This window comes from Anastrepha obliqua, chromosome 4 (assembly GCF_027943255.1).
Source record: "Anastrepha obliqua isolate idAnaObli1 chromosome 4, idAnaObli1_1.0, whole genome shotgun sequence".
Classification (NCBI taxonomy): Eukaryota; Metazoa; Arthropoda; class Insecta; order Diptera; family Tephritidae; genus Anastrepha; species Anastrepha obliqua.
In genome coordinates this window covers 35,312,489-35,444,589 of record NC_072895.1, presented here as the reverse complement: position 1 = coordinate 35,444,589, position 132,101 = coordinate 35,312,489, and the positions used below count along the sequence as shown (strand labels likewise).

The following is a 132,101-nucleotide window of genomic DNA, read 5'->3' as shown; positions in this document are numbered from 1 at the left end:
ATTTTATTTACATTTTGCTTATTTGTGCATATCCATTTTATGCTTAGTGTGTTTTCAGCGAGAATTACATTGACGAGTTACTGTTGGTAGTTATAATTTCGAGTTTTTGCAAAACTTCATTTATTCAGGAATCGGACTTACATATATAATGGGTGCTTACATTTTTATTGTTTAGCTCCTCCTACGTTATGTTGTGTATGTATTGATGTTGTTCCGGAAATGGCGGCCGCCGTAACCGAATAGTTGGTGCGTGACTACCATTCGGAAGTGCACAGGTTCGAATCTACGGGCATGAAACATCAAAATGAAAAAAATGTTTTTCAACAGCGGTCGCCCCACGACAGGCAATGGAAAACCTCCGACTGTATTTCTGCCATGAAAAAGGGAACCAGACTTAACAGCGATAATAATACTGGTTTGCAAATAATCATTTTCTCACATATTTCTTACAACATAAATACAAAATTTTCATATTTTTGCAAAAAAAAGTTTTTGTTTTTACCTTCGTAAATATCTATACAAGCGCTCCATCTTGGAAGCATTCAATGCAGTACCTGCTGGTGGTGGCAGAGGAAGTGGAAGGCCTTATTTGAGTGGAGAAGATTTGGCTGCCTTTGGTATGGATTATGATTGGCATTAGAAAAGAACGGCAAGCGCGTTTTGTTGTTGTTATTATTATTATTAATTACTTAAGCGCCGATTATGAGGCGCATAGTGCCAAGGTAATCTTTTGTATTTGTATATCCACCGAGCTGAAAATGCTTCTTTTCGAAACTTCATTCCAATAGACCAAAACTGTTCGTGGAACACAGTGGACGTGGTTTTTAACCGATCTCAATAATATTTATGTCGTTTTTAAAGAGAAATATGTGTGCCCAGTTTGGGTGAGACTTATTAAGTCCATATCGAGATATACGTATTTACACAAAAGGTCGTTTCCCACTTCCGATTTTTCAAAATATTTCTTTCAACTTTCCTTCAGTTTATGGTTATCACGGTTTATGTTGCTTCATTTATAATAGGGATATCATGTTTTCGAAACTTATCATTTATGGGAGGTGGGCCTGATTATTGATCGATATCACCTACTTCCAATACCAAACTAGCTTTGGAAAGGTGTTCCGAGTTTCATGGAAATGCATTAATTTTTGCTCGTATTTTGCTGCACGCGGACGTTTGGATATGTGATAAAATAAAGTTTATAGTTTTCGTATTCCAAGTCCTTAGCATAATCTTGGCAGTTTTGTACGAAGTTGAGTGTTCCCATGTCGCCTGCATTTTCTGAGTTCCTCATTCAGTTACGTTTTTAGAAGGGAGAGTGATGGGTATGTGTCTGAAGTGCTCAATCTCGGCAAGAGAATATCTGTCTTAGCAAGCTCATTGGCTCTCTCATTACTTTATTCTCCTTTGTTTCCTGGTATCAAGTCAATAGTGACCTGCCCATTTCCGTAGAGTTCATCCACTTTGGATCTGCATTGTTGAATACATTCCGAATTAGTCCAAGGAGCCATAATTGCTTTAATAGATGCTTGGCTAGCAATGAACGTTATACGAAAATAATTGCCTTGCCAGGAACTGCTAACTGAATTGGTGTCAAAGGCTGTTAAAGAGGAAGTGCACAACTTATTTGTCAGTAAAGTGCAGAAGATATGCAGCTCCATTTTTTCATGTGCTATTTCGAAAACTCTTTGGCTTGAGTACTAAAGAGGCAGGACTCAGAAAGTCCTCGGGACTCCACGCCATTCCATGCCCAAACTCGGAGCACCGGTTATTGGACGATCGGCAAATCGGCATATAGAAAAGCTAGATTTACCAGTTAATCCCCATTACAGAAGCTTTGGGGACGTTTGAGAGAAGTAGACGATTGAGACTTTCTCCGTAAATGAACGCGCTGTCTCGTCAGAGCTCTTGAAATAAAAAATAGTTTAAAAAAACTAAAAAACACGCTTTTATTGCCAATCGAACTAAAAAATATAAAATAAATTTTAATGACAAAGAGACCTATAATGAAGTAATAGCAAATCGAATGATCAGTCATAGTCAACTACCTCAGAACAGAACTATAACAAAAATTAAGATACAAATAGAGTAATTCGAATTAGAGTTAAAAGCGTGGGATGCATTTTGCTTCACTTTCATAACCCTCTGTACATAGGTAGTTGCCAATAGAATGATTGTAATATTTACTATATCAAGCATCCCATGCTTTTAACTCTAATTTGAATTACTCTATTTGTATCTTAATTTTTGTTATAGTTCTGTTCTGAGGTAGTTGACTATGACTGATCGTTCGATTTGCTATTACTTCATTAGAGGTCCCTTTGTCATTAAAATTTATTTTCTACTTTTTAGTTCGATTAGCAATAAAAGCGTGTTTTTTAGTTTTTTAAACTATTTTTTATTATGAATGAAAATTATTGTTATCATTGCAGTCAGTGAATTAATGATTCGATATATTCGTGTTATATTTAATTCCTTTCTTATCGACTGTGAGTCTAAAGCTATGCAGCTATCGGCCGTGATAAAGAAGTAATCGGGATGAAGAACTTATTTCGTGGAGGGAGCCTGAGAAACGGCTACCCCACTCCATTGGCCAGTTTTTTTTCGATTTTCATGGTGTGGTGCACTATGAATTCCTTCCTAAGGAATATTTTTTGAGCGTTATGCGTCGTTTACGTGAAGGAATTCATCTAAAAAGACCAGAATTATGGGCCAACAACTCTTGGTTTTTGCATCACGATAATGCACCGTCTCACACTGCACTCGTTCTTCGTGACCATTTCGCCAAAAATTCCACGCATATCGTTCCGCAACCGCCGTATTCGCCTGATTTGGCTCCGTGTGACTTCTGGCTATTCCCAAAACTCAAGAGACCACTCCGGGGAACGCGTTTCGAGTCGATTGAGGAGATAAAAGCTGAATCGAAGAAGATACTGATGGCTATACCAGAAATGGACTATTTAGCATGTTTCGGGGATTGGAAAAATCGTTGGCATAAGTGTATTTCATCGAGAGGGGATTATTTTGAAGGGGATGAAATTGATTTACAAGAATAAATGACGATTTTTCATTTTGCAACCAAATTCACCTTACTTTTTGCCCACAGGTAAAAAAAAGAAAATATTAATCCTGGCAATCCTAATAAGGATAATGGAAAACTTTTATCAAATTATTGCATTGTCATCGGTCCTTGATAGGTGTGCAAAATTCCAAGTCGATCAGATTTTTAGAAGCCAGTGAAAATTAAGCTCAAAGATTCCGTTACATACATACATACATACATACAACCCGACCTAATAAAAGTGTGTTAAAAACGAATAAAAGGAGAGGGGAGTTAATTCTTTGTTAAGAGGAAGAGTAGGCGAAGGCAATAGAAACTACCAAATACAAATAGTTATACGCCCACATACACACACACAAAAAACTGCACCAGGAGGCATTATATTAATTTCTGCTCCCACAATTTAACACGCGGCACTTCGTAGTAGTAGTAGTAGTAGTAGCGAATTCTTTATTTAATTTATACAAAATTATGGTTAACAATTGATTTGATTCATACATTAATTCATTTAATATATTAAAGTAAATAAAGAAATAAATAAAAATGTTTGTGACAACTGTTGTCTGTCACAGTTCTTAAATTAATTAATAATTGAACTCTGCTCAGGCTGAGTATATGAAACCAGTTAGTGTTCTCCAATTTTGGACATTTAGTATATAAGGGTGGTAAATTTTCAAGGGTCGGTGTTGATTTGGAATAAAATACAATTTTTTTAGGAAATTATTGTCATTTCTCTTTATTATGATAATATTGGTATAGTTCAATTACGTATGGAACAAAATATCGGCCAAATTCGATGGCGCTGAAGCATAATTCAGGTTCCATGCCAGAAATGTGCCAAATTATCTCATCCTTTAGCTCTTGAATTGTTGCTGGCTTATCGACGTACACCTTTTCTTTCAAATAACCCCAAAGAAAGAAGTCCAAGGGGTGTCGTTGACGTTTAGGTGTGGTTCACATTCAACATCGGCCCTTGAAATTTAACCACCCTTTATATTACTTCAACATCGTTTAGCTTCTCTGCATTTAGTATCTTTGTCTGATTTCCTTCAGTACAGGGCACCTTCCTAAGAAGTGATACATGTCTTCTTCTTCGTTTGAGTTGCATAGTGTGGAAATTTTTCCGATTTTCCATAAGTTATTGCATTCAGTTTTAACAAATCTTGCTTTAAATATTGTTGTTATGTCAGCTAACCGCATATCTTCTCTAAAGTATGATTCTCCTTTTGAGTGATCTAAGTGTTTATATATTTGTGTGGTGCTTGGTAGTGCTTTTTGTTTTGCCATGTTTAAATTTTGTAGTTTAATGATTGATAAAAAAAAGCTGGATACAACGATCTTGCCAGTCCGTAGCAGTTATGTTTTCTTCAAGCCTTAGGCCAAACTCCATACCTAAGTCATTGAGTTGTTTGAGCCAAAACACGTTTTTTCGTAATATGCACGTAAAGTTTGTGCGGGAGTCTACTGATGTTGCATTTATAGATAGTTTTCCAAATGTATTTCATATGTAGTTCTAACGAATATAAGTAGCTATCTTCTACATTAGTTTCTAGCGTTATTCCATAATTCGGGGTGAAGTCAGGTAATTTGAAATTTTTTTAAATAAAATAACGCTGAAGTTTATTCACTTCTTTGAACAATGTATAACCCCAGTTCTGAGCGGCGCACACTGGGGATTTTGCGGAAAAAAGTCAAATTTGCAACATACCGCCTACGCAATGTTTAATGGTATTTCTAAATTCCAGAATAGAACCAACAATAAAATCAAAAAGAATTACTAAACTCCGACTTACAGTTTTTTTTTTATAGATATGTCAAAAGTATAATTTTTTTATAGTATTGAACTGACTAAGAAAAAACTTCAAAGCCCAAGGTGGTTTTTTTTCTTTTTGCTTGAGCCGACTTCCAATTTTTTATTTTTCATTTAGAGTCGATATTTTTATATATTTTAGCCGGAAGAACAAAGGCTGTAAAGCATTTGATTATCTATTTATAATTAATTTTACGAAAAAAAAAAAAATCATATTCCTTCATATTCTTGGATCTGCAAGTTGAGCTACATTTACCTACGGTCAGAAACTAGTATCAATGTGTTGCTTAATAACGTCTCTTTCAGTTTTAATCAATTGCAGGTGCCACCAGGCGCCACTGATTATTTTTTGGCAATGATAATAACTAAACGCTTTCTAGTGTGTGCATAATGATAACCAAACACTTTTAATTTTGTTTTGACATTTTGAGGGTAATTCAGAATTATGAACTTACATGTATCCTGTGCGTAAATATTTGCTGGCTTATATTAATAAAAAAAAAAAAATTAAAATTTATGAATTAAAAAAAAAATTTTTTTTTTTAATTTTTTTAAAAAATAGTTTTTAGACATGTTCTTTTCATACACAAATATATACAACTTCGTTAGTAATAAAAATGTAAATATTTTTTGGGATGTATACTTTTTTCCGCATCTCTGTACAAAAATCCCCAGTGTGCGACGTATGTTTATATGGCTCTGCACTAGGGTGGCAGTTATTTTGCAAGATTATTTTTTTATTGGTGCTACCCCCGAGATTGGTTCCTTTATATATAAAAATGGTGGAAAAAAAGTTTGAAGTAAATCTGGTAAGTGGAAAGTGTGCCCCCGGGCCTTCAAAGTTTCAAAAAACCCGAAAATTCGTAGTATAAGTACTAGTAGTAAGTAAAGTAGCCGAGCATTTAGTTTATCACATTACAATGATAATTCAAACTATTACGCTTAAAAAAATATATATTCAATGCAGAATCTACCAAGTCGTTCGACCCTTGCTTTTTGACAACTCTGTGAAAAATTTTCCATTTTTCTTCAATTTCTGAATTACAAAAAAACAAAACGGAAGTTAAAATATGTGAGATAACTTATCAACTGATCACATTTTGAAATTCGAAATGAAAATAGATTTCTTCAAACAGATTTCCGCGCATAAAAAATTAGGTTCGCATTTTGACTAACGTACAAATGGTGTCTTGGATAATATCAATATCAAAAACTAGTACTAGTATCAAATAAAGTAGGCGAGCATTTCGTTTCTGAAATAACAACGGCAATTCAAATTTTTATGGCTAAAAAAGTTTTGTATTAAAGTTTTTTAAAAAAATCATTAGTTGCGTACAATATTTGAAATGAAGACATTCGGTAGTACAATGTCGCGACCTCTATTACGAGAAAAAGTTTATCTGCTCGGGTATTATTAAAATGAAATTTTTGGAAACAAACTTCCATCTGTAAAACAAACGTTACACGTTTTTTTTTCAATTTACGGGTGTATAAGTTAACAATACGAGGCAGTGCTTCACTAGCTGTGCGGGAAGTGATGATATATTGGGAGAAAGCCCGAATTCCGTCGCAAGAACTAAAGTACTGTATACCAAAGTTAGATGGTCTCTATCAGCAGTGGCGGCAACTTCAAAAGCATGCTGCAAGAACGTCGATGGATCATAAGAAAAAAGAAAAAGATTTCGTTGAAAAACTCTTCATCTTCTCTAGCTACCTATTTAACATGAATATTTATGTATATCGAACTAAATCGTACTTATATTGTTGTCGAGTTCAAGCACCGGGGAAGATTTAGAAGCGCGTGCTTCAGAGGAAATTCCGCAATGCTCAAAACATTTGTCTGTACCAGCAAAACAAAAAAGAGGACGACAAATAATAATAACTCCTAAGCTTGTTGCTGCTTTGGATAAGTGCAAGATCAGTGACAGGAATACAGTTCATATTCTTATAGCTACACTTGAAGCCTTTGGTCAAGATGTGGAGAGTTTTGCGATCAACAGGTGGTCTATTAACACTTCAATTGGCTGCTATTTTTCTTGGCGAAATACCATCTCGTGGAGTATCCTTCCGTGCTCCAGGAGCTATCCATCATGCAAGGTGGGTGGCTAAGGCTATTTATTGCTTTAAGATATTCATGTTTCGCGATGAATTTAAATTATCACCGCGTGAGGTAAATGCAATTTGTGATATTTGCATTTTCCTTATCAGTATATATATCGAAGCGTGGTTTTATGCACCTTCTGCAGCAAAAGCACCATTTTTGGATTTCAGTGTTCTTTCCAAAATTTATTAATACCGGACAGTTGACGAAGACATCTCTCGTGTGGCTTTACAAAAAATTAAAAATCATTTGTGGTATTTATCACCTGAATCCATCGCCTTGGCCTTATTTGACCCAAATGTGACGGCAGAATCAAAAATTAAAATGGTAAAGGCGTTGAATCGTGAAACTGATGCTGAATGTGAAAAAAGTATTGAAAGGATAACCGTAGAAACAAGCCAAGTTCCTGAGTTATTAAACCAAGGACTTGAACAATTTGTCTCCAACAAAACAAAACGATTCGTTATAAGATTTAACATAACACATAACACATAACATTTAACATGGCACAAACATGAAGATTTCTTTAATTTTAATTCATTTTTATTTTATTTTCTTCAATGAGTTATTTCTTTTTTTCGTTTTTTTTTATATGTTGTTATTAAACTAAATTGCAATGAAGTAAGCGTCATATGGAACTACATATATATGCTAAATACTGTATGGATAATAATTTCCTTCTTCAATTTATATGTATATGTATAATTTAATATACTTTACCAATTAAATTCTTTTACTACTTATTTACGCTGTATATATACTCATGTAAAATAAAAAACAAACTTTTAATGAAATTAAAATTTTTTGTCATTTTGGGGTAAATTTTCCATATTGAAAGGCTCGGGGGCACACCTTTCCCCTATCCGATTGGTACCAAATTTCACAGAGGTAATTTTTATATAGAATGGAACCAAACTGGAGGGTAGCCCGCGAAAAAATATTGTATATAAAGAAACAGGTCAAATAACTGCCACGCTACTCTGCACACAGCCTGAAACAGCTTACATTTAGCTTTGTATGAGGTGCATTAATGCTAGCTTTTGCTGAATTATTTCTGGCTTTCACATGTTTAGCAAACGCCATTTTGGATGTGAGAATGACACCAAGATATTTATATTCTGCTACCACTTTTATTTCCTCACCTTTGTACCGCCATTTTTCTGCCTTGGCTAGTTGACCACATAATCCCATCTGTCGAAGTTTGTAAATTAATGGCCTCCTGGGTACCCCGTCGAAAGCCGCTTTGAAATCCGCACTTCCTTTTCATTAAATTAATTAGTTTATATCTCACAAATCACAATATTGTCAAGTCATTCACTGAATTTTCACAAACATGTAATTTCTCCTCTTTTTGATTTGACTGATTCGTATTAGCAAGAAATCGCGAAAAATAGTGTAACTGTTTTGGGAAGGCGCCAGCATCAGTAGTCAATTCGTCTTGGATTAAGGCCCCCCACTTCCTTCGAGAACCTGTGGCAGTGCTCCAATCTTAATTCCATCAACCTTCTGCATTACATCAACAGCTCTGTTTGGATGTACTATAGACATCTGCCCGTTGGAGGTGTCAAAATGGTATCAAAATGGCGCTTCAGTATTACTTGGGGAGTGCCACACTGATACTTCAACCATTTTACCTACCTTCGTAAATAATTAAAACCTCCGAATAATCTGGTAAGAAGGCTTGAAAGCTCTTTTGAATTCTGTGACAGTTATTAAAATAAAGTACCCCATCTGTATAAAAGTATTTGTTTTTTGTTTTTTAATTCGAGTTTATTCAACTAATGAATGACTTAAACGTAGATATACGATTAGTTGTAAACTGAATAGATATAAATAAATATATTTACTTTAACGTTTTAGATACCAACTTTTAGAGTACATTTGATTCCATTAATAGTAAACATAAACGTAAACATAAACAGAAGCGATGAACACAAACCATAACTGTATATAACAGCTTTATATAATAATGAAATTGAAATCTTTGTTACGATTTATTGTACATCAAAATTTATAAGTGAGTATCCATATGTATGTATATTCTAGTAAATATTTGTTCATAAGTATTAATATAATCAAACTTGTTAAATGTTCAATATTTATATGTTTTTCAATTCTAATTTTAAGGCGTAATTCATAATATTTTTCAGAAATTTGTTTGGCACAAATGAGTTCACTAATTACATAGTTTCATATATACTGATTTTGATTTTATAATATATATTTTTTCATTAAACCTACATGTAACATTAAGCAGTTTTCTTCGAAATTTTTCGACTTCCCAAGACAGCAGAAGTGATTGTATTTGAGACTGGCAAACTAATAAGAGTCAGGGGACAAAACACAGTTATCTTTCCCCGTTCATAAATTTTTGATTCTGTTTAACTGGACCGCTTAAAAATAAATGCAATCGTATGTCCGATTTGAAAACCGGCACGGATCTTAGCGGTACAATTCCGACAAGCTTCCACATCGCTATGAAATAATGGCTCAAGCAATACTTTCTCCTAGAAACTCGAAAAAGTGGTGCTGGAAGGCGATCTAAAGTGTCAAAGGAGACAATTGGAGTATTGATATATTTGTCAGATTTGGAGAAAATATGTTTGGTAGTTAAGAAAGTTGGTGCCATTGATAGCTTTATAGCTTATCAATAGAATTTCGTTGTGTATATAAAGGGTTTTCAATAACCGGTGTTATTTAAATATATAAAAGGCTATCGAGAGATGATTAATGATTTTTTATGGCCGGAATTGGATGGTATTGATCTGGACAACGTTTATTTTCAACAAGATGGTGCTACGAGCCACACAAGCAACGAAACCATTGATCTTTTACGGGAAAAGTTTCTGGACCGTGCTATCTCTCGAAGAGGTGATTACAATTGGCCACCGAGATCTTGTGATTTAACACCTTGTGACTTTTTTCTTTGGGGCCACGTGAAAGAGAAGGTCTACGCCAACAGCGCCCAGCGTCAATTCAAGACCTCAAAGATGAAATTCGTGAGGCTATCATGGACATAGGGCAGACACTTTGCAATTCGGTTATAGAACATTTCCTGAAAAGGATATTGTCCTGTTAGCGTGGTCGTGGTGGCCATTTGCTTGATGTTATTTTCCACTATTTACGATATACCTTCCTCTTTATAATGAAATAAACATCTGATCATTTATATTAAAAAATAGCATTTTTGTTTGAATATCAAAATAACACCTCTTATTGAAAAACCCTTTAGTAGTACGTATATAATCAAATCGCTCGCGCTATTTGCTTAGGTCCAAAATTCTATACTCAACCTCACCTCAACCAGAGGATCTAATATCGATTTCTATTCTATTGTAACAGTATTTCATTGCAGACGCCTTTATGCAGAAAGGAGTGCCTGCCTAGTAACAAAGTGAAGGAAACTTGGATGTCAAAAAGCTGCACTCGCATCAAATATTGGGGAAAAATAAATCCATTATTTTCTCGGTAGATGGCTGTAGTGATCGATATCTCGCAAAGTATCGATCAAACAATTTAAAGTGTTTGCTTGTTGTTAAGGTGAAGTTTCACACTAAAAAAATTCGTTTGATGTTTTTTGTTTCTTCCATTCAGTTGTGAGTTACAGGGAGTTACCAATGGAAGTCAACAAAGAGAAAAATCGGTGCATTTTACAGTTTTGAGTTTTTTTTGATGAAAGCGAAACTGTAAAAACGCAAGTCAGGCCGCTGAAATTGTAAATGCTGTTCATGGTGCCCATACTGTAACAGTTTATTACGTGAAATTGTGGTTTCGCATTTCGTTCAGGAATTTTTGATATTTGAGAAAATGTCAATAATGTAGATAAAATTACAGGAAAAATCGAAGTTGACCGGCATGTTAGTAGTCGGAGCGTCGCCAAGGAGCTAGATTTTATAAGAGGTTTGCACTTCGACCTCATGGTCTTTGTGCCTAGAAGCTAAAGATCGACCATAAAACGCAAAAATAATGGATTTCTTTTTCCCCAATATGTTATCTTCTGGAAGTTTCATAGATGATAGGAAATTTACCTCAATTAGCCAAATTTACAGGGGTGACAGTAAGAATGATGTCTATGCCTAAGCTATCTACTGTGTGGAAACTCTTTGAGTATATCATTAAAGATAAGATAAGAAAAAAATTCTTTCCTTCTAATCGATCTACAGTTTCGAATCTTGCTGCTTTTAGTGAATACTGCATTTCATCTTATTCCGATGGGTGTGAGGTTGTTTACGTCTAAATGATTTCTCTAAAGCTTTTGATAAAGTTTCCCATTCTTTACTCATTTTTAAGTTATCTTATCTTCATTCTGAGTTTCTAAATTGGATTAAGTCATTCTTATACAAAACATTGCATTGCTACAATTGAAGGCAAATGCACAATTTCTCTGAACCTTTCTTCGCCTCTACTGGAGTTCCCCAAGAGAGTATAGGTACTAGAGCCGCAAGAATACTCAATTCGCCTTGCCAGGACCGCTAATATTTGTTTTGTTTACGATTGACATAAGTAGCTTCTTTCGTTTCGCGAAATTTTAGGTCTATGCTGATGACTTAAAAATGATTTGCTAAAATTTCGAAGCCAAAAGATGCACTTGAGCTTCAAAATATCATTGACGCCCTGGAGTGTGTTAGTTCTCGGTTTCTTTAAACCTCAGAGAGTGCTTTAAAGTCACATATTCGAGAACTGAAAATACCTTGCCGACATCTTACAACATTTCTCATTCTTTGTTGTAAATTTCGAAAGAAATTAAAGAGCGTTATTTTTTCGAGTAAATTTGGATTTAGTAGATATATGTATAAGTAATATTTTTGTATTTCGAAAGTTTACTCGTTATTAAAATTTGTGAGGCGAAGTAGTTGCATCCTTACACTCTAAGATTATAATAGACTTCTTTCGTTCGATCCAATTTGATTTGATAGCGTTTAGCGTTAAGTGAATGATAGAAGGGTAAGTAATTTAGGGAATTAAGCCGGAACTATGCATACATGTCATCCAATGTTTCATCAAAAGCGCCGAGGAAGTCATTTATTGATAGTGAGTTCTATTTGGAATTTCCCTGCCTATCGCTATTTTCTTATGTCAAAACAAGTGGCCTCATATGACACCCTATTCATATAATTATTTTCCTCTAGAAAAAAAAATTGCTGGCGATTATAATTGCTGTTGGAATTAATTAAAGCTTATTTTAAGATAATCCATTGAAGGTATAAATAAGTAATACATTCTGGTAATTTTCAGCCATTATATTTATACATTTCTTGTGTATATATTTTATTTGTGTTTCGTTACTCTGCTAACTTAATAAAAGGCGAAAATCTATGTTCATGCCACTTATAACGGCCACAAATGAGTAGATGTAGAAGGTTTAGTGGCACAGGCGGAATTTAGTAATACAGCTTGATTGGAGTGGTATGGGTAGATGCACGCAATATCCATTTTACGGCCGGTTTTACCTGGAATGAAAAACAAGGGTATTTTAAATATGTAGTGCAGTTCACCGTTCAGAAGCACATTTCATGTCAAACCAAGCTAAACACATAAAGTAATAGTCAATTTTAACGAAACATAAAATGATTTATACCACAAAACAAATAAAATTATTTTTAATGTAGCATTAATCTATGCATACATATTATATAATAAATAAAGGAACACTGATTTTATTTAGCTAAGTTAAAGATAAATTTAACTCGTCAAAAAGGTTATTGAATATAAAAAACCAACAGTTTTATGATTTAACGACCTGACAAAAACATTTGATAAGGTTTTGCTTAAAGAAATGCTTAAAATGTTCTGGCATTAATTGGAATTCTTAACACCGAAAACCCCACTTCGATCACTATTAATAATGAAATATCAGCGCCAATACCGATGGCAACAGGTATTGGTAGGTAGGTTAGATGGCAAGAGTACCCCAGGTACACTTTAAGTAGCACTTACGTGCCGTTTTGATACCATAATGTGGATCACTACCTGCGAAAAATTTTAGGGAAGAGAAAACCATGTACAGCCATTCAGTGCTGTTGGAGGGAAAAGGCATCTAGGCTGGAGAATTTCCTCAAGCCACCCTCAAAGGGCACGTTGATTCATCTCAAGCGCCTAGCCGCCAAAGCCGAGCATTTGCTGAGAAAGTGCTCAACAGTCTCTTTCTCTGCAGAGTCCCCACGGTTTCTGCAATAGGGGTTTTTCGGAATTCCAAGCTTCTACGCCTGAGTACCGATCGCCCAGTGACCAGTGAACACCGCAATGAGTTTGGAAATTGAATGGCAGTTCTGTCGACCCCTTCTTGACAAGCTCATCGGAGATTAGAGAAAACTCTCGCTCTCACTCCAGTTTCCATCTTGGATCCGTCAATGAAAACAGAGGTACCTATATCCGTGCCGACTCTCCCCTCTTTCCAATCTTGCCTGCTCGGAAAGATAACCCTATCACAACCCTCAAAACATAGTTTGCGGATGGAGAGATCAGTACGAAGTACAGAGAAGGAAGGGAGATCTGCTTCAAGATGCTACTATGTCCTACAGGAAGTTGCCTCCAGAGGCCACTCTCCATCAACTTAATAGCGCTCTGAGCAGCAATGGATTTAACTTGAAGATCCACGGGAAGTAAGTGCAGAATGACGTTGAGGGCAGCAGTGGGACAAGTTCTACATGCACCAGTGATTCCCACACATGCAGTTCTCTGCACTCTCTCTAGTTTAGTGGTGTTGTAGCCCTTCTGAAGAACTACCCACCAAACTAGGCAACTGTATGTCAAAATTAGCAGAACCACTACGTTAATTGTACATCCAAAGTACGACACGTGGCTTGAGGCCTCATTTTTTGCCGAACATAGATTTACAGGCGTAAAAGGCTATACTGGCCTTCTTAACTCGATTTTCTATATGCAGCTTCTAGTGGAGCTTGGGGTCAACTATTACACCAAGATACTTGACTTCCGATGAGAGTGTAAGATACTGGTTGCTTAGTCTTGGAAGCTTAAAAGGTGGAGGCTTGTAATTCCTGGTGAATAGCATCAACTCCGCTTTGTCAGAGTTGACTCTGAGACCTCAACTGACAACCCATCTACTGAGTATAGCCAATGCACCTTCCAAAAGTTCAGCCATCACTGATGGGAAGGGTCCTGAGACCATTAGGACCAAGTCATCGGCATATGCTACCACCTTTACCCCACCCCTGTTTAAGCGAGTTAAAGCTTCGTCAACAGCTACTAGCCAAAGGAAAGGCGAACCTAGTGATTTATTTCCTTACCACCAAGTAAGGGCAACAAGTATAAGTCGAGGCAAAAGATTAAGTCCTTCCTATTAAATCTGATTATGGGCGAGATATTATTATATAATATATGCTGTAAAATCTACACGGGCAAGAGGATATTTGCTGGGATATAAAGTCAAGATTATGACGTACTTATACTTATATTGCGGGAGAGCGGAGATGTCCTTCAGAGGATGCGTTCGAGAACACTGCTGCTGCATTTAATATTCAGATATCGGTAGCCGAGACGAAGAGCATGACAATATCTAAACAGCCACTCAGGTAAAAGCTCGCAGTATATGGAACGAGTATCGAACAGGTTATGGAATTCTGCTACTTTTGCACCATAAACAACCTCATGAATAAAGCAGCCCGAGTCCCTGGATGCTTACGTGATGTAATGTGGCAAAATGAGCATCTAAGCTTAAAAAGTCAGTACTCCAGTACTCACCTATGCCGTTGACACCTGAGCGGATCAACTGCAAGACAACAAGCAATGGAAAAGGTTGAGATGGCAACATTGCGATTAATCACAGGACATACTTGCAGAGATATTATGCGAAACGAAGAGATTCGAGGGATATGTGACACGCAAGACATGGTTAGGTGGAGCCGAAGGCGAAGAAGGGAATGGAAAAATCACCTGCTACGCATGCTCGACAATAGGATGGCTAAATCAGGAATTACGGGAAAGCCGATGACTACGAGGCCATCCGGATGCCTTCCCAAATGCTGGAAAGAGTGTTGGACATTCAGCTCTATCGATAACTAATATTTTTTTACATAATATATAATCCAAGTAAATTGTATCTATTGTACAAAAATTGTTGAAGAACAGAAATTAAGGGGGGGCAGCTCCTATAGCACTTTTAAATTTTCCATTTTTTTTTGTTTACTTTAAATATTCTTTTACAATCTAAAGAATATCTTTTCAATGTTTTAAGCTTAATAAAAAGTCTAAAAAATCCCTATAAAGTCAGTGAAGCGATGAGCGTCGAACGAAAGATGAGTAAGAGCGAAAACTTTAATTGCGTTTTTCTCGAAATATATTACGTTTTTTTCCGCGCTGTCCAGTATAACTCAAAAATCATCAGGATATCAAATTATTAAAATTTGACAGAGATATTCTTTATCTATTGGCCTTTGCATATACCTCAAATTTTATATTAATTATCAAAAAAAACTATTGTTTTGATTAATTTGTTTATTAAACAAAGTGTAATTTTTTCTTTTTCACTTCAAATTTTAATTTTTTTTCATTAAAAATAGTGCAAAGCAGAAAAACTTATTTTAATGAACAATTTTTGTCTGGTTGATTTCAGTTGTCTGGAGGCGCTTCCGCCCTTAATCCTATAACAAAGAAGAAGAAGAAGAAACATAACGAGTAGAAATAACACTCGTTTTTCACAAAAGTTTACTTCAATTGCGCACGTCGCTCATCTCAAGAATTCAATAATTTGAGCTTCGGTGAATTGGCTTCCTGTTCTGAACATTTTCACTTTCCTATGCAGTACAGAAAGCCTCAAAATTGCGTTCCACGTAGGTATGTAGGTGTGCCAAATGTGTAAACACTAGCTTGAATTAACTTTTTTTACGTACTTATCTTAACCCGTACGAGTTTTTCAGCTTCGGCGATCCCTCCCTAAAATTGTCTGCTTAAAACTTTCGCGGAACATTTTAACCCTATAATTTCCGTTTCTAGTTACTTTTCAGCTGTCTTAAGAATGGATCAAAAATGCCCATTTAAATAGGAGTTGGAAGGTTAAACGATATCACGAAGATTTTGCCAGTGAAATTCTATCGTACAAGTCTGAGGGGAGAAATTTTATTTGAAGCCGTTTTATTTATGATATTTTCAATAAATTAATTGCACTTTCGCTCAAAATGTAGATATACATAATCCAAATTCTTGCGCCCGCGTTCTTCCATACTCAGTCTAACCATGTTAGAGAGGCGGTAACCAATTCACGTGAGACTGTCGGTCACATCAGAAAGAGAGCGAGTTTTAGTTGGGCATTCAGTTTGAGGGTCTGAAGTATGCAGCGTCTGCCTTCAGGAGATGAGACTCCTGCAGTTTCGCACATTGCCAAAAAAATAATTCATACGTGTTGCTGACTGCTACGCATGAGTCAATTATGCGAGAGTAGGACAGTCGTTGGGTCTATTATTAAAAAAATCCTCTTCACAGAAAATGGTATGTGTATGTGGGCTGGCCATTGCATTGCTCTCTATTTCCGCTGCTTGCACCATTTTGGACAAGTGCAAAAGTGTTATTTCTCTTTTGTTAGCACCGGTCGTGAAATCTTCAAAAATCCACCTACTTATTTGGTAAAATTTTCGGTTGTTTGTTGGCTCAACCAGCAATCAAGCCATTTGAGTTTGACATTTCGAGCATTCTTCTTTTTTCTAATGGTCTTTTTTTACTCCAGCTATCGACCTCACACGATTCGCGTTGCGCTGCTTTACATGTCAAGTGAAGTAGACGGTAAAAGGACCGACAGTCTCCTAATCTTCCCTTGTGTTGCGATGATGTCAGCGTTTGCTCGTACAAGTACAAGCAACAGCAGCGTAGAGACACCTTCTTCATTACGTGCCTGGATGTTCCAAGTACATAACCTCAAATCATGTTTGCAGTCATCGCCATCAAGAGGAGGATATCTCATCTCCATTGATAATTGCTTTAATGAGTCGGGTTAGAAGACCCACGTACAAACAATTCGTACGCTGCTTTACTGAACAACTCTTTTATACAGTCAGGTGGCTCTAATACTGACATCCATCTGTAGCTGCAGCTACTGGTAAACATACGACGCAGACGTTGGCTACCCTTTAGGGGGTTAGTACCCTGAGCATACATGCCAGAATTCGCAGGTCGTGAGCTGCAGGAGCCACATGCAAAAAATCCAAATAATCATTTCTGGTGGTTCCCATGTGAGTGGCAATGAAAAAATGTTCATACTTGCATGGGCTTCTGGGCCGCAAAGCATCTCGCTTAAGGTGAATTGCCAATTGAAACAAATGTCAGTGTAAATAAGTTTTAAAACTTTAGCCATATTTTACTGTAGGATTAAGCAGCAACAAAATTTTTGGATTACGGCCAATTCACTAGAATAATTTTTGAAGGTAGCAAGGTAGGAATGTTTGGGCTTGATGTATTTGTGTGTGTAAATAGGCGCAGACGGAAGCAGGTGCACAAATCAGGAGAGCAGCAGAGCACAAAGTTTACGTGACTAGGAAAGGTGCACATTAGGAGGTGAAATGTTCAAGGTCTGCAAAATTGCAATAATAAAGTCAGGCTTTTGCTGTTGTTGCAGCTTAGTGACATACATACATATCTATGTATATACCGCGCTGGCAAACACCTGCTAAATAAATAAAAATTTTCCAAATAGGTTGGGATTTAATATTGAGTGCTTTAAAAATTCCCTAACAAATAAACACAAATTTTGTCAATTTCGCATGAAAATACGATTGGTTTTACTTAAATAAAGCAACAACAATTGGTTGTATTATGACCCTCTAAAACTTATTTCAAATATTGTAAATCACTCGTTCATTTGTTTGTGCAGATTTGGTACCCGTTTGATTGTATCTGCTGATTTTGCGGATTAGATACAGGGGAACTCTAGCTTGCCACCGTGTTAAATGGGGCTTGATTTAATTAATGTCGCGTATCCATTTGTTCACCGCTACTCTGCGCCTACATTCGCAAAGTCGCACGGTGCTGGCAGATGTGGCCCACATACCGGCCCAAGGAGCACGCAGTGACGCAATGCCAACTGTAATGTAACTTATCTCCGCACCCTGGGAATAAATTCTTGAGCTTATAAATATTTATTTTTGTACTTCATACAGTTGCTGCTGCTGCGAGTCGAAGGCTACTGGCTGTGTAAATGTGCATACCAGGGTTGCCTTTTATATTTTGCGGCTAGTAACGAAAATACAGTAAAATAATAATGAAAGGGGCTTTATTGTTTTTCAAAATATTCTCCATGGAAGTCAATACACTTCTGCATTCGCTTGAATCAAATTTCAAAGTACTTTTGCCACTCAGAAGTGGACACCTCCAAAATGAGTTACTTAACGGCTTCAACAGCTTCATTAAGCGTTGAAAAATGTTTAATTTCTGATGTTCGGGAACAAAAAGAAATCTATACTTGCCAAATTAGGGCTGTAAGATACATGACCTACTTATTCGGCCTTCTGTGCGCTCAAAAAATCTCTTGTGTGAGTCAATACGTGAGAGTTCGCATTTTTTTTTTTGGTGAAAGATGATTCGCCTTCGGTGGTTGGTTTCCTCAATTGTACGAAAACAAATGATTGTGCACCACTCAGAATTGACTGTTTTAAGTTTCTCTAGTGGAAAAAGTCCGACAGCATCGGATTTTCCGAAAAAACAGGCAATCATTTGCTTAAGCTGCTTCTCCGCGAATAGCTTTTGTTGGATTAAACTCGTCTTGGAGAGATAGCTGTCGCCCCGGCAGACAATAGCAAACCTCCAAGGGTATTTCTGTCATGAAAAGGCTCCTCATAAAAATAGCTGTCGTTTGGAGTCGACTTAAAAATGTAAGTCCCTCCATTTATGGCACAACATCAAGACGCACGTCTCAAATAGGAGGAGGAGCTCGGCCAAACACCCTAAAAGGGTGTCATACTGTTCTATTTTGTTTCCTGTTCATATGAATGAATTCACCTGTTACAACGACGCACTTTGAAACACCGCCGCTGAATTTCGTCAACATTTCTTTACACCAATCGACACGAGTCTTTTTTTGGGCAATCGTCAAATTCTGTGGAATCCAACCGGCACAAACCTGAATTTTTGCTGGCCCGACTAATGCAAGCCTCCTTAGGCATGGCGATATGTCACATGACGGTCTTGCGCTATCAATTGATGCAAAGCATCGATTATTTCTGGCACAACAACTATTTTTTGAGAGCTTTAACGGAATTCAACCTTCCAGGATCGACGGCCAAGTTGGAACTCGTCATACCAGTGCTTCACAGTGGCTAGATGTGGTGCTTTATCACCAAAAGCCAAAGCAAGTAGATCAATGCACTCCTTTCGGAAATCGTAATAAATCAACGACAACAACAATAATCAATAAATTTTCACGAGTTAATTCCATCTTTTGCGCGCGATGAATTTTCCAACACCCTAAAAACAGAACAATTAAGGTTCGTTTAATTTTAATTTATCCTAAAAAATATCAAACCTTTCGATAAAAATATCGAATTACACGTGGCGCAAAATATAAGAGGCAACCCTCGTGTATGTACGTGTGTGTATGTGTGTGTTTGCTTGCCCGAAAAACCCAAATTCCACTTTGCTTTTGTTGTTAATTGAAAACGTATATGTATATGTATTTGGTTATCCTTCTTCGGGTTACTCAAATATTTGGCTGCACACACAAGCACACGCAAGCCATTCATTGAAAACGTCTATTGTTGAATTTTCATAATTTTACAATTACGAATTGGGAACATTTTACGTTTCTGCTCATTAGGGAATTTGTGTCCTTGTGCTTCCGCTTCTTTCATTTCATTCATTGTTAGCTTTCTTGTTTCCATTTCCATTTCCAATGCGAGTTTGCTTCTTCGACTTTTTTTTCGATTTAGTGGTGAGCAGCATACATTGGAATGAAAAGGCCAAAGGATAAATGGTCTGCTTTTTTATCAGGCACAAGCACTTCGCATTGTTATTCGCTGCTTTCCTCGTTTCTCTTTTTCTACTACCCCAACCACTTAAATGGCGCTCACCATATCCTCTGCTCGTATTTTTTTGTTGTGTCACCAAAAATTAACCCCGAATGAAATAAGTACTCAGAAACTCATTTAAGGCCATAAACGTTGAGACTGCGTTGACTGAATGCCAGCTATTTCGACGTGTTGGTTTGCGGTGAGGAAAATGGTTCTGTGCACTCACTCACCTAATGAAATGACGTTAATGGCTCTGGGAAATTGTTCAAATTGTCAAATGTACTGATGATGTTTTCAATGAATGCGAGAATGCACATAAGTTTGCTAAATTTGGATAACTTTTTTGTGAGTTATCTGTTGTATTCATCAACTATACATTATTGTCATGTCCAGATTGCGTGAAAAATATAAAAAGAGTTCCATTGGATCTGCGTGGTTCTAATTCGTTTAACTTAAAAACCTTCTTACCCGTAAATGAAATGAAAATACGCTCTTCGATTTTTTCAACTTTTTGCAAATATAATACATTAGGCCAATGATTTCTTTTAGAAAAAGCAGAAAAATGTTGAGGGAAAGTCGTACTTTGGAAGTGAAGGCTCATTACAAAGGGGGATCAGATTGGAGGTACTTTCTTCAATAGGGGTTTTTTGACAGATTACGCGTGACTACTGTCTAACTAAGTACAAAATTTTTGTTAGTATTCATTGACATTTCAACATGAAAAGAGTTACGCCTCAACAACGATTACAATTCGTACAATTAATTGTATTACGAAACTCGGCGCTCTGTGAAAAGTGTTCATCGCGCGCTCAGGCCAACTTATGGTGTACATTTTGTGCAGCGAAGAGGCCCATTTTTTGCTTAATGGCTACGTCGATAAGCAAACTTGCCGTATTTGGACTGAAGAGGAACCCGTAGCCTTTCAAGAATAGCCTTTACATCCATTGAAAATAACCGTTTGGTGCGTTTTATGGGTGTTGCTTCAAAGACGAGGCTGGCGCCAATGAAAAAGTGAATTGCACCCATTACACCACCATATAACCCACTATTAAAACATCAACAGCCACTTCATACTTCCAAAGAGACGGTTTGGTGTGCATTGTCAAGCGGTGGAATAATTGCATCATCGTTTTTTTTTTTTTGATAATCATCAATCTTCAAATCGTTTGAAAATCATTGAAGGCAACCAATTTCTGTGCCTCAGTGTGAAGTAAAAAAGTAAATTCTATGAAACAAATCCAGTGCCCAACTCAGCACTTACAGAAAATATCGTTGGCAAGGTTAACTCTAGAAGGGTACTGTGAGTAAAATTTACTCACATAAGGTATAGATTTGTTCGTAAATCTGCAGGTTGGCCACACTGAAAGTCAAACCACTAGCAGTGCTTGGCCCACTCTGTGATTAGTCGGCTGCCGCAAGCATTGAATGGTGTTGTTTGATTTATCGCGCTTGTGGACAATTTAAAAAAAGGTAGTGAGTAAAATTTACTCATCGGTACCCTTTACGTACTAAATTGTGTGAGTCAAATTTATTTATCAGTAACTTACTACGTGTTTAAAAAATATATTTTGTGCTGAATTATGACAATTATGTTTATGTTTTGTATTATGTTACCGTAAAGAAAACTACAGAGCATACAAATGGCAGGTCGCGGGCTATCAGAACAAAATATTTTGGATGCTTTAAGTTTAAGTATTAACTAGAATCTGAGGAAGAAGACAATTTGGAGTTGGAGCTTTGTAACTTTGATGAGGATTCTTGGGACAGTGTTGCAGATCCGGAATATCAACCAGAACCGGAAGAATTAAATGATGTCGAAGAAAATTTGATACACGGAATCATAAATGCAGAAGAAGCTGAAAAGGAAGAAAGGGAGGAAACACCTGGAAGCAGCAAACGTAAAAAACAGAAACTTATTGAGGGGAGAAGAAATGAAAGATCAGCTGCCCAAGAAATTCGTGAAACAGTGAACAATTATTACACCAACAATCTGATCGGAAAAGATGGAAATTTTATTTGGAGTAAGGAACCTGTTGCTGCGCTAGGCCAAAAAACTCCCTCAAAAAATATTGTTCACATTCGCCCTGGCCCAACAGCAAATGCAAAAATTCGTTGTGTCCTGCCAACTGCTTCAAACTGTTTTTTACCGCAGACATATTGGAAGAGATTTTGATTTATACAAATAAAGAAATAAACATTCAAAGGGAGAACTATAACAATAAATCTCTCGCGGTTTTGTCAAATTTGGAAATGGACGAACTTGAAGCATTTCTTGGTTTGTTAGTCTTGTCCGCTGCTCTCAAAGATAATCACTTGGCAACATATATGATGTTTGACACTACCTACCGTGGGGAAAGGTACCGGCAACCATGCCTGAGAGAAGCTTCAAATTTATCCTAAATTGTCTAAGGTTCGATGACAAAGAAACAAGAACTGCTAGAAGAGAAATGACCAAACTAGCTCCAGTTTCTTCTATCTGGGACAAACTTCTAAACAATTGCAGAGTGAACTATAAGGCTGGAAGCTATATAACCATTGATGAGCAACTAGTTGGATTTAGAGGCAAATGTCCATTCAGGATGTATATTCCCTCTAAAGCCAACAAGTATGGCATCAAAATTGTCATGTCTTGTGATAGCGGAACTAGGGCCATTTTTCACCTTAGAAAAGGAAGTGTTCCTCCTGCAATGGCTGCTGGTGAATATTATGTTCTTGAACTGCTGAAAAATGTAAAGGGCACCAATCGAAATGTCACGATAGACAATTGGTTTACGAGTGTACCACTCATTCAACGTCTCCGTCATGAATACAAAATAACAACTGTTGGCGCAATAAAAAAAAAAATAAACCACAAATGCCTATTGAAGCTACAGATATAAAGTTTCAAAAACGAGCCGCATCCACTTCATTGTTTATATTTCATGAGGACTTGACAGTTGTATCATACAAGCCCAATAATAATAAACTAGTATGCACAGTACGGGTAGTATTCATGAGACCACTGGAAAACCAGAAATAGTGCATGTGTGCAACTCAACAAAAGGAGTTGACAGTTTTGACCAGATGTGCCAAAACATTAACCATGGCAGGAAACCAGAAGGTGGCCTCTATCATTTTTCCAAAATCTGATGAACATAGCGGCAATAAACGCATACATCATTTACGCGCACAACATGTGTAGCCGTGGGCAAAAGCCAGAATCCCGACTTAATTTTATGTTATCTCTACACAAGGAGTTAACGGAAGGATTTCACAGTAAAAGATTAGCAACTAATACAAACATGAGCCTGGCGTTGAAAAAATCCATTCAGAATATTGTAGGCGCAAGCCAAGAGGCCCATAGCGCCGGAGAAGACTAAAAGGGGCCAAGAAAGTCCTGTAATTCATGTAGTTATACCAAACGTAGATACACCACCCCTTATTGCAATTGCGGATTAGCTATTTGCGGTGAACATGCACAAAAAAGGTGCCCTGAATGTGCTTGAAAAACAATTTTTATGTATTCATAAAAATACTTATTTTACATATTATAATAAAAAATTACACTTATATTATATGCTGGCTTTAAATTTTTTTCATTTAAAACTACTATTTTACAAAATAAATCAGATAATAACGTAAAAATTCTGAAGTGAGTAAAATTTACTCATCGGTACCTATAAGCGCCTACAATTTAACGGTACCCTTCTAGGGTTAATGCGACATCACTTCTCCAAAATTGATAGAAAATAATTTAAAAAAATGAAATCAGCACTTCTCTTCGTTGAAATAGTTATTGAAATAAATTTTTATGATTAGTAATTATTTTTTAATTTAGCTTTTAGTTCTGCCACAGGACACCCTGTATCTATCTTTGCCTGATACAAGTTTTTCTTAATATTAACGGTTTAAGTAGTCAGCTGATTTTCAGAGCAGCCTACTTGCCTGATAAGGAAGAAAATTTGCCTACTTTACCTTCGTTTAGTATGGCCACAATCGACCACAGATTGCAATTATTTTTGAATAGAACATGAAAAAAGTAGAGGACAATAAAAAGACCAAATTGTTTGGGAGAAACGAGATCGCGATTAGATCGGCATAAATATTATAAGTAGTACAATTTTTGCGCAAATGGTTTAAACTAATATACTATTTTTAATGGTCGATTTTTAGGTTCTGCGTGATGTTACGCCTGCTAACATGCCGGCCAGCTTCGATTTTTTCTGTGATTTTATCGACATTTTTTAGTGTGAAATATTGTCTTGACAACGTGCATAAACTTCAAAATTGATCTATACTTTACGCGATATCGATCACTACAGCCATCTACGGAGAAAATAATGGATTTATTATAACCCAAACTAATATTATTGAGATCGGACAAGTACCAAGCCCACATTTTATATATTGAGGCTAAATTTCCTCTTCATTTCATAGCCTATGAGTTTGTTTAATTCCAAAAATTAACAGCCAGCCAAAATTAGATTTTACAAAAACATGTCCATGCATTAAAGAAATGTCATGCATTCGTTATATGGAGAAAACGCGCAAAACGGTGAGGGAAAACATTGTTAAAAATTAGTTACTAGCCCTTTTGTATGAAAATGAGCTATAAAACTTCATATATTTACATTGAAAAACGTTTTCAACGATGCGCAAATTTGGCATGCCAGATTATTTTTTATTAAATAAGAAGTTCCTATTTATGAAATTCCACCGGCATAACTGGCGTATTTTCGTGATAACCGCGTGCGAAAATGTGCACGTCTGTCTGTATATATATATAATATATAATTGACGCGTACACCCTTTTTGAATGTTGGGCCGAGCTCCTCCTCCTATTTGTGGTGTGCGTCTTGATGTTGTTTCACAAATGGAGGGACCTACAGTTTCAAGCCCACTCCGAACGGCAGATATTTTTATGAGGAGCTTTTTCATAGCAGAAATACATTCGGAGGTTTGCCATTACCTGCCGAGGGGCGACTGCTATTAGAAAAATGTTTTTCTTAATTTTGGTGTTTCACCGAGATTCGAACCAACGTTCTCTCTGTGAATTCCGAATGGTAGTCACGCACCAAACCATTCGGCTACGGCCGCCGTCTGTTTGTATACTTCACTTTTATTTTTCTATTAGCGTTTATTTTACCAACCGATTTCTATTAAATTACAAAGTGAATACCTTCTTACCTATCCATCGCGTGTGTCCGCACTTGTTTCTATCCTTTTTTATAGTTTTCAGTGTCGCTGGCATCCGTCAACCGAAGCTCATTGAAACTTGTAAAATTTTCCAACTCATTGCTTCGCTGACTTTGCTCCGAATGCAGTTCATGTTTGGTGGCATCCGTCTGACTAATGCCAGTTACAACTTCATAGCTGTTACCGCCAATCGGTTTACTATCACCTCGACGATCACCCAACAATTCAGTTGCATTGCAATTTGCTTCAGCGCACATTGAATTGGCCTGTTGTTGGTATTGTGAATGGTCGGCAGGTTGATGCGGTTGTTTTTGTCGGTGCTGCGTTGTCATCGAGCCATAGGTGGCATCATCTCTGTAGTAGTTGGCATACATCACCAGCTCAACAGAATTGTTTAATGCGTTCATTGTCTCCTCATCGTACTCATCGGAGTTTGAGAATTCTGAGTAGCTGTCCGAGTCATCGCAATCGAAGTATCTGCTCTGTAAGTAAAACCAAGTAAGTATTAATTTTTTCGGATAAATGTTCATCACTAAAATTTCTGAAAATGAAAATTAGATCCTAGGATAAAAAATTTCTAATGAGAAATGTCGGTTAAATTTGGGATTAGTACGTAGGTCCGTACTCTGGAAGTGCACAGGTGCGAGTTTGTAGGTGTGCTGAACTTCTTGACTTTTTGTGTTCTATATTAGTTTAACACAAAATTGCACGCTTTGCGCTCGAATTTTTGCAAATTTCTTTTCAAAGTGGATGCAGTGTTGCTCAACTGTTCGTTTATTTAAAGAAGAAAATTAACGTATTGTGAGTCCCAAAACTCAGATGTAATTATCGCAAAGCCCATACGTTCATAGAAAGCAACAATTTCGTCTAAATTTGAAGTGGTGGCTTCACTGGCTAACGTTTTCGAAATACCACCATGAATATAAATTGACAGGATGCGCTGTTGCAAAGCCAGACAAAGCAGTCGCATGAATTAAATCGTCTTCTGTCAGTAATAAACTCATAAAATACCAAAATAAATTAAGTTTTCTTCATTGCATTAAATTTTTAAATATATGCATACCTCTATTTGGACCACCCTGTACACACAACTAAATATTGTAGTACGAGAATACCAACTAACTACAAACTTTTAGTTTTCTCTTTATGAGCTCTTCCTTTCACTTACCTGGCATTCGAGGCATCGGCAGTTATCACAAAGTGTGCAAGACAATCCGAGCAGTTCGGCGGCTTCTTTGTAAAGCTCGTAATTGCTTTTTTGTTGTTGAGACGACTTCAGCACTTCCAACTGTTGTCGCTTTTGATTGTTACTATCGCCACTTCCGCTCCAATTGTTCGACTGGTTCTGTTGCTGGTGTCGCTTGCTGTCGCCCACTGCATTCGCATCCATTTTGCCATTCCAATAATGTTTAACGATGTTGTTCAAGGGCCCACAAGTTGCTATTGCGGCCATTGAAGCGGTTAGCGTTGTTGATTCAGCAGTGTTTGATTCCTTCACATATGAGCTAGTATTAAATTCAGTGGGTGTCACAGAGCCGGTGCACCCGACACGGTCATTGTTGCTGATACTAAATGGATACAATATTTGCACAAACATTATTTGATAGTTTATTGGAGCATTTAAAATTTATTTGTGAAGTCAGAAGTTTTTGGAGCAGCATTCAAAGCTTTAAGTGCTTTTATGTCAATGAAAAAGAGTTAGCACAAAAACCATGTCTTAGTTAATCTGAAAATTACTTTCTGTGGTATAGGTATATAAATCCAGTCGTTTTTTATAGTCGTGTTTTCAATTGTGTCTAATGAGCTGACTATTGTATATGTTTCAAAAATGTGTGCCACTTTTAAAAGTCATATATTTTTTCATTATTAAATACGTAGATTATTTATTTTTCATGTTAGTTACGCCCCGTGAAAAATTACTTATTCAAATAAAAAAGTATTTAATGTTACCAAAATAATTCTCTAAAAAATTTTTCTCAGCATTCGTCACTTTTATCACCCTTTTAGTATTAGGTTAGATTAGGTTAAAATGGTTGCCCATAGAGAGGGACTTGGACGAAAAAGAAAAAAGATTCGTCCTTTGTGATACCATTGTAAATGAGATAAGAAGGCTGGGAAGAAAGAAAAGAGGAGCGGAGGGATGTGTATTTGGTGAAGACATATTAGATGACTGATTACGGTGGTGTTAGTCGCTTCGTACTACTAATGAAATTCAGCAGGTTTTTAATATCAATGCCTGCTATATCAGCAGGCGTAGCAAAGAGATCAGAGCAAAGATATTTAGATCTTGGAAAACAAAGAAGTTAAGGGAAAGAGCATAGCTGATTCCTTCTCATTCATGTTCACCTCGCGGGTAAGTGTACCCACGAAATTTGTAAGAGCACGCACGAAATTTGCGAGCTGAGATTTTGTTAGCCTCAGGAGATTCCTCGAGCGCTACCGATCCACTCGTGGCCAGGAGATTTCGTGACCTTACCAGTTTGTGTACTTGCCCCGCGTTCGCTGAATTAACGCGAAGCTCAACTCTCCAGGAGCAGACCGCAGGTAGTGAACTAGACCCTAATCTTGTCGTTTCGCATCGTAGTTTTCGCAGTTTCCTGCAATGTCGCTACGAGGTACCCAGGTAACCAGCCTTATATCGAAGAATTCGGATGCAAAGATAAGTCAGGCTTCCCTAACCAGTTTCGAGTGCACCATCAGCGAGCCCAGGGCCCTGATTGGCGTTTGGTTGTCGAAATAGATACTAACCTCCGTGTCAGTTAATACACAAGTGAGCAGCCTTTTTGTATCAGTTCTGAAGCAATTGCCTCAAACCGAAGTCGTCGCTGGGAATAGATCTATTCTAACAAATAATAGAAATTTTATTTTTCGTAGGCAGGAAGCTAGTAAATGCGGTTTCGTATTTTAAATTTGTTTAGAGTATAAGGACCTAGAAGCAAACAGATAGAGCTGCAAATATATAAATGTATATTTGGGGCTACTTTTTTACTAGCCGATTTGTAAGTTTGAAATAAATAAAAAGCTTCATAATCAGTTTCCTTTCATTTAAGCAAAAATTTCAAAAAAAAGTTAAATGAATCACTATAAACCGCGGCGGACTCGTATGTACCATATTCATCAACGAGAATTAAATTTTTCTCGGCCAAAATCTCGTAAGCGGTTATCGCGCCAATTAAAAAGAAGTTTTCAATTTTTAAGAAATATTCGATGTGCCCATTTTATGAGATGGGAATGAATTATTTTGCTCGCCCGACCTCAAAATAGGTGAAATTATAAGGCATCTTGCATTTTTTTCCTTGGAACGAACGTACTAAGAAAATTAAGTTGATAGAATATTGGGAGGGTCTTATTAAAAATCATATCCTTGGAGTAGGGAACAAGCCTTTTGAGGACAGAGGGCTTGTTGAAATTTAGATGGCAAGGTAGCCTTAGATGGCAGGTATTTGAACCAACCTAAAATCACCAGTAAATCGAACAAATTAAAGTTATCCCTTTTTGTTATAAAATAAAAAAAATTGCAAAAACAATTAATCTTTTTTTCATTTAATATACTAAAGCAATTATTAGTTTTGTTTCATTGCAATACAGATTTTGACCTCGTAAAACAAACGAAAGCATACAATAATTACACAGACTGACAAGCAATTTTACCAGCAGCCAGAGTATACTTTTCCAAAGGTTTTCGACATTCCAAATTCAAATCTGGAATCATAATGTTTTAACCTAAAATTTCAAAAAATGTGAATTGGGGCTGCATTTGAGGTTATGAAGCTTTGCGACTTCTGAAAAATCAATCACAGCAAATTAAAGTAAGAGTCCTCTTCTTTGGAATGCCGTGGAAGATGCTCCAATAACTTTTTTTTCACATAATGAGTTTTGAAAATTTCTAACTACGAGGGTTACCAGAGATGGGCATTTACAAAAAAGTGCTCAACAGTCTCCTTCTCTGAAAGGTTCCCACAGCTTCTGCAATGGAGGTTAAATGGTAAACCTAGCTTTTCCGCGTATGTGCCGCTCATCTAATGATCGGTTAACACAGCTACGAGCTTGGAAATTGAATGGCGTGGAGTCTACAGAACGTTCTGGGGCCTCCGTCTATTGCACTCGGGCCACAGGGTTTTCGAAATAGCACATGAAGAAATGGAGATCCATCTTTTCTGCCCTTTGCTGAGTATTCAGATATGCAATTAATAATAGCCAGGGGGATGCCGATGACCGGGTAGGAGGTCTCTGATACCAATTCAGTCCCCTTCCTGGCAAGCTCATCAGCAAACTCATTACCCTCTATGTTCCTTTGTCCTGGAATCCAGATCAGGGAAATGTTACTTGTACACCCTTCTTACAGGAGTTTATTAGCTTGGATTTGCACCATGGCGTCGTCAAAGCCTTGAACGCGGTTTGACTATCGGAAAAAATATTAATATCTCCCTCGTTCCCACATTCCCTAAGTATTTTGCATGCCTGCAGAATCGCACAGACTTTTGCCTGAAAAACACTAGCAGCATTCGGCAAGTTTAAGGAAATAGATAAATTGTCTGATTTACAGAAAACCCCTGCTCCGACTCCCAGTTCCATCTTGGAGCCGTTTGGTGCAAAGAAATACCGAAAAAAACGGCCGAGGTGGTTCAAAGAACGTCTATGACATCATAACACATTCCGGTATTTGAGGCGGAAACAAAGTTTTTCAAATCCAAATTATCGTCTGTGTTTCAGAAAATCTAATCATATCAACTATTTGTGAGGCAGAAGTTTTTGGGAATTTAAGGAAAATCTACGACGATGAATTGTCCTTCACCAAGGCAATGCGAGCGCCTACGTATCGGCGCACACAAGAGAGTTTTTGAGCACTCGAATTATCGAATCAATGGCTCAATCACCTTACAGCTCTGATTTGGTAACTGATGATTTATTTTTGTTCTCGAAATTAAAAGCGAGGTCAACGTTTATCAACGCCTGAAAAAGCTGTTGTATTGACTTCCATGGGAATATTTTGAAAAACAATAAATCAATTTTCATTATTATTATACTGTGTTTTCTGAATTGGGCGCAAAATATAAAAGGCAACCCTCGTATATGAATGATTTTTGAATATTGAGGAATTTATATATTTATTTTGACTGCTCGTTATATTTAGAAGCCAAAAATCAACTTGAACTAATAAATTTGTATGTTTTTTACAAATTTGTTGAAGGTATTAAACGCAAGCATCGAAAATGCTTAAAAAATGTAAAAGGTAATAAAAGCTCGGTTGAATGTACCCACACCAAGCGATAATGCCAAATTATATTAATTTCACAAGTTTGTTATTTATATAATATGCTGAAGTAGGCCCGATTTAACTAGACACCTCTAAATAGCAAAGTATTGTTAGAGTATGAGTCTTAATATATGACGCCGAAACTCACCTGTACTGATACACGTTTTCCCCAGCACCCTCATCTCCTGCCCTCCATTTATCCTCTTCGATGAATTTTCGAAATTTCGTTTTTTTCGCCATAAGCGATGGCTTCACGTTGGCGCATTTTTTCTTATTGCTGTTGTTAGATTTTATTTTATTGACACCCTGCCCAACACTCGCATCCACACCTCCTCCACAGCGACCTTCGCCATGCATTGAATTGGTGCAGTTGCCACTACTGGCATTTGCCACATAGCTGCAGTTAAAGAAATTCTGAAATGCAGCTGTCGCTGGCAAACATTTCGCTGCGGGTGTTGTTGTTGTTGACAAGGCTGCTACCGACAGCGCAGGCGGTGATGTGACAATATTTCCGATGGTTTCCGTGACGCCGTTCCCCGAATTGCGTAATTTATTTTGCATTGCTCGCGAACTGGCGCAGCAACTGTGATTACCGGATCTCGAAGCCAATGAATTTTGGCAATTTGACACATTTTTATTGTTCATGTCATTAGGATCGATGCAATCGAGGCGAGCAAAGTCCTTAGAAGATATAAATATTAAATGAATTGAAGAATAAAAATGACATTGGATGAAATTTGAAGTAATGGGTCCTGCTCCATTAAAAGAATGAATAAAATCGCTTCACTACCCTGGGAATGTTGACGTAAAACTTAAAAGAAAAGAAAAACTTAAAGAGATAAAATTTCACGTAGAACTGCTATCGGGAGAGGAGCGCCAATAAATATGCATGCAATAAAAACTGGTACAAAAAGCGAATTCTGATAGAAGACAGTAGCGATAGGGTAATTAATTTTGTATGCCCTATGATCAGAAAGTACCGGGAATGTTTAAATAAAACAAAACAGAATTAAATTTCAGGCAAATTTACTTTATCTCCTTCAAAATATGACCCGTCTGAAGTAACACACATGTGTCAACGTTTAACCCAGTTCTCCATGCACCCCTGGTAGACCGACGAAGGGATGGCCTTCAGCTCCTCCGTCGCATTCTCTTTGATCTCCTCTATCGACTGAAATCTCTTTCTACGAAGTGGTAACTTCAACTTGGGAAACAAAACGAAGTCGCACAAGGTCATATTAGGTGAATACGGTGTTTGAACGATGGTATTTACTTGGTGTTTGGTCAAATAATACAGCACAACTGGGGCTCGGTGCGATGGCGCGTTATCATCATGCAAAATCCAAGAATTGTTTGCCCATATTTCCGGCCGTTTGCGACGTACAGCATCTCTCAAACTCTTCAAAACGCAAAAATAATATTCTTTATTGACTGTCTGGCCTGATGGAGGGTACTCATGGTGCACTACGCCTTGACAATCGATAGAAACAGTTAACATCACCTTCCCGGTACTTTTTGATCATAGGGTAGGTGAGTGAATACGCTCTGACTTTATACAAATTAACTCTCACCAGTGTTTTTGTACTTTTTTGAATAAAATTCAATAAATCCTTTTACAAAAAATTTAGCATAATCTTACTTCACGAAACTAACGCTAGTCCTCCTCACATATGATCTACTGAACAGCCCTGAAGTGGCTTAAGGAATATAATTATACTACTTAGTCAATGGTTTGTTAACGCTAAAGCATTCCAAACCTATAAGATTGAGGTACCCCAAGCGGAGTGGAAAATGTGTGAGAAAGCAACTTATATTCATATTTATGAACTTAGGTATATTGAATATCTTACCCCATAAGATCTATAATTAGAATTCAGCACATATACAGAATTTTGAGTACTGCTTTGGAAAATCATATCGTCCATTTTGTTGCCTGTAAATATAAAATGAAAGATAATTTTCAATGGCTTTACTGTTGAAAATCAATAAAAGGCATATGAAATCCCACAACTAAAAATAATTAAATTTGCGCACCATAATTTTAATTGAAAGGTATACCCTTAAAGTATTAGGTTGGAGAATGAGTTCGTAGCGCTCTTGCCGAAGATTTTTATTTAAACAAAAAACAATAATTACATCAATAAGTAAATCATTTATATATTCGCTGTTGCTGTTTACAACCTCTTCCCACTTGTCGACCATTTTGTTGATGCTGTTCCGCCAAAAATCGCCTGGTCTAGTGTCAAAGAAGTTGTTGAGCCAGTTCATGTGGTTTGACATGGAGTGGAAAAGATGGTAATCGATCGGTGCAAGGTGAGGAGAACACGGCGGATGCTGAAAGACCTCTCATTCGAGCTCTTGAAGTGCGGACGACGATGTTCAACTTGGGGCCTTGCGTTGTCGTGAAGGAGTATGATTTGACTATGTCGATCAGGTCTTTTCAGTCGTATTCACGCGAGCTCCTGGTTAACCGTGGCATTCTTTTCGACCATTTCTCATTGTACCATGCCCTCCGAGTTGCACCAAATACATATGATGAACAGTTTTGGATGTGAAACCTGCTTGACTTTGGCTTTGGCGTATCTCCTGGAGCCAACCATCCATTTCCTTGCTTCATATTGATGTATAGTCACCATTTCTCATCTCACGAGACGATTCGATACAAAAAGCGCTATTTATGACCGCGTGTTGTTCGATGGTGGGCGAGATGCTGAGAAGCAATTTGAAGGCCACTTTCTTCTGTTTCCAGCTTTTGATGTTTCATATCTAAAGTGTGACGAGTTATGCAGTGCGTATCGATCGGTAGTCAGTACCACAAAACTCCGTAGTCAGCACCACAAAACTCATGCGACTGCAGAGATCGCCATTTATAAGATATTAAGAATTAAATAACGGCACTGACGCCGCTAAAGAAAATTAAATCGAGCTCAACTTTCTTAAAATCTCCTTTAAGAGCCAATTTACACGATGACTTTTCGCCCTGGGTGGAAGTCATGCGTGTCGAGCTTGGTGACAAAAAGTGTAGAGAAGTCAATCGGGTAGTCATGCACGCACGATCAGCGAAATCGAGCGGTTTTTGACATTTTCACTTTTATCGTATTGACATTTTCGTATTTCTATTCAAGAGCACTTTGGGCATACGCTCAACAAACGAATGACCAAAGAAAATTGTCCGCTTAAACGTCAAAAACATACAAGAAAAGCCACAAATAAAAACTGATCGTGTAAATGCACGAAGATTTTCGAAGACTTCTTTCAAAGAGAATGTGCCAAAATCCAAAGTGGCTCTAAGTCATCACTATAAAAAAAAAAAAGAAAGTGTGTGGTAGTTCACGGAACCCGCACGATTGAAGTGAAACTTCTTTTATCAACAAATCTATAATTTAACTATTATTTCAATATAATGCATGCAGAAGTCATGGAAAGCATGGAATGGAATTTTATTAAACAGAATTATTTATTTATTTTAATATAAAAAGAAATGAATTTATTGTACTCAATTACATTTGGTTCTCGGCATTGTCATTATCATTATTGGATTCGTTTTCCAAAAATGAAACAAGGGCTTTATGGTAACTGAAATACGTAAAAAATGATCTACATTCTAATCTATCAAGGTATCGATGAAATACTGCATCAATGGTAGTTCCGCATCTTGTTGTTGGTACTACAAATTATCACTTATCGTACAACCGGAGGATTCCCTGTCACGGTGTTCAACAGTAGCTCTTAATTTTTTACGCTCCAAATACTCACGTTGCCGTTCAGCACCTGTTTTCGGTTTCCGTTTTTGTTGATTTGATGCCATATTTAACAGAAATCAATCAACAAAACAAAATATGTTTGTAAGATTTGCTCAAAACTACACACACACTCTATGACGCGTCTCGCGTTACTAATAATATTGTGTTTGGGATAACTGTCAACTGTTTCCACCGAAATGCGTTCGCAAAGTGTATGGTCTTTGGTATGGTAAACAGATTTATGATACATTATTTTGCGGCGACAGCACAGCGCGATAGCCCAGCGGCTAGCAATGTGGGCTTCCGATCCGAAATCCTTGGTTCGAATCACAAGAAATTTTTTTTTTTTTTTTTTTATACATTTATTTCATTTTGTTTTATGATATGTTTATGAGCAGATTTTTTTCATGGCAGAAATACACTCGGAGGTTTGCCATTGCCTGCCGAGGGGCGACCGCTATTAGAAAAATGTTTTCATTAATTTTGCTTTCACCGAGATTCGAACCAACGACCTCTCTGTGAATTCCGAATGGTGATCACGCACCAACCCACTCGGCTACGGCGGCCGTCAATCAAATGTCATATTTACAAATTACATTCGATAAGAATGCAATAATAAACGACCGCATTACATTCACGACGACACGCCACGCCAGTCTTTTAACAGATGGCGCTGGCATAGCGTGAGTTTTACGTAGTTTAGCGTAGTTTTACTCCTCACAGCGTTTCATCCACGCCACGCTTTTAACAGATGGCGCTGGCGTAGCGTCACATATCGATGAAACGCTATGGTTTTACTCCTCACAGCGTTTCATCCTTCGAGACAAAAGAAGTTTCACTTCAAAAAAAAAATGGAACCCCAAAGCCCCCTTCACCTCTCTGGGTTGCGCGCATATGGTCATATGGCACATGGTTCTAAGCATTTTAAATACAGATTTAAAATACATCATTTCGGAATAAATATATAGTTTTATCAAGAATTTTACAATACGGAATTTTGCTTTACAGGTCAAATTTTGAATACCATGCAAATTTCATACCCAACCCGTTACAACAAACTACTGTAAGACCTCGTTTTATGCGGTAGATACGTTCTACAGAAAAGCGCATGCAAAAAAATAGCATTAAAAAAGCCTTTACTTGCCATAAAAAAGTAGGGATACGGTCGGTAATTTCCTAAAATCACACAATACCAAAGCAACGAGTTAAAATTAACCTAAAATGGCATAACAATTTTGCAGAAATTAAAAGAAATAGGCTGCTTCATAAATGACTTCGAATGTCTGAAAGAAATTCATATTTTAAGCTTTTATAAACTTGTATTCAAACTTAATACATTTTATTTTATTGAAAAGTAATATAGTTTTACATTTTTTAATCATTATCGCTATCTGACAATCTGGTTTGCACCGTTTGCGAAGTGGTTCTAAATCACCTTCATCATCACAGGAGGCTGTCTCTCCAATAGGTATTTGCGGTAAAGGCCATAGATTTTTATAAACTTTATTTTCGTTCTGTGTAACTCTTTCTGTTCTGAAAATGTAATCAGTAATGAAACTTTGCGATGATGATTCTACTTATTTTTTATGTAGCTCACGATATCCAGACATGCAGCTAACGGACGAGTTTAAAGACTCCTTCAGAATTGTCGCGTCCGGCGCTTGTTTCTACTATAATTCTACATATAACGTCAAAAGAAAATTAGAAAAAATGCATAAGGTATCTTCTTGGCGGCCGCCGTAGCCGAATGAGTTGGTGCGTGACTACCATTTGGAATTCAGAGGGAACGTAGGTTCGAATCTCGGTGAAACACCGAATGTATTTCTGCCAATGCCAAACCCTCGAGTGTATTTCTGCCTTGAAAAAGCTCCTCATAAAATATTATATATCTGCCGTTCGGAGTCGGCTTGAAACTTTAGGTCCCTCCATTTGTGGAATAACATTAAGACAGACACCACAAATAGGAGGAGGAGCTCGGCCAAACACCCAAAAAGGGTGTACGCGCCAATCATATGTAAAGGGTGGTTAAATTTTAAGGGCCGATGTTGAATGTGAACCACACCAAAACGATAAGTTTTTTTCTGCATTTCATTTGACATTTTTCAATTTCAAACTAACTCAATTTGAATGATGGAAAAATACATAATCGAGAAACGCGTTAAAGTAATTCAGGCTTATTATGAAAACGGGCGTTCAAATCAAAATGCATATCGCGCACTTCGTGATTTTTTCGGACAATTTAATCGTCCAAATGTGCGTACAATCGGAAAAATTGTGCAAAAGTTTGAGCAAATCGGGTCTGTAGGAGATGTGAAAACACCAGTGCATGCTCGTACAGCTCGTACTGCAGAAAATATTGCTGCTGTTCGCGATAGTGTGGTTGAAGAGCCGTCCACCTCAACTTGTCGTCGTGCCCAACAATTGTGCCTCTCACACTCGTCGTTGACGAACACTATGCATAAAGACTTGCATTTACACGCTTACAAGGTACAATTGACTCAAGAACTAAAGCCTCTTGACCATTTGAAGCGTCGTCAATGGTCAGAACGGTGGCAGGCAATCGCAACAGTGAATGACCAATTTTCGAAGCAAATCATCTTCAGTGATGAGGCACATTTTCACCTCAGTGGATTCGTCAATAAGCTGAATTGCCGCATTTGGGCGAATGATAATGCAAGAGTGATTGCCGAAAAATCAATGCACCCACAAAGAGTGACTGTTTGGTGCGGTTTATGGGCCGGCGGCATCATTGGGCCGTATTTTTTTCAAAATGAGGCCGGTCAAGCAGTTACTGTGAATAGTGTTCGCTATCGTGAGATGATAACGAAATTTTTATGGCACGAATTGGAAGATATGGATGTGGACGATATGTGGTTTCCACAGGATGGTGGTGCCACTTGTCACACAGCTAACGAAACAATGGCTCTTTTGCGCGAAAAATTTGAAGGCCGAATAATCTCACGTCGCGGCGATGTCAATTGGCCGCCAAGATTATGTGATTTGACACCGTTGGACTTCTTTCTTTGAGGTTATTTGAAAGAAAAGGTGTACGTCGATAAGCCAGCAACCATTCCAGAGCTAAAAAATGAGATAATTCGGCACATTAACGGCATAGAACCTCAATTATGCCTCAGCATCATCGAAAATTCGGACCATTGGAGGGAGGTGTGCCTGCCGAGGCCGCGGCAGCCATTTGTCCGATATTTTGTTCTATACGTAATTGAACCATACCAATATTATCATAATAGAGAGAAATGACAATAATTACCTAAAAAAATTTTATTTTATTCAAAATCAACACCGACCCTTGAAACTTAACCACCCTTTATATATCTTCTAAGTTTTAACTAAACACATTTTTTTTATTTTAATAATATTTTATCATAAACAAATGGTATGAAGCATGCACCGGGCAGTAGTTTCATAAAAAATTCATAATTTCTCAACGAATTGGCCGGACATGAACGACGCTTCGACATAATAATTTCATAATTTACTGCAAAGTTGAAGACCTTCTCGAAATGATTTCGTAAAGAGGGGGAGGCCTCGAATTGCAAGCAATGGAACTAATGGTGTGAGCTTTGAGCATTCAACGATTTTTCAAGATAGTCTACACGCGGGCCTTCTAAACAAACTTATATGAACGTTTGTCCAAGAAATTTTTGGATGAAATTCAAACCGCACAACTTCAAAATCGCATAAAAATAATCGCCATAAAAAGCGACCTTACGGTACTAAAATAACAATTCTTCCAATGCAGCAAATCAATTTACATACTCATGAAAATATGCATCTAGCGCCTGGGAGCGTCAGATTACTATAGAGTTAACTATTTTGTATTTAACTCACCAGCAGATACTCCTTTTATGAGCTATGCGACTATTATCTAAAATCCGCAATTATAAACTCTTCTCTTCGTTCGTAGTTCAATTTGTAAAGAATTTTTTTTTTAATATTCGTTGGTTGTTGCTTTTTGCTTCAGTGCTTTAATGCCTGCTGCTGTAAGCCTGGTTGGAAGTGGGCTGCTTGGTGATTGTTGTTGCTTGTTGACGAAAATCAACGTGCCAATTACTCTGCTAGTTCAGCTGAAGCGTAAATTTATCCTTTGCGCAATCCTTTTGAGCGCACACACTTGTTGGCAGTTATTGTTGTTTTTGCTTTCAATTGTTGAGGTGTTCATGCTCGTTATACGAGTAGCGGTACTATTGCTGCTGCAGATTTTGCTTATTGTGCGCAGTATTTTCGTCCTTTTCAATTTCTAGCTACGTAAGCTGGTAATCCAATAGGATTTTAAAACTGAATAGAAAATGAAAAATAAAAGAGTTGAGATGAAGTAAATATGAAGAAACTTAGTGAATTAATCTAAAATAAATATTTCATGAACAGAATTTCCTATTTATATTAATTAATCTCTTTACTATTACTTTTTGTAAAATTTACTAGAAATTATTTTCTTCTTTGAATAAAAAGTAATCTCGGTATTTTTTTATACGACGTTTTTCATTTTGAATTTGCAAAACATTGGACCAAAAAGGTAATGCAAAAGCAAACCATTCAGTGTCGGTATAATTTGACCCCATCGGGAGAAATGTCTACCATATCAATGAAAAACAGAATATTTTTTTGTTTATTGAAGTAGAAAATTAGTCAGCAAAACAAATAGTCTTACAGACTAATACCGATTTTTTAACAAAAAATATAATAATAATCTTAATCAGTAAGAAGAAAGTATAGCAAAACAAAATTAGTTATTTAGCGGGTAATCAGGTTGGAGGTACTTTTCTAATAGGGCTTTTTTTGACAGATCACGCGGGACTACTGTCTAACTAAATGCAACATTTTTTTCAGTATTCATTGACATTTCATCCTGGAAAGACTTACGCCTCAACAACGATTACAAATCGTACAATTAATTAATTGTATTACGAAAATCGACTCAGGCCAACTTATGGTGCACATTTTGTGCAGCGATGAAGCCCATTTTTTGCTTAATAACTACGTCAATAAGAAAAATTGCCGTATTCCGACTGAAGTACGACCCTTCAAAAACAGCCCTTACATCCATTAAAAACAACCGTTTGATGCTACCTATGGACTGGAGGAATCATTGGCCCATATTTCTTCAAAGACGAGGGTGGCGCCAATATAACAGTGAATCTCGAACGCTGTCGACGAAACGACTTTTTGATGCCGGATGCCGGAAATTGAAACCCGTGATTTCCATAACATTTGGTTCTAACAGGACGGAGCTACTTGCCATACAGCCTTTAAATAACGGATTTACTGCGTAGCCGTTTCGGTGAGCAATTTACCTCTTGTGTCGGATCAGTGGATTTGCCACCAAGATCGTGTGATATCACACCTTTGGACTTTTATTTGTAGTGGTATGTAAAGTTTACAGGCATTGGAAGCCACACATTACTAAAATTATTCATTCATATTATACTGACCGAAGTCCTTCAGTGAGTCATTCAACTGATGTTGATCACCCTTTATAAGCATAATTAAGAAGTTTAATGAAAGAAAGTTTAGACGAAACAAAGTCAATCTGAAAAAGTTTGTAGATATTATTGAATTCAATTAGAACCCTCACGAGATTGCATTCCTTGCACACAGACTTCTTATAGAGCCAATAAGGAAAAAGTCTAAATTACAAAGCGCTCTAGATGAGGTACGAAGATAGATTTGCTCCAAAAGGGAGCGGCAGTCCACAACACCTCAAATAATAACAAAGACGATAGGCAAAAACAAAATAGGTCGCCGACACTACACAGATTTCAAATTGATAAGCAGACACTTACTTTAGAATACAAGCGAGTTATATGACATGTATGGCGAGGGTCTCCAGATACAAGACGCATATTACACCTTCGAACGAACAAATGATATGCAGAGCTATTTAAGAATATAAGGAAATTCTGTACTGTTGCACCTTACAAATGCTAATACGAGTACATACAGCATAAGAAATCCAAGAGAACAGGAGGGAAGTTATTATATCGTGCGAAGGAATTTTTAATTCAATCTCACTGCCAAATCCAAAAAAAAAAGAGGTTGTCTGTAAATTCGGTTTACTGACGATAGTTTAACATGATAACGTCATAAGAAAATACTGATTGAATGGTTGCATTTTTCAAAAGAAAATTTTAATTTTATTTGTTTGATAGATATTTTGTATGGATATAGAGAATGAGTTAACATTAACATAACATAATATACTTTAACATAACATAACATAACATAACATAACATAACATAACATAACATAACATAACATAACATAACATAACATAACATAACATAACATAACATAACATAACATAACATAACATAACATAATATAACATAACATTTCATAACATAACATAACATGCTGTTCAAGCAAGGTAACGACGCATGAGCAAGATAACGACGCATTTTTTGGTGCGTGCAGCCGGCTGCATAGAATTATAAGACGTTATCACGTCAAAAAATAATAATAACATTAAAACAACAGGTATTATTAACAAACTTGGTTTTATTTTAAATTCTTCAAGTAAATCAAATTAATAATAATCAATAAGAAGGCATATGCAAATACAAATACGTGAATTTATATATGTACATATGCGCATATACATACACATATACGCTCACTTAAAAAGGAGAGAGCAAGATATCGAACGTTGCCGTTCGTTTGCTTTGTTTGCTTTGTCGTTCGCTCCGCGCTTTCGCTTGCAGTTCATTCAAGATAACGGCAATGGGCAAGGTAACTACAAATGAGCAAGGTAACGGCAATGAGCAAGGTAACACTAATGAGCAAGGTAACGACACATTTTTTCGTGCGTGCAGCCTGTTAAATCGAATTATAAGACGTTATCACGTCAAAAAATATATAAAAAGGCATAAGATATTAAATTTGATAATTAATATGACTAGTAAAAGTGAACTTTACGTCGAAAATAACTCCTACTCAGCTTTTTACTCTCTAAACCACTGTGTGGCTTTTAAAAAGCTGGCTATTCTAACTAGCTTGAGATTCGCTACATCCGCAATGTTGTCCAGAAAAACGAGGCCGAGCAATATCAAACGCCTTCTACACAGATTCATGCACCCGCATAGAAGGTGTTCGACTGCCTCTTACAACTCTTCTATGTTCTAGGCAATCCTTTTCAATCAAGCGTACTACAACTTATCAAATTGTCATCGCTTTGGGTTGAATGCTATAGGCAAGTGCAAGCGTGTGAATTGTAACTTTAAAAACTACGTAATCTATACTAATATTATAAAGAGGAAAACTTTGTTTGTTTGTTTGTTACGAATAGGCTCAAAAACTACTGGACCGATTTTAAAAATTCTTTCACCATTCGAAAGCTACATCATCCACGAGTAACATGGATTATATTTTATTTTGGAAATAGGGCTCGAGATATAGGTCAAAACGTGGACCCGGGTAACCTTCGGATGTGTATGTACAATATGGGTATCAAATGGAAGCTGTTGGTGAATGCTTTAGTCCAGAGTATTTTTCATGCCGCTCTGTGACTGGGGTCTCGAGATATAGGTCAAAACGTGGACCCGAGTAACCTTTGGTTGTGTATGTACAATATGGGTATCAAATGGAAGCTGTTGGTGAATGCTTTAGTCCAGAGTATTTTTCATGCCGCTCTGTGACTGGGGTCTCGAGATATAGGTCAAAACGTGGACCCGGGTAACCTTTGGTTGTATATGTACAATATGGGTATCAAATGAAAGCTGTTGATAAGTGCTTTAATACGGGGTAATTTTCATACCTATTGATGACTAGGGTCTCGAAATATATGCCAAAACGTGGACTCGCCGTGTCTTTGAACCGAATTAAACCAAACTTACACACATTGTTAAGTAGGTATTGAAGATGATTTCCGTATAGTTTGAATACCTACTGGTAGATAGGGTCCCGAGATATAGGTCAAAACGTGGACCCGGGTAACCTTCGGACGTGTATGTACAATATGGGTATCAAATGAAAGCTGTTGATAAGTGCTTTAATACGGGGTAATTTTCATACCTATTGATGACTAGGGTCTCGAAATATATGCCAAAACGTGGACCCGCCGTGTCTTTGCACCGAATTAAACCAAACTTACGCACATTGTTAAGTAAGTATTGAAAATGGGTTTCGTAAAATGTGGTTGTAATTCGGAGCACTGGCAACGGGTACATCGTTCTTTTGAACCAGCCATAATGTCGCTTACTTTTTTAACGCTTGGGGCGGAACTGAACTGTCAAATTGACAGTGTGAGTTACAATGTGTCAATATTTCTTTCTGATTTGGATGCCATAAGGAAAAAGTAAGTGCAACATGTAAAAATTGTTTGTGAATTTTTTTGGAGTGGATTTTGGAACAGTGAATAATTTCTTACGAAATTTGAGAATTTAATGTGAAATCCGAATGAAATTATGTGTTCGTGGAAAAAAATTTTTTTTCGTTTTTTTTTTTGAAAAATATAAATGGATAATGGTTAAAAAAGCTCCAATGCTTAATAAAACATATAAATTGAAACGAAAAATTCATGGATGATCATATGCGTTGATTTGAAATTTAAAAACAATCTTCTTTTTTCCTGATTTTCAATTTATATTTTATATTTACTCAAAAACAAATAGAAAAACAAAAAATATTGTTAATGCCAAAGCGCTTGAATAAAGAAATAAATAATATGAAAAGCATATATTTTCTGTTCTAAACCATATCTATTCTATTTTAGTGTGCCCAGCGAAGGGGGCCGGGTTTGCTAGTTATAAATATATGTACAGAAGTAACAGACATGGTTGAAAGAGTTAAGGTTACGAAAAATTTCGTGTGACAAAAAAGAAATGAAAAACAGCTGATAGCTGCAACATCATCCGTACTTCACATTTTTGCTTTTATTTGTGTTCTGTTGAAGGTTGAGCAAAATTTAAACTCATCAAGTAAGTGATTTAAATTAATAAAATATGCTCAGTATATGTGATTTACTGTTTCATTCGTTTAAATAAAGTAAAACCTTTCCCGGTTTAAAATTAAGTGAGTGCAGCCTCTGTGAAAAATGTCATGCATACATCGCATTTACACATTCAATACAAATTATATGAATATTCAATAAAAATACCACTATTAAATCGATAGAGCCAATGAAACTTGTTAAATCATACATAAGAGTTTATTCAGTGTTTTTATTCCAATTAATTTCGGTTATACGACGGAGATTTTCATCATTGCTGGAATGGATTGTGATAAACAACATTTGCTGAGGTGATTTACCCATAACAATTGCTCCTCCTCTCACCTGTATTTTTCTCCCTGATATTGGAAGTCTGAGAGTGCAGTCGTGCTCCAAGTATTACAATTCATACAGTTAGAACAAATTAACCATTGTTTGCAAATTGCGGTCACAAAGTGTTGTGATCTTTAATCATTCGTTCATGGGTGATATATTTAAATAAGCTGCTGGTAGGTGGAACTGCTTTTCACTTCGTTAAATATGTGCATACGAGGTGTGTTCAAAAAGTATCGCGAATTTTAAATTTTCGCAGGTTACGTATATTCGAATTTCGATTTTTTGTGGCGATATGTTGGTACTCAAGTCTCTCACTCATACCGAGTTGAATGTTCAATTAATTGTTGACAGCTGCTTTGCTTGCACGTGTTTCGGCTCGTCTTCGATTTTTACCTATTCAAAAAGATGGATCAAAACACCTGTGTTAAATTTTGTGTGAAAAACGAAATTAAGTGCGCGAATGCATTCCGAATGTTGACTGTGTCATACGGAGAAGCTACTTTGGACCAAATCAACGTTTATCGGTGGTACAAAATGTTCTCAGAAGGCCGAGAAGATGTGAACGACAAAAAGCGTGCCGGACGTCCGAGCACTTCAACAACAGACGCAGACGAAAAAATTGATGAAGTGAAGAAAATGGTAGACATATCGATTGGCTCGTGCCATTCGATGTTTTTCAATGATTTGGGCATGAGACGGCTCGCCGCAAAATTCGTACCAAAACTGCTCAATTTTTCGACCAAAAGCAGCATCGCATGAACATTGCTAATAAGATGTTGGACTCTGTCCGCGACGACCCAAATTTGCTCCAGAGGGTTATAACTGGTGACGAATCGTGGGTTTCTTGTTATGAAGTGGAACGGTAAAACGATCAATAAGGAATATTACCTGCAAGTTATGCGCAATTTGCGAGAAGCAATCCGCCAGAATCTGCAAAGCGGCCGTCGTGGCCGAATGGTTTGGTGAATGACTACCATTCGGAAATCACAGAGAGAACGTAGGTTCGAATCTCGGTGAAACACCAAAATTAAGAAAAACACTTTTCTAATAGTGGTCGCCCCTCGGCAGGCAATGGCAAACCGAGAGTATTTCTGCTATGAAAAAGCTCCTCATAAAATATCTGCCGTTCGAAGTCTGCTTGAAACTGTAGGTCCCTCCATTTGTGGAACAACATCAAGACGCACACCACAATTAGGAGAAGGAGCTCGGCCAAACACCCAAAAAGGGTGTACGCGCCAATTATATACTACTATATACCTATATAATCCGCCAGAAACGCCCTGATTTGTGGAAGAAAAAAAATTGGCTTTTGCATCACGTTAACGCCCCTGCTCAACATCGTTGCTTGTGCGCGACTTTTTGGTCAAAAATAACACACTAATGATGCCACAGCCGCCGTATTCCCCAGATCTGACCCCCTGTGACTTTTTCTTGTTCCCAAAACTGAAGAGGCCCATGAAAGGACGACGCTACACTACGATTGACGAGATAAAGACGGCATCGAAAGAGGAGCTGAACAAGATAAAAAAAATAATGATTTTTTGAAGTGCTTCGAAGATTGGGAAAAAGTTGGCACAAGTTCATAATATCTCATGGGCATTACTTTGAAGGGGACAAAATAGATATTAATGAATAAATAAATAATTTTCGAAAAAAGACAAAATTCGCGATACTTTTTGAACACACCTCGTATGTATATTTATATAAGCGGGTATATGTAACACAACTCAAAGGTTGATCGGATAATATTTTAATTTTTGAAATGCCACATACATATACACAAGTATATACTATGTATAAATAATATTATATATTACAATGGAGAGAATAGTAAGGTGGGGAAGATCGTGGTACCGCTACTTTGCTCTCAGTGAATTTGACATAATCGTTGTGTGTGTGACGTCGCAAGATTGCAATTTATTTGTGTATTGCTTTTGTAATTTCTTCTTCTTGCATTCTTGTTCGCATTTTCACATCTCTCTCATGCAACTGCATACATATATGCATATTTGTATATATCCCCGATTGAAAAGCCAGGAGAAATTTTTCGTTACTTCGTTCTAATACAATGTCGTGATGATTTGCAATACATTCTTGTGTGTCAAAAAAAAAATTATCTTTTGCGCACTTCTAAAACTCTTAAATATGGGTTGTTCAATAGGTGCGCTTCAACTTTTTTCCGATAGGGAGGGCGAACGACGCACTATTTTTTTTTTTCGCTTGTCATTTGTAAACTTCATTAGTATATATTTCATCATTGAACGCTACACACTTGAACAACGATTGCAAATCGTGCAAATTTTTTATGAAAATAATCGTTCTGTTGCTGCTACTTTAAGAGCATTACGCCCATTTTACGGTCCATTTAACAAGCCGTCCCGTTTTGGGGTTATGTGAAGTCATTGGTCTACAGTAACAAGCCGGCGACGATTTGTGAGCTCAGAGCCAATATTGAACGCGAAATTGCTGGAATTTCGGCCGATTTATGCAAAAGAGTGGTCGAAAATTGGGTTCAACAATTGGACTTCGTAAAACGTGCACGCGGTGGTCATGCAAAAGAAATCGAATTTTATATTTAAATGTATATGTTCAAACTCGATAATAAAAAAAAAATTAGTTAAAAAAGTCAAACCGTTTGTGTTTTATTCAAAAAAGTTCAAAAGTTGAAGCGCTCTTACTGAAAAACCCTATACATCATTAATTATGATTGTTTGATATATTCTGACTGAGTAGCTTTGCAAAATACAAATTGTTTGGATACTTGGATTACTTTTATTTTTCACATTTTTGAAAAGCTCTCGCATTGATGAAAAAGCTTTCGTTCTCGCTCACTTGCACGAGCTATTGTGGAGATATAAACTTGTTTATTGCTTAAAAACGTATGCAAATATGCTTAAAAAAATAACTGTGTAGTTCGGGATCAATCGAATGAGAATAAGGTGGGGCATGCCCTTAAACTGGAAAATAGACGAATAATTACAAACAAACAACAAACAAATTTGTACGCAATAGTTAATTAAATAAAATAATCGTACGTTTTTTTTAATAAAATTAATAAATATTTAATAATTATTCATTTAAAAATTTTACACGACTGAATTGAAGTAAAGTGTTAAGTTTGGTTTTTTGAGTTTTTTGGTTCCTTTCTTTCACTTAAATCTATAAGGCCATAAGTAAAGTTTGCCTCCGTTCGAGCTTAGGCAATTTTTATTTGCTTAAAAGTGATCGTTATATGGTAGGTAATCATTGTTATTCGCTGATTTCATAAATTCTTAATAGAAACTTAGTTTATATCAAGCGGAATGACCTTATCAAGTTGCGAAAAATATCTAAACTTTTTCTCGAGTTATAACTTGTCAAATCAAACGGACGGACGGTAATTCGGGCTTTACATATAAAAAGTGGGCATAGTTTTTGTCCGATCTCAAAAATATTTATCTCGAATATAAATGAGGTGGCAAGCACTAATAATAATAATTTCGTCGAGCTATATTATTTGCGTCCTTCTATTTCTGTGTGTACGTCTTGATGTTTTTGCACAAAATGGAGGGACCTATAGTTTTATATCGCCTCAGAACAGCAGATGGTTTTATGAGGAGCTTTTCCATTGCAGAAAAATACTCCGAGGTTTGCCCATGCTCGTCGAGGGGCGACAGCAATTAGACATTTTTTTATCATTTGGTGTTCCACGCTTGAGAGGCGAGCAATACGTGTACTAAATTTGGGCGAGGTTTAGTAAGGCGTTATCGAGATACACCATTTACCCAAATATAGGTGATCTTTTTTAAGTTTACTTGCGTTGTATATTTTGACTGAGTTCCTCATTTATACTAAGTTTGAGTAATTTTACTTTATAACTGAGATGTCACGTTGTTTTCTTTTCTTGAAAATTATCTATATATGGCAGGTGGGTGTGGTTATTGGCCGATTTTCACTTCTCAATACCAACCTCCCTCGGCCAAAGCGTAATATGTGAACCAACTTTCAATGAGATATATTAATTTTTGCTCGAGTTATATTGCAGCTGGACGGTCAAACATGGCTAAATCGACTCCTTTCACCATTCTGAAGCTTTTGGTATATACAGAGTACATATGAATACGTCAATATCCGTCACGATTCCTTTATTTTGTTACAATTATACGAGTATAAACACAATTATAATACACTTGTGACCAAGTGAGCCCGGGCGAAATTATGAATAGATTTTTGTGTAGTAAAGAAGTCTTAAAATTTTAATTCAAGTTTTCGTTTCGATAAAAAATAGTTCTAATCTGTAATTAAACATAAATATGCACTATTTTATTTTTTTATTTTGTCAGATTAAATAGTCGAAACATTTGTCAGATTTGAAATTCAGAGAGATGCATTAAAGAGTTAACCTGGTGTTTACGGGAGACCACTTAAGATTCTACTGCTTTTGTTAAACATATGCGCGCATACTTAGTACATAGATATGACATAATATAATTTGTTTGTTTCCAATTAAGTTCATTAATTTACTCTCACTCGTTTACCAAGCGAGCTTTTAAACCGGCTGCAAAACATGAGATTACGAACTCTATGATTGTTTTCTTTTTCTTTTTGTGCTTCATAATTAATAAGCATTTTGTGATAAATACGCACTAAAACAAGAATTTACTCATAATAAAGATTTTTAATGTTTAAGCATACCAAACTGTTAAAGGCCGTCATATTAAGGACGGTTCCATTTTTTTCTAAAGAGGGTTATTTATAGTGTCCAGTTATACAGCCACAGAGTACAATATATTTACTGAAATACTTTGTGATACATAACAAAAAAATTATTCAGTCGCATTTAAGATTTGAATGTGAACGGTTGCGAAATAAAGGATTTACTTGAGCTAAATAACAACTATTCCACTCATAAAGGATACTTGACCAGCATCATGGTGCTTATCGAACTAGGGCTGGTGTCCTTGCTACTCGGCTATATATTCTACAGATGGGCCACACTCAAATACAATACATTTAAGGAGCGTGGAGTCCCATACGAAAAGCCATATCCACTAGTGGGCAACTCGGGGGCTGTAGTTTTGAACATGGAAAGCTTCAACAAGACTTTGCTGAAATTTTATAAACGAAATAGAGATCAGTGAGCCTTTTAATATTTATTTCTTTGTTATTTGAATTGATACATTCTTACAGACTATTTTAAGCTAATGTACAATACTTTAGTAATTACTAAGAAAATACGATTTAAGCCGATTGACTAAGATGCCATATGTCCATATAAAATCAGCACCAGAAGAATTGAAAAACAAATTTAAATCTGCACATGCACTAGAAACCGTAGCATTCACCCCGTACTTGGTTCTCGAGAAGCCAATTTTCAAGGTTCCATACTGTCGAAATTTTTTATTAGGAACATTAAATTGAATTTTACTCAGAAGAAAAGTGTGATGTGAATAATAAACGAGTTCGATAGAATAGATCGCCTGCTATCAAGTGTTTTTAAGTCAATCAACAAACATCGGGAGCGGCACGATGGTAAAGGTTCTGCAAATTTAAATATCGGAGCGCAAAACGAAGAAAAACTCTCTCAACCCGATTAGAGAGAACTATTTGGTACGGTCTCCAAATAATAGCGGCATACTCTAATATCGATTTAAAAAACGATTTAAATAAGTCGGATTGCAACTTTTCAGAGTCACGAGCACTGCTAAGGACCGAGAATATTTTAAGACCATCAGCATACGAGTACAACAAGTGAATGAATGAAAGGCATGAACCAATACCATGAGTAAGGAGAATAAAAAGGCGGGGTGCTAGACTGCTCCCCTGCGGGATACCAGAGAACGCAATAAATATACGTGATATCGCCTTATCAACAGCTACAATGCAGTTTTGAGATAGACGAGAGTTTCGAAATCGGGCTGTAATTGTGCATATCGTTTTTCTTTCCACTCTTATATCAGACATCTCTGAGTATGTTTAACTACCCAAAAAGTTTACAGCTTTTAATGACGGTAAAAGCGATAACGAAAATACCCATTAACAATTTTAATGCACTGAAAAATATTCTAACGCCTTTCAAATTTTAAAATAAAAACGAAATAACACAAGTTACATTTTTTTGTCTTTTAAATTGTATGGACCAACAACATGCAAAACCATTTTCGTTGATCACCTGGTTTGCTTGTTCGCAAAGATTATAAGTTTCCTATATTTAAGAACCATTTATGCCTATAAGCCCACAGAGGGCTAATTAATAAATATTTGCTAATTTTGTTATAAATATGTTTGTTTTTGTGTTTTAGTGATATCGTGGGTTTTTATAATTTCCGGTCGCCTATGTTCGTGGTACAGAATCCAGAGTATATTAAAAAAATTACTGTTAAGGATTTTGACTTCTTCGTAAACCACACTCCGCTTTTTAGTGTTGATGATGACCCTCTCATAAATGGCATGTTGACTGTAATGAAAGATCAACGTTGGAAAAATATGCGCAACACTCTGTCTCCAATTTTCACCGCCGCCAAGATGCGCGCCATGTTTAGTTTGATGAATGAGTGTTTCAATGAGAGCTTGGACCGGCTACACGAGAAAACTAAAGGTGGCAAAAGTCATGATATTGAGCTCAAAGGATGGTTCACACGTCTGTCCAATGATATCATCGCTTCAACTGCATTTGGACTCAAAGTTAATTCGTATGTGGATCCGAATAACGAGTTTTACTCAATTGGCCAATCGATCTCTAATTTCCGCGGCACGCAAATGATCAAGTTTTTCATCTCTACTACTATGCCAATAATTCAAAAGGTATACTTTATATGAACTAAAATAAACTATAGTATTTAAAAATTTTATTTAAAACATTTCAGCTTTTAGGATATAATATATTTGACAAGGACAAAACCGATTACTTCAAACGACTCGTTATAGATACAATGAAATATCGCCAAGAACATAAAATTCACAGGCCGGATATGATCCAACTAATGATCGAAGCTAAACAGGAGTCTGAACAAAACTGGTCCGACGATGACATTGTAGCTCAGTGCTTCATTTTCTTTTTCGCTGCATTCGAAAACAATGCGAACTTCACGTCGGTGATGTGCCATGAACTGATGGAAAATCCTGATGTGCAGCAGCGTTTGTACGAAGAGGCGATGGAAGTACGTGCGGAACTCAATGGAAACCCATTAACCTATGAGGCTGTGATGAAAATGAAATATATGGATATGGTCACATCGGAAGCATTGCGCAAATGGAGTCTTGCCGGAATGATAGATCGTTTATGTTCGAAGGATTATGACCTCACGGACAACGAAGGAAATTTGGTATTTAAATTTAAGGCCGGCGATTATATCTGGTTTCCCATTGTTGGAATGCATAATGACGAAAGATACTTTGAAGACCCGGACTTATTTAATCCTGAACGTTTCAGTGATGTAAACAAAGATAGTATAAAACCGTTTACATATTTGCCTTTCGGTGTGGGGCCTCGTATGTGCATAGGTGGGTAACGCAGATTTTTCGATTTTTTCTCTATACAAATTTTTATAAAATTTTAATTGCGTCCACGAATTAGGTAATCGATACGCACTCATGCAAGCCAAGGCCATGCTGTACTACATGATTTTGGACTTCAAGTTCGAGCGTTCCTCAAATACGGTTGAAAACATAATGGATGACATACGCGGGTTCCAAGGAAACCCTATTGGAGGATTCTGGGTGCGTTTAGTGCCACGGAAATAGTTTTGAAAAAGTGTTTTTTATACAATATATGTAAATACATCTGTTATATCTGTTATTAACATCCAGTCAATATAAAGCACGTCTAAAAATATTCACAATACTCGGCTATAAATGCCATAAGTACTTATATTTTTTGGTTTCCTATTTGTTTCTTTTGTTGACCAACATCAAGGCGCACATAGAATTGGAGGGGGAAAGGATGTACGTGTCAATTATACACACAAACATATACACTTGTTTGATTTACAAAAACTAAAAATCGTATATAATATATTCATAAAAGTCAAAATTTGTCAAGTTATTTGCTTTTAATTGATTGATTTAGAAATATGCTTTAGAACCCGTAACTTATGGTCAAAGCTGTTGCCCCATTTATTGATCATTTAAAAATTCAGGCTCTTTCCAAACCTGGCAAACTTTTCCCGAGAGTCAAAAACTTTCGTATAAATACTAGCATTAGTTCTGCCTTTTCGAAGCTGGATACGAGTAATGAAGCGAAGCGAATAGGGACAAGACGAAGTATCTCCGACCATCAAGCAAGAAGTCAGCGCCCTCGCGTATCGTCACTGTGGGCAGTGATAGTTTTCAAATAGAAGAGACGTCGTTTATTTACGAACCAGCATTAACACCCATAGTACAAATTTGATTAGAAAATAATGGCTTTCTTTGTGTAAATTAGTGCCTTGTATGAAAATGAGTTTCGGTTTCCCCTGAATTCAGTTTTTACTTTACGTAAATACTAGGCGTACGGGCATTATTTATAATGTTTTAAGTAGCTCAATTTCAAATTTTTAAATTAAACTGGAAATAGAAATTATATACGCCCTGAATTCAATCAAAGTGTAGTAGGTCACATTTCGAACTGAGCAGTCAAATGATCAAAAATCTCAAATCAACTCGAAGGTTTATCGGATACTACAGGGTGAGCTATGTAAAACTTGCTTTTTGAATCGGCTATAAAAAAAAAACGAATCAATATTTTTTCCAACTTTTTTTCTTATTTTGAAGACTGAACATTGTCATTTATGAATGAAAAATAATATCGTTCAAATGACTGCCACGACTGGCTTTACAGTAGGCCATTCGATCAACCCAATTTTTAATCACATTTTCGATTGTTTGGGCTGCAATTTCATGAATGGCAACTTCGATTTCGTGTTTTAAAGCATCAATCGTCTCTGGATGGTTCGCATAGCATTTGTCCTTAACGGCTCCCCACAAAAAATAGTCCAACGGGCTTAAATCATAGCTCCGAGGCGGCCAATTGATATCGGAATTCAAAAACGGTAGCCAAAAGTTCGAGTGTAACTTTGGCAGTGTGACAAGTTGCACCGTCCTGTTGAAACCAAATGTCGTCCATGTCATCCTCTTCAATTTTTGGAAACAAAAACTCGTTGAGCATGTCACGGTAACGCTCGCTATTTACTGTAACCGCGGAAGAAGAAGAAGACTCACCACTTTGGAAATAGGTTTTCAATATTTCCCAATTTTGTTCAAGCGTATAGCGCCCCATTTCGTAAATGTCAAACCTTTAAGTAAATTATGAACCCATTTGCCATGTCATTTGTGTTACCATTCTCAAAAAAATAGGTGGTTCAAAAAGCAAACGCTATATGGCCCACCCTATAAGTATATTTCTTTTTCCATACATACATATATATATATATATATATATTTTTAAAAGAAGTTAAAATCAAAATGACAGAAACATCATCAAAGGTGTTGTCGCATCAGTGATATTATATATGGGGCATGCTCCCACTAACACTATAACAAGCCTCCTTATCAGCTGAGTTGCACCGTGGGACCGTGGTAACATTTCGTTAAGATGGAGCCGCGTTTATGTCTATTAACACAACAGGTACCTGCGTCCAGCTTCCTCTCACATGGGCGTTTGGAGGTTATACGTTATCGATAGTATTCATTGCTTCCACTTCATAAGTGATTCTACTGCAAATGGAACATCGGAAAAGGTGTCGTAGTCTGATACCGTCTTGAGCACTAAGCTCAGGCGTCTGTGATTTGTGGTCAGTTCGTAGGCAGTCTACTTCCAGTCAAAACTGCTCCTGAATTCTTCGCTGCCTGTTGCGTTACCACTCTGCGCGTTGAAGATATAGTATAGCCCTATTATTGTTGCAAAACTTGTTGCTGCATACCAGCAAGTATTTGATGCGATCATCTTGGCGATTAGATTTTCCGGGCACAGCTGACCACCCAGAAGGGCTTCAAGCGTTAGGCGCTCCTCTCTGAAACGATCGTAGTAGAAGAATACGTGTTCCGCACTTTCTATCGCGTTGTTGCAGTTTGAGCAGAACGGGGTGTTTGCCAGATTAAATCGATGGAGGTACTCCAAAAAACAACCGTGGCTACTCAGTATTTGAGTAAGATAGTAGTCAACATCTCCGTGCTTCCTGATCACCCATTGGCTAATATTTGAAATAAGCCTATGAGTCCAACGTCTGTTAGTTGACGAATCCCATCTGCTTTGCCATTCTTCTATCGAATGCAGTCTCTCTTCAGCTTTTTCTTCTAATGACGGCTTGGCCCGTCGCCTGGCATAGAGACGGTCAAATTCATTTGACTGAATGGCGGCTGGTAGTTTGCCCGCAATAACGCCTATTGCGACTCTCGAGACCATTCTGCAGCCACAAGCCACCCTTATTGCACTTCAGCGAAGTACCTGTGCTGCATATTGTATGCTGGACGTTTTAGCTCCGGCCCATATTGGGCAGCGTAAGAGACTACGGAGTCTAAGACACGTCTTCTGCTACCTTCCGGGCCGCCATTCGTGTAAGTGCTCCATTGATAGCATCAGCTTTTGCGCTTACTGCAGATAGGTGCTGCTTGTAGCTAAGTCGCTTGTCTATTATCACGCCAAGATACTTAATCGACTCCTTAGAGAGTATTTCATGGGTGCCGATACGTAGTTTTATTTCCTCGGATTTTCGGACTGCCAATTCCAATCCGGATTTTGCCAACCATAGCCTCACCCTTGCTGCTGCGTCATTGCCTTTTGCTTCCAGCTGATCTATGTGTCTATCCGTAACTACAAGTGCAATATCATCTGCATAGCCTACAATAGTAGCACAGTCTGGTAGTTTTAGTTTGAGGACCCCGTCGTACATGACATTCCAAAGTATTGGACCAAGGACAGATCCTTTGGGAACCCCGCCAGTTATTTGGTATGTTTTTTGGCCACAGTCTGTATCGTATTGCATAATTCTGTTGGTGAAGTAACTACGAATTATGCGCACTAGATAACCCGGTGCACTTAGTTCTTTGAGAGACATTAAAATGTCGCCCCACTTTGCAGAGTTGAATGCTTTTTTGATGTCCAGTGTAATGATAGCGCAGTACTTCATATGCAAGTGCCCACCACTGATTGCTTCGTGCGCAATGTCTGTCACAGTCCTGATTGCATCTAGCGTTGGCCTCGCCTTTCGAAAACCATACTGATTGTCCGGTAGAACAGATGGGCATTCCAGATAGATTGCAGCCGGTCACATATGATACGTTCGAATACCTCTCCCACCGTATCAAGCATACAAAGCGGTCTGCATGCTGATGGTTCATCAGGGTGCTTTCCTGGTTTGAGGAGCAGCAAAAGTCGTTGCATCTTCCATCTATTCGGGAAAGATTTAGAGGGATTAGAGAGGGAACTAAAACAAGTTTCGTACAAATTCTTAAAAAGGTGTGGTTTCGTATCTACAGCTGGCAAAGTTTCTTATTTCGATCCCTAGAATATGATTCTCACAGAGCAATGGGCGATTTTTTTGCCTCCCCACAAATCGACCCGGCCTAGTGTGTATATATGGTGGCTATGATGGTTTGGGCATCTTCACAGAATTGAAGACAACTCGATAACTTAAAAGGCTGTCAAATCTTATTTGATGGGCAGTAGAAGACGCGGAAGACCCTCAAAAAGATGGATTGATGATATCCAGTGACCGGAGACGTATGGAGAGTTATTGTAGAGAAAGCACTAGCTCACCCCGAGCTGTAATTCCCATTATGAAGATGATGATGATATATTTCCGATTGCAAAGCCAGGAGAAATTTTCGTTACTTTCGTTCAAATACTATGTTATGATACTTTCTCATACATTCATACATTCTGACACATTCTTGTGTTTCGTATTTTGTGAAATACAATATTTCTAAAAGCTCCGAATCGATTCATTAATTATGATTGTGTGATGTTATCTGACTTAGCAGCTTTGCTAAACTCAAATTGTTTGGATACTTGGATCACTTGTACATTTCACAATATCAATAAATGAGCAAATATTTGAAAAGCTCTCACATTGATAAAAAAAAAAGCTTTCGTTCTCGCCCACTTGCGCCCACGAGCCATTGTGGAGATCTAAACTTGTTTATCGCTTACAAACATATGCAAATACACTTGAAAAAATAGCTGTAGAGTTTGGGATCAATCAAATAAGAATAAGGCTTGCCCGCAACCCTTAGAATTGAAAAATAGAGAAACAATCACATGAAAAATTATATTTGTTTTTTTCAAAACAAAAAAATTGTACGCAAACTATTAGAAACAAGAAATGAAGCGGACGGAACGGATTTTTTATGCGCACATATCAGTAAAATTTAACTTGCGCGAGGGTGTAATAAATATTATAATATATACGAGTATAGAAATATGCTTTCATTGATCATTGTCTATGAGTTTTTTTAGTTCCAATAATTAACAGCTGGCCCAAATTACATTTTACTAAAGTCTATACGGGCATATATTATATAAGTAAAGTTTGCTTCAATCCGAATTGGTGGTTTTTATTCGATCTCAAAAATACTTATGTCGATTTTAAATGAGGCAATAATAATAATAATTATTATAATTTGAGTGAGCTCGGCCTACTATTTGTGGTGTTTATTTTGATATTTTTCCACAAAATGAAGGCACCTACAGTTTTATAGCCGAAACATTTGTCAAATTTGAAATGTAGAGAGAGGCATCAAAGGGTTAACCTGGTGTTTACGGGAGACCACTTAAGATTCTACTGCTTTTGTTAAACATATGCGCGCGTACTTAGTACATAATATATTTTGTGTGTTTCCAATTCAGTTGATTAATTTACTCTTTCTCGTTTACCAGAGAGTTTTTCAACTCGTTGCAAAAAATGAGATTACGAATTCTATGATTTTTATCTTTTTCTTTTTATTCTTGATAAATAATAAGCAATTTTTGCTAAATACGCACTAAAACATGAATTTACTCATCATAAAAATTTGTAATGTTTAAGCATGCCGAACTGTTAAAGGCCGTCATATTAAGGACGGTTACATTTTTTTCTAAAGAGGGTTATTCTATAGTGTCCAGTTATACAGCCACAGAGTACAATATATTTACTGAAATACTTTGAGATACATAACAAAAAAATTATTCAGTCGCATTTAAGTTTTCAATGTGAACGGTTGCGAAATAAAGGATTTACTTGGGTTAAAAAACAACTATTCCACTCATAAAGGATACTTGACCAGCATCATGGTGTTTATCGAACTAGGGCTGGTGTCCTTGCTACTCGGCTATATATTCTACAGATGGGCCACACTCAAATACAATACATTTAAGGAGCGTGGAGTCCCATACGAAAAGCCATATCCACTAGTGGGCAACTCGGGGGCTGTGATATTGAACAAGGAAGGCTTCAACAAGACTGTGCTGAACTTTTATAAACGAAACAGAGATCAGTGAGTTTTTCGACATTAACTTAACGATAATATTTACAACACAGGGAATATAATGAGACATGCAAACTGATCTGCATTGGGCAATAAATCGCATCGAGATTTTTGCATCAGGCTTGAATGGTCATGGCCGTCGACTTTGTGAAAGTGTATATGCGAGCATTAAAACATGTGAATTTATGTTAGGGTACTCTGAGAAGTGTCACATTTTTTTTTTGAAGAACTCTTCATTCTTATAGAAAAACAATTCCACACCAAATTCTAATTAAATGTCAACCGTGGATATGCAAAAAAAATTAATGAAAACCGTCTTTTCAATAGCTTCATAGCACTTGCCCCGCCTTTGACAATAGCAAACACAACTTGAGGTGGCACAAAACTTGAGTGCATTCAATTTGCAATCATCAGCAATTAACTGATGCGTAAATTAAGTACAACCAGTGAAAAACGTTAGCACTTCAACAAACAGTTTTGACTATTTTCCTACTTTTTATGAATGTTCATTATTTCTCTTTATAACAGTGAGCACATTGTCGATCATAAAAATCTAAAAAAAAATCATAATAAAGAAAAAAATCTAAATTTTAAAACAATTTACATATAAAAATTATAAAAGATGTTTCACCGAAATGTTAATTTTTTATTCAGAAGTTTTAGAAAAAATTTGGGCACGCAGTTTCATAGCCCATTCAATCTATACTAATATTATAAAGAGGAAAACTTTGTTTGTTTGTTTGTTTGTTTGTAACGAATAGGCTCAAAAACTACTAGACCGATTTTAAAAATTCTTTCCCCGTTCGAAAGCTACATCATCCACGAGTAACATGGATTATATTTTATTTTGGAAATAGGGCTCGAGATATAGGTCAAAACGTGGACCCGGGTAACCTTCGGATGTGTATGTAAAATATGGGTATCAACTGGAAACTGTTGGTGAATGCTTTAGTTCAGAGTATTTTTCATGCCGCTCCGTGACTAGGGTCTCGAGATAGAGACCAAAACGTGGACCCTAGAATGTGTTTGTACAATATGGATATCAAATTGAAGCTGTTGGTGAATGCCTTAGTACAGAGTATTTTTCATGCCGCTACGTGTCTGGGGTCTCGAGATATAGGTCAAAACATGGACCCGGGTAACCTTTGGTTGTGTATGTACAATATGGGTATCAAATGAAAGCTGTTGATAAGTGCTTTAATACGGGGTAATTTTCATACCTATTGATGACTAGGGTCTCGAAATATATGCCAAAACGTGGACCCGCCGTGTCTTTGCACCGAATTAAACCAAACTTACACACATTGTTAAGTAAGTATTGAAAATGGGTTTCGTAAAGTTTGGTTGTAATCCGGAGCAGTGGCAACGGGTACAGCGTTCTTTTGAGCCAGCCATAATGTCGCTTACTTTTTTAACGCTTGGGGCGGAACTGAACTGTCAAATTGACAGTGTGAGTTACAATGTGTCAATATTTCTTTCTGATTTGGATGCCATAAGGAAAAAACGTAATATGTAAAAATTGTTTGTGAATTTTTTTGGAGTGGATTTTGGAACAGTGAATAATTTCTTACGAAATTTGAGAATTTAATGTGAAATCCGAATGAAATTATGTGTTCGTGGAAAAAACAATTTTTTTCGTTTGTTTTTTTTTTGAAAAATATAAATGGATAATGGTTAAAAAAGCTCCAATGCTTAATAAAACATATAAATTGAAACGAAAAATTCATGGATGATCAGGAAAAAAGACGATTGTTTATTCATATGCGTTGATTTGAAATTTAAAAACAATCTTCTTTTTTCCTGATTTTCAATTTATATTTTATATTTACTCAAAAACAAATAGAAAAACAAAAAATATTGTTTATGCCAAAGCGCTTGATTAAAGAATAAAGAAATAAATAATATGAAAACCATATATTTTCTGTTCTAAACCATATCTATTCTATTTTAGTGTGCCCAGCGAAGGGGGCCGGGTTTGCTAGTTTAGTATAAAGTGCAGTTAGAAGTTCTAAAAAATCTCGTTAATTTTTTATAATTTCAGAAGTTTTTCCTTTTTTTTTTACAGGTTTTTTCTATATAAAAAAATCACGCATGCGTTTTGTAAAAAAAACTGCGCAAAGCCATAAATAATCCATATATTTATTTAAACTACAAAAACAGAACATTTTAAAACTAAAAGAAAAATTTTTTTTTTTTGCCTAGACTGACTACTTTAGACTGACCAAAATAGTCCCATTTCCTTTCAATAAGAGAGCGATTTCCTAGGTCTGAAAGCATATCGAAGAAGTGCTTTAGTTCGTCGGACAGGTTGTCGTACATGATTTTGTACAAACTTATTGGATGCCTTCCACTTTTATCGACAATTGTGTATTTGTGAAAAATCTTATAACTGCAAGAATTCCACAATGGCAAGTAAAGCGAGTTTAGAGTGTGGATGAGAGCTGAAATACTATACGATTTTGATTCAAAAACCCGATGCATGAAAGTACCAGCAGCAACAAATACGATAAGCTTGACAATGCACCCAAATGTTCTTTCACAGTGCGATAAGCTGATGTTGTTGTAACGCTTAATAGTAATTCCTTAACTTAAGTGAAGATTTTGACTGTTCATAGATGAATCTTTAACTGCGAGTTATTTGCTGCTCAATATATTTTGTTTTGCCGTGTAAGCAATCAATAGTTCGGTAACAGTTTTACTAAGAGAAGAACTTTTTTTCAATTTTGACAGTGATTTAGTAAAAGGTCTGCTCATTAGAAATTTCTATAGATAGATAGATAGATAAATATAATAGATTAATTTATGTTTCACAAAAATTCCTGCGAAACTATTTACAACACTGCTAATACAATTTAGAAATATTTCTCTTTTTTCTAACACCTTTTCGTCCCATTTTAAATTACAATCCAATCCTATTTGACTTAAATCTTAGCACAGAAAGCTTTCATTTTTAAAACTTTTTGTTAAGAGGCGTAGGAGCCTGAAGGCTTCATGTGCAAAGAGTTTTTTTGGATATAATTCAAGTGTAATGCAAGCGTATAAATGTGACCACACTTGATACCTGTTTCTAAAGAAATAGCATAAGTTGGGAACAGTTTGGGAGCTTGAAATATTTCTTTATGGTTTGCAGTTGTAATTTGTCAACATTCTCAAACATACACACATTATTTCCTTACCTGCGCCGCATAACTTTGGACATCTCGGCGGACTGCTTGAAACATTTTTCATTTCACACCTAATTTTATTTCCTTCTTTAAAAAAATTTATTCCATGTGAAGTGTAAACTTGACATTGTGGCCTTATTGCTTTTTCGTAAATGTTTCTGGATTTTTTTTTACCTACTTATATATATGGTTTTTTTCTATTTGAGCCACTTCAATGTCAAGTGAACCAAGTATTTTGACGTGAATTTTTCTGAAAATTTATTTATTTGTTGAATTAAGTATAATAAGAAGCAAATTGGAAACATTTTCAATAAAAAAATTCTATCATTTTGAGAGGGTAAAATTTTGCGCAATTGGTTTAAACTGTTTTATAGTAAACCTTTAGAACCTGGACAATGATTCATGAATCTATTTTTATGAAAATATATTGAAGAGTCACATAATGCAATTGAAAAGATATTAGAGTAGCGCCTAATTTGATATTCTACATACGTACGTACATACATACATATGCATAGTGCACAGATAATGCAATGTATCTAATCATAAAGCTAATGTACTTATGTGTAGTGTATATGCATGTGTGTATGTGTGTATGCATGCTTACTAGTACGCATAAACATTTATATTTGTACGTATCTGTATGGATATTTTCACTTGATTTGTTTGCATTCGTATTAATTGCACGTAAGATAATAATATTTGCCTAGTTACGTACACTCGTACAGTGAAATCGCGATAAGTCGTAGTACAAGGCACCACAATGACAATAATAATACAAGTACAGTGAGTTATTTATTTTTGAAAATCAAAAAGTTCAACTTTATGAGACTACTTATGCAGGCCACAGACGAAAAACAATTCGAAACAATCGATTGACATTTCACGATCGGTTGAAATCGGTTGCGTGTATGCGGCGAAGTTGACGATTTCTCTCTTTTCTTTTGAACTTTCGAAGTGTGCACATAAGAGCAAAAGGCCACATTCAGTAAAACATTTATTGAGGAACATTGCGGAAAAATAAGAGCGATGAATACAAGACAGAGATGTAAAATTAAGAAATTTTATTTAGAAAAAATTTTATCTGAGAAATGTTAAGAAGTAGACAAAAACGCTATTATAGAAAGTGTGAAAAACAATCTTCCTCTCCCCCCTTCATTTCAAGCACAAATAAATACGATGCATGGCAATCATTTTTTTGTTTTTCGAATTCCATGTTCACTCAACAACGAACAGCGTGAAACTAAACTCGTCAACAAACATGTGTGGCAAAATTAGTTTCAACTGATTGCTGCAATTTGTTTTTCGTTTGTGACCAGCATTAAAAACCACATTAACAAAACCAAAACCAAAAGTAACGGCTAAAAATGATTTGAGATTTCCGATTTTTTGCAATAATATTTCGTCAATTGTGATTTAGAGATCAATATGAATAAGGAATACGAGTTATAGAGCAATCATCTTAGACCCGAATGACTCACATTCGGCTTCTTCTTTTCGCCAAGCGTTGGCAAGTAGCGAATAGATGAAGCAACTGGTAAAAATGAAAATATATTGGCAACGCGGGAATAAACCTGCCTTAAATTACATGTGTTTGTACGACACTGAGTTATCCCAGTCTAATGCAGAAAACAGTGAAGACCGCATGGAATCCCTTACCGCAGTCCCTTATCGTGCACAAAAACTCACCCCTGAGAACAACTGTGATCTTTTAAATACATATTTACACAATACATCGGTTTGTGTGTGTATGTGTTTGGTTGTATCTACACAATGTTGCCATTTATATTTTTGCTTACACACTTTTTCACACATCCGAGTTATCAGTTACCATTTTCCATTGTTTAATAAACCAAAGCCAAAAACCAACAAATGCAAATAGTTCATTTATCTATAATTGACATTATTCAACAGTATTTTTAAGCTATTTTAACAAAAATTATCATTTTTCTGAGTTTATTTTGTAAATAATTTCGAGATGTACTGTTTGGCAACACTGTGTGGTGAGAGAGCAATCAGCTAGGTCGGTATTACGGAATTTGATTAACAATCGTGAAATAAAATCTACGGTACTACGATACGGAAGGAAGGAACTTTTCATTTACATGGGGTTCTCATTAGTTTGATTGGAACAGCTGAGTCGGGATTGCGTTTACGGTGTTCACTGTTTTCAGCATAATGAACTATAGCCATACTCGCTAGCGGCGAATCTTACTCGATAACGTTGTTGTTGCTTTCGCATGCAAAATTTTCGTTAAGTTAATCGAGCATAGAGATAGCGAGCGGTGCAATGAAGAACAGAAGAAGCCTTTTATATTTTGTACGAGTTATCCAATGCACCGACCTTTGTTACGAATTATCGCCTTTTTGTACTTATCGAAATTGCTAGTTATCGCGACTTCACTGTACATATGTAAATGGATATTAATGTATAAGTATAACTTGCAATTAACTGGTTTTTCTGCAGACTGAAACAAGACTAGTAGTAGAAATATTGCGAAAGCGGTTCCAGAGTGGGCGAGGGTTCCAAACGGGGCGGAGTGTTTTAGTCACCGGTCATCCGCTAGTCCATTCAATAACGCAACCGTACTTGATCTAGTAACACAATATATATATATATATAATTGGCGCGTACACCCTTTTTGGGTGTTTGGCCGAGCTCCTCCTCCTATTTGTGGTGTGTGTCTTGATGTTATTCCACAAATGGAGGGACCTACAGTTTCACGCCGACTCCGAACGGCAGATATTTTTATAAGGAGCTTTTTCATGGCAAAAATACACTCGGAGTTTTGCAATTGCCTGCCGAGGGGCGACCGCTATTCGAAAAATGTTTTTCTTTTTCTTTTAATATTGGGTTTCACCGAGACTCGAACCTACGTTCTCTCTGTGAATTCCGAATGGTAATCACGCACCAACCCATTGGGCTACGGCGGCCGCTTAATAACACAAGGGTTGCTCATAATTCAAGTGAAGACTGTACTTTGCTCGAAAATAAACATGCATCAAAATATTTTTCTATCTAACGGTATTTCGCAGCAATAAAACTTCAGCAGCTGTAATATTGTGCTTCATTTATTGGTTCACTTGTATAGAGGCACTAACCAAATAAGGAAAAATAATAACAAATTTAAAAAATTTTATTCTCTTTACATTTATTATTTAAAGCTTAATAGTTTGTGCTGCCACCTTGTTTATAAATTACGTCGTAAACACGTATAGGAATTAATTTGGGGAATGGGGAATACGGTAGCCATGCTAAATTTTCAAGGTTTAGGGACGCAATCCAAGTTTTGACCACACTTAAAGTGTGTACAGATGCATCTTGTTGTAGGTCTAAATATTTGACGCATCGCGGGTAAGATGATTTCAACATAAAACTACCTTCGCGGCTGTGATGTCGTTTCAAGTACCTTTCTTTCTTTCTTAAGTCATGGAAATATTCAGTTGCATCCATACGGCCCATCCAGATTGAACTCTTTTCGTCAGTAAATACTAATTTTCTCCATTCACCGGGACCGTTGTTGGTAACAGAACTCCAAGCCATGTGGACCCTTGCAAAATCTAGTTTGGGTTCTTTGCAAAATTTATTCAAAAGAGTGTTTTTGTAATTTTTCATGCTTCTGATGTGACGCTTTTAGAATAGTCCTTCGAACGGTGGATTTGCTGGCTACAGTATTTGCCATTTCCTTTATTTTTGCTGTAGGAAGATCGGAATTTGATGCAATCCTAAGGATTTTGCAGCTTTCCTTCGGTGTCAAAGCCATCACAATTCTGCCTTTGTAGTTCTTACCAGAGGATCCACCTTGTTTCACATTAAGATCTCCTCCGTTTGGACTTCGACCAATCTTTTGACCATTTGGCGATTCGAAAGTCACTCTGAGGTCAAGATATCGATTTGTTCCTTTTGCGATCTGTTAAACCTTTCTGCTTTCCCATTTTATTAGAATTAAGAATTTTCGAACAAACGCAATGAATGCTTAAAAAACGCTTAATGCTCAAATAACGTAAGTTAAGTGAGCGCCTCTGAGCTGCGAAATACCGTTAGATGGAGTAATATCAGCAGTGAATTATCAGAAACCCTTGTGTTTATAGATCAAATGCGGTTGCTTCAATAACCATTTTCTTCCATAAAAATCATTGCCTCTAATCAAGAGAACCGGACTATACTCTGAATTAAATCCTTAACACTGTAAAGAACTTTGTATTCACAACTTCGCCTTGCTACATATTTACCTATACATATATGTATATTACATAAACTAATACATAAATCATAAGCAAATTTTTAAAACGGGCTGATGGCCTTGAAGCCCTGCTCATGCTTACTCTATTAAGCTTTTGATTTACTATAAGTTTAATAAATATTAATAACAATACCAAACATACATATGCAGCTACTTTAAGTTTTTGCGAACTCAGCACTGGTTTTGTGCAAAGAGGAATACAGCAAATACATATATATGTATGGAATTCTATGGTGATGCAGGGGGTAATTGGAAACCGCTGGCTACAGTATGAACAGATTTTGAAAATTTCGGCAATTTGAATTCATTAAAAATATCTAAAATATTAGATTCAATAATATTGTTTTTGTGTATTGCAAATTCAAAACGTGTATTTATAAAATTATCATTCATAATTTTTCGGATTGATATACCTCTTCTTTTTGCCAAACGATAGAAAATGGCGAATAGATGAAGCAACAGGCATAAGTAATCATAAGGTGCATTTCACCATAAGCTCGCTTTTACTTTCCGGAGTAGCTTTTATTTGGTTTCATTTTAACCGTTATAGACTTAAGACTTCCATCAATTGTTTCTGGTATTTTGTAGAACCGTTATCGTTTTCCAAGAAGCTGCACTTTTGCTAGTCTTTTTGGCGTTTCATAATGATAAGACACTAGACGAAAATAAGCTTCTGAAGAGATAGAAAGTGCAGATTCTTGTTTTGGATGACTTTAATTATAATTTTATTCAATTTAACCTAAAATGCGGAGGGGTTCGATATTATTACAAGACAAGCGTGGAAAAATTTCGCCTACAAGAATTCAGGCTTGTCTATCAAATTAATTGCAAAAAAAAAGGCAGAAGTGTTGTGTTATCCGGAATTTTTTACGGAGTCCTGAGAATTGCAACATTTTTAAGCCCGTTCGAAGAAAATTATCACTATCAAGTCGAGAACAGCGAGCAATCATAAGAAAAGCTTCTAACTTGACTAAGTCTTGCGCCAACTTGGCCGCTGTTGCTCAAAACAAGGTTTCAAAAACAACAGTTTGGCGCACATTACAGAGATGCAATTATTTAAAATTATCAAAAATAAGAAAAGGACCCCATCTTTTGCCACGGCACAAGTGCGTCTTCAGTTTGCCTAGACACTTAGACACCAACTGGGACACAATAAGATATTTGGAATATTTTTAATGTTGCCCAATTTCATATTATTTTTTAAAAAGGTTATATATCCGGGTGAATCTTGATGGACATGATGGTTTCTTAAATTATTGGAGAGATTTTCGCAAGAGCTTCCTCTAATTTTCCAAGCGCAATTTCGTTGTGGGTTCTGTTATGGTTTGGGATGCATTTACATCGAAACTCATTCTTAATATTTAGTTTACATCATGACGAATGAATAGTGGGGACTACAAACACATTTTGGAAAATAGTCTCCTTCCTTTTATTCAGGATAATCGGGAAGGGCCCGTCGTTTTTCAGCAAGACAACGCCCGAATCCACATAAGCAAGGAATCAAGGCAGTATTTGACCGATTGTTCCATAGAAACTATGGACTGGCCGGGGTGTTCTCCGGATCTAAACCCAATAGAAAATATTTTGGTATATTAGTCAGAAGAGTTTACGCTAACAATCTCCAATTTGACAACACCAACGAGCTTAAAGCGGCAATTAAGGCAGAATGGGCTTCTCTAGATGTAAATTTACATAAAAAGTTAGCAGAATCGTTGAAAAAAGGTTATTTTGTCTTACTAAAGCAAATGGTACTTCCATAGAATACTAAAATATTCTAGACGACAGAAAAAAATTGGAAAAATATACTTTTGTTAAACGATCACTTTAATTTTACACGTTTTTGCTAAACATTTTCTTGATGTATTGAAAAAAGTTCTAAATTCAGTAATGTAGCAGATAACTTTTGTTACCTTAATCGATGTGTAAAATTTTTATTTTCCTCTGAAATTTCTAAATTAAAATACTTTGAAAAATTATGGGTGTCTTATGATTATGGAACGCACCTTATCTTGGCTGCCTACAATTAAATTTGTTTGAAAAATAGTGAGTTAGGCCAGTTTTATGAGGTATAACTACACGTGCTGACGGCGAATCTGCTCGATAACTTTGTTGTTGCTTTCGCATGCTAATTTTTCGTCAAGTTAGATGAGCAGAGAGATAGCATGCTGATAAGTGTGACAAATTTTGGGAATCAAATTATGCTTTTAGATTTGGACAACGACCGATAATCACTATTATCTTTCATTTACGTCGCTGCTAGCCGCCGACGCCATAGAAAAGTTAGCCATTTAATTAAGCAAGTAATGCATTATTTTGCATTGAAGGTAGTAAATATAGTAGTCTACCAGATAACGGCAGATTTCAGAGAAATTATGTGAATGTTCTAAAGTTGTAGATTGACGATAGCTCCTCTGTGAATGTTCTACACTTTAAAGAGTCCGTGCTAAATATTTTGGCGATTATTTCTGTGAAGACTTGGGAAATTTGCAAAATGTCTCACTGGAGGGACTAGTTACCTTCTTAAGGGGCCCCGGTGGTCTAGAGCTCGAAAATGTAGGGTATTTTCAGGATTTTTTTTTACAATGAAAAGAATGAAACACGATATTTAAATTTTATGTTTTTTATTTAACTTCTTTTAAAAATAGTACAAAAATGACAAGCTAACATTTTTTTCTAATTTTAATAATTTTAAAAAGGCGCTGAAGTTCACCTTCCCGAAAAGTTGGACCTAGGCGGCGTTGTCCATTTAGGCCTTTCTATTATCGGGAAACACAGAAACCAAAAAATTATTAATCAGTATGACTGTAGCTATGTCCCGTACTAGAATAAAAGAAAAGAAATGACAAATCGGTTTTTTCAGTTTTTAATAAATAAAAAAATACGAAATAATTGAAATAATAATATGATTCTAGTATGAGCTATAGCCATTGTTGATGTGAACAACTTATTAAAATTTCAGACGATTGGATTGAATATTTTTTTTTTTTTTTGACAACACCAGGCCGGAAAAAGTAGCTTCGAGAAAAACGAGTTTAAATTTTGAAGTACAGGAGCGCGCAGACCGCTTTCTCCCTAGTTAGTGGGCTGTAGAAGCTATAATATTGGGAATTTTCGCGTGAAAATTTCACAGTATACTCTTAAGATACTATACTTTCGAAATATAGAAAAAACAAAAAAAATCGATTTTTTTTAATTTCTAGATCTCCGAGTCCCCTTAAAAAGATCTAAGTGGTTTAAGCAACATAGTTAGGAGATGGAAATCAAATACAGGTATCACAATGCTCCTTACTAATCTAACCTATGTAACCTATAGATTGAATCTACTAAGTTATATTTGTCCCACGAGTAGGCTTTTGACTGTAAGTCAAAATTGCTTCGTCAGCATTATTCATAGTACTATAACTCGTTGTGGGCTTCAGCTTCCTCCTAGAGCTCATGTTTTTCTGGTACTGGACCCAGTATTCTGTTTTCCAATATTGTTAATTGTTTAATTGTATCCGCTTTCAATCACATCCATACGTTGGCACTGCTCGAATCTGTGTTTTATACCTACATATATTTTGATTTTCGTTTTCCTACTCACGAGCTTCATTTTTAACAGTTGAATAGGTTTGAAATGTGATAACACTTTCACACAATTTATAGTTAAAGAAGAATATGAAGCATATTGGCATTTAATATTTGACTATTTTAATAATTGTTTTATGGAATTATAGTGCTAGCATTTGTTATATACAGAAAGAGCCAGCAAATAACAATTCTCAATCCAAAAATCCTTTTAATCTGCCTAAAATTCACAAATGAACCTAAACGAAATCAAATTAAATGAAAGACAGGGGTGTTCAAACCTTAATTTCAAAAGCGCTGTGGAATAGAAAATTGAGCTATTTGAACTTCGCCTTACCTAAAGCGCTTCAAGCAAAGCTACGCTCATATATTTTAGTATTGTTCTATTCATTTTTGACAATCATCGAAGCTAAGTAAGCAAAGCCATCTTGCCTTGGGCCTGCACCTTTAAAGTTATGTTTATTCTACTTTGTGATTAATCGTATTCTGTAGAGTTTGTAAAAGCTAATTAAATAAATGTCACATCTGATGTTCCACACTGTTGTCGTCGCGTAAGAATTTTTGCGCTCGATCGAGTAGCAAAGAATAGCAAAAACAAATGCAAACAAGTAATGATACGCAGATGTGCAGGTGTGCACAGAATGATATCCAAAATCAAAGTATATTTTGTTTTACAGATTTGATACAAAGTAAAGTAAAATGTAACATAGGGTTGCGGTGTGCAAAACTAAAAAATGTAGTAGGTGATGCCACTTAATTATGCTATAGCGCTCTGAACACACACAAAAGTTGTAATTGAGTGAAATAGGAACCACATTTTTATTGTATTATATATTATATCCAAGGATGATAGATTTGCGCTTTAACTATGGCGAAAAAGGTAATTGTGGGAGGAACTTCGACTGTCACGTCACATGGGAGATTCGATAGCCGAATTTCGCACGATTATTTCATATGCATTTACACACTCGATCAATCAATCGTTGTTCGGACGGCAACGAAGTGTCATTGGTTGGTTTTTTTCGTATACGCCTACACAATCTCAGTTTTTTTGTAAACACATCTCAAGTGCTGACGTCACTATCAATTCTGTAATATTCGCTCAGTGTCGAATAACGGTCTGTTAAAGATCATACTTTTAAAAATCATGGTGAAAAGATTTTAAAGGTGTAGGTACTACCACGCAGGCCGTTATTTACTAAGCTAAAGCTAAATTTTGTGAAACATAAAACGAATGACGTAGAGTCCAAAGTTCCCCTTAACAATTTTTTTTTTCACCATACCTAACGAACAAACCTGGTATCTGTCATCCTTGATAAAAAATCATAAAATTTGTTAACATACCCCACGGTGTGGTATAAGCCGTTAGACAAGTAATTCTGTTTACCGGTTAATATACATAGATCTGTTGATAACTCTTAAATATGTTGCATTATAGAGTGGGTTGTGCCTGACTATTATTCAGTGGTTCTCTGGTTCGATGTCCACTGTAGATATGAAGTATCAAATGATGAGAAAAGTTTGTTATAATGGTGGCGCTATCGACAAGCACTGGCAAACCTTCAAATTCATTACTGCCACAAAAAGCTTCCTCTCTCTCTCCTACTCTCTGCTACCCAAAATTTATAAACTGTTGATCTTTCCACGGCCTATCAACTATTAAACCACTTATGCGTCAATTTTAAGTACAATGGATGCGGAAGAAAAATTTCTTCTTATATGTAAATGTGGTTGAAATTTAAGTGAATTATGTGAATAGTTTCTTTGGATCTGCAGTATAGGAAAAGAGCAGCAACAGAGCGCGCAAAGGTCAAAATAAAGATTGTCATCACTCAAGATCTTTTTTTTTATTTAGTCAAAAAATATTCAAAACAAAACTGGATGATTAATTTTGTGCCACCTTGTACTACAACACTTTGCCGATTTCACTCGTGCTTTGCGTATTTATGTGCTTGGAATAAGGGGGTATGCTATCTTTTATACTTAGGCATATCCAGCAAATCGTAGGATTTGAAATCAGTGTGACTTGGGAAACCTATTGCGGAGATTTCTTAACGAAAAAAAAAAAAATACGGTAACAGTTTCCATTTCAACAAAGTATTATTTTCATTACAAACACATACCTAAACAGAGTTTGCAAGTCATATGATTTGCAGAACATTTCTGATTAGGACAAAGCACTTGTCCTGAAGGACAAATTTAATTTTCTGCAGGTGCAGCTGTTGGTGACATCCAATATATTTATAAATATATTTCAATTTTACAGTTATTGTTTAATTAATTTTCGTTAATTTTGATTTATGTTTTTATTTTGTGTTTTAGTGATATCGTGGGTTTCTATAATTTCCGGTCGCCGATGTTCGTGGTACAGAATCCAGAGTATATTAAAAAAATTACTGTTAAGGATTTTGACTACTTCGTAAACCACGCCCCCTTTTTTGCTTCTGATGATGACCCTCTCATAAATGGCATGTTGACTGTAATGAAAGATCAGCGTTGGAAAAATATGCGCAACACACTGTCTCCAATTTTCACCGCAGCCAAGATGCGCGCCATGTTTAGTTTGATGAATGAATGTTTTAAAGAGAGCTTGGAACGGCTACACGAGAAAACTAAAGGTGGCAAAAGTCATGATATTGAGCTCAAAGGATGGTTCACACGTCTGTCGAATGATATCATCGCTTCAACTGCATTTGGACTCAAGGTCAATTCGTATGTGGATCAGAATAACGAGTTTTACTCGATTGGCCAGTCGATCTCTAATTTCCGCGGCACGCAAATGATCAAGTTCTTCATCTCTAATACTATGCCAATAATTCAAAAGGTATACTTTATATGAACTAAAATAAACTATAATATTTTTGGTAAATTTTACTTAAAAACATTTCAGCTTTTAGGTTATAAGGTATTCGACAAAGACAAAACCGATTACTTCAAACGACTCGTTATAGACACAATGAAATATCGCCAAGAACATAAAATTCACAGGCCGGATATGATCCAACTAATGATCGAAGCTAAACAGGAGTCTGATCAAAACTGGTCCGACGATGACATTGTAGCTCAGTGCTTCATTTTCTTTTTCGCTGCATTCGAAAACAACGCGAACTTCACGTCGGTGATATGCCATGAATTGATGGAAAATCCTGATGTGCAGCAGCGTTTGTACGAAGAGGCGATGGAAGTACGTGCGGAACTCAATGGAAACCCATTAACCTATGAGGCTGTGATGAAAATGAAATATATGGATATGGTCACATCGGAAGCATTGCGCAAATGGAGTCTTGCCGGAATGATAGATCGTTTATGTTCGAAGGATTATGACCTCACGGACAACGAAGGAAATTTGGTATTTAAATTTAAGGCCGGCGATTATATCTGGTTTCCCATTGTTGGAATGCATAATGACGAAAGATACTTTGAAGACCCCGACTTATTTAATCCTGAACGTTTCAGTGATGTAAACAAAGATATTATAAAACCGTTTACATATTTGCCTTTCGGTGTGGGACCTCGTATGTGCATAGGTGGGTAATGCAGATTTTTCGATTTTTTCTCTATACAAATTCATATAAAATTTTAATTGCGTCCACGAATTAGGTAATCGATACGCACTCATGCAAGCTAAGGCCATGCTGTACTACATGATTTTGGACTTCAAGTTCGAGCGTTCTAAAAATACGGTCAAAAACATAATGGATGACGTACGCGGGTTCCAAGTGAACCCTATTGGAGGATTCTGGGTGCGCTTAGTGCCACGAAAATAGTTTTGGAAAAGTGTTTTTTATGAAATAAATGTAAATGCATCTGTTATAACTGTTATTAACATCCAATCAATGTAAAGCACATCTAAAGATATTCACAATACTCGGCTATAAATGCCATAAGTACTTATATTTTTTGGTTTCCCATTTGTTTCTTTTGTGGACCAACATCAAGACGCAAATATACGCACATACATATACACTTGTTTGATTTACAAAAACTAAAAACTTATATATTCATAAATGTGAAAGTTTGTCTTTTTGTTTATTTGCTTGTAGTTGATTGATTTAGAAATATGATTTCCAACCCGTAACTTATGGTCAAAGCTGTTGCCCCATTTATTGATCATTTAAAAATTCAGGCTCTTTCCAAACCTGGCAAACTTTTCCCGAGTCAAAAACTTTCGTATAAATACTAGCATTAGTTCTGCCTTTTCGAAGCTGGATACGAGTAATGAAGCGAAGCGAATAGGGACAAGACGAAGTATCTCCGACCATCAAGCAAGAAGTCAGCGCCCTCGCGTATCGTCACTGTGGGCAGTGATAGTTTTCAAATAGAAGAGACGTCGTTTATTTACGAACCAGCATTAACACCCATAGTACAAATTTGATTAGAAAATAATGGCTTTCTTTGTGTAAATTACTGCCTTGTATGAAAATTGTATGAAAAATATTTTTCATCGTTTTTGCAGCTTGATGCTTGGTGGCCTTCTTCGCCACATCGTCTGCACAGTTTTGTGCGATCGGGTTCTTTACACGCGCTTGCTACGTGATCGTATGCCCAGCATCTGCAGCACCGTACACTGTTCATTGACTGTATCGCCGACTTCTTTAGATTTTTCACCTGTGCCTCCATACACATATAAAGGGTGATTTTTTTAGCTATTATCTTTTTAAACAGTTGGTTTAAACAGCTGACGCACGTTTCCTGTTTTGTTTCACTGTCAAAAATCATCAGTTTGGCCCATAATTTAACCATGAATCGTCTTACAAACGAACAACGCTTGTAAATCATTGAATTTTATTATAAAAATGCGTTTTCTGTTAAGAATAATATACATATATATATATGTGTGTATGATGGTTGGGCATCTTCACAGAATGGACGACAACTGGATAACTCAAAAGGCTGTCAAATCTTATTTGATGGGCAGTAGAAGACGCGGAAGACCCTTAAGAATATGGATTGATGATATCCAGTGATCGGAGACGTATGGAGAGTTATTGTAGAGAAAGTACTAGCTCACCCCGAGCTGTAATTCCCATTATGAAGATGATGATGATATATTTCCGATTGCAAAACCAAGAGAAATTTTCGTTACTTTCGTTCAAATACTAATTATGTTATGATACTTTCTCATACATTCATACATTCTGACACATTCTTGTGTTTCGTATTTTGTGAAATACAATATTTCTAAAAGCTCCGAATCGATTCATTAATTATGATTGTGTGATGTTATCTGACTTAGCAGCTTTGCTAAACTCAAATTGTTTGGATACTTGGATCACTTGTACATTTCACAATATCAATAAATGAGCAAACATTTGAAAAGCTCTCACATTGATAAAAAAAAAAGCTTTCGTTCTCGCCCACTTGCGCCCACGAGCCATTGTGGAGATCTAAACTTGTTTATCGCTTACAAACATATGCAAATACACTTGAAAAAATAGCTGTAGAGTTTGGGATCAATCAAATAAGAATAAGGCTTGCCCGCAACCCTTAGAATTGAAAAATTATATTTGTTTTTCCAAAACAAAAAAATTGTACGCAAACTATTAGAAACAAGAAATGAAGCGGACGGAACGGATTTTTTATGCGCACATATCAGTAAAATTTAACTTGCGCGAGGGTGTAATAAATATTATAATATATACGAGTATAGAAATATGCTTTCATTGATCATTGTCTATGAGTTTTTTTAGTTCCAATAATTAACAGCTGGCCCAAATTACATTTTACTAAAGTCTATACGGGCATATTATATATAAGTAAAGTTTGCTTCAATCCGAATTGGTGGTTTTTATTCGATCTCAAAAATACTTCTGTCGATTTTAAATGAGGCAATAATAATATAATTATTATAATTTGAGTGAGCTCGGCCTACTATTTGTGGTGTTTATTTTGATATTTTTCCACAAAATGAAGGCACCTACAGTTTTATAGCCGAAACATTTGTCAAATTTGAAATGTAGAGAGAGGCATCAAAGGGTTAACCTGGTGTTTACGGGAGACCACTTAAGATTCTACTGCTTTTGTTAAACATATGCGCGCGTACTTAGTACATAATATATTTTGTGTGTTTCCAATTCAGTTGATTAATTTACTCTTTCTCGTTTACCAGAGAGCTTTTCAACCGGCTGCAAAAAATGAGATTACGAATTCTATGATATTTATCTTTTTCCTTTTATTCTTGATAAATAATAAGCAATTTTTGCTAAATACGCACTAAAACATGAATTTACTCATCATAAAAATTTTTAATGTTTAAGCATACCAAACTGTTAAAGGCCGTCATATTAAGGACGGTTACATTTTTTTCCAAAGAGGGTTATTCTATAGGGTCCAGTAATACCGCCACAGAGTACAATATATTTACTGAAATACTTTGTGATACTTAACAAAAAACTTATTCAGTCGCATTTAAGATTTCAATGTGAACGGTTGTGAAATAAAGGATTTACTTGAGCTAAATAACAACTATTCCACTCATAAAGGATACTTGACCAGCATCATGGTGCTTATCGAACTAGGGCTGGTGTCCTTGCTACTCGGCTATATATTCTACAGATGGGCCACACTCAAATACAATATATTTAAGGAGCGTGGAATTCCATACGAAAAGCCATATCCACTAGTGGGCAACTCGGGGGCTGTGGTATTGAACAAGGAAGGCTTCAACAAGACTTTGCTGAAATTTTATAAACGAAACAGAGATCAGTAAGTTTTTGGATATTAACTGCATAATAATATTTACAACGCAGGGAATATAATGAGACATGCAAACTGATATGCATTGGGCAATAAATCGCATCGAGATTTTTGCATCAGGCTTGAATGGTCATGGCCGTCGACTTTGTGAAAGTGTAAATGCGAGTATTAAAAGCATGCGAATTTATGTTAGGGTACTCTGAGAAGTGTCACATTTTTGTTTTTTTTTTTAAGAACTCTTCATTCTTATAGGAAAACTATTCCACGCCAAATTCTAAGTAAATGTCAACTGTGGATATGCAAAAAAAATTAATGAAAACCGTCTTTTCAATAGCTTAATAGCACTTGCCCCGCCTTTGACAATAGCAAACACAACTTGAGGTGGCACAAAACTTGAGTGCATTCAATTTGCAATCATCAGCAATTAACTTATGCGTAAATTAAGTACAACCAGTGAAAAATGTTAGCACTTCAACATTTTGAACAGTTTTGACTATTTTCCTACTTTTTATGAATGTTCATTATTTCTCTTTATAACAGTGAGCGCATTGTCGATTATAAAAATCTAAAAAAATCCTAATAAAGAAAAAAATCTAAATTTTAGAACAATTTACATATAAAAATTATAAAAGATGTTTCACCGAAATGTTAATTTTTTATTCAGAAGTTTTAGAAAAAATTTAGGCACGAAGTTTTATAGCCCACTCAATTTAGTATAAAGTGCAGTTTGAAGTTCTAAAAAATCTCGTTGATTTTTTTTATAATTTCACAGGTTTTTCTTTTTTTTCAGGTTTTCTCCATATAAAAAAAATCACGCATTCGTTTTGTAAAATAACTGCGCAAAGCCGTAAATCATCCAAATATTTATTTAAACTACAAAACACAGAACATTTTAAAACTAAAAGAAATTTTTTTTTTTTTTGCATAGACTAACCACTCTTATTCAAAATAGTCCCATTTCCTTTCATAAGAGTGCGATTTGCTAGGTCTGAAAGCATATCGAAGAAGTGCTTTAGTTCGTTGGACAGGTTGTCGTATAAGATTTTGTACAAACTTATTGGATGCCTTCCACTTTTATCGACAATTGTGTATTTGTGAAAAATCTGATAACTGCGAGAATTCCACAATGGCAAGTAAAGCGAGTTTAGAAAGTGGATGAGAGCTGAAATACGATTTTGATTCAAAAACCCGATGCATGAAAGTACCAGCAGCAACAAATACGATAAGCTTGACAAGGCACCCAAATGTTCTTTCACAGTGCGATAAGCTGATGTTGTTGTAACGCTTAATAGTAATTCCTTAACTTAAGTGAAGATTTTGACTGTTCATAGACGAATCTTTAACTGCGAGTTATTTGCTGCTCAATATATTTTGTTTTGCCGTGTAAGCAATCAATAGTTCGTTAACAGTTTTACTAAGAGAAGAACTTTTTTTCAATTTTGACAGTGATTTAGTAATAGGTAGGTCTGCTCATTAGATATTCCTATAGATAAATAGATAAATAAATTAATTTTAATTTCACAAAAACTCCTACGAAACTATTTACAATGCCTTTAAAAGTCGTCTGCCGTAAAATGAGGTAGATACTTATTTACAAAACTTTTCATCTACGAGTATAATAAATTGTCTGTACTTCAAAGCACCATTAATAAAATTGATTAATTTTTTCCAACAAAAATCATTTACACCATTTAGAATATCAACTATTTCGGTATTACTAAGGATGGTCTTCGGGCTTCGGGCATCGTCTAAGAAAATGTTGGATTGTTTCGTTCTCATTTAAGTTACCAAAAGAGCAGTTTTTATTCCAAGGCCATTAAGCATAACGCAACTACTTCTGGCTTTAAAAATTCATGAAACTTTAAATTATTCTATGCCATCCTTCAAATAACTTTGACCAGTTTTTTTATATATTCTGTCCGTACTGTTTAGTGCTCTATTCCACTTTTTTTGCTTAACACTGCTAATACAATTTAGAAATATTTCGCTTTTTTCTAACACCTTTTCGTCCCATTTTAAACTGCAAACCAAATCTACAGGTATTTGACTTAAATCTTAGCACAGAAAGCTTTCATTTTTAAAACTTTTTGTTAAGAGACGTAGGAGCCTCAAGGCTTCATATGCAGTCTTTTTTTTATATAATTTAAGAGTAATGCAAATGTGTGTAATTGTGACCACATTTGATGCCTGTTTCTAAAGAAATAGCATAAATTTGGGAGCTTACAATTTTACTTTATGGGTTGCAGTTGTAATTTGTCAACATTCTCAAACATACATACAGTATTCCCTTACCTGCGTCGCAGAACTTTGGACATCTCGGCGGACTGCTTGAAACAGTTTTCATTTCACACCTAATTTTATTTCCTTCTTTAAAAATATTTATTCCATGCGAAGTTTAAACTTGACATTGTGGCCTTATTGCTTTTTTGTAGATGTTTCTGGAACATTTTCTTTACCTACTTTTATAAAAGTATGTGTTATTTCTACATATTTGAGCCACTTCAATGTCAAGTGAACCAAGTATTTCGGACAATGCCGTAAATTTTTCTGAAAATGTATTTATTTGTAGGCTTAAGTATAATAAGGAGCCAATTGAAAACATTTTCAATAAAAAAATTCTATAATTTTGAGAGGGTAAAATTTTGCGCAATTGGTTTAAACTGTTTTATAGTCAATCTTTAGAACCTGGACAATGATTCATGAATCTATTTTTATGAAAATATATTGAAGAGTCACATAATGCAATTGAAAAGATATTAGAGTAGCGCCTAATTTGATATTCTACATACGTACGTACATACATACATATGCGATAGTGCACAGATAATGCAATGTATCTAATCATAAAGCTAATGTACTTATGTGTAGTGTATATGCATGTGTGTATGTGTGTATGCATGCTTACTAGTACGCATAAACATTTATATTTGTACGTATCTGTATGGATATTTGCACTTGATTTGTTTGCATTCGTATTAATTGCACGTAAGATAATAATATTTGCCTAGTTACGTACACTCGTACAGTGAAATCGCGATAAGTTGTAATACAAAGCACCACAATGACAATAATAATACAAGTACAGCGAGTTATTTATTTTTGAAAATCAAAAAGTACAACGCTATGAGTCTACTTATGCAGGCCACAGACGAAAAACAAATCGAAACAATCGGTTGAAATTTCACGTGTGTGGTTGACAAACCGATCGAGAACTGACAAAAATTTGTGTCAACTTGCAATCGGTCGCGCGTGTGCGGCGAAGTTGGCGATTTTTAGCATTTTTTTGAAATTTTGAAGTGTGCACATAAGGGCAAAAGGCCACATTCAAGACACATTTATTGAGGAACTCATATATTTGCTCAAAAGCTAGCCTTAATTACGGAAAAATAAGAGCGATGAATACAAGACAAAGATGTAAACTTAAGAATTTTTTTTTCTCATTCCATGTTCACTAAGTAACGAACAGTGTGAAACTAAAATTGTCAACAAACATGTGTGGCGAAATGAGTTTCAACCGACTGCCTTACATGTTTTACGTCTTTGGCCAGCATTAAAAAGCACCTTAACAAAACCAAAACCAAAAGTAACGGCTAAAAGCGATTTGAGATTTGCGATTTTTTACTATAATATTTCTTAAATTGTGCGTAGGAGATCAATATCAATTCTCTCAGACACGAATGACTTACATTGGGCTTCTTCTTTTCGCCAAGCGTTGGCAAGTAGCGAATAGACGAAGCAACCGGCAAAAATGAACACGCGAGAATAGAGCTCCCTTAAATTACATGTGTTTGTACGACAGTGAGTTATACCAGTCTAATGAACTATAGCCATACTCGCTAGCGGCGAATCTGGATAACGTTGGATGGATAACGTTGTTGTTGCTATCGCATGCAAAAATTCGTTAATCGAGCACTTTTATATTTTGTACGAGTTATCCAATGCACCGACCTTTGTTACGAATTATCGCGTTTTTGTACCTATCGAAATTGCTAGTTATCGCGACTTCACTGTACAGATGTATATGGGTATGAATGTATAAGTACAACTTGCAATTAACTGGTTTTTCTACAGACTGAAACAAGACTAGTAGCAGAAGTAGTGCGAAAGCGGTTCCAGAGTGGGCGACGGTTCCAAGCGAGGGGGAGTTTTTTAGTTCCCGGACATACCGTTGCTGGGACGGCAGCTTTGATGATGCATTAGGCATTTTAATCCCTTATCCGCTAAAAAACTAAAAAAAAAAACAAACAGACTAGTCCATTTAATTACGGGACTCACCACCGAGCATAGCATTGAGAAAACTAAGAGTGGGGCATACAATAAAGATACATCAATACCTGCTTAGAGGGGAAGAACCTCCAAATTGCAATAGATACAGCCAACCACCTTTAACACTTGATCAACTTCTATACAATAGTTGCTCTACCCTTGCGGGCATTAAACGGAATTTCATAGGGTACACATCTCTAATCGATATGTTAAAAATATTCTCAGAAAATAATATACAAACAATTTATAAGTTAATAACCACATTAAAAACTAGTATCAAATATGTAGATACATACGGTCCGGTTGACTTAATTAGAGGCAAGAATTTTTATGGAAGAAAATGGTTATTAAAGCAACCGTACTTGATCTAGTAACACAGGGGTTGCTCATAATTCAAGTGAAGACTGTACTTTGCTCGAAAATAAACATGCATCAAAATATTTTTCTATCTAACGGTATTTCGCAGCAATAAAACATCAGCAGCTGTAATATTGCGCTTGATTTATTGGTTCACTTGTATAGAGGCACTAACGAAATAAGGAAAAATAATAACAAATTTTGAAAATCTTATTCTGTTTGCATTTATTATTTAAAGCTTAATAGTTTGTGCTGTCACCTTGTTTATAAATTACGTTGTAAACACGTTTAGGAATTAATGTGTACAAATTCTCCAGATTGTCATAAAATTTTAGACTAGTCCGTTTTAATGATTCGAATTAAAGCATTTTAGTCTTCACATTGTTGCCCATTCTCATAAGCCTTGCGAGCAAACCATCCCCATAGATTTTCAATAATGTTCATATGGGGTAGCCATGCGAAAGTTTCAACGTTTTGAGACGCAATCCAAATTTTGACCACACTTGAAGTGTGTACAGGTGCATTATCTTGTTGAAAGATCCAATGAATAGGTCTAAATATTTGACGCATCGCGGGAAAAGATGATTTCGACAGAGCTTTTTAGCTGTTTCACATAATTTTGTAGTCTACAATTTTCAATTCGATTGCGCCATAGTATTGCTCCCCATACCATAAAACCACCTTCACGGCTGTGATGTCGTCTCAAGTACCTTTCTTTCTTTCTTAAGTCATGGAAATAGTCAGTTGTATCCAGATTGAACTCTTTTCGTCAGTAAATACTAATTTCCTCTATTCACCGGAACTGTTGTTCGTAACAGAACTCCAAGCCATGTGGACCCTTGCAAAATATAATAGAATCTGGGTTCTTTGCAAAATTTATTCAAAAGAGTGTTTTTGTAATTTTTCATGCTTCTGATGTGAAGCGTTTTGAATAGCCGTTCGAACGGTGGATTTGGTGGCTGCAGTATTTGCAATTTCCTTTATTTTTGCTGTAGGAAGATCGGAATTTGATGCAATCCTAAGCATTTTATGGCTTTCTTTCGGTGTCAAAGCCATCAGAATTCTGCCTTTGTAGTTCTTACCAAAGGATCCACCTTGCTTCACATTAAGATCTCCTCCGTCTGGACTTCGACCAATCTTTTGACCATTTGGCGATTCGAAAGTCACTCTGAGGTCAAGATATCGATTTGTTCCTTTTGCGATCTGTTAAACCTCTGAGCTGCGAAATACCGTTAGATGGAGTAATATCTGCAGTGAATTATCAGAAACCCTTGTGTTTATAGATCAAATGCGGTTGCTTCAATAACCATTTTCTTCCATAAAAATTATTGCCTCTAATCAAGAGAACCGCACTGTACTCTGAATTATATCCTTAACACTGTAAAGAACTTTGTATTCAGAACTTCGCCTTGCTATATATTTACCTATACATATATGTACATAAACTAATACATAAATCATAAGCAAATTTTTAAAACGGGCTGATGGCCTTGAAGCCCTGCTCATGCTTACTCTATTAAGCTTTTGATTTATATTACTATAAGTTTAATAAATAATAATAACAATACCAAACATACATATGCAGCTACTTTAAGTTTTTGCGAACTCAGCACTGGTTTTGTGCAAAGAGGAATACAGCAAATACATATTATACCTACATATATATGTATGGAATTCTATGGTAATGCAGGGGGTAATTGGAAACCGCTGGCTACAGTTTTAACAGATTTTGAAAATTTCAACAATTTGAATTCATTAAAAATATCTAAAATATTAGATTCAATAATATTTTTTTTGTGTATTGCAAATTCAAAACGTGTATTTATAAAATTATCATTCATAATTTTTCGGATTGATACACCTCTTCTTTTTGCCAAACGATAGAAAGTGGCAAATAGATGAAGCAACAGGTATAAGTAATTATAAGGTGCATTTCACCATAAGCTCGCTTTTACTTTCTGGAGTAGCTTTTAGTTGGTTTCATTTTAACCGTTATAGACTTAAGACTTCCATCAATTGTTTCTGGTATTTTGTAGAACCGTTATCGTTTTCCAAGAAGCTGCACTTTTGCTAGTCTTTTTGGCGTTTCATAATGATAAGACACTAGTCGAAAATACGAGGGGTGCCTTTATATTTCGGGATTTGGCAACCCTGGTGTTGCAATCTGGCAACTGACAGCTGTATCGCAAAGTTTGACATTTTTTGGCTTTTACGTACTCAGAACGTTTTGAAATACCAGCGCTATTTGTGTTGTTTACAGTAATTTAAAAGATTCATCTCGGTCCAAAAATCGAATTAAATCGTGAACATTTTCGTGCGATTATTTTTTACAACTTTCGACGTTGAGTTAATCAGCAACATTGCATGGATGAACTTAATTCATTTTTTGGCGATGAAGCTCCATCAAGTACCAGTGTTTATCGATGGTATGGTGAATTCAATCGTGGTCGTAGTTCACTCCAAGACGAATTTCGTGAAGGTCGTCCAAAATCAGTTGTTGTTCCGAAAACCATTGATGCTGTGCGCGAACTGATATTGCAAGATCGTCATGTGACCTATCGTGAGATTGAGACAATCTTAGGCATTAGTGGGACCTGCATACATTCAATATTGCATATACATTTGACTGTCAAAAAAATTTGTTCGCGTTGGATCCCACACAATTTGTCAATCGCTCAAAAAAAGGCTCGTGTCGATTGGTTGAAGGAAATGCTCAAAAAATACGAACGCGGGGCTTCGAAATACGTCTATGACATCGTGACAGGTGATGAATCATGGATTTACGCGTATGAGCCCGAAAGTAAACAGCAGTCGACTGTATAGGTGTTTCAAGATGAGCCAAATCCAACAAAAGTTGTTCGCGCACGAATCACTTCCAAGCAAATGGTCGCCTGTTTTTTCGGAAAAACTGGACATGTCGCAACCGTACCACTAGAACAACGCAGAACAGTAAATTCTGAGTGGTACACAACCATTTTTTTGCCAGTTGTCTTCCAACAAATTAGGAAAACCATTCGCCAAATACGGGTCACTCTTCACCAGGACAATGCGAGCTTTCACACATCGGCTCAAACAACTGCATTTTTGAAACATCGAATTAATGGGTCATCCGCCGTATAGTCCTGACTTGGCACCGAATGACTTCTTTTTATTCCCGTACGTAAAAAGCAAACTGAGAGGTCAACGTTTTTCGACACCTGAAGAAACGGTTGCGGCATAAGAATGCATGTTTTGGAGGTACCTCATTCAGAGTGGCAAAAGTGCTTTGACAATTAGTTCAACCGCATGCAAAAGTGTACAGATCTTCATAGAGAATATTTTGAAAAAAATAAAGTGATTTTCGATGATTAAAATTTGTTTTTGTTCTCTAATCCCGAAACATAAAAGGCACCCCTCGTAAGCTTATGAAGAGATAGAAAGTGCAGATTTTTGTTGGAGAGGCAGAAGTGTTATGCTATCCGGAATTTTTTACGGAGTCCTGAGAATTACAACATTTTGAGGCCCGTTGGAAGAAAATTATCACTATCAAGTCGAGAACAGCGAGCAATCATAAGAAATCTAACTTGACTCAGTCTTGCGCCAACTTGGCCGCTGTTGCTCAAAACAAGGTTTCAAAAACAACAGTTTGGTGCATATTACAGAGATGCAATCATTTAAAATTATCAAAAATAAGAAAAGGACCCCATCTTTTGCCACGGTACAAGCGCGTCTTCAGTTTGCCTAGACACTTAGACACCAACTGGGACACAATAAGATATTTGGAATATTTTTAATGTTGCCCAATTTCATATTATTTTTTAAAAAGATTATATTGTATTTTTGGATGAAAAAAATGGAATCTTGATGGACATGATGGTTTTTCAAATTATTGGAGAGATTTTCGCAAGAGTTTCCTCTTATTTTCCAAGCGCAATTTCGTTGTAGGTTCTGTAATGGTTTGGGGTGCATTTACATCGAAAGCAACTCTTAATATTCAGTTTACATCATGGCGAATGAATAGTGGGGACTACAAACACATTTTGGAAAATAGTCTCCTTCCTTTTATTCAGGATAATCGGGAAGGGCCCGTCGTTTTTCAGCAAGACAACGCCCGAATCCACATAAGCAGGGAATCAAGACAGTATTTGACCGATTGTTCCATAGAAACTATGGACTGGCCGGCGTGTTCTCCGGATCTAAACCCAATAGAAAACATTTGGGTATATTAGTCAGAAGAGTTTACGCCAACAATCGCCAATTTGACAACACCAACGAGCTTAAAGCGGCAATTAAGGCAGAATGGGCTTCTCTAGATGTAAATTTGCATAAAAAGTTAGCAGAATCGTTGAAAAAAGGTTATTTTGTCTCGCTAAAGCAAATGGTACTTCCATAGAATACTAAAATATTCTAGACGACAGAAAAAAGAATGGAAAAATATACTTTTGCTAAACGCTCACTTTAATTTTTCACGTTTGTGCTAAACATTTTCTTTATGTATTGAAAAAAAGTTCTAAATTTAGTAATGTAGCAGATAACTTTTGTTACCTTAATCGATGTGTAAAATTTTTATTTTCCTCTGAAATTTCTAAAATAAAATACTTTGAAAAATTAGGGGTGTCTTATGATTGTGAAACGCACCTTATTTTCGCTACCTACGAATAAATTTGTTTGAAAAATAGTGAGTTAGGCCACTTTTATGAGGTATAATACACGTGCTGGCGGCGAATCTTGCTCGATAACTTTGTTGTTGCTTTCGCAGCTAATTTTTCGTCGAGTTAGATGAGCAGAGAGATAGCAAGCTGATAAGTGTGACAAATTTTGGGAATCAAATTATGCTTTTAGATTTGGACAACGACCGATAATCACTATTATCTTTCATTTACGTCGCTGCTAGCCGCCGACGCCATAGAAAAGTTAGTCATTTAATTAAGCAGAATAACGGCAGATTTGAAAAAAATTATGTAAATGTTCTAAAGTTGTAGATTGACGATAACGCCTCTGTGAATGTCCTACACTTTAAAGAATCCGTGCTAAATACATATTTTGGCGATTATTTCTGTGAAGACTTGGGAAATTTGCAAAATGTCTCACTGGAGGGACTAGTTACCTTCTTAAGGGGTCCCGGTGGTCTAGAGCTCGAAAATGTAGGGTATTTTCAGGATTTTTTTTTTTTTTTCAATGAAAATAATGAAACACGATATTTAAATTTTATGTTTTTTATTTAACTTCTTTTAAAAATAATACAAAAATGACAAGCAAACATTTTTTTTAATTTTAATAATTTTAAAAAGGCGCTGAAGTTCACCTTCACGAAAAATTGGACCTAGGCGGCGTTGTCCATTTAGGCCTTTCTATTTATCGGGAACACAAAAACCAAAAAAATTATTAATCAGTATGACTGTAGCTATGTCCCGTACTAGAATAAAAGAAAAGAAATGGCAAATCGGGCTTTTCAGTTTTTTAATAAATAAAAAAATACGAAATAATTGAAATAATAATATGATTCTAGTATGAGTGACAGCCATTGTTGTTGTGAACAACATATTAAAATTTCAGACGATTGGGTTGAATATTTTTTTTTTTGACAACACCAGGATGGAAAAAGTAGCTTCGAGAAAAACGAGTTTAAAGTTTGAGGTACAGGAGCGCGCAGACCACTTTTTCGCGAGAAAATTTCACAGTATACTCTTAAGATACTATGCTTTCAAAATATCGAAAAAACAAAAAAAAATCGATTTTTTTTTTAATTTCTAGACCTCCAAGTCCCCTTAAAAAGATCTAAGTGTTTTAAGCAACATAGTTAGGAGGTGGAAATCAAATACAGGTATCACAATGCTCCTGACTAATCTAACCTATGTTACCTATAGATTGAATCTACAAGTTATATTTGTCCCAAGTTATAGGCTTTTGACTGTAAGTCAAAATTGCTTCGTCAGCATTATTCACAGTACTATAACTCGTTATGGGCCTCAGCTTCCTCCTAGAGCTCATGTTTTTCTGGTACTGGACCCGGTATTCACTTTTCCAATATTGTTAATTGTTTAATTGTATCCGTATCGATCACATCCATACGTTGTCACTGGCCGAATCAGTGTTTTTTATATTTTGATTTTCGTTTTCTTTTTAACAGTTGAATAGGTTTGAAATGTGGTAACACTTTCACACAATTTATAGTTAAAGAAGAATATGAAGCATATTGGCATTTAATATTTGACTATTTTAATAATTGTTTTATGGAATTATAGTGCTAGCATTTGTTATATACAGAAAGAGCACAAGTCCGCCAGCAAACAATTCTCAATCCAAAAATCTTTCTAATCTGCCTAAAATTCACAAATGAACCTAAACGAAATCAATTAAATGAAAGACAGGGGTGTTCAAACCTTAATTTCGAAAGCGCTATGGAATAGAAAATTCAGCTATTTGAACTTCGCCTTACCTGAAGCGCTACGCTCATATATTTTAGTATTGTTCTATTCATTTTTGACAATCATCGAAGCCAAGTAAGCAAAGCCATCCTGCCTTGGGCCTGCACCTTTAAAGTTATGTTTATTCTACTGTGTGATTAATCGTATTCTGTGGAGTTTGTAAAAGCTAATTAAATAAATGTCACATCTCATGTTCCACACAAAATATGTAATTGAGTGAAATAGGAACCAAATTATTATTGTATTATTTATTATATCCAAGGATGATAGATATACGATATTTACGCTTTAACTATGGCGAAAAAGAAAATTGTGGGAGGAACTTCGACTGTCACGCCACTTGGGAGATTCGATAGCCGTATTTTGCACGATTATTTCATATGCATTTACACACTCGACCAATCAATTGTTGTTCGGACGGCAACGAAGTGTCATTGGTTGATTTTTTTCGTATACGCCTACACAATCTCAGTTTTTTTGTAAACACATCCCAAGTGACGTCAGCCCATCAATTAATTCTGTATAATTCGCTCGCTGTCGAATAACGGTCTGTTAAAGAGCATACTTTTAAAAATCATGGTGAAAAGATTTTAAAGATGTACTACCACGCAGGCCGTTATTCGGCTCTGATCGAATTTTACAGATATGCCGACGTCATTCATTTTGTGTTTCACTAAGCTAAAGCTAAATTTTGTGAAAAAAAAACGAACGACGTAGAATCCAAAGTTCCCCTTAACAATTTTTTTTCACCATACCTAACGAGCAAACCAGGTATCTGTCATTCTTGATTAAAAATCATCAAATTTGTTAACTCACCCCATGGTGTGGTATAAGCCGTTAGACAAGTAATTCTGTTTACCTGTTAAAATAATATAGATCAGTTGATAACTCTTAAATATGTTTCATTATTGAGTGGGTCGCGCCTGACTATTATTCAGTGGTTCTCTGGTTCGATACCCACTATAGATATGAAGTATCAAACGATGAGAAAAGTTTGTTATAATGGTGGCGCTATCGACAGGGACTGGCAAACCTTCAAATGCATTTCTGCCACAAAAAAATGTCTCCTCACTCTCCTTAATCTCTGATACCCGAAATTAGCATAAACTGTTGATCCTTCCTGCACCTACAGTATACGAAGATGCCAGCAACAGAGCGCGCAAAAGTGAAATAAAGATTGCCATCGCTCAAAATCATTTGTTTCTGTAAAAAATTATTCAAAAACAAAATTGGATGATTAATTTTGCGCCACCTTGTACTACAACACTTTACCGATTTCACTCATACTTTGCCACGTATTTATATGTTTGGAATAAGGGGGTATGCCACCTTTTATACTTAGGCATATCCAGCAAATCGTAGCATTTGAAATCAGTGTGACTTGGGAAACCTATTGCGGAGATGTCTTAACGAAAAGTTAAAAAAATACGTTAACTCGTTTCATATGACGCAAATGATGTGTTTCTAACAGTTTCCATTTGAAAAAGTTTTATTTTCATTACAAAAACATACCGAAACAGAGTTTACAAGTCATACGATTTGCAGAACATTTCTGATTAAGACCAAGCACTTGTCCTGAAGGACAAATTTAATTTTCTGCAGGTGCAGCTGTTGGTGACATCCAATATATTTATAAATATATTTCAATTTTACAGTTATTGTTTAATTAATCTTCGTTAATTTTGGTTTCTGTTTTTATTTTGTGTTTTAGTGATATCGTGGGTTTCTATAATTTCCGGTCGCCGATGTTCGTGGTACAGAATCCAGAGTATATTAAAAAAATTACTGTTAAGGATTTTGACTACTTCGTAAACCACACCCCCTTTTTTACTGCTGATGATGACCCTCTCATAAATGGCATGTTGACTGTAATGAAAGATCAGCGTTGGAAAAATATGCGCAACACACTGTCTCCAATTTTCACCGCAGCCAAGATGCGCGCCATGTTTAGTTTGATGAATGAATGTTTTAAAGAGAGCTTGGAACGGCTACACGAGAAAACTAAAGGTGGCAAAAGTCATGATATAGAGCTCAAAGGGTGGTTCACACGTCTGTCGAATGATATCATCGCTTCAACTGCATTTGGACTCAAGGTCAATTCGTATGTGGATCAGAATAACGAGTTTTACTCGATTGGCCAATCGATCTCTAATTTCCGCGGCACGCAAATGATCAAGTTCTTCATCTCTAATACTATGCCAATAATTCAAAAAGTATACTTTATATGAACTAAAATAAACTATAATATTTTTGGTAAATTTTACTTTAAAACATTTCAGCTTTTAGGTTATAAGGTATTCGACAAAGACAAAACCGATTACTTCAAACGACTCGTTATAGATACAATGAAATATCGCCAAGAACATAAAATTCACAGGCCAGATATGATCCAACTAATGATCGAAGCTAAACAGGAGTCTGAACAAAACTGGTCCGACGATGACATTGTAGCTCAGTGCTTCATTTTCTTTTTCGCTGCATTCGAAAACAATGCGAACTTCACGTCGGTGATATGCCATGAACTGATGGAAAATCCTGATGTGCAGCAGCGTTTGTACGAAGAGGCGATGGAAGTACGTGCGGAACTCAATGGAAACCCATTAACCTATGAGGCTGTGATGAAAATGAAATATATGGATATGGTCACATCGGAAGCATTGCGCAAATGGAGTCTTGCCGGAATGATAGATCGTTTATGTTCGAAGGATTATGACCTCACGGACAACGAAGGAAATTTGGTATTTAAATTTAAGGCCGGCGATTATATCTGGTTTCCCATTGTTGGAATGCATAATGACGAAAGATACTTTGAAGACCCCGACTTATTTAATCCTGAACGTTTCAGTGATGTAAACAAAGATAGTATAAAACCGTTTACATATTTGCCTTTCGGTGTGGGACCTCGTATGTGCATAGGTGGGTAATACAGATTTTTCGATTTTTTCTCTATACAAATTCATATAAAATTTTAATTGCGTCCATGAATTAGGTAATCGATACGCACTCATGCAAGCTAAGGCCATGCTGTACTACATGATTTTGGACTTCAAGTTCGAGCGTTCCTCAAATACGGTTGAAAACATAATGGATGACGTACGCGGGTTCCAAGTGAACCCTATTGGAGGATTCTGGGTGCGTTTAGTGCCACGGAAACAGTTTTGAAAAAGTGTTTTTTTTTTTATGAAATATATGTAAATGCATCTGTTATATCTGTTATTAACATCAAATCAATGTAAAGCACATCTAAAGATATTCACAATACTCGGCTATAAATGCCATAGGTACCTAAATTTTTTGGTTTCCCATTTGTTTCTTTTGTGGACCAACATCAAAATGCACATAAAATTGGAGGGGAAAGGATGTACGTGCCAAATATACACACACACATATACACTTGTTTGATTTACAAAAACTAAAAACTTATATATTCATAAATGTGAAAGTTTGTCTCTTTGTTTAATTGCTTGTAGTTGATTGATTTAGAAATATGATTTCCAACCCGTAACTTATGGTCAAAGCTGTTGCCCCATTTATTGATCATATAAAAATTCAGAATCTTTCCAAACCTGGCAAACTTTTCCTGAGTGTCAAAAACTTTCATACAAATACTAACATTTCGAAGTTGAATAATGAAGCGAATCGAATAGGGACAAGAATAAGTACCTTCGGCCATCAAACAAAACTACAGCGCACTCGCGTATCGTCAGTGTGGGCAGTGATAGAGAGTTCTATGAAGTACATATAAGAGACTTCTATTATTTACGAATCAGCATTAACACCGGTAGTAATGTTAGCCTGATACACAATGGAAAGTTTCTCTTGCCAATAAATGGTACTTTGGACTAAGCAGGCAATTGAGTGACAAATTCCCCTCTTGACGAACAAAACTAACACTTTGTATTCAAGTCTCTCTTCATGTCCGTTCTATTATATGGTGCAGAAGCTTGAACGTTTATAATATACGATGAGGCGTCCTTTGAACTGTTCGAGAGAAACGGTATGCGGAAGATTTTTGGAACAGTGAGCTGTATGAGCTTTACGGCGACATAGACATACCATAAGCCGATCTACTAGTCACGTTGATAGCGGCTATGTTCGTTCGTTAAAATAATATGCGTACAATAAAAGACTCAATACCGGCATCCCGAATCTAGGAGCCTTTAGTAAATTTTTTTACTCGGAATTTCGGAACTTTTTGATCAAGGTGGTAGTACAGGACTTGGTCATTTCGTCCGAATGGATGCAAACGTTCCACTGCCCATAGTGGTAACAGTCGAAGGATGTGGTAGAGAAGGACTTGAGTAGACTTATTAATCAAGAAGAAGATGAATAGTTCTCGGGACGATTATAAGCAAATCAAAACGTCTGTCGCACAATTTCCGCATACGTCTGCTCAATTCTATCCGCTCCTTTTTTGTACTTTGCACGCGTAATTTTAATAAGATCCCCATCGATGTGACTAATTGCTCTATCGCTCGCAGCATTCGTTTTCGTACTCGTCCGTCCAGAAGATCTAACATTGCAGGTGCTGCCCCATCGCCTGTTATCATCGCCCAGATCCCCACAAAACGCATAGAATAGGAGTCATTGCGTCTTGTCCTAGGTACCAAGTTCTATTCCGTAGTGTTTTTTTTTTTAATAGGGGCAATGAGATCAAGTAATAACTTTTTGAAATGTTTTCGTTGACTTACTAACAAAATTTTACTAGCAAATACTGACTTTCTTTGTATAAATTACTGATTTGTATAAAAAGAAGTTTCAGTGTCTACTGTAGCCAGTTTCAATTTTAATTTCTGGGCTTACCTACGGGCATAATTTATAATGTCTTATGAAGCTGAACTTCTAATTTTAGTAAGTCTAAGTGTAGTAAGTCACATTTCAAACTGAGCAGCCAATTGATTCATAAAAATATTTACGTATCCATATTTTGAGCTGTTATGTGTTGCATATTCATAAGGACATATATTTATATATACATACATACATGCTTATATATATTTAAGTATTCACATATATTTTCACAGCTTACACTCCCCCGCTGCGTCAAGTTTGGCAGTATTGACCATTGAATTCTTGCCAATCGCTTTCATGCCATCTCCGCCTTTATCTGTCTGGCACTTAGGTTTGATAGACGCGATAGTCACTTCAGTTGCAGACAAATATTTACTCAAGTTACATAAAGTATTTATTCGCTAGCTATACATTTTTCGTATTTTCCTTTCAAAACGCAAATGGTTAACATTTTCTATAGTCCATAAAATGTTCTAAATAGTATCTCTACGTGAAACGAGTGTGGGTATGAATGGGTTGGAATCGGACACTTTGGCGCCACTTTCTGTTTTACTTTCATTTCCCCCCTTTAGGGTTTTACTTACATACATACATACTTAGCACTATAGTAAAGTATGTGAACTGGCAGTTTTGAGGTTTTAGCTGGAGTTGCTTTTTGTTTTCCCGTACGCTTAAACAAAATATTTATGACCGATAGTTTTTTGCTTAGCAAAAGCTAACCATTTTACCATTTATATATTTATGTTCGTATCGTTAAAAAAAGTACATCAATAAGATTACCCTGTTTTCCATCAGGTCAGTTAACCGATAGCCCCAAAGCAGAGCATCTTTTTGGGAGTATCAAAGATAATTCAGCAGTGTTGAAAATGTAGTAGCATACTTATACATAGATAAAGCTCCCGATAGTAGGATGTGCTTGTACTTAAGGGGGTCTTCTGGTCTCGAGGCCCTGAAATGAAGGGTTTTTTTGGGCATTGATTGTGACAAATCCTGTGAATATTTAAAAAAATTTTTTTTTTTATTTTAAAGGTACATGTCTTGGCTTTTAAAAAATGGTTTTGACTTTGAAAAAAATTAACACCCGCGACCTTGAAATGGCGCTGAAGACGTCCACCTCCAAACGAAACAGGTCTCCATTTTGGTCACGGTTTTCCCACCTGGGTAATCAGAAAGCAAAAATTAGATATGCGTTGTCTTCAGAGTTGCCCTGGCTAAGTTTTCCCGTGACAGATTTTTTTTTTTTAATTTTTTTCAAAAGTTATGCAACAATTTGCAAAAAAAATTTTTTGCTCATTTTTTGAACTTTAAAAGGTTATAAAAATGGAATGAAAAAAAATTTCAAAAATCGTACACGGGGAAACTTAGCGGTAAGTTTTCCGAACCTTTTAAGACCAAAACCATTGAAATCGGAGTATAACTACTATGAAAAGTGTGACCAAAATGCTAAAAAACACGATTTTCGGGGAAACGCGTTTAAAGATAAAGTTTATGATAAAACGGCCGGAGGAGGGTACACTTCGGTGCCCAGAAAAATTTGAAAAAATGCGATTTTCAAAAAATCCTTTCTGTGGCGTATTCTCGCATACACATACAACAAAATTATGCAAAAAAAAAATCGATTTTTTTTTCGCTGGAGACCAGAAGACCCCCTTAACGCTTATATTCTTCTATTTTCTTTTGAAAAACATGTTTCTTCTTCTGCGATTTCTGGGGACTTACTTCCACGTTCGTTCGTTAAGTTACCTTATATGAGGATTACCATTAACGTATATCTAACCTAGGAATAGAATAATCTACATTGATGTTTGAAAATGGTTTTATTGTCTCTCAAAATATTCTCCATGACTATCAATATCATTTTAGAGTCTTCTTCTTCTTAATTGGCGCTATAACCGCTTACGCGATTTTGGCCGAGTTTAACAAAGCGAGCCAGTCGTTTCTTCAGAGGAGGCCGCCCTCTTCCTCTGCTACCACCAGCTGGTACCGCATCGAATACCAGAGCCGGAGCGTTTGTATCCATTCGGACGACATGACCCAGCCAACGTAGCCGCTGGATCTTTATTCGCTGCGCTATGTCTATGTCGTCGTAAAGCTCATACAGCTCATTGTTCCATCGTCTGCGATATTCGCCGTTGCCAACGTGCAAAGGTCCAAAAATCTTACGCAGAATCTTTCTCTCGAACACTCCAAGCGTCGCTTCATCGGATGTTGTCATCGTCCAAGCTTCTGCGCCATACGTTAGGACGGGCATGATGAGAGTCTTATAGAGTTTGTTGTTTGTCGAGAGAGGACTTTACTGCTCAGTTGCCTACTTAGTCCAAAGTAGCACTTGTTGGCAAGAGAGATTCTACGTTGGATTTCAAGGCTGACATTTTTATCGGTGATAATGCTGGTTCCTAGATAAACGAAGTCTTTTACAACCATTTTAGAGTCGTTTAAACCAATTTTGGAAGCACCTTGTGGGGAATCAGACACGAACACATCTTTTTTACCACAAGGTGATCATGTGAAACCTTAGTTCATTCGCAGTGGTCATCATGAGTGTAAGCAGTTCTCATCCGAGGCTTGGTTTACGTTTTAATTGGGCGGATTTTTATGTGGCCGGCACCACACCCAGCGCATAATCATTTAACAAGCCGGCACCTCATCAGTAAAGTCCTCTCTTGACGAACAAAACTAACTTATGAGTCTTAAAAGAGTATTATAGAGTATCGCATCATGCCCGCGCAGAAGCTTGGACGATGACAATATCCGATATGGCATTCCTTAGAGTGTTTGAGAGATAGATTCTGCGGAAGATTTTTGAACCTTGGCACCTTGGTACCGGTGGATATCGTGGCGATGGAACAATGAGCTGTATGAGCTTTACGACGGCATAGACATAGTGCAGCGAATAAAGAGCCAACGGCTTTCTTGGCTGGGTTTTGCCTTCCAAATGGATACAAAAGCTCCGGCTCTGGTATTCGATGCGGTACCAGGTGGTGGTAGCAGAGGAAGAGATCTGCGTTGAAAAGATCAGGTGGAGAAGGACTTGGTTTCACTTGGTGTATCCAACTGGCGCGCTTTGTTAAACACGGCCAAAATCGCGTAAGCAGTTATCGCGCCACTCAAGAAGAAGAAGAAGATCATACGAAATCTTATTGATGCTCAGCATATTGATTCCCAAGGATGCCTCAATCTCACTATGTACAGTAGCAATGGTATCAATCTGTGAGTGAAAAGTCGTAAAATTATCGCACGTCGAAAAGAGTGTAAAATAATCGCACGAAGTTGTTCGCGGTTTAATTTCATTTAAAAAAAAAAAATAAATAAATAATTGGCGCGTACACTTCTGTTAGGTGTTTGGCCGAGCTCCTCCTCCTATTTGTGGTCTGGGTCTTGATGTTGTTCCACAAATGGAGGGACCTACAGTTTCAAGCCGACTCCGAACGGCAGATATTTTTATGAGGAGCTTTTTCATGGCAGAAATACACTCGGAGGTTTGCCATTGCCTGCCGAGGGGCGAACGCTATTAGAAAAATGTTTTTATTAAATTTGCTTTCACTGAGATTCGAACCAACGACCTCTCAGTGAATTCCGAATGGTGATCACGCACCAACCCATTCGGCTACGGCGGCTTCATTTTTTGCTGAGATGAATTTTTAAAGCCACTAACAACAATAGTGTGTCCTATACCGGACAACCGCATCACCATATCATATCAAAACGTTCTGAGTGCCATAATGTCAAATATGTCAAAATTTGCAATGAAAGCGCTAGATTAATCATCCAACTTTGTTTTTAAATCGATTTTTTATTAAATAAAAAATAATAATTTTAAGAAATCTTAATTTTGTCCTTTACGCTCTCCATTGCTTGTTTGTTTGTGCGCTGCAGTTGTCTTATATGATTAGCGTACACCGCAATTTTCAAAAATTATATCTCTTCCAACAGGGGGATTAATTCTGCGCCACTTTGTATGAGTAGCACCAATCGTAGAATAAAAATAACAAAAAAACAAAAATGCATTGAGAATAATAACAAACAAATAATGCAACAACAAAGCAAGATATTTTGATATTCCAATCAGCTGCTAAAGCGAAGTCACCTCATGTAGATTCGACTTGACTAGGATATATGTATGTATGTGTGTTTGTAGATAGCAATTCCCATAGTGCTATATTAGCTGTGTTTTTTTTTTACGCGTATGTACATATATGGGTATCAGAGCAATAAGGGGACAGGTTCATCTCATATGCGCTTATGAAATAGTTGCGGATGAAATCAGAGCTTCCAAGTTTTACTATGTAGTTTTTATCGACTTTTTGCAGTCTGCTTTATCGGCCGTAGACACTTAACAAAATGTGAATAGAGTTATGTCGTGCAAAATGTTTTCAGAATTTTGATAACATCCAAGATATATGTACCAAATATAAATTTTTCTATTGATTAAAAATTGTTCTTACCGCTTGAATTTTTCAGTTCGTAATTTATTGCAATAAAATGTTTTTAACATTTGAAAATTTTCGACAATTGTGGATACGCGTAAAAAACAGGGCTAATATTTATAAGAAAGTATGAATACAGAAGATTTTTGAAGTTGTACTAACTTAACCCCTTACCGTCTGGTCTTGATGCACTGTTTTAGGTCATTGACTGGAATGTCCTTCAGGATGTCGGTACAAGCTTTTTGGATGGCCTCTATGGACGCAAAACGTTTTCCTTTCACGGCCAAATGCAATTTCCCGAAAAGGTAGAAGTCACAGGGAGCCATATGAGGCGAATACGGTGAGTGATTGATGGTTAAAATGCGATTTCTAGTCAAAAAATCAGCCACAAGAGTGGATCGATGAGATGGTGCATTATCATACAATAAGCGCCAGCTTCCTCCTTCGCCGTATTCAGGGCGAATTCGACTAATTTGATGCAACAAACGCTTCAAAACGTCAAGAGAGCAAATCGCATTGACGGTTTAGCCCGTTGGCACAAACTTTTTGTGGAATCGTAAAAACCCTTGGAATCGTAAAAACAAATGAGCATCGACTGGATTTTTGACATCTCCAAATGCGATTTTTCAGGCGGTGGCTCGTCTGGAGCCTTCCATTCGGCACTTTGACGCTTAGTTTCGGGTTCATGTTGGAAACACAACGTTTCTTCACCAGTTACAATGTTGTAACGGAAGTTCTCGTTTTTTTTCGCCTATTTAAAGAGGTCTTTCGGATGTTGAATTCTGAGCAATTTTTGGTCCTCAGGTAACTAGTGCGGAAAGAAACATGCACAGACCTTTGGTAAGCCCAAATGATCAGTTAAAATGCAATAAATCGATGTTTTGGAGATATTCAACTCTGATTCCATGAGTTTTAACGATGATTTCGGTTCATTTTTTCAAACCTTTACGAACAATTTCGATGGAGTTTTCGGTGATTACTGATTTTGGCGGGCCGCCCATTCATTGCCATTTATGTCCTCACAACCATCTCTGAAACGTATAAACTATCTCCTCGAGATAGACAATCATCGCCATAAACGATTTTTCATCAATTCAAATGTACCGGTAAACGTTTTACCGATTTTAAAACGAAATTTGATATTAGCTCTTTGTTCGAAACTCATTTTTGTACCGATGACACAAACATACTGGCACTTTAGACGCAAGCTTTCAATGGAAGCCAGCTAGGGTTGTAACTTCCAACGCACTAACTCATTAAAAATATGGCGCCATCAAAAATATTTTTATGACGCCAGTCTTGTTTATTTTGGACTTCCCCTTGTATTTCTTAAAAAACCTATTCGGATTTTCGTTTGTAATGGCAAAGTCCAGGCGAAATTCGATCATTCTTAATGATGCAGTATTAACAAAAGTGTTTTCCATTTTCTTCTTCTTCGCTTAAGCGATTTTAGCCGAGTTTAACAAAGCGCGCCAGTCGTTTCTTTCTCGTGCTAATATCGTGCCGTATCGATCTCTAGTAATTTCATCAAAATCTCTTGCTGTTAAACTATGCTTTTAAACTGTATTAGCTTTCAGTAAAGTGAGTGCATGCAAAAGTGATAGAACGCAATTTGGTTACTGTTGCGAAATAATTTGCAAAATTATCTTATCAACATTTTTCTGCCTCTTTATTCGTGTATAAAAAGCTAGCAGTTGCTTTGTTTTGAACGAAAACCGCTCCTGTGAACAGCAAAACAATGGCTTATATCGAAGTGTTGGTACTTTTCGCGTTGGTGATATTTTTATTGTACAAATGGAGTGTTTCTAAGTATCATATCCTTCATGATCGTGGAATACCTCATGATAAGCCAATTCCATTGCTTGGGAATCTAGGCCTAGATGTGTTACTTGGAAAGTCGTCGTTTATGAAATTTATCATCAATAGGTATCAAACTTACAAAACAAGGTGTGTCTTAAAAATAATTGAATAATTGCAATATACATTAATATGTATGAACGTGTTTAAGCATAAGCGCATACATGCATATGTACATAAAATAGCCCAGTAGTAAAGTGTATTGCCAGCAAAATAAAGATAGTCTCAAATAACCAAATAATTTAAACCAAAATAAAATAAACAAATTTAAATGTTACTTTTCGACCCGCGGGTGTTTATTGTTTGAATTATCGACCCAATCGGAGTGGATTTGTGCGCGATTACTTTTCGGTGAGCACGGGTTCAAAGCCCACTGTGGACATGAAACGTAAAAATTTAGAAAAAGTTGTTTTCAAAATCAGCTGAAATAGCCATTCATAAAAATTATCTGCCTTTCGGAGTTGTTATAACATTTTAGGTAACTCTATTTGTTTGATACGATCAATACTAATACCCTAAACTAAAAAAAACACATCGAAAGAACCTCCGAGCCGTTTGATACCTAACGAGGTTTCAGACAGGGTGACTCGCTGTCGTGTGACTTCTTTAACCTGATACTGGAAGGTATCATGCAAGCTGCAGAACTTAATCGCCCAGGCACAATTTTTGTTGGCGTATGCCGATGATACTTACGTCATAAGTTAGTTCTGCTTTTTGCAAACTTGATAGGGAAGCAAAGCGAAGGCGTCTGGTGGTGAACGAGGACAAAACGAAATACCTCCTGTCATCAAACAAACAGTCGTCGCACTCGCGCATCGGCACTGTAGGAACCAGCATTAACACCGATAAAAATGTCACCCTTGAAATCCAACGTAGAAGCCCTCTTGCCAACAAGTGCCTCTCTGAACTAAGTGGGCAATTGAGCAGTAAAGTTCTCTATCGACGAACGAAACTAACACTCTATAAGTCTCTCATCATGTACATCCTAACGTATGGTGCAGAAGCTCCGACGAGGACAATATCCGATGAGGCGTCGCTTGGAGTGTTTGAGAGAAAGATTCTGAGGAATGTTTTTGAACCTTTGTACGTATGAGCTGTATGAGCTTTATGACGGCATGGACATAGTACGGAAAATATCCAGTAGCTATGTTGGCTGAGTCACGTGGTCCGAATAGATACAAACGCTCCGGCTCTGAAAGTATTTGAAGCGGTACCAGCGGGTTGTAGCAGAGGAAGCGGTAGAAGAGCTTCACTTAGTGATTTACTTGGTTTGATTACAATTTAAACTCACCACAAGCTGGTACTAAAGTTGGTTTTGAAATCAATTGGCAAATTAAATTCAAATATAATTTGCAAATGTCTGTGAGAATATCTGAAAGAGATTTTGATATAATAAACGATGAACAATTTTAAGACACCCTAATCCAATCAAAACTGCTGTCCCTTGAGTAAAAATTACGGATGTGAGCTTTGTTTAACGCTGAAAGTTGCTGACATTAAAGCAGTTAAAGTATCTTGAAAAGAAAGTACTAAGAAATGGTTCATTCAGTCCCTGAAAATAAGATGGCTCGTGCACGTTATGAGAATGTCCAGAGATCGAGAAACACGAAAAGAACAGATCTTAAAAAGCTAAGGGTGAGGCATTGGAAAGAGCGGTTTTATAAAGAGAGAGATGGCACGGGGTTGTGAATAAAGCAATGGTTCATCAAGAACTTAGATGCTAAAAAGTGTTTCCTTTACAATATATCTTCATACGTCTCGGTTCATTACATCGCTCCTTCCAGCATTTATGCATCATAGGTCTTCTTGGATATCAGCAATCCATCTTGTTGCGGTCTTCAGCATTTTCTAATGCCCGTCACATAATACGGCCTTTTTCGTTATCCTGTTGTCATCCATTCTGAGTAGAAGCCCAAATCATCGTAACCTTTGCGTCTTGTCAAAGCGCACAATGTTTTGGCCAATTATCAGTTGTTCGTTTTTGTTGTTCAGATATAATTGGTAGGTACGAGATAGGCCGATAAGATGTGACATCATGCGCTGGCTTTCCTAGTTTATTAAACACAATTATTTCAGCAGTTTACCAATTGCAATTTGAATGTGGCGTTCATTGTTTCAGTAAACTTAGTATTATACATTGTGGAAGTTGTTTTAGAATTTCAGCGGGAATAAGGTCATATCCAGTCGACTTTTTTGATTTTATCTTATTTATTTCAGCAAGCAATTCGGAATCCATAGCAAGGGGTTCGACATTAGCTTCAGTGTTAAGTGGCTACATACCGCCTGCGCTCGATGTGTCATATGACTTAAAGATGTCTTTAAGGGACACAGCAAAAACATTAGATTTTGCATTGCTGCTTTTGGCCCAAGAACTGTCTTTTTCGATTGGTGGGTACTTTATTTTGGCTATGAAAAGTTGTTTCTGCCCTTCCACATCGAGTATTCTGTGCTGCGTTAATTTCGTAAACCCTTAAGATAAGTGCTTAAGGATCTATTTTTAAAATCTTTTATCTTCTTGGAAAGTTCTTCTGTAATTTTATTTAGCCACCGTAGCCGAATGGGTTGGTGGGTGACTACCATTCGGAATTCACAGAGAGAACGTAGGTTCGAATCTCAGTGAAACACCAAAATTAAGAAAAACATTTTTCTAATAGTGGTCGCCCCTCGGCAGACAATGGGAAACCTCCGAGTGTATTTCTGCCATGAAAAAGCTCCTCATAAAATATCTGCCGTTCGGAGTCTGCTTGGAACTATAGGTCCCTCCATTTGTGGAACAACATCAACACGCACACCACAAATAGGAGGAGGAGCTCGGCCAAATACCCAAAAAAAGAGTATACGCGCCAATTATATAGGTATATTGTATATATTTTGTCGAATGGGGTGTGCGGAGTGCTACTCCAGGCTTCCTGTTGTATGATGTTAGATAATTTCAAAATTTGATGATATAAATCGGAAGTTTTTGGTAATTTCTGTGTTGTAGATGTTCCTAAATTATTCTCTATCGGTATATTTATTTGTTAGCGTAAATGGCAATTTTCATCAATGGATGAAACTAATTGTAAATTAATTAAAAACTATTTTTTGAGGATATCACTGCTTCAATGCTTGTATTGGCCAATGGGTCTTATAATTTTTCTTTATGGCCCAGGGACTAGTGTTGGTCCATTATGTAATAGTTTTTGATAAAATTATTTTTAATCTTTACAGTAAAGTGTATGGTGTCTATTCTATGCGTGACTGCAACATTTACATTCGCGACTTGAATCTTATCAGAACGGCCGGTATCAAGGACTTTAACACTTTTCCCAATCACAATACCATGTCACCAGATGGAGACGATACTTTCCTCTCAAAGAGTCTAGTCGCTTTGAAGGACCAAAAATGGCGCGAAATGCGCAATAGCTTGTCTCCATTATTCACTGGCAGCAAAATTCGTTTAATGTTTCAGTTAGTTAACGAATGTGTGATTGAAGCGGTTAACCAGGTCTCCAGTTCAATTCAAGCTACTGGCACTAATGAAGCAGACATTGAAATGAAAGACTTCTTCACAAGATTCACAAACGACGCAATTGCTTCTACGGCTTTCGGCATACAGGTCAATTCATTCAAAAATCAAAACAACGAGTTCTACCGCACCGGAAAAGCGGTTTCGGATTTTACTGGTTTTACACTACTGAAAGCTTTGCTGATAGGCCTCATTCCCAAAGTAATGAAGGTTGGTCAAAAAACGTGCCCATTAACATTTTTGAAATACAATATCAATCACATTTTTACCATTTGTAGGCTTTGCGTATAAAACTATTTGACGACAATATCTTCAAATATTTCAACCACTTAGTAATCGATGCAATGGAATATCGGAAGCAACACAACGTTGTACGCCCCGATATGATCCATCTGCTGATGGAAGCCAAACAACATTACGAAGCGAACAAAGCGAGCATGCAGGGAGAGCATGCGGAATTCACCAATGAGGACCTTTTAGCGCAGTGCATGCTATTCTTCGCAGCCGGCTTTGATACTGTGTCTGCCTGTTTGTGTTTCACAGCGCACGAATTGCTGGAAAATAGCGACGTTCAAGACCGGCTTTACGATGAGATTTTAAGTACTCAAAATGAGCTGAAAGGAAGCCCTTTAAATTATGACGTTCTTATGAAGATGAAATATATGGACATGGTATTATCCGAATCGTTACGTAAATGGCCCCCAGCGGTCATGACTGATCGCCTATGTGCGATTGATTATGAACTGAAAGATGATGAAGGGAATTTGGTTGTGGAGCTTAAGAAGGGTGACAACATATTTGTACCAATCATTGGCATACACCGCGATCCAACGTACTACCCGGATCCTGACAAATTCGACCCAGAAAGGTTTTCTGATGAAAACAAACACAAAATTGATCAGATGAGTTACTTGCCTTTTGGTCTGGGGCCCAGAATGTGTATCGGTAATATATGAAATAAATAAACTATACTGACATAGTCACATATTATTACACACATATACTTATAAATATATACGTATTGCTATTTAGGCAACCGTTTGGCACTGATGGAAATCAAGGCACTAATGTACAACATCGTTTTAAATTTTAAAATTCTACGAGCAGAGAAGACGTGCAAAAATTTAATGGACTCCCTCGTCGGATTCACTTTAGTACCAAAGGAACGCTTTTGGATGAAACTTGTGCCAAGGGACTCTTGATTCAAACTCTAATTATTGTAAACATAAAATTATTTAGGTGAAATTGTGTTTATATATATAGTCACATAACCATGCTCCCACTACCAACAACACACATTTCCTTACATATTCTCTCCTTACTTTTCCTATTTATATTCCCACATCTCTTCTTCATGTTTTTTAATTTGCTCCCTTACTAACTGATCTTTACTTTAATGACATTATCTATGTAAATCAATTTATTTCTCTTTGATACATAACAACAACAAATTATATTTTGACTCTCACTATAAATTTTTAAGCTCATATTTGTTAACTTAGTTGTAAGAATTAGGTGACCTTGGAATCATTAATAAAGCTACCTTAGAAAAGAACGGACTATTATTACATGGGAACTGCCATATGTATTATACTACAGAACCATAATAAAATACTCTTATTTTTTGTACTTAAAGATTGGGCTGCTCCTCCTCCTACTTGTGGTGTGCGTCTTGAAGTTGTTCCGCAAATGGAGGGACCTTCAGTTTTAAGCCAACTCCCAGCGGCAGATATTTTTTACGAGGGGCTTTTTCATGGAAGAGAAACACTGGGAGGTTTGCCATTGCCCACCGAGGGGCTATTAAAAAAAATATTTCTATCTTTTTTTGCTGTTTCATGCATGGATCTGGGCTGATATTACAAACGTGAATTATTGGATTTACGAACTTACATTATTTGCATCATTGCAGGGCATTTCATGTGCATATCGCTCATTTACTTCAATAGTGTCCCTGCTTACTTACTTAATTAACCGTAACATCAGGTTACTGAGTTACAGCCTGCCGAATAATGCCTCGCCAGGTGACCCTTTTCCCGCACACTTTTTCCAGTTTCTTAGCCAAGAAAAGCCAAGTCATCTTCAATTTGGCCCTTCCACTGGATACGAGATTGTCCTCTTCGCCGTCGACCGCCAATTACCGTCTTAAGCACCTTCTTTAATGAAGAAGTTCCTTCCTTATGGACGACATGACCCAGCTACCTTAGTCCCTGCAGGGTGACTTGTTTGACTATGTCAATATCTCCATAAAGCTCGTGGTTCATTCGAAGGCTTCAGAGCATTTAGCCCAAAGTAGTATCTATTGTGCGTTTTATTTCAAGGCTGGTAATCGCGGAACCAAAATATATGAAGTCCTTGACAGCATCGAATTTATAGTTGTTAACTTCGATCTGTCGCTCAAGACGCAGCGATTCCATACAGGACGCTAGCATATACTTGGTTTTGCCCTCGCTTACCGCCAGACCCAATTGTGCAGACTCCTTTTTGAATAGCGGTAAAAGCGACGTCGGCATCCCGTTTGGTATGACCACTGATGTCAATGTTATCAACATACGCAAGGAACTGGACACTTTCCGCTTCATTCTACCCCCGTCCTGGGAACCACACTCTCTATAACAATGTTGAGGAAATCGCATAACAATGGGTCACCTTGTGTGAAAAATCTCAAACTGTATCAAAAGATTTGGTGGAGTTTTTTCCTATCTTGACAGAGCTTTTTATGCCACTCAACGTCATTCTGCACAGCTGTATCAGCTTAGCAGGATACCGACTGCCTTGTAGTTAACGAATAGATGACGCGTGTCAACTTGCTCTTCATGGATCTTTTCAAGGATCTGGCGCAATATGAATATTTCGTCGACAGTGATGCGGCCAGGTCTGAAACCGCACTAGTACGGCTCAATTAGGGATTGGGCGTAAGGTTTCAGTTGTCCCTATATACATACATAATAATGCCACCGAAGATATGTGCCCTCAATTAGTTTTGTGTTCAAAATTCTCTATTACATTAGAACTATTAGTACAGGACTATTATATGGGCGTTATGAGACGTTTACGTGATTTGTGAGATTTGTGAGAAAACAACTCATTGATTTTGCACCACGGTAATGCACCGTCGCACAATGCCATCATTATCCGTGATTTTTCGACTGAGAGCGAAACCAATACCATCCAACAGTCATCGAATTCACCTGATATGGCTCCTTGCGATTTTTTTCTGTTTAAGACAAAAAACCATTACGGGGAACGCGTTTTAACAGCCGAAAGCAAGTAATGCAACAATCCAAGATGACTCTGATGACTCTGATTAGCTCGAAAAATGTTTCCAGAGCTGAATCAAACAATGGCATAAGAACGTTGCAGTTGATGGGAAGAACTTTGAAGGAGATAATATCACTTTTGAGGAATAAATTTGTATATTTAATTTTCAGAATATCCTCCGGGAACTTTTTGATTCCCGAGGTATGTTCATGTAATAAGTTACTGTTAATAGATCACCATGAATTTTTTTCATAGCATAGAAGAAGAGCTGGTGATCATTTTTGAATACTTACATATCTAAGCAATTTTTTTTTTTAATTATGACACTATTGAAGTAAATATCTAACGTGTGACCTCAGCTTTCGTCTTAACCTTCGCTGAAACTATTTAATTTATTTTAAATTTTATACGAAATGGCTCGAAATTGACTTTAGAGCTATGCTCTACTGGACAGTTTTTCTTCTAGTTTTATTTAGAATCCGAATCTGCTGGAACGATGTTGGAAAAATTTACCCGCCCTAATATAAATATACAATAGGAAGCTGATATACCTTTTGTTGGGTGTTTGGTCGAGCAGATGATTTTTTATGAGAGGCTTATTCGTGACAGAAATACACTAGGAGGTTTACCATAGCCTGCCGAGGGAACGACCGCTATTATTTGGTCGCAGTGGGTGTCAAACCCGGGCTCTTCCGAATGGCATATATTTACATACAAAGTACATGCAAGTAGAAGATCTTAATACAGTTACAAGGGTAGTAAGCAGAAAAAGCATCATTATTGCAATAGTTCCTAGACAAGAGCTTAAACAATTTAAACAAATAGTAAAAAAATAGAGCCAGAATCACTAAAAAAGTTACTAATTATTCTTAAGTATTGCATACCTTGGTTTGGCGGTTTGCTTTTTTCTTTCACTTTATGCACAATTTTTTTCGACTGCGGTTGGTGTTTTTGCTGTGCAAAATTATATAGTATATAGTAAAAACATTTAAAAGCTCATCCAAAATAATTATTGGAAAAAGTTGGCGCTCATTAATTGCGAATCATTAATCTGCTCGAATATCGTCACAAATACATATTTACTCTCGCGCAAAAATACTCACACTTAAATCACTCAGATAAAGTACTTGTATTTTTTTCTTTTTTGTTGTTCCACTCAAAAAGCCCAAATGTACAGAAGCAATGCGGGTTGCGCAAACACCAGATTGTTCTGTCCATATGCGTGGAATATGTTACAGTGTTCGTTTGAGCATAATTACAGCCGGATGGTTTCAAAACTGTGCAGGAAATGCATTCAGCGGCAGCTACACTGAAAGATTTTTTGTAGTGATTTTTTTATATAAAACGGCTTAGTGCCATATTAATAGCAAAGATTGGTAAATCTTAAACCAAAACAGGAGAAGGAATTTAAAGCACATCATTTTTATGTCATGCACATCTTCCATGCTAACAACAGATGCGATGACAACCACAGTCACTAAAACGATGCAAAAGTTATTAAATTCATGTACTTCCTTCTGGCCTTTATGCAAACAAAGTTGCTTGTGTTGATGCCATTTGGTTGCAGCAAATAATGGACATATCCTCACGATTGTGCTATGACCGAACTCATTGACCTTAGCATGGTAAGTAACTACTGCCTTCCAACCCTACTTTCCTCGAGAGATGAGTGGAAATTGAACGCAGACACAAGTAGAATGGGTCCACTTGTCTGTACACAGATAAGTCTAGATGCGATGGAGCTGGAGAAGATATCTCTTCCAAACATCTACAAGTACGTATGCCATTTGGTTTTGGTTTACTTGATTACTGTAAATTTCATTTCAACTCATGAAATCTACGTTCTCAGTGACTATAGAAACAACACTCACTTCAATATAATAATGGCAGCGAAATTAACCCGACCCCTTTCTGGGGCAGCCATCTATTTTGGTATAGGCCATTTCAACGTAGGAGATAATTTAAAGAAGGAAATTATGCAACACCTTCTCTGCCATTGTTTACTACCATCTAGGCGATAGTTTAAAACAAAAGTAATCATTTGGCACGTATACTTCTGTAAGGTGTTTGGCTGAGCTCCTGCTCCTATTTGTGATGTACTTATTGACGTTGTTTCACAAATGGAGAGGCCTACAGGTTAAAGCCCACTCCGAACGGCTTATGAGGAACTTTTTCATGGCAGAAATACACTCGAAGCTTTGCTATTGCCTGCCGAGGGGCGATCGCTATGAATCGCTGTTCCATGCACGGAGACTTGAACCTGCGTACTTCCAAATGGTAGACACGCACCAACACATTCGGCTACGGTGAACGCCGTTTAGTTTAATTTTAGGCGATGGTGTAGTTCCACGAATTTGATGAACCTGACGAGTTTGATCTTAAGTACAAAGTAATTGAAAGGGGACAAGGCTAACCGTAGTTTACCTGCGGAACTACAAAGGTCCTGAAACCCAAAGGTATCCTATTAGAGATGACCGCCCAACCAAAGTTGCTTTGTGTGAAGCTCAACAAAATTTCATGGAAGCAAAAGGATTTCTATAAGTACCATATATATGTACGCAAATGCTCCAGCCCTGAAAGTATTTGATGTGGTACCAACTAGCGGTAGCAGAGGACGAGGAAAGGACTTGTCATCGGTTAATCTCGTCCAACATCGCTTAAGCAATTACCGCGCCAATCAAAAGGAAGAAAATGGTACTCATTGTGTTTATGCACCGATTCTCAATTAACTTTTATGAAAGAAAAGGCCTTGGTAGATGATAAAGAATTTAAATTAATGCAATGAAAAAAGAAAACATTAATTCGTAAAACGACAGATTTCAATACAAAAGATTTAGAGTACTGCAAATAATAAATTCAAATATGGAAAAGTGCTTCCTTTTCGGTTGCTCGTTTCATTACTCAATAATAACAGCATTTAATAAAATGTATTTATTGCTTTTTCAATGCTAATTTTACACATAAACATTACGAAGATATTGCTTAAGTTTATTAATGCCCTACGCTGTTCCTCTTAAATTGCATTTTGAATGCCTAAGAAATTTTGGCAGACTTCAAAAATGAGCGCCAATCGACTTTTCTTTCACATATAAAGTGGCAATGCCTGGTAAGACCAAGAAAACCTCGACTTAATCTTTCTACCGTAGAGAAACCAGCTACTTCCTTCCCTCTGTCATCATCAGCAAGGCATCAATCACTTCCAGAGCTGAAGCCACTAAATAATCGTCCTCGCCATATAGCTTTCAAAGAGCCTTTCTCATTAACACTTAAAAGACCATCTGATAACATGAGAACCCACTGACTTTTGCGCTTTGGTAAATTTTAGTCATCAAAAATGCATTCAAATTGGCGATAAACACAAGTAAACATACAAATGCTCTTTCGGAGAAGCTTGGGACTGCTTAACTGCGAAACTTAACTGGATGTTTAAGGGGGTCTTCTGGTCTCGAGGCCCTGAAATGAAGGGTTTTTTGTTTGGGGATTGATTGTGACAAATCCTGTGAATATTTAAAAAAAAATTTTTTTTTATTTTAAAGGTACATGTCTTGGCTTTTAAAAAATGGTTTTGACTTTGAAAAAAATTAACACCCACGACCTTGAAATGGCGCTGAAGTCGTCCACCTCCAAACGAAACGGGTCTCCATTTTGGTCACGGTTTTTCCACCTGGGTAATCAGAAAGCAAAAATTAGATATGCGCTGTCTTCAGAGTTGCCCTGGTTAAGTTTTCCCGTGACAGATTTTTTTTTTTTAATTTTTTTCAAAAGTTATGCAACAATTTGCAAAAAAAATTTTTTTTTGCTCATTTTTTGAACTTTAAAAGGTTATAAAAATGGAATGAAAAAAAATTTCAAAAATCGTACACGGGGAAACTTAGCGGTAAGTTTTCCGAACCTTTTAAGACCAAAACCATTGAAATCGGAGTATAACTACTATGAAAAGTGTGAAAATGCTTAAAAAACACGATTTTCGGGGAAACGCGTTTAAAGATAAAGTTTATGATAAAACGGCCGGAGGAGGGTACACTTCGGTGCCCAGAAAAATGTGAAAAAATGCGATTTTCAAAAAATCCTTTCTGTGGCGTATTCTCGCATACACATACAACAAAATTATGCAAAAAAAAAAAATCGATTTTTTTTTCGCTGGAGACCAGAAGACCCCCTTAACAGTTCGTTGAAGTGGTCGATTATCAGCAGCACACCAGGGCTGATATATGTAACTATTCGCCCAAAAGGAAAATTCATCCGTGAATGTTACGTTTGCCCAATTCCGTGCTGAATTTGCCTAATCCCATGCAAGTATTTTCTCAATATGTGATAATGAGAGAAGCGATTCTGTCAATATATGTACTCCAGAATTTGAGGTTTTCTGCATGTAAACATCCTCGAGTAGTGGCTTTGGATAGACCAACACCACTTTTCCTTAAAACTGCTTCAACTTCAAGCAAAGATGAGTGCGTTTTTGTCACAAACGAATCATTGATCATCTGATCTTGCTTTGGAGGGGTTTTTTCGGGTCTCGTCCGGGGAAGTTGTCTACGTTTTTCACTTCGGTATATCGGGCGGCCGCCGTAGCCGAATGGGTTGGTGCGTGATCACCATTCGGAATTCACTGAGAGGTCGTTGGTTCGAATCTCGGTGAAAGCAAAATTAATAAAAACATTTTTCTAATAGCGGTCGCCCCTCGGCAGGCAATGGCAAACCTCCGAGTGTATTTCTGCCATGAAAAACTACTCATAAAAATATCTGCCGTTCGGAGTCGGCTTGAAACTGTAGGCCCCTCCATTTGTGGAACAACATCAAGACGCACACCACAAATAGGAGGAGGAGCTCGGCCAAACACCTAACAGAAGTGTACGCGCCAATTATTTATTTTTTTTTTATTTTTTATACCGTTCCATTTATTTTTGAACGTCTTCGAATTCTTCAAATATTTTGTTGATGCATGGGACATTTTTGGGACTTTAGGCTGTGTATATAGGAATACTTCGATTCTCGTATCTTTTCCCGAATCCTATTTCGCGACAACTCGTGTCCGGACAACCTGTATCCCGACAGATATTTTTCCCGAATCTAATTTTCCGACAACTTTTTTCCGGAGAATGCAAGTCCCGACAATTAAAAAATAATAATAAATAGTAAAAGGAATTTTATTAATATATGTGAATCGTAGTATCAAAATGGAGTCCATCAACAAACAATATTGGGCGCCAATAACGTTAGATATGAGGAAACAGTGCCAGAATTTTTGTATTTTTCCTATTGTAAAACAATGGACCACCAGCGATTTTTGACTTCAATCAATTTTTTTTTTATTTTTGGTGCCGCTTTTACAGATCGCCCCAAACAAAATCTAGCTATTATAATTCCAACATCCGCCTGTTCTTTTTGGAATTCGTTCGTCGGGAGATTGGATTTGGGAAAAAAGATGTCGGGAAACCGGTTGTCGGGAAAAAGGATTTCATGAAATAGGATTCGGGAAAAAGGGTGGCTACCGAATACTTCACTTGAAATCGTTTTTCATATGCAGAACTCATTTTGGAAAGCAAAGTACGCTTTCTAAATATCTCGCAAAGCTAACAAATTGCACAACGCGTATTGCGAAAAGAATACGCCTACTTAGCAGCATTTAAATTTTTTTCATAACGGAGCTCTAAGTTTGAATTTTTCCGGTCACACTTCTATTAGACACTCTGTATGTATATACAAATGTACGTAAATTCTCAGATTGTGTAGATGTGTGTAAATGGTGTTCCAGGCACCAGGCACTAACGAACGCGCATTTATGAGTATAACCCACTGGCAAATATGTATAGGGATATGTGCAATGGAAAAATATAACTTTTTGCAATTTAATATGCAAATTTTCACCTATAGTTGTGTGCTGTTCAACGTGAATAGCGATCAATGCAAGTTGATTCCGATAGCGCTTTCATTAATTGATTTTATGGCATTAACGCCACATTTTCTGGTTTTCATTTCGCTATTATACCTGGTTGTCATTGAAAGGGGAAACAATCACTCTGATTTGGGAAGTTATTACTTATATACTAAAATACAAAACTACAAAGTTTGATCGAAAAATTTTACAAAATGGCGGCATTGGAGATATTTTTGTAACGTGGTTTCTCTTGAAGGAGCTCCGCGGCACGCAGCACAGAGGGTGCAAATTTTAATCTGGAACAAAGAAACATTTTTTTTCTTAATCTAGATAAGAATAGCTAGAGAAACACGTAGGGGATTTAAAAATTATTTATTTTTGTGGAATTAGCAAGCATTTGAAGGAAAAAACTCTATTTTGGACTAAAAAAACGGCACTTAAATAATTATAACAATCGTTTAAATTAATCTATCGAAAATCCCCTACGCTCTTCTCTTAAGAAGGTTATTATACAGACGTAGTGAAAAACCTGATTACAAATATTTAAAATTGTTTGAGTTATGCTGCGTGCCAATTTCAGAAAACGTGTTTTGAGAAAAACGCGTTTAAAGTTTGGAAATTTGGAGAAGTCGTTAGGTAACAGTCACTAACGCTTGGTTAAAAGCTTAAAATATTTATGAAATAGACTTCGGTAACGTATAAAACCTTTTGTTCTGTATTTTAAAAGGTTCAAAGAATTTTTTAAGCTTATAAAAAAAAAATCAATTTTTTGAAATTTCTACAGTGGTGTTACCCCTTAATGCAGTCGAGTTATTGTGTTTGAAATGACACAAAGTTTTCGTCATCAGTACCAATTTTTGGAGCAGATTGGCGATGATAGCATGAAAGCTGGCCCAAAAGGAGAGGAGGGTTCATTTTAGTGGCTACACCAAACGACGCAATAGACGACAGTCGCTGTAAGTGCGAGGGCATTTTGAACCGTACCTCACCCTCCAAAAAAAACAAAAAAAGTACCAATTTTACGAAGTAGAAGGGCAATAAAATCTCTCATATTAAACTAAACTCTATATTTCCAATTAAATTCCTTAAATTTTTAATACCAGTTTAGAGCTAAGAATTTGTGTTTTTAATATTTAAAATTTTAAATATAAATGTTTTAAAAATATTCAAAAATAACCTCATAAGAAATCTATTATTTTTGGGTAAAATTTTTTCGAAAATGGCTTCAAACTGTTTTATGGTCGATCTTTAGCTCCTGGGCGATGTTACGATTACTAACATAACGGTCAACTTTGATTTTATCGACATTATCGACAATTTTTTTAACATCAAAAAAAGCTTGAACAAAATCGACGAAACCAAAATTTCACGTAATTAGCAGTTACAGTTTCGGCACCATTCACAATTTCAGCGGCCTGGCTTGCATCTTCGCTTTAATCAAAGAAAAACTCATAGCTGCAAAATGTAAAATGCATCGAATTTTCTCTATGTTGGCTTCCATTGTTAACACCCTGTAACTCACAATCAAATGCGTTTGTTCCAAAGAATTTTTTAGTGTGAAATGCCACCTTGACAACCTGAATAAACTTCTAAATTGTTTGATCGATACTTTACGAGATATCGATCACTACAGCCGAGAAATGGGTAAATAATGGATTTCTTTTCCCTAAATTAATATTTAATTGTCATTTATCTGGATGTAAAGGCAAACAAGCACTTATAATCTAGTAAACACCCGAAATTAATATAACTTTATAAAATGTGATCAAATTGGAGGTACTTTTTCCAATAGCGTTTTTTTTTTGACAGATCACCGTGACTACTGTCAAACTAAATACATAATTTTTTCAGTATTCATTGGCATTTCATTATGAAAAGACTTCCGCCTTAGCAACGTTTACAAATTACAAAAATCGACGCTCTGTAAAAAGTCTTTATCGATCGCTCAGATCAACTTATGGTGTTGAGCGATGAGGCCCATTTTTGACTTAATGTTTACCTCAATAAACAAATTTGGTATATTTGTACTGAAGAGTAACCCAACGTCATTCAAGAGCAGCCATGACGTTTTACGTTTAGTAAATTACTCTTTGATGCCGGCAGTTGAAGCCCGAGATCCCCACAACAATAAGACGGCGCTACTTGCCATACAGACCGTGAAACAATGGGCTTACTGCGCTTGGCCACCAAAATCGTGTGGTATCACAACTTTCGACTTTAATTTGTGAGGGTAAGTCTAAATGCTTTGTGGATAAACCAGCTTCGACTGGGGCATTGGAAGTGAAAGTTACTAAAGTTATTCACGAAATACTGACCGTAGTCCTCCAGCGAGTTAATTAAAATTGAAGTTTACGGAATTACGGCGCAGTTGCGGCCAACATTTGAAAGGAACTACAGTGGCTCAATAAAGAACTCGGACACCCAAGTAATATGGTTTTAAATCAAAAACTATATATAAAAATACAAATCTAATGCGTTTAGGTGTCACATTTGATTTCGTTCTCCAAGCGTATTTTTTCAAAACTACAAAAACGAGTAATTTGTACATAGAAAATACCAACAAAAAATTAGCAAAATACATGACAAAAAAGGCCTCGGACATTTATATAAAGTAGAGTTAGGCAAATAATATTTGGAAAAAAAAACAATATAATTAATGTTTAGAAGGCAAGCCTCTATTTTTTCCCACAGCATTCAGTCTTCTCGGCATGGATTCGACTAGTTTCTTGGATGGTAAAGGATATATTTGCCCCCACTGTTCTTTAATAGCATCTTCTAGGTCTTTCTTGTTTCTAGTAACAAGCTTTTTCTGTTTGTTTTCCAAATGAGCCCACAGATGTTCAATTACGTTGATGTCGGGAGATTGTGAAGGTGTTTCAAGTACTTTAGGGCAGTTGTACCTAAGCCATAGACGGACATCAAGTGCCTTATGTTTGGGTTGGTTGTCATGATAGTACTGCAAATTGTCCTTAATTCCCAGTTTTTCAGCACTTTGGACCAAATATTCTTTCATAATTGTTAGGTATTGTTTGTCATCCATATTGCCGTCAATGAGGCACAAATTTCCAGTACCAGCAACGAACATACAACCCCATACCATTACGAATCCGACCCCATGTTTAACTGTCGCACGTAAGTTTTTTTCCAGCAACTCTTCATCAGGTCTTTTCCGCACATATGATTGTCCATCTCCCGCATTATGTTAAACTTGCTTTCATCTGCAAATAAAAAGTGCTTCCAGAACTCGAAATCCTTATCCCCATGACACTTTGCGAATTTTATTCTCTTGAGTCGGTTAATCTCGTTGATGAAAGGTTCTTTTTCGTGCAACTCTTCCATTATAATTATTCCTTCACAACACTATACGTATACTTGCGGGGTTGCAGTTAACATTAAGGTGTTGGGTGTCTTCTGTTGTGAGCTTAGGACCGCTTAAATTTGGATTTGTCTCAATTTGTTGTACCATCCACCGTTCATCTGCATCCGAAAACAGTTTTGGTCGACCCGATTTTTTCGTATTTTCCACGGATTTTGGTTCTTTGAAACGGTTTATCACGTCGGGGTCTATCGACTACTTCTGCTATTTCCAGAATGGTTTTACCCTTTCCATGATGACTAATAATTAAATTTCTGACTTCAATTGAGCTTTGTCCCCGCTGTCTACCCAAGTTTAAAATTTGGAGTTTTTTAAATAAAACGCGCTGAAATTTTATTTTAATTTATTACGTTTGGTTCTTTCTTTGCACTGTTCTAACGAGAGCAAATTAATTGTGGGATTGATTCCCCATTTAAAGTGCCAAATAATCGCAATAATGCCAGATGCCCGACTTCTTTTTTGACACCAATTTTGCGAATGTTGTATGATAAATCTTTTATAATAAGGAGCTAATGGATTTGTAAATTATTGTTATTATTTTTAAAATCCTATTTGAATACCCAATAGAAAAATATAAAAATAAAAATATTTAACTTGTATTTCTTACAAAGACTGTGAATTTGAAGTTGCAGGAAATGTATGTTCGAGTTCTTTTTATTTATTTATTTATTTATTTACAAACGTGGTATAATAATATAATTATTTTAACACGAGAATACGAGCACTGGCTGCCAGGACCTTCGGCTCTCTGGTTTGTTATAAAAAGAATTATGAATTAATTACAGGCAAGCTAGGTAAAGTCATGGTAAATTAGTTAAATAAGTTTCTTTAAATCGGTCCGTGCTAAGTAATCTGACATTTTTATAATATTTTCGTAGCATATATTTTTTAATAGTGATGATGGGATTTGGTCCCCAAAAATATTGCTCCTTACTGTGGAAAATTGTGTGCAGTTGTCGAGAAGATGAATTGATGTTAGTGGTGATGTAGGGCAGTGCTGGCAGTTTGGTCGGTTAGTTCTGTTGAATATATATGAGTGGCTTGCAATCGTGTGCCCAAGCCGTAGCCGAACAAACATTTTGACATCATTGCAACGGCAGTAAGATGGATACTCGGGTTTTAGCCTGTTTGGGTTAAATGTAGTGTATTGGTGCTGTGTAGATCCCCATGTAACCAATTGTTTTTGAAACAGATGATTGACTACATATTTATTAAAGTCTTTTTTCGAAAACTTGTTAAATGTTTTGAGCGGTTCCATGGTGGCCAATTTAGCTCTTTCGTCCGCTATTTCATTCCCTTTAATGCCTGCGTGGCCTGGTACCCACATTAATTTTATGTTGTTGTTATTGCCGATCAGTTTGTTGCGAATTTGGGAAATAACATACGTTTTATTTCTTATATTAAGTATTGACGCTATTGTTGATCTGTTGTCCGTGCATATAATTGTTTTATGATTTGAGTTTTCAACAGAGATTAGCCCATTCAGGATTGCTGTGGCTTCAGCTGTGTAAACAGGCGCAAAATGGGGAAGGATGCCTGCTGAGACAGTGTTCCCCGAAGAGTTCTTTATTGCGCCAATGTATCTTTAATAAATGAATATCATGAATGGTTTACACAAAAATAATAAAGATTGCCCCATCAATTTGAGTTTTCCTTCTTTCATTTCAATTTAAAATCCGATACCTCTAAATTCATCGCCCTTTACATTGAGCTCCTACATTCTCACTAATTTTCTTTAACTTTCGTTAACTTTGCACCTTAGATTCGGCATATACAAATTATTTTCGACGCACCAAACATGCACTACGAATAACCAACCAACCAGCTCAAGGTATGCATACATATATACATATGCGTATGTATACTTGCACATATGCACATTAACATACACATATGTAGATATGTCTTATACACACATTTTGTAACAAATTGTTGCAAATAGGAATAGTGTAAGGACAGTCGGACAAAAAGAGATGTGGAGAGCTGTAGCTGTGCCTAAATTTACACTTGAGTTCAAACATTCTTTCACAAAATACCAGAAATATCACACAAAAAATTCAGGCAGTCCAGAAAAATATATTCATGCATTCAAATAAACGCCAGCGCAGCCATGTCGCGAAACTGAGCAGCAGATGGGCAGAGGAAGAACTGCTATTGTTCGTGCTCGTCACTGTGCATATTTAGCGACAATGGCGGCCAAATGGCTTGTGCGTGACAGTTCGGTGGGGCACGGGTCAAGATGCTCTGTGAACACAAAACACTAAATGATAGAGAAAGTTTTTTCTAATAGCGGTCGCCTAATAGCGGTCGGAAGACTCCCGCCCTTAAATAACCAACTGCCGTTTGGAGGCGACATAAAACTGTAGTTTCCTTCATAATGAATCATGAATTGAAGGAGAAGCTCGCCGCTTCCGATTCGCCACTTCTCTGCTCGCTATGTTTGGGCTCTGGACCCGCGTAGGTGTCTGTAGACATACTCGTAGTAGCCAAATCGGTGCCTTAAGGGGAGTCTCTTATCAGTGTTTTCAAAAAAATGTGTTTTTTCTCAATTTTTTTTTTCGAGGCGAAAAAAGCGACACACAGGAATAATCTTTTGCATTTATTTGAAGGCATAATTGAAGAGTAATAAACAATTTTTTAACATAAATAAAAAAACAAAATGGCGAACATATGAGGGATCTCGCACAACTTTTCGTTGCGCTATTTTTTTTTTCAAAAAAGGTGTTAAATAACATTAAAAAATGAATTTTTTTTTTGTATTTTGTTGGTTAATTAGTTGCGCATTTTAATTATCTTTATATATCGGTTTTAAACGATAACTTTTGTCGTTTTTGAAGTGAAACTTCTTTAGCGGCGGTCTGATAATTGAGCGAGAATGGAGAGTGAATTGGAAAAAATTTAACCTTTGGAGATTTCGTTACGCGAGAGAGAAAAAAAGATACAACGTAGAGAGAAGGAGAAAGAGAGCTATACACTTTCTATACCTAATAGGCTTCGTTGTAAGACAGAGTATACAGATATATAACATAGAGAGAAAGAGAAGGACGACGCACATCACAATCCCGCTTAACAACAACAAAACGATTAAGGCTAAACGATCACATTTACCATTAGTTTGTGCTTGTGCGACGACCATTCGCAAGTCTCAGGGAAGCACGTATTCTGAAGTTGTTTACGAATATGATAAAAAAACATTCGCAATCATTAGTTTACGTTGCTTTATCACGAGTCACTTGTATTGAAGGCTTGTGGATTATAACGAACGGAAATGATTTTAGATTCTACCATGGTCGACGAGCATCAGTCAGTATGTCTCATTTACAAGATGAATTCCGGAGACTACCGTTAAATAGACTGAAAACTGTGGATAAACAAATTATCGATTTCATGACTCAGAGAAGAGGGCTATCTGTATATACTCTTAATTGTCAGAGCCTACGAGCACATTCCGCAGATTTAACAGACTCTGTCATCCGCAAATCGAGTATAGTACTTTTGTCCGAAACTTGGTTAAACGATAACGAGGATATTAGTATACCAAATTTCAATTGCGTCATCAAATATAAGCGACTAAATGTTAGAGCTGGCGGTGTGGCAATCTACCACAATCAAGATGATAGCGTAAATATCGTCAAACCAAACATGGAAATGACTGCAAGGCAGTCTCAGTCATATTCATCAACAGTCACACCAGTTGGCGATGTTTGCATTGCAGAATGTCAAACGCTGAATGGAAAAACTATTGTCATAGCCGCCATCTATATCTCACCGAACCAAAATCTTGATGACATAATATATTTCATTCACCGCTCACTACTGGTTTACAGCCACGCAGGTGCAAATGCACTTGGAAGAGGCGAAGACAAAATTCCATTGATTCTCGGGGGAGATTTCAACGTAAATTTCGGATCTAATGATTCTTTGCCGTTGATACAATTTCTTCGAGAAACATTCGGTTCGCGGATAAACAATAACCCTAAAGAATCAACAACAAAATCCGGAACTACACTAGATGCAATTTTCACACGTTATCTAGAAAATATTGAATCACGTACATATATTTCATATTTCAGCTATCACAAACCAATTATATCAGTATTACCAATTGCACCACCAACAGATGATAGCATAATGCATATATAGTTAATAAAATCGAATTTTGGTTACACAAATTGTATACTGTTGTATTTCTTTTGAAATTATCCCTGTCTCCTTCTCTTCCTCTCTCGCTCTTTCTCTCTCTCTCTCTCTCTGATTCACACTCATTCATACACAGAAGTTTCACTTCTACCACGTGTACGATGCTGCACATGATTTTTTTTTTTAATCTTACACGCCATTTTCAAAAACATGATTTTGAGACGGTACTGTAACTCCGAAATCACTTTGAATTCCGCTACAATATTTTGAGGGCATATTCTCCTATAATATATCTATCGATTGCAGTAAAAAAAATTGATTTTTTGAAGCCGACTGATAAGAGGCCCCCTAAGCACTAGCACAATCCTAAAAACCCAGTTTGCGGATGAAGAGATCTGTACGAAGTACAGAGAAGGAAGTAACGCAGATAAGAAGTATAAGGCAAAACACTCCGAAAGATCTTTGGACCATGCCGGGAAAGTGATTGCTAGGAGAAGATGTTATTAAACATATGAACTCACAAAGAACACTTTGGTTTGGTCATATTGAACGCACGCAGAAAACTTTGACCACTTATAATCCGCTCGTTTCGAAAACACAAGGACGCCCAAAAGTGCACTGGCTAGACTAAGTCATCATTAACCTGAAAAAGATGCATGTAAGCAACTGGAGGGAAGCAGCCAAAAATCATGACGCCTGGAAGAAAATTGTGAATGAATCTAAAGCTCAGCCCGAGCTGTAAGGCTGTCTGATGATGATGATGACGATTATATTAAATTATTTGGAAAAAAGAACAAAGCTCACAGATGGCACAGATAAACAGGCCCAAGGGACACAATAATTGTAAACAAAACTTAGCTGATGGGGCTATCAATAGCACTTTTGTAAAAAATTCACAATGGTGGCTAGAAAAAAACTTTGGCATAGCATTACAACCACTCAAAGATACTTTAAATGGCATACGTAACACGATTTTCAGGAAATTTAGACCTGTAGCTCCTTTTTTTTCAATTTTTTAAATTACAGCACTTAACTATGACAGCAAAGGTTTTTCCGTATCGTATTTAAACCATCAAATTTAAATGCAAGTCAGTAACGAGCCAACTGGCGACCGCCTGAGGCCAAGTGGCATGCTTGAGTTATGCGGCTGCAAACTAGCAATCGCTAGCCGCCAAATACCTTTTCAACCTGACTGCTTACAACTGCGCGGCCATAAAAACACTTATTACAAATTTGAAATTTTGTCTGCCACAAAGCCAAAGGCAAATTGGGTGCCAAAGTGTATGGTATCACCGTACTCACCGACTATCCCACCATATCCGCGAATAAACACGAAAATTCACTTTAGATATGTGTCGAAATAAAAACTTATGTATGCGTGTACTCACTTTGCCGTAAATCCGTCAGTGTTGTTCGATGCTGACTGCTATGCACACGTTGCTGAGGCCAGGTGTTGGATGCTTGTGTTTGGTACCAGTGATATGTGGACAATAAAACATCAATGGTGCAGGCTTTTCACTTCGCGGTCGCCGCATGAATGACTGCCTAAGTCATCTCCTAATCTAAGGGTTTCTATGGTATATTGTTGTTGGGAAGGAAATTTATTTATCTACTCCGCAATGCAGTGTGCAAATTCTTACAAGCAGTTCAAATAGCCGAGATGAGCAGGATAAAGCAGCAAACACAAATACACTTGAGGTGGGGATGCATAACAGCAAACAAGTTTACAACTGCGGCAGCAGCATGGCAAGTGGATAACAGCAAGAAGGCAAGGCAGCGGTGCCTTTCAACGTTTCACTGCTCACTAAGCCGTGTCTGATGCGCTGTGTATTTTCAGTTGTCCTCTTAGTCTTAGCTTTTCTTTTCTACAGTTTGCTTCAATTCACGTTGGCTCCTCTTTTTTTATTTCGGACCCCAATTTTGGTATTTATATTTATGTTATTTTTCTTGCGTTTTTCCACTTCATTTTTATTTGCACATAAAAACGAAAGAATATTGACAAGCAATGTTGGAATTTAGCATATTCGTATATGCCTGTACATTTCACATACAGCAATGTGGTTTTGCGAGGATGTATTGCAAGTCAGGTTCCTACAAAATGGCGCCAAGGATAAAAGTACAAGATTTTATGTATGGCATGCTCGGGATGACTGGAGTCGAATCAGCTGAAAGTAGGCAACTACAGTTACAACTTTCTAACAACAACAGCTAAGATAGCGAACGCGTGCCGTTCAGAGTCATCAGGTGCGACAAAATAAGGATAATGGGCTGCAATTTGGTATAATAAAATAACGCTACTTCAGTAGAGTGATATTTGTTGTAAATTTTAATGCTCTCTTCAGAATGATGCCAACTTGACTTAGTTTGCTACATTTCAAACTTCTTTTCTCCTACAAGCCCAGTAACTTTAAACATCATAAGCAGTTCACAATTAAGTGCAAATGGTCCAGCATTACAGCCTTCGCAAATTACCATAGTAACCTAACAACAAAATGTATGTTATTATAATTTGCCACCATTACTTGCAAAAGCCATGTTGCCAGGATATTTGCACATAGTTGTGAACTGTACTCATGCGTTTGGCTTCGCACTATCTTATAGATTTTCTCTGTCATAATCAATTTCGCTAAATAAGTATTATGTTAGGTTAGGTTAGGTTAGGTTCTGGTGGTAAAAATCGCAATATCTCGAGAACTATTATAGACACCATAAATTTTTTTTTTTTCAAAATAAGGGTTAAATCATAAGGAATCGTTACGTGTATAACAGAAAATCTAAAAAACTGGCCAAATCAACTAAAAATTGATTCAAAAAATTTTTTTGACTTTTTTTTGGTCAAAATTTCGAAATTTTTTTTTTAACATAATACTAATTTAAACTACTTATTTGTTTCTATATTGTCTGTAAATTGCATTGAAATCTATCCAACGGTTCAAGAAATATTGATTTTTGAAAAAAACACGGTCCCGATTTTCAACATGGCGTAGATGACTCAATTTTGAAAATTTTTCAAAATCCTTTTAGGCTCGAATGTATCTTACCTAGAACTAATATTTCCCAAAGTTTCAAAGAAATCGAAAGACCACTTGCAAATCTCATATTTTCTGACGGAGTCTTACCCTATACAGACTTTTCTAAGGTCTTGATAGGGTATCTCACCCAATATTAATAGCGAAACTTGAGGGTTTCGGCTTTCACTCCCAATTTCTTAAGGTGATCCGGTGGTCTAGAAATTACAGAAAATCGATTTCTAATTTTTCTGATATTTCGAAAGTACAGTATATTAAGAGTATACTGTGAAATTTTCATGCGGAAATTCCCAATATTATAGCTTCTACAGCCCATTAACTAGGTGGAGAACGATCCGCCCGCTCCTGTATACCTCAAACTTTAAACTCATTTATCTCGAAACGACTTTTTTCGGCCTGGTGAGGTCAAAACTAAAAAAAAAAACTATTCGATTGAATCGTCTGAAGTTTTAATATGAATTTTAATATTTCAATGGTTATCACTCGTACTAGAATTAATTATTATTTCAATTATTTCGTATTTTTTTATTAAAAAACTGAAAACCAACCCGATTTTTAGAGTATCAAGCTCAAAATCGCGCCAATTTGGCAATTTTTTTTATATTCTAATACGAGACTTAGCTACAGTCATCCTAATTAATATAATAATTTTTTTGGTTTTTGTGTTCTCGATAAATAGAAAACCCTAAATGGACAACACCGTCCAGGTCCAATTTTTCGGGAGGGACAACATCAGCGCCAGCGCCAGTTTTAAAATTATTAAAATTAAAAAAAAAAAATGTTTTCATTTTTGTATGTAAAAGAAGTTAAATAAAAAGCCTAAACAATTTAAATATCGTTTTTCATATTTTATTGTAAAAAAAAAATCTCGTCCTTACTCATTTGTTACTTCATCTATGTAGTGTCCCCCGAGGTGCCCTAGGTCCGTTACTCTTTATCCTCTTCATTAACAATATTTCCTGCGGTTTTTCCGTGTGTAATTTTCTTCTACACGCAGATGATCAGAAAATCTATTATGAAATTAAATGTCCTGAAGATTCATCCACTCTCCCGCGTGAGTCACTCACTATACTTCATATACGAAAATTTTTATAATTGTTTCAACATCTTACTACATCTCTAAGTCGCCGCTAAAGACAATTAGTGAATTGAAAGACTTGGGTAAATTGTTTTGACTTCAAGCTCAACTTCACACACCCACATAACTATATTCTTTCTAAATCGTTCGTAATATGTGCCTTTATTCATTGAAATATTTGTTCGTTTTCTGATCCCTATACTCTCAAGCTGTTGGACACGTCCATAGTTCGATCCAGGTTAGAATGCGCGGTATTCGTTTGGAGATCGTTTCTCGCATTTTATATTAATAGATTAGAGTCTGTTCAGAGAGCTTTTGTGCGCTTTGAAATTCGTTGATTTCGTCCTATCGCTTTCGTTGCTTGTTAAGAAATTGAATATCCTTAGAGTCTAGGCGTGTTCTGTTGTCGGCGTGATTTGTCTTTGCTATTTGTGCGGGCTCAATAGATTGTCCGTATCTGCTCAATAAAATTAATTTTAATGTTCCCTCACGCATTTTCCGTAGTAATGAATTATTTTTTCTGGGTATTGCTAAAACTCTTAATGGAATAAATGCTCCTTTTAGGAGGACGCATTTTCCGTAGCAATGAATTATTTTTTCTGGGTATTGCCAAAACTCTTAATGGAATAAATGCTGCTAATTCCTCTGCTTCCTTAGACTTTGATTTTTCTTACACCAAGTTAACTTTTAAGGAGTTACTTATAAGACATGATAAGGTCTTTTTTCGTTTCTCTCTATCTTATAATCTGTAAGCCCCCTGTTTGTTGATTGATAAATAAAATAAGTAAAAAAATTATATTAGTAAAAATTAGAAATAGTTTGAAGGCAGGTTTAGTAAACCTCGCTTTATTGGTTAAATGGGCAACGCACCACATCTAAATATTTCGCGCAAATAAGCAAACATACACACAGATTGACCTATAACAAGGAAACTTAAACGTATCCCTCCTTTAATATCTTCAAAAAGTGAAGTTAAGTTACTGACATCACCTTATTATCGTAGCATCCATGGGCTTTAGCATGTGCAAAATGTTGTAATGGCGCAATTGTGGTCATCTCCGTCAAGGCTTATCACCATTATTTTAGTTTGTTTACACGCAACTTTTATCTTTCTAATATTTGTTGTTGCTAGCATTAAATCGTAATGCTTCGATGCCACTTTTGTTTTTATAGCTGTTTCATCTTGTTGCTGGCGACTTAATGATAAGCGCAACGCACCAAAAACTCTCGGCCATGAATGCTTAACATCTGGGTTGACTCGTTGCAAAAAAAAATACGAAAAAGAAAATGAAAAATGCTCATTCTTGGTAGCACAATTTACGTTGATTTAAAGTATTGTTGCGATTCGCTTTACCGCCCTACGGCAGTTGCCACGGATGCGTTGGTTTTTAAATCGACCGATATCCTGGTTTGTACCTTTTTATCTGATTTCTTCTTCAGTTATTTTCTAGGTTTTTTTAGTGGTTACGTTGAAATGCCGCAATGTCAACTTAATTTAAGGCCAGCGTAAAATTCACTTAATTAAGGAAAGGTTTTGTGAGGCCGCGTAGTATTTTCCTTTAATGATTAAATCACTGCCGGCAAAACCTTTCTGAAGCATTTGCGTCAGAGTAATCAAATACCGAAATTACATTGCTAATCTTTTTCTTCTTGAATGCATACAATGTCTCCAAAATAGACTTTTTATTTACGGTCATAGTAAACTAACTCCTTCTCCTTGTAAGTCATCGTTTTGTGACGAAGATTTTTTCGCCGTTATATGATAACCGTAAACGATCTACATAACATTGTTAAGTAAAAAATGTAAATAAAATGTAGTGTTTACATTAGTTTTCGGCCGTACGAAGGTGGCATACAGCACCCATTGCAAGGCAACAACAAGACACTCACACAAATTAAAAAGAAGCGCGGCCAAACACTTACATAACAAAGGATGTATTTACGCATACGATGCCTGACAGCCAACTGTAAAAGGTTGCGAACTGCGAAGAAAAAAAACGAAAGTGAACAAAAGGATATTTTTCTGGCCGTGAAGTAAAGTGCAAACGCAGAAGGTTTGTTGCTTAAAGTTGATGTGTAAAAGACCTTAACCGAATAAAAAGCAAGTGGTAATAAATAAAATTCCTTCAAAAAGTTTTCAAAATCTTTGCGGAGTAAGTGCTCGCTGCAAATGCAGAGCTGGCATCGGCAAAATATGAATCCTTCCTGGAATCCTCTCACACCCTCCTTGGAACTTCGGTTGCTTAACGCAATGTTGAATGTGATGCCCCTCAGCATCGCAGCCAAAACAGCCGCCGCACGTGTCGCAATCAGATTGAGCTACAAGCTCGATTTAAGATACGTGCACTCCAGTATCTTTAGAAACTTTGATTCCATCCCCATGCTGACTGATCAATTCACACTCACTCTGAATTCGTGCGCGACTTTTTCCACTCATAGTATCTCAATACCCGTAGAAGAGTTGGCTGGGTGCAGCATTTAGAGGAAGGGCATGTTGAACATGCTTACAGATAGCTCAAAGTTGGACGTCAGGGTTGGTGGAGGAGTATTCTGCGAGGATGTAGGATTTTTCAAGCAGAGGTAACCGCAATCAAAGAAGCAGTTGTCTTTGTTAGCGGATTTATGTCACTACTCTCTGGGAGGTAAACATTTACTTCAATAGCCAAGCGGCAACTAGAGCTCTGGGCTCGTTGTTATATGCGCTTACAGCCTTTTTTTGGATGTTTGGCCGAGCTCCTCCTTTTATTTGAGGCATGCGTCTTGATGAGCTCATTGTTTGTAGGCTCGAAATTAGACCTCTTGGACTACCGTCTCGACCGCATCTTAATATTTCGATATTAGACTCGTTTGAATTCCTGGTCACATGGGAATTGCAAGAAACTGCGGAAAACTGCTGGGCGAGCTAGCTAGGCAGGAGACCCTCGAGATGATTTCCCATGTATTGAAATCTGATGTCTACTCCTACAAATGTGAGGTTCGCATCAACTCAGCGTGCGCTGGGTAAGTACTCAAAAGTGCACAATTACAAGATTCGTATGTCCACGAGGAGGGCGAGGTCATCCGAGCGTTAACAAAGCCGGCAGCTGTCGAATTTTTTGGGTGTCTTTTCCGAAGATTGTCCATTAGGCATTCACGCGTTGAAACTTGGTATTGCTTCAAATCCTTTCCGCATCAACTGTCTCGGTGTTGAAGTAGAACCATTTCAGCCTCTTCTCCTTAGCTGTACTTGTATCGCTGGGCTGAGATTCGAACAATTTGGTTCTCACTTTTTTGCTACACCTGCGATATGGCAGGTTTAAACATCGCAAACCTGATGAATTTCATCAACAGAATGAAGCGGCTAACACACTCGTAAGTATCTACTTATCGTTCAGTCTTCTCCACAACCCTCAATAATAACCTTCTCTCCTCTATTATTTGGTATTTTCCAGTCAATGTTCACCAATTTTCATGCTAAACTCAAAGCTGCGCCATTTAAGTAAAGCCATTTGAATTTTATTTTAACGTTCGCATAATTTCAACCATAGCGCCACATAGGGGCAAGCAATGAAATTGTTATGTGTGCGTATAGTACCCTCTAAAAATACACCTTACTTTGTTCAAATGAAAATATTTCAACCTCTAACGATAAGCGGTTCGTTGATAAGCTTATAAAGCTTGCCGCGATAAAAGCTGCTAACTCTTTTAAGTAAAATTTTGCAGTGGAGTGAAAACGCATCATTAATTATAATAATAACTGCGCACTATCTTAAAAATTTAGAAATAGCCTTTGTAACCCTTTGTATAACCTATTTTTTTATCTTAAAAAATAATTTTTTTGGCTTAAGTTTTAAGTCATATAGGAAAAAAAGTGCTAGTTAGTTATTTCAATCGAAAATTGGAGTTAGCAGCTTTTACCGCGGTGGCGACAATATAAAAATCTTATACCAATAACTATTTATCGCACGGCGACACACGCCTTCAAACTGGACCTTCTCAAAGGGAGCAAAAGTTGGAGCTTCACCATGAGTTGTTTTTGTGTTTGGACCTCTCCTTGACCTGCGAGCTTCACATAACCTGTTTCTCTCCCATGCAACCCCAGTTTTTCCTGAAGCCTTTCTTTATTAGCTAATAAGTTCCATTCTATAGATTTAATTATATTGGTAATTATGATACCACTAGTTTGGGCTCAAGTTCCCTCACTAATTCGTATATCTAATAAACGATAAAATGCTGAAGATGGCTGCGAATTCTGAATTTTCCAAATATCTAAATAAGTAAGAGTTCAGGCGGAGATGCTGCATTCTGACAAGAGCGGGACAGGGGTAAAAGAAGTGTTTCCTCTTGGTGAAGAGCTGCGACAGATGTCATAAAAAGGAAACTCCCTGGGTCCCCCTGTGTTCCCACTAGGTAGTGTCTGGTGATGATACCAACTATTGCGCTAATGAAAGGCCAATCAAGATTGATGAGGGATTTAGTTCTGTGTCCATTTCTTCTAAGCCAGATTTCTCTAGTTACCTCACAAGTGGTATCTATGGTCCATCTACAATTGGCGTGCGCGATGCAGATCGACCTGAACCAGAGCTTGCTTAAGGATAAAGGGAAAACTTTAGCAATAATGAGTATAATATTTTTTAAGCATTTCTCTCCCTGTCCTAAAAAAAACTAAAATCAAAAAGGATTAATTTCACTTGCAAATTTACTGCACATTGCACACCAAATTTTAATTAACGGAATCTTAAATATGTCATGTAGAATCTGTATGGCAGAGTTTGGCGGTCTTAACAGGAACAACTATTGGCTTGTAGAAGGTTAGTTATAAAAATACATCGTCAAATTTTCAAAACAAGTCAGAGTTTGATTATTTACGATTAATTAACAAGTTCATCAGTAACATCAACGTTCGACCAAACGATTTTTTCCTAATGGTGGCCACCCCTTGTAGAGCATTAGCAAATCTTGTAATCTATTTTTGCCATGAGAGGATTCCTGTATGTCCTGCTGTTTAAAGGCAGCATAATGTACTCTGACTAATCTTCTTTTTTGTTTTGTTTTTAACGAAGTACTGATCCACCTCTCAGTCAATCCATTATATTAAACATTGGTTTGGGGAAAAAGAAATCCATTACTTTTGAGTACACTTTTTGAGCAAATGGCTTAAACCTCCGTTATCTTCAGCTCATGGGCTATGCTTCCTCTACTAACATGCCGACATATATCGACACTCCCTTTAACATCAAAAATGTCTGATCGGAGTCGACGAAACCAAAATTGCACGTAATTAGGAAAATATTCGCGAAATATATTGGCGTTCAAAAAATATAGGGTTATTAGATTGGAGGTACTTTTTCCAATAGGGTTTTTTTTCACAGATCACCGTGACTACTGTCAAACTAAATACATAATTTTTTCAGTATTCATTAACATTTCATCACGGAAAGACTTAAGCCTCAACAACGCATACAAATCGTACAATTGTATTATGAAAATCGTCACTCTGTGAAAAGTGTTTATTGCGCGCTCAGGCCGCACTATTCGGCAAACCCTCGCCAAAATTTAGAATAGACCACGTGCTGCCCGCAGTGAAAAGATTGTTGCAGCTGTAAATGAGAGTTTTGCCGAAGGCCCGAAAGACTCGATTCGGTGCCGATCACAACAACTTGGCCTATGTTATAGCACTACTTAGGCAATTTTAAGTAAAGATCTTCATAGTCATACAAAATTCAACTAGTCCAGGATTTAAAGCGGGCCGATCTTCCAAACCTTCATAATGTCAGTCGTTGCACTCTTGAAAGATTCGCCGAAGATCCTCATTTTGTAACCCAAATTTTGTTCAGCGATGAGACCCATTTTTGACCTAATGGCTACGTCAATAAGCAAAATTGCCGTATTTGGGCGGAAGATCAACCCTTAGCCATTCAAGAGCAGTCATTACATCCATTGAAAACATCCGTTTAATGCGGCCTATGGGCTGTAGGAATCATGGGCCCATATTTTATCAAAGACGAGGCTAGCGCCAATGTAACAATGAATGGCGAACACTATCGCCATGATAAACGACTTTTTGATGCCGAAAATTGAAGCCCGTAATCTCCACAATACTCTATTCCAGCAAGATGACGCTACTTGCCATACAGCCCGTGAAACAATGGAATTACTGCGTCGTCGTTTCGGTGAGCAATTTATCTCTCGTCTCGAATCAGTGGATTGACCACCAATATCGTGTGATCCCACACCTTCTGACTTTTATTTGTGAGGGTATGTAAGATCTAAATACTTTGTGGATGAACCAGCTTTGATTGAAGCATTGCAAGCCAACATTGCTATAGTTATTCAAGAGATACCGACCGTAGTCCTGCAGCGAGTTATTCAAAATTGGTGTGGACGGATGGCCGAATTGCGGCACAGTTGCGGCCCACATTTGAAAAGGATTATCTTTAAAAAATAAATGTCTTGAATGGTTCTACACAAAAATAATAAGGATTGTCCAATCAACTTGAATTTTCGTTCTTTTATTTCAGATTATAATGCGATACCTCCAATTGATCACCTTTTATTTCGTAAGCAGGCACTACGTTCCCCACAATTTGAGTCCCTGTTCCAACCTATAATATTCGGCTAAAGCTAATTAATTTAGGATCTCTAGAAAAGAGTAGGACAGGCCTTTCACTTTCGTTTATTTTCAGTTATGTTAATGGCATCGTCAACTGTCCAGATCCGCTCGAGCGGATAAGCTTTAATGTTCCACAAGGAAGTCTGCGCAATATTTACCCCTTTTGGTGAAAAACTTTAGACTAAGTGCAGCTATCGCTCACACACTTCGGGGCTATAATTCATTAACCAATTCCAGCCTGCTTGATTTGGCTTTATGTAAATCTAATTTTGTCAAACATTTATGTTTATCTGCTTAATATGGTATTTTCATTGATTGCTAATATTTTAGTTGCCAAATTTTGCTTGCTTTTCTTTAAATTTTTGTCTAGTCTAAATGGTAATTTCTACTGTAGATTACTAAAATAAATATATTTTTTTATTTTTTTTTTTTTCTTGTTCACTCCTCTCGAGAGCATAGGGCCCCGACAAGACTCTTCCATCGTACACGGTTCTATGCTGTTGTTTTTGCACCGTCCCATGAGATGTCGACAGCTGCTAGTTCGCGCAGCATCGACCTTCTCTAAGTGTTTTTTGGTCGACTGCAACCTCTGCTCTCTTGCGGGTTCCAGTCCAGAGCCATTCTCCTGATGCTATCTGGTGGTTTTCTCAATGTGTGACCTCTCCATCCATAACCAACGCAAAATAAATATATAAACTTCTAAGTGCTTTAGGTAGGTAATTAAAATGGTTGAAGTGTCAGTCTGGCACTCCGCAAGTAGCACTGAAGAGCTGTTTTGCTACCTCTTTGAGACATTCAACAGTCAGATGTCTACAGCCAGCCAGAGATGTTGATGTAATGGGGAAGATTGATGGGATTAAAGTTGGCGCACTGGCCCAGACTGTCGAAGAAATGGGCACCCAATGACCTTAATCGTCTAGCTGACAATCCCGGACATTTACAAAGAAAATGCTCAATAGTTTCCCTCTCTGAAAAGTCGTCACAAATGTTTTGCTCGCCCTAACAGATTAAACTATGTGGTTTCAAACTCTGATTTTAACATTTGAGTAAAAGTTAGACAGTTAAGTAATTGGATGTGCGTAAAAACGCATTTTTGTCTCAGAAAAGTGGGTCTGAATAGAAATTCACTTTATATGTGTCTCTTTGCTTAATATGACCAGCCCAATTTCATTTGCCATATGGAAAAAATTTTTCTATTGAGAAATATGTCTGTACATACATTCATACATGTGATGTTTGGCACATTCTTATGCACAGATATATGTATGTATGTATATTCCTTTAATAGTTCGTAGGTGAGGCAAAATAACAAACTGCTTCAGTTCAAAGTTAAAGAACGAAACAAGTTTACAGTACCTGTATCTTAGCATTTAATACGAACTGATGCTTTTTTATGGGATGCCACAACCACGTTTTTGTGTTTTCAAGGCGCGCTAATGCACATCGGCGTTTTTAGTCGTTGCCAATGCCAATTCGCCTCGCCTTTATGCCTTTGTTGGCCAAATTTATTGTGGACACGTTGTTGCTTATCACTTAAAAACCATTGGCATTATTTCATTGACTTCTTCCCTCATTTTCTATTGCTTTAAAAGTATATTCACTGAATTAAGGCGAGGCCTTTTACATTTTCACTTACAACTCAAAGAAAAGTCATTAACACGATTTCACTTTTCCGTCGAAACGAACCGCACTCCGTCGTCGTTGAAGGATGACTGAGATTGCCAAGTGATAACCATTTAAGATATGAAGTGAATGCTTCTTCACATCCATCTTTGCACCCACGACAACAACAGTGGCAGCAGAGGCAGCAGAGGACACGCAACGTAAGCAAAAAATTCGGAGTTGCCAGTCCCACACATGGTTCGGAGGTAGAGAGCTGATCCGACAAAACCGACTGTAAAATGTGCAAACGGCACTAGGGCACTGGCACATAAAGCAGCTGCAACATGACCAGACATGCCGTCCAACCCACCTCATGCGAGATATTGTTGCTGGAGTCAGCAGACGTCAATTGAGTGTGTTTTTGCTACGCTTGCGCGCTCTCTCCATCTCGTCTGCATTTGCTCTTTCGCCAGTTGTTATAACCAGCTCGTTATGCGACTGATGAGATTATGACCATAATAAATACTCGAAAATTAATATGCTAAATTGGTGTGTGAGTAATTTAATGCAAATTACTTGTAAATATTGCATTTGTCTAACACTTAGATGTAAATCAATTGTTTTTTGGCGACAACAGGGCGAAAATGGCTCACATTTACTTTTATTTTGTGATATTTGGGAATTAACTACATACCTATACATGTATGTAGATAACCGTACACACAGACATATGTGTAAACAAAATCTTTATATTCGACAGCATATACTGCTGGCTGCCTTTTTATGTGCCCGCGCACTTGTGCGTATTGAGATAGATATAGTCAAATATATACCAAAATGATCAGAATCATGATAGGAGTCGATGTAGGAATGTCTTTCCGTCCGCACGCACCAAAGCTCGGGCAAAGTTTTATATAGTTCAATGAAACATATATTACCCTTTGTCCAAGGCAGATTGGCATTGAAAATGGACGAAATTGGTCAAAAGCCTTGCACAGCTCTGATACAAAGTTAATTTTCTGGTATGTAGTAAAAGTCTTGGCGAATGCATGCCTATCGAGTTAAATTCAAATGGGCTCTGCCAAATTCATTAGAAAGGAGATCTTGCAATCTACCGAAACTATCGAGGACTTAATTTTCTGAGCAACGTATAAAAGGCCATATCGAGTATATTGTGCAACTAAATCCCTTCAACAACGACATGTACTGAATTATTATCAAAAATATGTGCCAAATTTAAAAACTTTATGTAACTGACATTATGACAAATAAATGATATATGAATATTCATAGTGATAATGATGAGTTTCGCATGTGCCATGTCTTTATCACTTCGCTCGAACAAAGAACTGTGACGCTAAAAATTGTTACTTTATGTTTAAAAATGGTTCGCCCCTGTTCCTCCAAACCAGCCACTCTACGTCACTGCTCCAAGCGCACACAGCGTAAATTCAGGGCTAAACTTAATAGGTCGTACAGCCTGTTAGCACGACTCCTCATGAAAAAACTACATAAATTCACGTGGGAAAGTATAAAAAAGTTATTATCTGCCAGTGGCGTCATTATCTCAACGTCATATTTTTGTCATTTTTATTTTTGTTATTATTCAAGAACTACAAATTAGAGATGTAGATGCTCTGGTATCGAGCAATGCGAGAAGCTCTATACGGACTCAAATTTCGTTCATTGATCAGAAATTAAATTTTATTTGTCAGCATTTCTTTAGCTTTCCAACCACTTCAGCGCAGCGCATGAATAATTTCCAAAACTTAAAAAAGTTCTGAAAAAAGGAAAATTAATCAAAGCATCGCTCAAAGTACCCAAATAAACTCGATATACTCGAGCTCATATTCGAAAACATTCAAGTAATAAACATCAAACAGATGTGCGAGTACTGGTTACTCATACGCCCGGGCCGTTCCTAAAATCGAGAACTGTGCTAAAAATTATACAGCAAAGCGAAAATTCAGAAAACAGCAGAGATTTCACAAAGTATAAAAAAACATATATATTAGGTAAAAAAGTTTGCAATATAATAAAATAATGGGAGATTTCACACCGAGCCGGTTCAACTTGTAGTCGTTATTCGTTAAGTCGGTAATTTTTTCTAAATGTGAAGGCGTGTGTGTGCTCTTCTTTCTCATTAAAATGATAAGGAATATTGTAAATCAGCGGATTTTATATTTACAGAAGAAATAATTATGTTTTATTTAATATTATTGTAAAAAGAAAAAATAAAGTATTAGGTGCGATACTAAGTTCTCGCTGTTTTTTTGATGAAGATACAACTTTATTTTGAAAAAATGGTTACAAGTGAAAGTACAGGGTCTACCATATAACTTTACGGAATTAAAAATGCTATAAAAAAGAAACTACTCAATATTTTTCCAAACTGTTTTTTTTTTATTTTGAAGTACAATCCTTCCGGTTAATGATGGAACACAACTTCATTCATATGGACTTTGTACGGCGTCATATCAAGGTCTTTACGCAAAATTCGTCTCAATGATGTCTCCGAAATGTCCAATTGTTGAGAACGACGGTGAACTGATGTTCCTAGTGATTCACGAACACTCTCGGCCACCCCAGCAATATTTTCGGGTGTACGCACGGTTTTTGGTCGGTCACGCGTTGGTTTGTCAATAAGCAACCCAGTTTCTCTTACCTTTTTTGCAAAGTAATGCACATACGCTTCATTCGGTGCTTTTCTTCTTCCCATTGCCGTACGTCATTTTCGTACACATTCTGCAACATTACCATGATTTTCAAAGTAATGTCACAATTTTTCCCAGCGTTTTTTGAGTGTATGCACAACCATTTTCGTTCAGCGGAAGAATACAACTAATTTTCTGTCAAATCAGATGACAGCTAAGTGTTACCATTCTTAAAATAATACCTAGTTCAAATCCGTAACGATAGATGGCGGGCCCTATATTACCCATCACTGGCTACTACTTTTTTCCATCTTTCTTGTAGATCTCGTATACCGTCGCGGTAAAGCTGTTAATCTTTTGAGGCTATCCACGGATCAAGCAATTTTTTGATGCCTTCATATGAATGAAACTGT

The 132,101-nt window shown here is 36.6% G+C and overlaps 4 protein-coding genes across 6 annotated transcripts; 3 read left to right on the top strand and 1 right to left on the bottom strand.

Annotated features, from left to right (window-relative positions):
• Positions 1–12,122: 12,122 nt before the first annotated feature.
• On the bottom strand, positions 12,123–129,118 carry LOC129246242 (uncharacterized). Of its 3 annotated transcripts, XM_054884892.1 has the most exons (8): positions 118,374–118,732; positions 118,122–118,305; positions 37,947–38,393; positions 32,205–32,287; positions 30,503–31,035; positions 26,266–26,665; positions 25,089–25,579; positions 12,123–12,422 (listed from the first exon to the last, which is right to left on the bottom strand). In XM_054884892.1, exons 4-7 carry the CDS (start codon positions 32,277–32,279, stop codon positions 25,118–25,120), a joined length of 1,470 nt encoding a protein of 489 aa, XP_054740867.1. In that variant the 5' UTR covers positions 32,280–32,287; positions 37,947–38,393; positions 118,122–118,305; positions 118,374–118,732; the 3' UTR covers positions 12,123–12,422; positions 25,089–25,117. The 3 variants fall into 3 exon arrangements, with proteins under 3 accessions (XP_054740867.1, XP_054740868.1, XP_054740866.1); XM_054884893.1 differs by lacking the exons at positions 118,122–118,305; positions 118,374–118,732 and adding an exon at positions 129,069–129,118; XM_054884891.1 differs by having other exon boundaries at positions 118,122–118,732.
• On the top strand, positions 48,192–51,253 carry LOC129246241 (cytochrome P450 9b2-like). Its single transcript, XM_054884889.1, has 4 exons — positions 48,192–48,494; positions 49,660–50,161; positions 50,224–50,860; positions 50,934–51,253. Exons 1-4 carry the CDS (start codon positions 48,289–48,291, stop codon positions 51,098–51,100), a joined length of 1,512 nt encoding a protein of 503 aa, XP_054740864.1. The 5' UTR covers positions 48,192–48,288; the 3' UTR covers positions 51,101–51,253.
• LOC129246240 (cytochrome P450 9b2-like) lies at positions 56,518–71,666 on the top strand. The gene is made up of 4 exons (XM_054884888.1): positions 56,518–56,806; positions 70,095–70,596; positions 70,663–71,299; positions 71,373–71,666. Exons 1-4 carry the CDS (start codon positions 56,601–56,603, stop codon positions 71,537–71,539), a joined length of 1,512 nt encoding a protein of 503 aa, XP_054740863.1. The 5' UTR covers positions 56,518–56,600; the 3' UTR covers positions 71,540–71,666.
• LOC129244079 (uncharacterized) lies at positions 74,154–101,377 on the top strand. Its single transcript, XM_054881694.1, has 8 exons — positions 74,154–74,477; positions 87,210–87,711; positions 87,778–88,414; positions 88,488–88,657; positions 96,428–96,663; positions 99,784–100,291; positions 100,360–101,026; positions 101,114–101,377. The coding sequence occupies exons 1-8, from the start codon at positions 74,272–74,274 to the stop codon at positions 101,281–101,283; spliced, it is 3,096 nt and encodes a 1,031-aa protein (XP_054737669.1). The 5' UTR covers positions 74,154–74,271; the 3' UTR covers positions 101,284–101,377.
• Positions 129,119–132,101: the final 2,983 nt, after the last annotated feature.

Excerpts from the sequence above, each read along its gene's own strand:
- LOC129246242 (XM_054884893.1), bottom strand. The coding sequence starts at position 32,279 with ATGGACGATATGATTTTCCAAAGCAGTACTCAAAATTCTGTATATGTG. Across the intron at positions 31,036-32,204 it reads CTAATTATAGATCTTATGGG|GACTTTGCTCGCCTCGATTG; the intron begins GTAAGATATTCA and ends ATATCTTCTAAG. Across the intron at positions 26,666-30,502 it reads GAAAACGTGTATCAGTACAG|TATCAGCAACAATGACCGTG; the intron begins GTGAGTTTCGGC and ends GTATCCATTTAG.
- LOC129246241 (XM_054884889.1), top strand. The coding sequence starts at position 48,289 with ATGGTGCTTATCGAACTAGGGCTGGTGTCCTTGCTACTCGGCTATATA. Across the intron at positions 50,162-50,223 it reads CTATGCCAATAATTCAAAAG|CTTTTAGGATATAATATATT; the intron begins GTATACTTTATA and ends AAAACATTTCAG. Across the intron at positions 50,861-50,933 it reads GGGGCCTCGTATGTGCATAG|GTAATCGATACGCACTCATG; the intron begins GTGGGTAACGCA and ends TCCACGAATTAG.
- LOC129244079 (XM_054881694.1), top strand. The coding sequence starts at position 74,272 with ATGGTGCTTATCGAACTAGGGCTGGTGTCCTTGCTACTCGGCTATATA. Across the intron at positions 74,478-87,209 it reads TATAAACGAAACAGAGATCA|TGATATCGTGGGTTTCTATA; the intron begins GTAAGTTTTTGG and ends TTTGTGTTTTAG. Across the intron at positions 87,712-87,777 it reads CTATGCCAATAATTCAAAAA|CTTTTAGGTTATAAGGTATT; the intron begins GTATACTTTATA and ends AAAACATTTCAG.
- LOC129246240 (XM_054884888.1), top strand. The coding sequence starts at position 56,601 with ATGGTGTTTATCGAACTAGGGCTGGTGTCCTTGCTACTCGGCTATATA. Across the intron at positions 70,597-70,662 it reads CTATGCCAATAATTCAAAAG|CTTTTAGGTTATAAGGTATT; the intron begins GTATACTTTATA and ends AAAACATTTCAG. Across the intron at positions 71,300-71,372 it reads GGGACCTCGTATGTGCATAG|GTAATCGATACGCACTCATG; the intron begins GTGGGTAATGCA and ends TCCACGAATTAG.